Source organism: Dermacentor albipictus, chromosome 6 (assembly GCF_038994185.2).
Source record: "Dermacentor albipictus isolate Rhodes 1998 colony chromosome 6, USDA_Dalb.pri_finalv2, whole genome shotgun sequence".
NCBI classification, from domain to species: Eukaryota; Metazoa; Arthropoda; class Arachnida; order Ixodida; family Ixodidae; genus Dermacentor; species Dermacentor albipictus.
Window position 1 is genome coordinate 20,558,843 of NC_091826.1, and position 144,179 is coordinate 20,703,021.

Sequence of the window (144,179 nt, forward strand, 5' to 3'; positions counted from 1 at the left end):
CCTGGTCGTGTCTTCGAAAGTGCGATCGCTGACGAATACTACGAAACTTCATATCAGCGAACTTCAAGAAGGCCTCGCAAAATTGTTTGCAAAAATGTAAGGTAATTTAAGTGAAATGTAAGTGAACTGGCTAATTAATTAACCGTGCACGATTGATGTAATAGTTCGTCTTTTTTTAATTTTTTTATTCTAACTGCTTCTGAGCAAATGTATGGGTGGAGGGACCTTAGTCAGGCAGAGCTCATCTGCCTTTAGTCCTTTCAACCCAGGCAATGTATGTCTGAATAAACAAACTGAAATTGAGCCGAGCTTGTTCGAGTGACATTCAGAAAGTAGCGTTTAAAGGCAAATACTGCCCATTCTATCTAGACGGACACGTGCGGACATACGCGCGCGCGCGTTTGTGTGTGTGTGTGTGTGTGTGTGTGTGTGTGTGTGTGTGTGTGTGTGTGTTCTTTAAGTTTTTTAGACTAAGTTCTTTAGACCCCTGCTTTGCGTAAACAAACAATCGAACCTGGTAAAATTATCACCTTGCAATGCTTTCTTTATGTTCCCTGGTTTCCCGCCACGGATACTCCGGCCGTCTCGCGGATTGCGCGGTGGAGACATTGCATAAATAAGGCTGTTGCGTTTGTTGGTGTAATCATTAGGCGTCTAGGTGCATTGCTCGCTCGATACTCCGTAGCGCACACTTCCCTTGGCACTGATGACATCGATGCGCTTGCTGTGATTCGAGTTCCATTGCTTTGAAAAGGTTGTCCGTGATGATGATGATAGCCTGACGATGATGATAATGATGACAGTGATGATCGTCACGGTGACTATGTCCATGATGGTGCCCGTCATGATAGTGATGATAATGAGCAGTTGGGAGATTCTTCTTTGAAATGTTCTCACATTTACATGGCCAGTTATCGATATAGATGGGTTACACGGAAAATTTTTTGGAGCAAATTTTAATGAATACGATCAGTATAATCAACGCCGAAATAAGGCAAGAATTTCTGAACGTGATAATGCGGAATAGATAAATTAGATGTATAAAAGATGGGGCAATGAATATTCGAGCGCTTATTCCGAATGTAGCGCGATTTATTTTTTATTTGGTATGTGTGCGATAGAAAATCAAAGCCGCAGGAAGGTTAAGCAGGGCTGGATCCGGTTGGTTACCCTGCAGTGGGGAAAGGAGCGGAAAATATTAAGTGAAGGATCGTAATCAACGACTAAGTGACGACGTTGAGCTTATCGCACACTAGCTTTCACTGTTATGCAATAGATTGTGGCGAGATTTTAACGGCGCCGGTTATCTGATCACTAAAAGGAAATATCATATCGCAATGAGAAATAAATGAGGAACAGGCACAGAACGTCTTGCAATTTTTCTGGCCAGAAAGGACCCAATACGCTTAAGATTCCGTGGAATTCGTGACATCTTATCGAAACCATTGACTCTACCAATCTGAAGAAGACTTCATTCTTAAGAACAGTAATATACATGATTATGAAAGTTCGGCGCTCATTTATAAAAGGACAGTTCCACCTTCATTTTAGTGAATGAGCCACCTTTTCTCTCGGGAAAAATTGCACAGAAAGTTCAGAAAGCTTAATTATACGAGTACGTCTGGAATCATTACGATCCATCTTGACTATGTGTTGATGGTCTGCCCGGAGTCTCTACCAGAGTCTACATCATCCGTCAACTTACGCGAATCCGTTTTCAGTCCTTATTTGAAATCATCCCGAGTCCACCCTGATTTTATGCAGAGTCTGTATACTTGAATCTGTGGCCAGTAATCAATGTGAGTGTGCCTGGGTCTCTACCCGACCCTATTCCGAGTTTAACGGTTTCTGTCATGACTCTCTCTGTACTACGCCTCCAGTTGAGTACATCTTGAGTCTATCCTGTGTTTACCCCTCCTGAGTCTACTCTTCCTGAGTCTCCAGCTGAGTACATCCTAAGTACATCCAGAGTGTGCCTGAATTGGTCGCGTTTGGTGAGACCCTACGTTCTACCCTTAGTCTCCACCAGGGGCGTAGCCAGGGGGGGGGCTTATGGGGCTTCAGCCCCCCCCGAAATTTTTTCGTGCTGTCCATGCACCGCCGACCAAAGCGACCCCCGGCGCTGGAAATCACTCTGGATTTTGTCTAGAATGTCTTTTTGATGCTCGAAAAGACATTTCACCGCGAAGATTGCAAACTCGGGCTGGATTTCGTGGCAACGCCCATACACCGGGAGTCACATAACGCCAAGCAGTCCCATCCGAGTTTCAAGGGCGCTTTGATGGTCAGCGGGCTCGCCGCGGCATCTCACTGAGGCCACGGAATCTATGGAGCGCATGGATATCAAATGCGAAACTTTATGGGTATAAATCTCATAAGCTCTTGATGTGAAAGGTGCATTGACATTTCCAAAGTGGTGCTTTAGATTTTCAATTGCGGAACATTGTGGGTTTAATGTTGTTATAAACATTTGACGCCAAAGGTCTATTGACTTTTCTAAAGTCTTACATCGGAACATACAACGAGACAAGCCAAATCAACACACTAGCAGACGAGTTGACAAAGCAGGCAGCGAGGTCCAATGAGACAAAGCGTTGGGCTGGTTCATTTGTGCCGTCATGTCACATACAAAAATATCAACATTTTTTTTAACCTACGTCAGAACATCCATGTCAAGACACTAAAGCCAGCCAAAGTAACTACGTTCTTATTTATTTTTTCTACTTTGACTTTTATTCGCGAGGACACATTGAGCCTCTTCAATGTTTTTTTTTGTTCTCGCTACCCTACCCGCGGGCTGCCAGAGCCAGCCAGAGCGCATACGTTTTTCTCGTATGGCCCCGACCACCGTGCGGTGCACTTCGGTGCGCGTTCGGTTTGCTCTGGCCGAATGGATTTTTACCGGAGAGAGTTTTGGACGCTTTCTGGCTAGCAGACGAGAAAAAAAAAAGCAATGGTTGCTCGCCGCCATCACTGTGGGGACTCGAAGGATTGCACCGCATTCCTTGAGCGGAACCTTTCCGGAAAGTCTTGTTTCGCCGCTGTAGGATACTGATCAGTATGCGTATGTTTCTCAGTGGACCAAGCGTCTCATGTTTTCTTCGGTATTCCTTCCGTAGCCCCATTAGGTCCCCGAAGTAGGCATTCCTATGCGTTTTTTTTTCATTTCGGTGCCTCCGCCTCACAGAAAAAAAACACATTGTTGCGGCGCAGCGAATTGTCGCATGGTGAAAGTTCGATTTTGATACTTCTTTTGCGGAAAGTAATGGGCGACGGGACGCTTCAGTTGCCGGATACGTTTATTATATTATTGCGAAAGCAATTATATGGACACTCCAGGCGCATTCCTGCCATCGCCCTCATGTTTCGTATAAAGTCCAAGGGTGATAACATCGTGACCACGCGCTGCATGCTGTATGTGCGAGTGAAAGCGTAGGAGGGGAGATGGAATGGGTGAGCCGACGATGGTGGCTCAGTCTTGTGTGCGCAAAGGAGAAAAGCGGGGAGCAAACGCGCCTCCTTCCGTCGCGCGCAATACATCGGGGGGAGTTGATGGAATGGGGGCGGAATCTAGTATTCCGTGAATCTATGATTGTGCAACATGTTTATTTGCCTTGTTTGACACATTATATACAGTTACTTCTTCTTACATACATAGACTCATTGGAGACTTATACGTATACTTAAATATCTTGTTGCGAGGTTTTGTGTATACATGCAGTGAACTTTGTTTCCAGTGACACTTTTTTGTCCTTTATCAAGCCGTATTTTCGCATTTGCATATCCCATTGTATCTTTGCATTTCTAATGTACGAGGGCGAGTCAAATGAAAGTGAGCCTACCCTAACCGCGCAATAATGGTTCGGTTCATTATCTGCGAGGCATGCGCGTAGGAGAACGGCATGTCTCATTTACAAAAGTGACACGCAGGTGTGAAGATAAATGTTCTTTAATGCTCTCATACACTGGGTTGAATATGGTTGCGTCACATAATGGACACTTCAAAAGTTGAACAGCTCGGTGTCGCGAAGTTATTGACAGCTGAAGGTGTTTCCAAAACAGAAATTAATCACCATATGACTGCCGTGTACGTTGAACACTGCATTTCATTGACCACTGTGAAGCGTTGGAGCAAATGGTTCCAAGGACGTTGCAAAGACATTCCAAGACCGGGCCAAAACCATCGTGCAATCACCCCCCACACAGTTTCAAAGGTTCATGAGCTGCTGAAACAAGAACGGAGGATAAGCACCGATGAACTGGCAGACCGTCTGAACATCAGTCACGGTTCGGTTCACGCCCTAATTCATGAGATTCTCGGTTATCGGCTCTTTGGTGCGCAATGGATCCCCAAGATTTTTATCCATCGCGAGAAGACGGAGAAGTTTCGCGCTGCCTTGACTCATCTGATCGGGTATCACAATGAGCATGACGACTTCTTGTTTGCAACTGTGATCGGGGACGAACCTTGGTGCCACTACTACGAGCCTGAAACACGACGGCAAAGTTTACAATGGAAACATTCGAATTTACCACGGCCAAAGAACGTAAAGGCCATAATTTCCGCTGGAAAGGTGTTGTTGACTTTTTTTTTCGATCGACAGGGTCCATTACTGATGGAATTTGCTAAATCTTGAGAGGCTATCAATTGTTTCCGATATTGTGAAACGCCAGAACGGCAGCGTGTCGCAATCAAGAACGAACAACGTGGAAAATTGACGAATGGGGTCATCTTGTTCCACGACAATGCCTGTCCCCACGTCTCTTATGTGGTTAATACAAAACTGAAAAAGTTCAAGTGGGAAACGCTGCAACATCCACCATACAGCTCAGACCTGTCACCTTGCGACTTCAACATTTTGGGGCAACCGAAAAAACAGCTCAAGGGAACCAGATACAGACTTTTTGAAGCAGCAACCCAAGGAGTTTTATAAGACGGGAATCACGCAACTCGTTAGTCAATAGGACAAATGTCTAAATTCTCATGAAGACTACTTTTAAATAAAGTACCCCGTTGTTGGCTCATTCATTTGACTTGCCCTCATATATCTTGCAGAACTCCTGCTTTTTATACGTGCTCTCTGTCGCGACTATAGCTTCGGTGCAATTACTCACGATACACGACAAGGGACAGTTACTCCTGCGTAATACATTGGAACAAACGACAGCGTCATTGAGATTTTTCACTGGCCATTGCATATATACAAGAATGTAAGCACGGTTCTTGAATGACAAAGTTTCATTAACATATTTGTCCACAACTTGTTCAGTTCATTGCCTTTTAATTTTTCATATCAGCGGCATGCACTGCTTTCCTGGTTTCGAACTGATATAGTTCTAAAGTTCGTGTCATATTTTCTTTACTTGATGAATAGACAAAAAACATGGAAGCATTGACGTCAGTTATGTTGGGCACAATTTTTGGCACATACGAGTATAATATTTTATGAAAAAATACATATTTTACTTGTATTTACAGAGCGTAGCTTTCAAGAATTCGTTTGCAGCATCTTTGGCAATGACATTGCAGTTATTATTCATGTATGTGGTCCCTCGATAAATTGTTTAAGAGGAAGCTTTAGCTCGGGCCCAATCCGACGCGGCCTATTCAAATACTTGTAAAACGCAGAAACGCTTTTCTGAGATAATCCTGCTGATCGCTTTTATTGCAATTGGTTGCATTTGAGAGAGAAAGTTAAATCCTAGTGTCTGTTGGAAACAGAACTTCGATTTAGGGCCTGAATTTTGTTTAAAATATTTTGCAAAATTCGAAAGTTTGAAAAAATAGAAGCACGACGTTTACAAACTAATAGCTATGCATGAAGAACAGATATTGTGGTTCTGTAAACGGCATTTATTATAACAGTCAAAGCGGACAAGTTTCCTGTGTCAATTTGTATCTTACGTGAATTGGTTACGTTGTGTACAAGGGTTCTGCAAAAGCCGTATTTCCACAATACTAAATTTTTTTGAGATTCATGTGTAACATATCTATTTGGTCAGCTGTAGATGTACTATTAGATGCAATTCACAGAATTGTGATATAATTTTTCATTGTTGAGTCACGGAGTTTTAAACTTGATAGTTTCGTTGTCTGAAAATTTTCAATTTTGGCCAATTTTTAATAAATAATTGACCACCTAAATGAAAAATTCGAAGGCAGTAGTCACTAGAATTAAACTTTTTCTTTTCAATGCAACAAACCTCCTCAAATTTGGTGAAGTGGTTGCAGGGAAAAACGAATTCCCCTTCTACATGTACTCAAATAGGAGCACCCGAGCTAAAGCTTCCTCTTAAAGAGACACTAAAGTGAAAAATGATTTCTTCTGCATCAGTAAATTACCGTTCTACAACGCCAAAAACACCACTCTTACAACGAAAAGACGTTTGGTAAGCCAGAAAAAGCGCAAGAACGATATACGGGTGGCGACGCCTACTTAAGTTCCCGCACCTGGGGGCTGTGACGTCTTGGATTTTGATGGCATCTTCTAGGGCCTACTAATTATATATAGCGGTACAGATTGACTACATTGTCTTCTAAAGGAACCAAATATTAAACATGGCAAGTTTCGGGAACTTTTATTCAGCCAACGCGGCCCCAATGCGAAAACATACTTTGGAATCCCTGACGTCACGCTGACGTACGGCGCTTGCGTTTCGGCGCGAAATTCAAATACTGATACTTGGACCTTCGTTTTCTCATCTAATAATCAAACTATTATCAACGCTTTGTTAGTCTAAACTGATTTGTTGTTTCGCTTTAGTGTCCCTTTAAGGAGGAGGCTGAGCTGCAACGTGCAGCTACACACATATATATATATATATATATATATATTGTTGCGGGAAGAAAGCAGGCCCACGAGTGTAAAATAACTTATATTTACAAATGATGGATATGGCGTTCAGGCAACCGCCAGACTTCGTCTTTCTCTACTCCAATTCAACGTCTTCCTTCACTTCACCGTAACATCACCCTCCCGGTGGGGGAGCTCCGTCCCGGTGCAAGTTAAACAGCCTCACTTATTGGGGGGACATAGGGCTTGAGCCTGGTGACGTGAACAACATCACTGGTTAAGTTGGGAGGCACGGAAGGCTGACCGAGTGGGGCGATCTCGTAGGTCACGTCGGACAGTTGGCGTAAGATCTGGTACGGACCAGAAAAACGGGACAGTAATTTTTCCGACAAGCCGACACGACGTGAAGGCGTCCAGAGAAGGACAAGGGAACCAGGTGAAAAATGGTGGTCTCGGTGCCGAAGGTCGTAGCGTCGCTTTTGAGAAGCTTGCGAGACTGTGAGGCGATGACGGGCGACATCTCGGGCCTGGGCGGCTAAGTCAATAGCATCGCGAGCGTAAGCAGTGCTGGGTGACTGTACTGCGGAAGGTAGCAACGTGTCAAAAGGCAAGGTGGGGTCGCGGCCGTACAAAAGGAAAAATGGTGAAAATCCGGCAGTGTCGTGACGGGACGAGTTGTATGCGAAAGTGACGTATGGTAAAGCGACGTCCCAGTCGCGGTGATCGTTGGAAACGTACATGGCGAGCATTTCAGTGAGTGTGCGGTTGAGTCGCTCGGTGAGGCCGTTCGTTTGAGGGTGGTACGCGGTAGCAATCCGATGTTCTGTAGAACAGGAGCGGAGCAGATCATCAACGACCTTCGATAGAAAGTAGCGGCCGCGATCCGTCAGCAACTGGCGAGGGGCGCCGTGGTGCAGGATGACGTCTTTTAGTAAGAAGTCGGCGACATCTGTAGCGCAGCTGGTTGGCAGGGCTCGTGCGATGGCATATCTAGTGGCATAATCGGTTGCTACAGCAATCCATTTGTTTCCTTTGATGGAAATTGGAAACGGACCAAGGAGGTCGAGGCCCACACGGAAGAAGGGCTCTGTAGGTATATCAATGGGTTGAAGCAAACCAGCGGGAGGCATAGCAGGCGTCTTCCGGCGCTGACACAGGTCGCAAGAAGCGACATAACGGCGCACAGAGCGAGAAATGCCAGGCCAGAAGAAGCGGCGCCGCAGGTGGTCGTAAGTACGAGTGACGCCCAAATGTCCAGCAGTAGGAGCGCCATGAAGTTGCTGGAGCACGGTGAGTCGAAGGTGCTTGGGGACGACTAGGAGGAGCTCCGGGCCGTCAGGACGAACGCTACGACGGTATAAAGTTCCATCGCGCAAGGTGAACATCCGAAGGGACGGGTCATTGGGCGAGGAGCTTAGGCGTTCCATAAGTGTTCGAAGGACAGGATCCTTGCGCTGCTCGTCGCCAATGTGGAGGAAGCCGGAGAGGGACAGAATACTGATGTCCGAGTCTGCATCGGTATCGTCCGGTTGATCCACGGGATTGCGGGACAGGCAGTCAGCGTCTTTATGCAGGCGTCCTGACTTATATATAATAGAAAATGTATATTCTTGTAGGCGCAATGCCCAACGTGCAAGTCGTCCAGTTGGGTCCTTCAAAGAGGAGAGCCAGCAGAGGGCGTGATGGTCGGTGACAACGCAGAAGCTCCGACCGAAAAGGTACGGGCGAAATTTCGCGACCGCCCATACGAGCGCGAGACATTCTCTCTCAGTAATGGAGTAATTTCGCTCGGGCGTGGAAAGGCGGCGGCTAGCGTAAGCGATGACACGGTCTTGGCCCTGTTGACGCTGAGCGAGGACAGCGCCGATGCCATGACCACTCGCGTCAGTTCGTACTTCAGTGGGCGCAGAAGGGTCAAAGTGGGAGAGAATCGGGGAAGTGGTAAGCCGCTCAATCAGGGTAGAGAAGGCTTTCTCCTGTAGCGGTCCCCAAGAGAAAGAGGCGTCTTTCTTAAGAAGGTCAGTGAGAGGGTGAGCGATGTCCGCAAAATTTTTCACAAATCGCCGAAGATAAGAGCACAAGCCCAGAAAACTACGGACATCGTTCGTTGAACAAGGTACAGGAAAATTTCGCACGGCGTGAACTTTCTGTGGATCAGGTTGGATTCCGGCGGCGTTGACGAGATGACCAAGCATGTTAATTTCACGGCGACCGAAATGGCACTTGGAGGAGTTTAGCTGAAGGCCAGCCCTGCGAAACACGGAGAGTATGGTTGTGAGGCGCCGCAGGTGGCTCTCAAAGTTCGGCGAAAACACAATCACATCGTCGAGGTAACACAGGCATGTAGACCACTTCAAGCCGCGCAAGAGAGAGTCCATCATGCGCTCGAATGTAGCTGGCGCATTGCATAATCCAAAGGGCATGACTTTAAATTGGTACAGACCGTCCGGTGTGACAAAGGCGGTTTTCTCGCGGTCCATCTCATCGACGCTAATCTGCCAATAGCCGGAGCGGAGGTCAATTGATGAAAAGTATTGGGATCCGTGAAGGCAGTCAAGAGCGTCATCAATGCGAGGCAAGGGATAAACATCCTTCTTTGTTATCCGGTTGAGGTGACGGTAGTCAACGCAGAAGCGCCACGAGTTATCTTTTTTCTTTACTAAGACAACCGGTGATGCCCACGGGCTACTGGAGGGCTCAATGATGTCCTTGTCCATCATCCTGTCTACTTCTTTCTGTATGATGGCCCTTTCTGTTGCCGAGACACGATATGGCCGCCTATGAATGGGGCTGGCGTCACCGGTGTTGATGCGATGCGTGACAACAGATGTCTGGCCAAGTGGACGGTCGTCCAAATCAAAGATGTCCCGATAAGATGACAGGAGATGACGAAGAGCTGTTGTTTGCTCGGAAGGAAGGTCGGGGGCGATCATCTTAGAAACATCGTCCGCAGGCGTCGAGTACGAAGGAGTGGATGACAAAGGTCCGTTCGTACTGAGGAAGGATTCAGAGGTCAAAAAAGAAATCTGAAATTCTTCCAAAGGAGTGATATGCGCTATGGCGATACCGTGTGGCAAAACATGTGACGAGAACCCAAAATTGAGGATGGGCACGCGAGCGCAGTTTTCGCGGATCCGAATTAAGGTGCTCGGTAGGGCAATATTACGCGACAAAACCACGTCAGTAAGCGGCGACAGGACGTACTCGCCATCAGGTACGGGAGGACAGGGCGTCAGCAGGACATTTGTAGCAGCCTGTGGAGACAGCCTTGCAAATTCAGCAGCACATAAGCGGTGTGGAGCACAAGTGGTTGCGTCGGCAGGAAGCGGCAGGTCCAACTGTACAACACCTGCGGAGCAGTCAATTTGGGCAGAGTGTTTCGAAAGGAAGTCGAGGCCGAGAATTAGGTCGTGTGGGCAGTGTTCAAGGACGATAAATAGAACAACGGTATAATGGCCCCCAATGGTCACACGTGCTGTGCACATTCCAAGGACAGGTGACGTACTCCCATCGGCGACTCGCACGGTGCACGGTACGGCGGGGGTCAGAACCTTTTTGAGCCGGCGGCGGAGAGCAGCGCTCATAACTGAAAGCTGCGCTCCTGTATCAACGAGAGATCTAACAGGAACGCCATCGACTTCAATGTCCAGCAGGTTTCCACATGTAGGCAGGGTCAATAGAGGATTTGTGGGCCGGGTCGGAGTTGCAGCTTCACCTCCGGGAGCTGCACCGCCTAGTTTCCCGAAGCGAAGCGACCGGTTGCAGAAGGGGACGAAGAGCGGTGAACGAGAGGCGAACGGGACCTACGACCTTGCGGAGACGGGGATCGGCTGGATCTTGGTGGAGCACTGTCGGCGTTGATGTTCCTAGTCGGCGTATAGGGCGAGAAAGTGCGATTGTCGGGTACTTGGCTGTAGTGACTCGGAGACGACCACCGAGGAGGCGACGACCAGTGGTTGCGGCAATGACGGGCGATGTGTCCAATACCGGAACAATTAAAACAGATGGGTTTATCATCCGCTGTGCGCCATTCAGCTGGGTTGCGACGGAGTGGTGGAAAGCTTTGCGTCCGGGAGCGAGCGGTCGGAGAAATTTGGTAGGTGTTGGTATGGCGGACTGAGCAGAGAGATGGAATGCCCAAACTTGCTATTTCCTCCCGAACGACCGCTTGTATAAGGGAGATAGCGGGTACGCTTTCCCGACAGTCTGAACGAACGGGAGCCGGGGCCATGGCCTCAAGCTCACGGCGAACGATGCGCGTTATTTCTTCCGGTCCTGCGGGCTGAACGAACCGCGGCGGGTCTTCGCAAGAAGATGTCGCGGCGGTATTGGGCAACCGGTCGAAAGTTTGAGTGACGCGGCGGCCCTTCGCTTGTTCGAAGCGCCGGCACTCCTTAATAATTGCATCCACAGTGGCACAATCCTTACACATCAAGAGATTGAAGGCATCGTCTGCAATACCTTTCAATATATGGCCAATCTTGTCTGCCTCGGTCATGTTGTCATCAGCCTTGCGACAGAGGGCCAGCACATCCTGTATGTACACGACATAGGATTCTGTGGACGTCTGAGCGCGGCACGCAAGTTCTTTTTTAGCTGCCAGCTGACGACCGACAGGTCTGCCGAACAGGTCTCGCATTTTTTCTTTGCAAACATCCCAGCTCGTTAGGTCAGCTTCATGTGTGTCATACCATTGCTTCGCAGTTCCCTTCAGATAAAATATTACGTTTGCAAGCATCATTGTAGGATCCCACCTGTTGTTGTCGCACACTCGCTCGTACATCGTAAGCCAGTCCTCGACGTCGACGTTGTCCGTGCCACAAAATGTTCCCGGGTCCCGTGGGTGAGTGAGGATGACCGTGGGCACGGGCTGCCGAGGCGTTGTCGCTTGTGTCGGTTGATTTGCCATTGTGGCAGCAGGTAGATGACGTCCGCTGCGAAGTTCCGTGGTGGTACCCCGCACCTTCCACCAAAATGTTGCGGGAAGAAAGCAGGCCCACGAGTGTAAAATAACTTATATTTACAAATGATGGATATGGCGTTCAGGCAACCGCCAGACTTCGTCTTTCTCTAGTCCAATTCAACGTCTTCCTTCACTTCACCGTAACAATATATATATATATATATATATATATATATATATTGGGCCAGTGGCGTAGCCCCCCCCGAACAAAATTTCTGGCTACGCCACTGGTCTCCACCACAGTCCACCCTGAGTTTACCTAAGTCCGTAACTCATTCCACACCTTATTTACCTGAGCCCGTCCTAGATCACTACAGGAGCCTCTACCTGAGTCCATCATTGGTTTACCCGAGTCCATCCTGAGTTTACCTGAGTCCCTATCTGAGCCCACACTTAGACTACTCCGAGTTTAGTCCTAAGTATGCTGATGGGCCTATCCATCGTCCATCTGAAGTTCATTCTGAGTAATGCTGTGTTTACCCGAATGCGTCCTGAGTCCAACCTCAGTTTAGCCGAGTCTGTCCTGTGCTCTCCGCCCGAGTATATCCTTATCAATCCCGAGTCGCAGCGCCAGCCACTATTTACCCAAGTCCATCCTGAGTTTACCTGAGTGTCTAGGCCCACCCTTAGTCTATCCAGAGTTTACCTACATCCATCCTAAGTCGGCAGCTAAGTCGTCTAACCTAAGTTCATTCTAAGTTGTCCCGAGTTTATCCAAATGTATCCTGTGTGCATTCTAAGTTCAGCGATGTCTCTTCCTGTGGTCTCAACATGAGTCTATCCTTAGTCCATCCTGAGTCGCAGCGCCATCCGTGATTTACCCAAGTCCATCCTGGGTCTACCCGAGTCTCACGAGCCCGCCCTCAGCCCTTCCTGGATTTACCCGTGTCCGTGCCAAGTCTGCAGCTGAGTCCATCTTGTGTTTACCCCAAGACTCTCCCGAGTCTTCAGCCGAGTCCAGGCTTAGTCCAGCCCAAGCGGCAGCGTTTCCCTGTAGTGCCACCTTCAGATTCTGCAGTCTATTCCAAAGACGTAGGATTGCACTCCCCGACCGCGAAATGCACACGCAGCCCACTCCGCAGTTACGGCATGGTTGAGAGGGGTGGGGGGACGACTAAAGGAGGAGAAGGAGCAGGAGGGGGGAGGTGCGCCGTCGAAGGGCAGTTCCGTCTGCGTTTACCCACGGCGGCACCCGCGCGAAGGGAAAGCCGGCGAAACGGAGTTTCCGCGAGCGCCGGTAGCAGCGGCGGCGGTGAGGGAGTCCTCTCGCCCCTTTCGCAAATCGCGGAAAGTGAATTTTTACGGGCGCGCGCCCTCCCGTCGCCTTGCTTTCCTCCGGCGGTCCATCGTCGCCGCCGCCGCCACCGCATGTGTGGACGGCAGTCAACAACCGCGGGCGGCAATGCTCGGCGATGAGCAGCAGTGCCCCGCCGGTGGCAGCGAGTCTCTCTCTCTCTCCCTTGCCCTGCCCTGCGTACTGTTTCTGCGCAGCGCGTTTGCGTGTTTACGCTCGAGCCGCTGGACCGTGTTGGCTCGCGTACAGGCAGCGGCCGAGGGTGAGCAAGGCCGAACGTTTATGCGAGGCAGAGGTGCTGTCGAATTCTTTCGCATTTTTGTGCTTCTTTAGTGGTACAATATGAGCTCCGAGATCCGCATTAGTGAATCAGTGGCTACCATATGGCGTTCCTCTGCTGAGCTGGATGGAGGCCGTGGATTTTCAAATACCCGGCCGTGGCGGCCTCATCCTGATGGAGCTGGAATCCAAGAACGTTCGCGAACATATATTTATTTACAATTTACCCAGTCCCAGGTGGTCGATATCAATGTGGATCTCGTCTCTACGGCGTTTCTGAAAGCTCGTGTGTTGCTATGAGACGTAAGGCATAATCGATCAATGACTCAATCAATCAGTCAGTCAGTCAATCAATCAATCTCATTCTGATTTCACGTTCACTTTCTTCGCCGAATCATCAAGCCGCTAATACGAAACTATAACTCCGGCAGTCCTGATCGTACTAACGTCGCAAATATATTTATTTGTCTGGTGTGGTGTTTTGCACCAAACGCGAACCGGTGACCGTTATAGCAGTATTACTGTGCGCGATAAGTCACGCCTTGTTTTATCTTGTGTCAGTCTTTCTAAAGGTCCTTATCTACCTAAATTTAAAGGTCGGTGGCTCGATTCCGGGTTCCGGCACCAGTCGTACGTGGAATCCGTTAGTCCCTAAAGGACGCGCAGACTCCCATAATTAGAAAAACAACAACAATTAGTTCAGATACCTTTATTAGCGACTTACAAGAGCTAGTACACCTAGTCCTCATTGTCGAGACAGCATAAATATATACAGGTGCCGTACGTGCCCGTTTTTCACCGACGCTGATTTAGTACGGTACAAGGAGCATACGTGACGACGTGAAAAGTAGTCGCAAATAACACGTCTCTTGCACTAATTCATTAGCTGCCTCTGTCAAGACCTTCTTTAGCCTGGCCTTCTCCTAGGCATATGCGACCTTCTGCCGGCCACTCGGCGGCGTCATGCAGCACTGAACAAAACAGGAATGTACTAAGCTGGCTGCTTGCGCCATGTGGCATCTGCTGCGGAAGGAAGTCCGTTCGTGGTCGACGGGCGTCATTGGTCGCACGGGTTTTCCGTGGTCTGGTCCTCGATCCTGCACGCTGTCCGTGCCACGGCTTCGCGACACTCAAGGTCCTGGCCGAAGGAAGTCATGAAACCCGGAGGACTTGTCTACGCGGTACTTGTCTTTGAAAGTTGACAGTATGCGAGTAAGCCCCGCCTCCAGCAGTGTTATGCTAGGTGGTCTCGGGACAGTGTGCGAAGAATGTCTCGAAGCATCGAGCATTATACATGCTAGGGCTTGCTCCAAGCGTTTGCAGACTTCTGACGTGCACTTGTGTCTCATCATCGAGCTTCCTAAGCCGTGTGGGTTCGGATGAGGACGAAAGATATTCCGTGTCGATGAACGCTCTTAAATGGTCTTGTATAAGGCTAGACAGGTCATGAAATTCTCTGCACAGAATCTCAATTGCGTCGCTGCAGCTCACCTCACCCATGAATACGTCAGCCAACGGAGATTACAATGCTCCCCCGAGAAATCTGAGCTCCTACGAGTCTGGCGAGGCCGGGGTGACCACGCAGTCCCCATAGACTCAACAAGAAAACTCGGTCACCTCAACGGCGGTCTCATACCAGAGAAGTCATTGATCAGGGTGCTGGGCATGTGGCTGCAGTCCAACCAGCGGGTCACACACACCCTTACACTCCTCAAAACCAATTTCATGGTGATACCACGCGTGATCTCCCGCGTAACGTCCAAGGACAGAGGCATGAAGGAAGGGGACACCCTCCGACCGGTCAGAAGCATGGAGGTGAACAGAATCCCACAAAGCCTTCCCTACTACCATCTCATACAGTCTGAGACGAGGCAGGCCAACAAGCTCGTGAGGATGGCTTTCAAGACCGCTCTCCGCCTGCCGATGAGTTCATCGACTGAAAAATTATTGGCGCCAGGGTTACACAACACCCTCAGCGAACTGACAGAAGCCCTTTACGTCTCGAAACAACAGAGACTTGCGCGGACTCGCACGGGCCGGCAAGTCCCACAAATCTTGGGATTCCAAGCTATAACAACACGAATCCAAGGAGCCTGCTCGATACCTCGTCACGTCCAGGACAGATATCACGTTGCCCCGATACCACGCAACATGGACCCTAACCTACACTCCGGCAATAGGAGAGCAAGGGTCCAGTAAATGGAGAAAGCGTTCAGGTTCCATACCACGGCCCGTTTTACGCACACCGCCATGTATGGGACGAAGAAGGGCACAGTGGCAGTGGTATGCGACCACCGAGGCCGCGTTACCTCCGCTGCATCGACCCGCACCTGCACGATCACGGAAGCCGAAGAGCTTGCATCGCGGTAGCAATCCGCGAAGGCCAACATGCAAACAAACCACTGACGATCCTCATGCATTCCCAGCAGGCCTGCCGCAACTTTCTACAGGGAAGAATCGGAAGACTTGCTGCACAAGTTCTAGTCCAAATACTTATGGAGGACCTTGAGGACATGACGACCCAAACCATCATCTCGATACCGGGCCACACTGGCATCACGGGTAACCTGCAGGCCGACAGAGCAGCTCGAGGATTCGTGCATAATCGAGCACTCATCACGCCGGCTGCAGAAGGCTCGGACCCTGTCGACCTCGAGTATTCAGCCATCGTGAACTACCGCAGACGGAGTCGCTTGCGATATCCACCACCCCATCGAAATTTAAAGACAGAGGATGCCTCTGCTTGGCGTAGGCTCCCGACAGGCACTTACACGAACCAACATAAATTACATCGCATTACACCCACAGCCTACAGCCCACAGTCTACAGAGACGAATGCCCGTGGTACGGGGCCACACCAATCCTATGCCACATTACGTGGGAGTACACGCTACACAACATAGAACACCCCGACACGAACACCACGACCGAGCGTTGGGAGGCACTGCTGTCCAGCTCGGCCCTTGACAAGCAGCTCAAGCTTATCCAGTGAGTTGAGAAGATGGCAAGAGCCAGCGGAGCCCTGGACTAGGGGCCCCGACCATTACCGATTATTCCGATCATTCTTTTAATAAAGTTTATCTATCTATCTATCTATCTATCTATCTATCTATCTATCTATCTATCTATCTATCTATCTATCTATCTATCTATCTATCTATCTATCTATCTATCTATCTATCTATCTATCTATCTATCTATCTATCTATCTATCTATCTATCTATCTATCTATCTATCTATCTATCTATCTATCTATCTATCTATCTATCTATCTATCTATCGTCGGAACACTGCAGACGGCGTCTGCAGTGGGGCTTGTCTGGTAATGGTACAGTTCAGCGTCCATTGCTCGCGGTTCGTGTGGACAGCAGATTCCGATGTGTCCAAAATTTAAGGGAGTCTCCACAACAAAAAGCTGCTCGTTATAGCAGGGTGTTTTTGTGCGCTCCTCTGTCGGCATATTTTTCAAAGAAATAAAGGTTGCATTGAACTGAAATTGAATCTCTGTCAAAGTTCACGATCTTAGGCTTAGGCAGCTCCGTTCGTCAGGAAGACGTCGCACCAGCTGTGGGTGACGCTTCTGAAAAATGAGTTCGCTGCGCCTCGCCGCTTGGCTGCTAGCTCTCTGGATCAGCAAGAGCAGGGCCCGCTTGCACAAACGCCAGCCTCTAAGACTAGACTTAAATCCGAATCTTGTCTTATTGTAACCTAAAATAAGACTGGACTTTCCGGCCATCATGACTTGGACCACCTTGTCGCTTAATACGTCGACGCGTCGGGTTTCTCTTGTTCAGCGACGTTGTCGGATGTGTCTGCGCAGAGCTCGTCGTATAGTTTCTGGATTGGCTGAAAAAGAGTGGAGGAGGAGGGGGGGGGGCTGCTTGATCATCTCCAAGGAAACCGCGCTCAGTCTAACCCCGAGATCAAAATTCCGGCTTCGTCCAGTAGGGGACGTTCAGCTTCGCTCGTAGCTAGAGTTGCTGTGACAGCAAATGAAAAAAGGCTGGATTCTTTCTCAAATGCAAACTGTTTATTATCTGCAGAGCGTCGGCGTGAAGCGTGTTGCTGCCTTCCTCGGCCGCGTCTCTCGTGCGTCTCCCCGTGCAGTCTCTCTGGTTCGGCTGGCCTCCGGCTCTTCTCTCTCCCCTCGCTCAAACCCCCGTGTCTACTCGTGGGTCTCTTCTTACAGTTCCAGAAACCATGGCGGAGCATCGGTGCGATGAGTCTTTCCTCGTGTTTACACAAGGGTCTCTTGCGGGGAGCAAAGTACCATGCGGGGCGCCTCGTGATCTACGGGATTGCGGCGGTGGAGCTCGCTGCCTGACAGGTCGGCGTAAAATGCGTGACGGCTAAGTTATGAGAGTGCGCGCCGCTCACACGGCCTACCCAAAATTTGCGACTGTCCTCAGGCGCACGTGTCCGTCGATGTCAATTCCTCGGTGTCCAAGGCGCGTTCTTAGTACTTCCTCAGCTGTTCGACGTTTACAGTTTTTTCGTTTGATCTTCCGGGGATGATGTTTGGAACGCCGAATCGTGGGATCCACCGGTTCGTAAGAAATTCCAGGTAGTACTTGGAAGATGTGCTTGGCACTGCTGCTGCGTCCATGTACCTTGTAGCGTGGTCGATGCCATACGAGGATATAACCTTCGCCTCCATCCAGGGGACCCATATGATCGAGAGAGATGACAACATTGGGCCCGTTCGGAACTTCTCTGGGGCTGAGGCACTCTTCAGCTCGAGTCGTTCGTGAGTTAATCATCTGGCACGTGTGGCATGACTCGATGTAGCGGCGGATGTCCTTTACTTTAGATGGTCCCCAGTAGTTTCGCTGGACCAAGGCTTTCGTCTTCTCGCTTCCGAGGTGTCCGTTGTTGTCATGAAAGAGTGCCATTACGCTGCTTCGGAGCGCCGCAGGAACCACTACCCTTTTGCAAGCTCGTCCGCCCTCGATCGATCTTCTCACCACGATGTCGTCTTCCACTTCGTAGATGGAGTTAACAGTTCCTGCTTCCGGCCGGAACTTTTGGCATTCGGGATCGCTCTCTTGAAACTGGCGGTCAGCGGGATAGGATCTGTATGTCTTTGAGGCGACGGGAATATCGTCCCTGAGTTCGATGCTGTGCTCATCGTGGGCGCAGAGCCCCAGCTCGTCCTTCCTCGTGGTGAACGCCTTGTGGTGACGATGAAGAACTGAGCGCAGCTCATCTCGTTCGTCGGCGTTTGCGTCGCGGGATATTTTGAATCCTGCCTCTTCGATTCGATTGGTGTAATCTTCGTCAGGACCGGGGTCCTTCGTCTTTAGCTGTACGAAGCCGATATCGCTCGCCGGTAGTTCGTCTAGGACCTTGCGATTGCTAGAGGCTGTTATTAGGGTCTCTCCGACGCGATGCACACTGTGGGCGCTTGGTGCGTGACCCGATGGCTCACTCACCGATGGCTGAACGGGGACGAGGGTGACGTCGTTAGTGGGGTGGAACGTGACGTCAACATTCGCAGCGCGGCGCCAGTCCGAACCAAGAATCAGGTCCATGGCACCTGGCAAGGGCGCGATCACTACCTCCTCGAGTCGCACGGTCGATGTCCCTATGGTCACGTTCAGAGTCGCCACTCTCGCCGGTCTGATGCACCGGTCGAGCACTTCTATCGTTTCGTGAGACGTCCAAGGTCGGGGATGAACCTCAGGACCCACGGAGCTCTCGCCGAGTACGGAGACGTTGGAGCCGCTGTCTATGCAGACTCTGACCTGTCGGCCCTCAACGAAGCCCTTCACGATGGGTAGGCTGCCGCCCGTCGATTTCAGGAAACAATTGGCTTGCCTGGGCGTTGTGCCGGCGTTGCCTGCGTCATATCTGGCTTCTCGACGTCGTTCCGCGTGGATTGTGGCCTCCGTCTTAGGTCTGGTGCACTCCCTCGACAAATGTCCCATATTGCCACAGTTAAAGCATGCTCGTGCTCGTGCAGCTCGAACTGGTTCTCGGTGTTCGCGCCGCATTGACTGAGCGCTCGGCTCGGGGCGTCCGTCGTCAGCTGCCGCTCTGTTCTCGTAGCTGTTCCTCGTTTGGTTTCGTTGGCTCTGTTTTCCAGCTTGAGATTGTCGGAACTGCGCTGTTTGCGTCGTCATTGCTTTACGCCGCCTGGTGTCGAGCAGCGCTGCGCGGTCTATCAAATCAATGACGCTGCTGCAGGGCTGTGCAGCGAGAGGAGTCGCCCAGGTGTCGTCTTCGATCCCGCTGAGTATCAGCGAAATTCTCTCTTCATTCGCAAGCGGGTACGGAGATTTGTCCAGTAGAGCATTTTTAGAGTACATGTACTCTACTAGGGTCTCCGAATTGCGCAGTATTCGTGAAGCTTGCAGGTCCAAAAACTCCTGCATTGTCAGCTTCCGGTCGAAACGAGAGGCAAGTGCTTCCTTCCAAAGGTCCCACGTTTCACAAGCCATACCGTAAGAACTGTGCCAGTCCTTTGCGGCACCTTGCAGCCGGGTTGCTGCCGTCGCGAGCGTCAGTGATGGGGACCAGTGGGCCAGTGTAGCAATGCGTTCCACCTGCGTAATCCACGTTTGGACATTTCGTTGTACATCACCGTCGTACTCGGGGATGGCGGACGCGGTATCATTCGTAGACTGAATCAGCACGGGCGGAGCTGGCGCGGACATTCTCGACAACGCTTCCGTCATCTGCAGCTGCGCGCGTGCGAACATGGCCACGATGTCAGTCATGCTTGGCGTACCTTCTGGAGCTGTGGCGGTGGTGTTCTCCGGCGAAGGCTGTGGAGGTGCGCCACGGTTGACTTCTGCAGGCCGTTGGTTCGCTGCCATAGCGGGGGCTTGGATCCCGTCGAGACGTTGGGAGCCCGTTTCGTCCCCAGCTTGCGCCTGCGTTGGCTTCGGTGCCGCCGTTGTGTCACTCGTAGCGTGTGACCCGCGTTGCTGGGTTAGAAGCCGTCGCAGTTGGTCAACCTCCGCACGCAGACTCTCGATCGTAGCCGGCGCCTTGGAGTCCGCCTTTTCGTGGTCGTCGCCGTCAGCTTCGGTCTGGAGGCGAGTGTTGTCGTCTTGGAGACGGGTCACGAGATCGTCCTTGCGGCCGCTGCACGGAAGTCCACGGATTCTCAGCTCGTCAGTCAGCTGTTGCTTTTTCAGGGCGCTCAGAACTTCGCGGACAGTTGATTTCATCGGTGAATAGATGAATGTCGACTCCGAGCTCACCGATGGCGTTCTGCTGGGCTCCGTGGTGGCCGCTCGTTCTTCGTTCGGGAAAGACGCGACTGCAGATCCTGTCGGCTGCGCCATGACAGCAAATGAAAAAAGGCTGGATTCTTTCTCAAATGCAAACTGTTTATTATCTGCAGAGCGTCGGCGTGAAGCGTGTTGCTGCCTTCCTCGGCCGCGTCTCTCGTGCGTCTCCCCGTGCAGTCTCTCTGGTTCGGCTGGCCTCCGGCTCTTCTCTCTCCCCTCGCTCAAACCCCCGTGTCTACTCGTGGGTCTCTTCTTACAGTTCCAGAAACCATGGCGGAGCATCGGTGCGATGAGTCTTTCCTCGTGTTTACACAAGGGTCTCTTGCGGGGAGCAAAGTACCATGCGGGGCGCCTCGTGATCTACGGGATTGCGGCGGTGGAGCTCGCTGCCTGACAGGTCGGCGTAAAATGCGTGACGGCTAAGTTATGAGAGTGCGCGCCGCTCACAGCTGTATATGCTACCTTTGGTATATATGCCACCTTTAGTATCCTTTGGTAGCATATACAGTAACTCTACTCGTAGCGTGTTCCTGTGCCGTGATTTCCTTTCCAGGGAGGTCGTCTTCTATAGAGAGAGGTTCGCGCCTGCAGTAACCGTCGGAATAGTCGTATTGGTCCCGGCTATCGTCGTAACCCGAGTTTCCCCTCACAAGGTTCGTTATGGAAGTTAATTTGTCTATCTATTGAGGTTTTGCAATCTTCGGTTGACCTTCTAGTTGATATTCAGTTATCCCCTGTATCGATAGTTCGATAGCTTGCGCTATAACGCGGCAAACGCGGTACAAACGTCGGAGCGAGACGAGAACCGAACACTGCTGTATCGAGAGCCCGCGCGCACGCGCGCATATATGCGGAACTGGTTGGGAAACATGATGACCCCGTGATGGGAAAGCGATCGGCGCGGATTCCGGTGGCCCGCTTCGTCTCCGACATGTTTCTCTTTTTCTCCCCCTCCCCCCCCCCCCCCTTCTCGTCCCTCTCCTCGCCCTCCGCGGTGGCCGCTGCAAGCAGCGCGCGGCCGGCGTGCACTTGAAAAACGCTTATTGCTCGTCGTGAGCCCTAAACGATCTTGTCTGCGATGCGAACCGCCGCCGCCGCCGCCGACTGCTCATTTCTTGCTATCTGGCTTATTTTTATTCTTGTTCCGCCTCCGCTTCTTACGAAGACGGAGGCAGAGAGGAGTGCAGCGCGAAGACGAAGAAGAAGACGAAGATACCGCGCGCGCGAGAGCGGTTCTGCGCTGATTCGGCGTGCTTTCCGCAAAAGACCATTGCGGGCTCTGAGGTAGTCCCTCCCCCACCGCGGCCGTACCGACGACGGTCGAGTGCGTGTGTAGCTCCTCTCTCTCTCTTTCTCTCTCTCCCGGCTAATTGACGGTTCTGTCCTACGCATTGCGATCGTGCGTTTTACAGGCTTATACGACGTCCTGTCGTTGCCGCCGTTAGGCTTAGCGCGTACTGGCGCGTAGAAGCGGAAGTGTGCGCGCGGACTGCGGGAGCGGGGAACAAGCGCGAGGCGGCCTTCTCTCGCGCCGAAAATCCGGGACTGTTTGCACGTGGCGTGGTACGCTATAATGTGAAACTGAAGCGCACTTTTTGTTGTTCTTGAATGCCGTTATTCTTGTTGTAGAGGCATGCACTGACACTTGAAAAGAAATAACAGAGTCCCGCGGGTATATAACAACCATATGAAGCCACAATGCGTAGAAGATGGCACAAAAGAAAGTTGGGCCAGCTGGTAGATGTATTCCAGAATTGAGACAGATTTAATTGGCGCTAGAAAGACGTGGGACAAGAGCGAGAAGCTCACAAAGGACACGACGCGCCTATGTCTCGTGTGCTTCTCGACGTACGTCTCTTTAGAGCCAGTGATATATGTCTCAGTTCTGCATGGCGTATAATATGAGACGGGGACTGAGTGAGAACCACAAGGACACTCACAAGGTCCTGCATACTGTTAGTTATCAACACGCTCAAGAAGCAGCATGTGAAACCAACACACTTGAAGCAAATGAAAGCGCAGGGAAAATTACTGTTCTTTTCTTTTTTTTTTCGAAGGAAATGTACAGGAGTTTATAGCGAAAAGCGAAATGAAAGTGTAAGAAAATGCGTCTTGCCGCCCGTTGAAAGGATGTTCTGCTTGCACCTTCATATTCATGGATAACAATGACTAACGCTTCCAGCTAGGCCTAATAGATTTAGTGCACATAAAACGAAAGTGGACGGAGAGCAGCCGCTCCCGTAGCTCAGTTGCTCGAGCATCTTAGCAGAGGCCTATCACATTCGGCGAAGTGGTTCATTAGTGACACATTTGTTCATCTAAAGAAAGAAATGGCTGTGGCTTAGCTAAGGTTAAGCCCAGGATGCGAAGCATACTAGCCTTTATTTTAGTTGTTGAACCACTGTTTAGCCTGGTGAACTGCTGTTGCTTGGCTATATTTGGTTCGGCTAGACGAAGAAACAACTCATGCAGGCGAGCGCACGAGCTGAGACCCGGCTATGTAGCTACGCGGCCGCAAGTGAGCGCACGAGTTGAGCCTCCGCTTTTGCAGCTGTTATGACGTCATATGGTAGCTACGCGGCCGCGCGCGGCGCAGCAAGGAAGAGCGTGGTTGTGCGGCTAGTATGCTTCGCATAAAATGAATTTGATTTGAATAGAATACACTTTGACACATGCTTTGACGATTCACCGTACGCATGTTAGCACGGCAAATTTGCATATAGTTGAGTGTCTTCCTGAATAAAAAAAAAAAACTAGTTGTAAGCGAGTACTCGATCGACTGCCGAGTTCTTCGTTTTCGTCCTGCTTCATACTCGGCTTTTTGTATTCGTGTTTGAGCATCGCACACGTAGTGCGCGGTGGTTGCTGGTTCAACATGCGCCATGTTTCCATGTTTCCAAGAACTGGGCTTACACCTTGGGTGTGCTTCATACGTTTGAGACTTCGCGTGCAGTGGCGTTCTAAACGAACCAAACACTCAACATGGCATGTTGCGAAAGCTTTTCCTACGCGAGCCAAATATCAAGAAGTATACTCGTGACGTCATGGACACTGACGTTGCGGTGCTGAAGTTTCGTGACGAGGCCATATAACGAAGTTTGGCTTTCATTCCTTTCTAGAAATATTCAGCTTTTTCCAGCCAAATTAAGGAGAATATGAACCTACGACAATATTCGCCGACGATTACGACTCCCGAATGCGAAATTTGAGCACAGCTCTATGCGTGTTTTATTACGCCATATATTAATTGAGGCATCACACCGATCACCGCACCGTTTGGCAGAGCCATGACGCATGGCGGTATATATATATATATATATATATATATATATATATATATATATATATATATATATATATATATATATATATATATATATATATATATATCGACCGGCCAGACAGTTGCCGATCCCCGGAAACTGCAGCTTATGCAACCATAATATTTACTAGTAACGCTTACGGCGAACGCTTTGCGCGAAGGCAGGCTTCCTGTTGCTTTGTTTTTTCTTTTCCCCACACGGCCGGTCTCGCGGACGTGAGCGCCATCTGGTAGTGCTTCAAGGTGGCTTCCTCTGCTTTCCTGCTCATACTTCCGCTGCACCGTCCTCCTCCGCTTTCCTCATCGCGCTCTCTTCGCTATCGCTATCTTTCATCCGCCGCTGCGCTCCGCGTTCGCTCTTTCATCCCTCCCTGTGCTCGTTCGCTCGGTTACGCCGAGGCACGCCGACGCTCAACGCAGGGACGGATGGTCAAGAGCTGCGCTATAATAATACCAGTTTAAGTTGATTTAGTGTTGTAAAATTCGTCCCGTTTGCAAGTGCGAAGGGCTGAAGGCAGTTGCGGTACGGCAGTGGCTTAGCTCGGCTATGCCAAGGTATACGTAGCGAAAGCTAAGGCATAGCATGGTTAGCTTTCGTTAATCTTGATTGCAAGTCCAGGTTAGTCTGGTTGTCTAGCTATGTTGTGGCGTTTAGCCAGCCGTTCGGCGCGCCGTTCGTCTGTTTCTGGGTGATTCGTTTCCTCTTCATCTCGTTCCGATGTCGATTCCAAGCCTCCTCCTGCTTATCAGAATTGTCGCCGTCCATACTGCCGCCTCAACTGTGGTTGCGGCGCACGCGAGCTCTCCTTTTCAATCCTCCGACATGCTATCAGGCATGCGACGCAGCTGGCGAAGCGAGCGGAGGCGAGCGCAACGACGAGGAACGCGGTGTGACGTCATGTGCTTCCTCGGAGCACGGCCACGGCGAAATCGCAAGTTCGGGGCCAGTAAAGCTTTTGCTTTAAAATGCTGTTTTGCATGCTGGTTGTATGGAGAAATTATAAGCCAACTGTACACGACAGAATAGAGTTCTGAGGGTCGCGAAGTTGTCGGGTGTACGCAACCGAGGAGACGACCCGGAATGCCATATTGCGGACGCTGTCAATAGAGAGTTTTAGCTTGAGCGTTTTTACGGCCAGCGGAGCGGAGCGGACGAGCGCAGACGCCACTGCGCATGCGCACGTCGCTGGGCCGGCCAGCGTTTTTACGGAGCGCAGCTTACGCCCGCTGGGAAGCCCTCTCCAGCGGAGCGATAGGCAGCGCGCGAGCGTGCGTAAAAGCGCGCGGGCGTGTATGGGTATTCAAGATGGCAGCCGTCAACACAAGCGCCGGCGCTGCTGCGTTGTCGACGGCGACCGCTGCTCAGGCCCGTTTAGAAGTTTAACCAAATAACTAACTAAAAACACATAACCTACCTTTATTAAACAGTTTCAGCGCATTATTAGCAGGTTTAATTGATATTCTTTTCACTCTAACTCGAATTGGGACCAATAGGTGGAGCAGCAGAGCAAGTGACTCTACTCCGCTCGAGAAGACGGGCGATCCGCCGGGCTAAAACTATTTTCTCGCGCGCCTCTCCGCTGGTGTATCCGCTCGCCCGCTCCGCCCCGCTGGCCGTAAAAACGCTCAAGCTAAAACTCTCTAATATCGGCCGCGCTGTCAAATTACGCCACGTTGACGTTTCGAACCAATTAGAGATGGCTTATATAGTCACACCGTGAGCCAGAGCTGACAAAGATTACCGAATATGATAATGTGCATAATAGCACCTTCGGACGGGTATTCGACAATGAAATGTGGCAGTTTCTTTCTTTTTCTTTTTTCGGGACATATATATTCTTTACATTGCGTTCCACATGGGTCAGCTGTTCATGCTTTGGGCCCAGTCAGGTGTCGCGGAGCAGTGGAGACGCTTCTCTGATGTATGCATATCTGTAAATCACTTTTTCTTCCGTTCTGGTTCCATAGTAAAGGTTCTTTTTTTCTTCCTTGTTTGACCACAAGGCATGACACACAGGGTTCCTGCCGAGGGCAGTGCAGCGACCAGGCGCGCAGCTCGAAAGAGGGTGAGGAGGTCAGGCAAGAGCCCTTTTAGCGGCCGCAGATCTAGAAGTATCGACACGTTGTTACCGCCAACTTATTTCATTGTAACACATCCATTCGAATTTTATACGGAACGTCATCTCCATGACAATGGGCGGAGCACACGTGGAGCTGCCATGGCCCTTCTGCAACGTGCTCCGAAGAACCCCTCCCTCTCTTTCTTTCTCTCGATCCCTCGCTAAGCGCGCTTCTCCACGACGAGCTATTTACTCTGCGAGCAGTAGTGCAACATCAGCGTCAAGTCGCGCGGTCGACGGCGTCGGCGTGCGAGTCACGCAACGCGCGCGGCGGCAAATGCTATACACGCTCGTTATACGCTCTGTACAAGCGGACGGGGCAATGCCTGCAACACGCGCAGCAGCAGCAGCAGCAGGAGCAGCCTGAGAACGGCGAGTGCGTTCGGCGCGTCCGCGTATGCAGCTGTACAGCATGCACGCGGGGGGATGTCCCCATCTCGGAACCATTCCGCCGATCGGAGGAGCAACTCGAGGCATCGCGCGCCTGCGGAAGGTGCGCGTATACGGGGAAAGGGCAGGGAGAATAAAGTTTCGGAAGGCCCGGCCTTTCCTTTCTTTCTTTCTTTCTTTCTTTCTTTCTTTCTTTCTTTCTTTCTTTCTTGTTACCTCAGCCTTTGGTGCTTGCCCTTCCTAAGGGCTGCTTACACGTCTCGCCTCCGCACCATTCCCAACGGGTAACGCGAGACGTTCGCCCCGTAAAGAAGGAAGAAGCGGCGGGAGCAGATGAAGTTTGGAAGAAGGGGGGGGGGGGGGGAGTCGATCTCTGTTTCTTTGTTTCGTCCGCTCCTGGCTTCATCGGCCCCGGCGTTTGCTTCACCGTCGGGGTTATAAGGCCTCCGCCATGCAGCAGAAGGCAGCAGAAGGCAGCAACGCCGCGGCAGCACAGCAGCAGAAGCGGCGGCGTTGTGCATCGCGTCATCATCAGGGCCGAGCGAACGGCACGATCCCACCGGAGGATCGAGACTCAATCCGGTTTAGATTCCCATGGCGCCGACGGTGTACGCGAGGCTCTGTAGCTATAGCTGCCTCCGGGAGCGCGCGCACACACACACGCACGCACGCACGCGCGCGCACAAACGCATCAGCGGAGGCCGCGGTGTATAACGCACTCGCGGGGCCAGCACCCGGGCACACCATTACGGTTTCGCCTTCGCCCGTGCAGGCTGGGCCAGATATCTGGCGCCGCCGAAGCAGGACGCCAGCGGCCGGTGTGTGTGTGCGTCCCGAGCGCGTGCTTGCAAGCTCGGACGATGGACGAGGAATCCCGCGGAAATGTGGGAGTCACTGCAGCAGATGAGGCAGGGTCGGCGGAGACGATCAGCGCGCGACTTCTGTGCGCGGAAGGGCACCGGACGCTCTATTTGCAGCTCTGTACTTCGAAACAGTTTGATGCGGTAGCTTGTCGAGGCCTTGTATGGAACGTGCGCGTGTGCAGACGCGCCCACACACTTACGCGACCGCCACACACGCCACACAAGCCTATTCTATCTATCTATCTATCTATCTATCTATCTATCTATCTATCTATCTATCTATCTATCTATCTATCTATCTATCTATCTATCTATCTATCTATCTATCTATCTATCTATCTATCTATCTATCTATCTATCTATCTATCTATCTATCTCACACACACACACACACTCACACAAAATACGCCACTCTGACGCGCGCGCGCGCAGACACACACTCATAGACACAGACGCAAAGACGGAGGAACAGACACTCATAGACACAGACGCAAACACACACACACACACACACACACACACACACACACACACACACACACACACACACACACACACACACACACACACACACACACACACACGTGGGCCCAGCACGATAATGAAAAGTCACCACCCGTGGACTGAGTGGGCCGTTCGTACATATGTGTACTACCAGCGCTGCCCCTAACATGCGCGACCGCGATGAAAGGCAAATTCGCGCGGAGAGGCAAAACTGCGCGCGCCAGTTCGCGCGCGAACGAGTCCGCACCGCGCCTCTCCGGAGCGGCGCACCGACTCCGAGCGGGACGACGCGTGGCGCCGTGCTATGCGTGCGCGCGGGCTCGTCGATGCAGCGCGGCTCACGCAGCCGCCTCGTGGACCGATTTGTGCGCCAACAAATTTCCCCTCGGCACGCACGCCTCGCACGTACGCGTGCGCTGGCGTCCGTGCGTGCACGTGCATGCGCCGTGTGCCCCCTCTAGCGGCACACTCGGGCATCGCGTTAGAGTTCTACGGGAGCGCGCAGCATCGGAGTCTACGAATGATCTGGAGGCAGTTTGCTCTGTCGGCAGGGAAAGAAATGAATAAGTGAACGAAAAATAAAAAAATGAAGTAAGTAAGAGGGCTGAATATAAGGCGCATATTGGAATCTATGCGAAACAAAGCTGTTCGGTACACCCCGCGCGAGTAAATGCAATGCGTGCGACTGCGTTCGTCTTCGTCCTACATATGCAACGATATGCAACCTCTTGCGTTGTTTTATGTTGACGCACTGCGCTGATCACAACTTCCATATACGTAATGTTTATGTTCGCGCACTACTAGCGTTACCCGCCGTGGTTGCTCTGTGGCTATGGTGTTGGGCTGCTGCGCACGAGGTCGCGGGATCGAATCCTGGCCACGGCGGCCGCATTTCGATGGGCGCGAAATGCGAAAACACCCATGTGCTTAGATTTAGGCCCACGGTAAAGAACCTCAGGTGGTCGAAATTTCCGGAGTCCTCCACTACGGCGTGCCTCATAATCGGAAAGTGGTTTTGGCACGTAAAACCCCATAATTTCACTACCAGCGTTCGCAAGCTTTGCCGAAATGCAAACTGCAAAACAGGAAAATGCGCCAGTTTGAGTCGTCGACGCGGCGATGTCGGGAGCACTGTGGCGATGTACGCTGCTTTGGGGAGGGGAGGAGGGGGTTGAAGATGAAAGCATGTTGATTAAATGGGTATATATGCATAGATAAGCATACGACGCATGTATAAAAGGCCGGTAGATCACACGCCCTGTGGGAATCGATGTGATGCGAAGCAGTGTGCGGGGAGCCTACAAAGTTAACGAAACGACCAGGAGAGCACCAAGACGTAGGCGGCTGTTTCATGACCTACATGACACGCACGTGATGACATTCATCTCATGACCTGCCATTTATGTTCGTCATACACTCTTGTCACGCTATGCCAATTTTGGTACATAAGTTAACGAAACTATCACGGGAGCATCAAGGCGTAGGTGGCTAGATAGATACTGTCAAAGTGGCAAATATTCGCCAGGAAATGCTTCGCATTTAATACATGTAGAGGTTCTATACAATTTGGGCCATAGTTAGACATACCCATTCAAAAGGACTGAACAAGAACGGGCACAACCCCAGTAGTGACCCTAAAATGGGGTAGCCCAAATATGAGGAACTTATGAAAATAAATGAAGCCGTTGAGTATCACGCTCTGTTACATTAGGAGGACTTTGTACTTTAAGATACCTGCGAGCCGAGATGTTATATGCATAAGTTTTATGTCGCGATCTAATGCTTTGTTACGTAGAAATACAGATCGCGCTCAGTAGTAATTTGTCGGTCGAAATACCGCGGTCTTACACTTGGATCTCGGTGAACGGTGAAAAAAAGGGGATCCCAGTCTGCTGGAATATTCATCCGCAGTCAAACCACTGTGGCGGCCCTCTGTTCGTGCGCTCCACTTTCGGACGCCAAACTCGACTCACAGCACATCAGACTCGATTTGCGAAACCCAAAATCCGTATACGCGCGTGCTATACGCGCGTGAATGCGGTTTCTTCCGCCATACACACACACACACCTCACAAACACACGCGCACACGTTCACGGCGCACGCGCAACAAATTGTTTTCTAAACGCCGTGTCATTGGATTAGGCGCGGCCGATGTCAAAGGTGCGAAGAACAGAAACACGCGCTTTCGCGCGCACAGACCCACGCGGGGAAGCAAGTCCCGTTATATACACGCCACATGTGCCGCGACGCCCCCCCCCCCCCCCCACATACAGACACCGCACGCTACCGGCGAAGCCACAGACACAGGTGTCACTCATAGCCGAGTCGTGCGTCCCAATTATGGAAATGATGCTCGGCCTGTGTCAACAGCCTGTTTCGCTGGGCCTGCAGCGCCTGTGTGATCCCAGATGTTGCGCGCTACGCAGATACGGCTGCGTTTCCTTTGCCTTCATTCGTTTATTTTATTTATGGGAGCGCGCGCAGTAGCTTGGCGAGCTATATACGCAACAGGCATGGTGCGCGATGGTATCTCGCTCTGGCTGTCGGCCCCCCATCCTGCCCCCCCACTCCCCCAGCCCCTCAACCTTTCGCGTTTACTAGTTGACAAATTCGCTTTCCGCAGCTGTCTCCAGCTTGTATATCTACGCGCTGTCGCGCGCACGCGTTTCGATGTGACCGCGCGCGAACTTGCGTGCAGCGTTGTCGAAGGTGCGAGCGCTCGGATGAGTGCTCTTCTGTTGCCGCGCGTGACACAATCGTATAGGTCAAATATATTGTGTGTGTGTGTGTGTGTGTGTGTGTGTGTGCGTGCTTCGTTCTTATTTTTGTTCCCCATGTGTCTGCTAGTCAGCGCAGTGTAATATACACATATTCTTGAGCACATCGTCACAATAATCTTTGGCGTAAGATACCTATGTCGTATGGCTGTTCGGGCCGTGTCCTCAATCGCAAAAAGAGAAGCAAAGGTCTTACAAGTCAGCGAAGAAACACTTTGCATTGCGGTGGTTGACCCATGCGCTTGTAACAAACAATGAGTAAATATTTCGGGGTAAAGAATGTAGTAACGGGAATACAGTCTGAGTCGAAGGTTGTGCAAAATATAGCATCTAAGGAAATAGTGGCAGTACTTTGTAGCAGTTATTCAATACGATTAGCATTGTTGGGTAACTTCACCCAGTTTACAATATGTGTGTGTACATACATACAATGCGGTACGACCGTATCTAACCTCTTTCTCGTCGCTCTTGACTGTAAGAAAAACAAGAGTCCTTCAATATTTCTCCACTGTTAGACAGAATCGAAACCTCGTCACACGTGTTCCACAAGCACGACAGTTTCGCACTGCGCCACAAGTTCGCGCAGTCAGCGGGGGAACGATTAGCGTTGGCATGCACTGTTGCACCTCGCATCTCGGAGGTCACGCGCGGACTTCGCGCAAGCACCGCTAGATGGTGCAGTGCGTCCACAGAGAAGCGCCAGAGTGGAGCCAGACTGCAGCGCCCATGCCTCATGCAAGCCCGACGAGCGACTCCTGCAGGTGCGAGGAAACAATCGAGCACCTATTGTGTACCTGTCCTCGCTACGACGTGCAACACCTCTCTCTCTCGGGACAACTTCCGAAACTCTACTGTGCCCGGCAGCCTTAAAATATTTCGACCCTGCTTGCACGGGGAAGTGCGCGCACTGTAGGGAAAAGAGCTCATACATTTTCCACAAGGTTTCGGCATGTCAAAAACCCCCAAATCTAAGCCCCTCCCCACCCAACCCTCCCCGGGAGGGCTGCTCTCACCTCACGGCCCAACGGGCCTTGGTCGAGTGGGCCTGGGCGGCGGCCGACGCCAATGGGCTCCTGCAAGGGGGAGCCCACCTAGTATTTGTAAGGAGCATCCCCTTCAGGACAGCTCCCGCACCGTCCCTGTACAATGCTTCTCCACGTAAATGTTTTTCACACATACAGAAGGGACAACTTTAAACCGTCTGGATTCGAGACTATTCTCCGAGTGAGAGATACTCGGACCGTGGCCACATCCTTCACTGGCGCAACAACAACAAAATAAGGCGATTCGTGCACTAGAACACTACTTTAAGTTCACCGGCTTAAGAGACCGTTTATAGTGTACCTGCGCATCCTCCCACACGCACTCAGTACTTACTCTTTTCTTCTTTCTATTTCCCTTTCCCCCACCCCCAGTCTAATGTAGCCAACCGGGTGGTCGTCAGGTTGACCACCCTGCCTTTCCTGTCCTTGCTCTCTCTCTCTCTCTGGCTGTGGCAATACGATGCGTCGCTATATTGCGTTAATGCTACTCGCATTAACGTCGGCATTTTGTCGTGACGTGGGTGCTGCCGGATTTTCTTTTTTCTTATTTCTCGTGTTCTCTGTTCTTCGTCATCAGCCAGCACATAGCCGCGCTCCCGCTATCGCTTGAATGGGTTGCACGGCTGGACGGGTGATACGAAATGAATATATAGTGGTAAAAAAAATTCATAGCGAGATAAGATCCCAAGAGTACTTTTACTGGGCCCCATATAGTCTCAGGAGTACGTATGTCCCTGAATTTCCTCGGTTTAAGAAAACCAGGAGGCAGCCAGACGAGCGTTCGGTTTTCTACCCCCTCTAGTGGAAGAAGGGCTATCGCACATTAAAATAGAGACGAAAGAGTGTGTTTCTGTGTGATGAACAACCAAGGCCACCGTGAGGCAGCTCCAGACAACTGTGGTATCAAGCACGCGCAATTTCATCCTGTTGTGGTGGCGTAGTTTATGTACCCTTGTCCGGTGGTTAAACTTCCGTGGAGAGGGGTGATGGGGCGGGAGACAGGACGGTACACCAACGCACGGTTAAAAGAGCTGACTGCGTCCGCGAAAAAAATGCTGCTTCCACCAATCTCGCCCTGCACTGTTTCAGAACTGCGTAGTGCATTGAACATACACACGTAATTAATAAGGGAAAATGCGACAGCCACCCAATCGTAGCAATTGCTGCGCAGAAAACCCATACGGGATGGGATCCTCGAAGGAAAAGCCTAGCAGTTTAAGAAAAAAAAATATCTTTTTTTTTTCTTCAACTGCGAGGCTTTTCTTTCGAGGAATCCGCATGGGCTTTCTTTGTATCAATTTCTACGACTAGGTTCTTCACCTGCGAGGGTTTTCTTTCGACGAAACCGTGTGGGTTTCCTTTGTAGCAATTGCTACGATTGGGTGCATGTCTGTTTCCCTTTATTAATTAATTCTCTCCACCTTGCAGGTTTCCACAGAACTATTACGTCATACACACGTTCTATTCACCGTCAATAATGTGCATGCATTTCTTTGTCTCACTACTTATTAGGATGCTGGGATAAAGTGACAAATTAATATGAAAGGGTAAATTGAATAAATAAATAAATAATATCACCCGCCGTGATTGCTTAGTGGCTATGGGGTTGGGATGCTGAGCACGAAGTCGCACGATCGCATCCCGGCCACGGCGGCCGCATTTCGATGGAGGCGAAACGCGAAAACGCCCGCAGTACATAGATTTCGGTGCACGTTAAAGATACCCAGGTGGTCTAAATTTCCGTAGTCCCCCAACTATACGATAAAAACAGCGATAAAACTAGCGATAAACTAGCGATAAAAACAACATTTCTTCACGTTGGGATGCGGTCCTACACAGCCCCAACCTCGAAGAACAGTTATGGGCTGTCCAACGGGCCCGCGACGCGGCGGAGAGACTCGGCCTCTCTGTCCCGACGTGGGAGTGGCCCGCTGCGCGCTAGTGCGCGCCCTAAAGGACCCTAATAAAGTTTTTCATCCATCCAACCCCAACTATACGGCGTGCCTCATAATCATAAATTGGTTGTGGCACGTAAAACCCCGTAATTTAATTTTTTTAGACGAATAAATTGTGCTACTGGTTGTTATTCTGTTGGACACAGAAGTCGATGCTGCACTCAACTGCGCGTGCCCCCCCCCCTCCCCCCTCGGTGTTCCTCAACTATACGGCGTGCCTCATAATCATAAAGTTGTTTTGGCACGTACAACCCCGTAATTTAATGTAATTATGTTACTGGTTGTTATTCTGTTGGACACTGAAATCGATGCTGCACTCAACTGCGCGACAACAGCGATAGCTGCGCGTGCACCCTCGCCTCCCCCCCACCTCCCGCTGGCCACGTGGTGTTGCAAAAGCTGCGGCAGCTGCGACCTGTCGACGCTCGCGCGCACACCGAGCGACGCGGCTCTGATTGACGCGCGGAGACGGCACGCATCACGGCCGGTCACGTGTATATTTCGTGCAGCAATGAGCAGGCCGGCAACGATTCATGTCCGATTCCCCCGTAACGGGTTGATGCCGTAGGCACCAAACCAAAGCAAGCCAAACTGTAGCCGGAAGGGGCAGCACGCCTGCCTACTTTCCGGGGAGCAAGAGGAGGAGGAGAGGGAGGTAAACGCAGAAGTGGAAGGTATAAGGGCCGATTTACGCTCGAGCGGCCCATCGCCGCAAGCCGCACCGCAAGCCGCACCGCACGCGTGCGGTCGCGCGAAAGATTGCACGTATCAAACACTTGTGCACAAATTTCGGTTTATAATGTGTAAGGTATACACCGTGCACACAGTGTAATTGGTAATTTGTGCACAAGTGCTGGATACGTGCAATTTTTCGCGCTACCGCAAGCGTGCGGTGCGGCTTGCGGCGATGGGCGGCTCGAGCGTAAATCGGCCATAAGACGAAGGGAATGAAAAACGGAAACGAAGAAAGAACGACACGATATCTAACGAGGACTAAAGTAAAGCAATGGCGAAGAATGGAGTGCGGCAGTTAGGAATAGAAAATATCGCTGCAGGTCGTGCTATTAAAAGAATGCTTAAGAAAATAGAAGCGTAAGAAGGCGCGCAAAGAGTCATGTATATAGAAGTAACACATGTGCATATAAGCGCCGAACACCGGGAGGGGGGGGGGGAGGAGTGATCACTCCCTCCCCCCGTTTCTCGGTTAAGGATGCCGGCACCGAGGGAGGGGCGCAGTCCCCCGGGGCCGGCACCCTTAAATTGCCCCAGTTACCCCTGCATTCCGCTGTACACTGTAAAATAATTAACACCCTAAAATGTGAAAAAGGGTGTAAATGTATCTATAACTCACACCCTTAGGGTGTTCTCTATATAACGGACACGCTAAGGCCGTGAGTTATAGACACATTTACACCCTTTTTCACTTTTTAGGGTGTAGATTATTTCACAGTGTATGCCGCATAGTAGGGTTCACGGCGCTTCCCCGGATATGTCATTACTAAATACCCTACATATAGCCATCAGCAAGTCTTTGTGACGTTTGTAAGAGCCTATTTAAAAAAACGTCGCAGCCCTTTTGCATTGCTTGTTTGCACTGGATCACTGCCAACTGCATTTAATTTAACAATTCGCAAGAGCAGCGAGAGCGATACCCACTTCTCCCTTCAGCCGCTAATTAGTTCTCATCAGTTAACGTCGGTTTCGCCAAGCTTTACTACTTTGCTTAATAACTTCAGCTCTTCCCAAGAAATGGCGCATCAGCGGCGGTGACGTGACTCCGGCAGGCAAAAGCGCGATGGCCAGCGTGTGAAGGCCGTTCTGTCAGCCTTACGATACCAACTTGACGTGGAATTTATGCGTGCGCCCCAGCCCCCTCCCTCCCTCTCAGCGAAAAAAAGGCGTTGCTACGCCTCTGCCACTGGCCCCTGCACTGTAAAATAATTTACACCCTTAAAAGTTATTATTTTTTTAGGGGGTTTTACGTGCCAAAACCACTGTCTGATTATGAGGCACGCCGTAGTGGGGGGGACTCCGGAAATTTCGACCACCTGGGGTTCTTTAACGTGCACCTAAATCTAAGTACACGGGTGTTTTCGCATTTCGCCCCCATCGAAATGCGGCCGCCGTGGCCGGGATTCAATCCCGCGACCTCGTGCTCAGCAGCCTAACACCATAGCCACTGAGCAACCACGGCGGGTCCTTAAAAGTTAAAAAGGGTATAAATGTGTCCATAACTCACACCCATAGGGTGTTATCTATTTAACGGACACCCTAAGGGTGTGAGTTATAGACACATTTACACCCTTTTTCACTTTTTAGGGTGTAAATTATTTTACAGTATGCACAGGTAGTCTCTAACTGTGCGCCTACCAGTGCATGATACTAACAGTTGATTCCTATATGCATAAACACGTGGTTGCATACGGGCGCGTCCAGTGTTCCACGACCGTGTTACCCTGCCGTCAGTTCCTGTACATACTTGATAAACTGTTCGTCGCATAACAGCTATATATAAAGATGGACCGATGGCCACGAAGTGAAGAAGATATACTATACACGTAGTGACGCCGTTTCGGGTATGCGCTAACGAGATGACATGGATCGTTAGCGCCGTTATCACTCTGCAGAACGGAGCTCCAAGAGATAAAGGAAACAAGAGCGTAGGAGGGGGAGGGGCTGGTCGAGGGGGGGCGGGGTGATGTCGGGAGGTTAGTGTCCGTGGGTCGCACGTGCGAGGTGGCGGCCACGCAAGCGGAAACGAAGTCGCACGTGCTAGCTGTGCTGCTGCTAAGCCGGTGTCAGCCACGGCGGCGGTGTTGAACAGTGTCGCGATAGCATCGGTCAACAGCAGCGCAGCGACGACCGCGGACACACAAGTCAAACACTGCTGCTGCGCGATCGCCCGCCGATGAGGCAGGCCAACACCACCTAGAAAGCACAAGGCCTTTTCACTCCGATCCATGACGTCATGCTACCTGGCCCGACTGCCATAGAATCTAATGGGGATGCTCCCAAGCAGGCAACAGCGATTTTGACGTCACCGCTTTCATCACGCCAGCCTTGTCAATAGAAATTTCGGGCCAGGTAGCGTGACGTCATGGATCGGAGTAAACAGGCCTGGTGCTATCTAGGTGGTGTTGGGCAGGCACGCGGGTTTCCGCGCCCATCGGCCAAGTCGACGAATGCGGAAGGCATGCGGCGACTCGTCGCGGAAAAGTACTGTTTCTTTCTTTCAGGACAGTAAATGTGTGTGTTTGTGTGCGTTTGTGCGTGCTCCCGTAGCTGCAAGTAAACGCGTGTAAAACCTAGTACGTTAACTAAAAATATAATATTCGGGGGTTTTGCGGGCTAAATAACCAAATATACCACAGTGTGCTATTCCATGTTATACAAGGTGTTTCAACGAAAACTTTCGGAAATTTTTTTTAATTATCTGTGGTAGATAGCACAAGTCTAGTCCACGAGCTGGTCTACTCGAAGAGGCGGACATCATTTGCGCGCACGCACGCACACGCACACACGCACACGCACACGCACACACCAGACAGGTGTGCCAGACAGGTGTCCTGGCTCTCCGAGAACGATGCCAATCCGAAGTCACAATATACCGGCATTCCCATGCATGCCACAGCGCAGCAGCGCCAGGTTTACAATCTAGGTAATTTAGTGAGAAACTCTATGGGCAGCAATTCGTGCACTAGTGCGGTACCTGAAGTGCACGGGCCTAAGAGACCGCTTATAGTGTCATAGTGTACGGTGTCCCTCCCACATGTACTCAGTGCTGACTCTCTCCCTTTCTTCCTCTTTCTATTCCCCTTTCCCCCACCCCCAGTGTAGGGTAGCAAACCGGATGCTGTTCTGGTTGACCTCCCTGCCTTCCCTACCCTTGCTTTCTCTTCTCTTCTCTCTATGGGCAGCCCCGTGGGATCAATTGGACCTGACAAGATGGCGAACTTTGAACAACGCGCCGGAGTTTGACGATGTCCCGGATAGGTGCACCCTTACCACCCCCACCCGACCCCGCGCTTTCCCCAGGGGAGGGCGGTATATATGTAGCGAATCTTCCCGCTCATTCTATGCGCCACTGTTACCGTCCCCCCATTCGCGGCCGGCGGATCCCGGTCGTCGAAAAACGCGGTTGGAGTGCCCTTCTGACCACCGACGAAGTGCGAAAAAGGAATTGCATCGGAATGGAGTCCGTCACACGCTAGTATCCCGGTCCGGAACACCGCCCTTCGTTCGCTCCCCGCATTTCGCGTTAAGAATTAATGGTATTATCTCACGGTATCGCGCACGAAGAACGAACGACGCAAGCATACACTTTACAAAACCTACAGTGTCAATTACCGCGAATAATTTTTACCAACCCGGCCAGCTTTCGCTTGTTCGCCGTTGAGAAATTTCGCGAACGACTGCGTCCGCGTAGCGGTCACCTCCTCGACACCGGAAGCGCTGCGTCATGCGCCCGCACGGTATTCGCGCTCGATCGTCGACAGAAAGACGACCCGTGTGCGAGGCCGAGAGATGGAGCCGTCGGCGGGCGTTGCCGACTCACGCTCGCAGAAAGAAAGAAAGAAATAAAGTAAGAAAGGAAGAAAGACGAGAAAAGTCAGATGAGTAGAAGGTGTCGGCCCGCTTTGGCCAGCAAGAAGCGAGCGGGCTGCTGCGATGCGGCGCGGCCGCGGGATTGCGCGATATCGCGCACCACGCGCGTCACGACTGCTCTGCGGCGCTGCCGCCTCGCTAAGCCTAACGTGGCTGCTCCGAGAAACCGTCGTCCTCTTCTTCAGTGGCGGCGGAAGAGGAGTTGCCGGACCAGACGGGAAGAAGCACAGTCATGCCCCGCGCCGCTTCACTGTGGCGCAAGTGAACACGAACGTATCGAACACGAGTGAAAGACGCTGTGGTGCGAGCGCAAACGCGCGGAAGGGGTGAATGGCGCAACGATCAAAGTGTCGGAGACGGGAAGCGGCGGTAGCAGACGCGGTAACGTACACGCACACACCGCAGCAGAATGAGGGGGGAAATGCCTCAGTTCTCATTATCGTAAGCGCCACGCGCTCAATGAAAACGAGCGAATTGGAAGAAAGGAAACGAAGAAACCGACACGTACGTGTAAGTGGCACGTGAATAAGAGAGAAAAAAAGAAAGAAACGATCGCATTACGAAAGAAAACGGGCGTACAGAACGGTGACGAGCAACTGCCGCGCGCTGGAGGCTGGGCTGTTTCCCCCCGCGAAATCTCTCTCGCTAACCATCTCCCTCCCTCGTTCCCCTCACCAACCTTCAGCGGCATCCGACCTTCTCCTCCCCCCTCCCCCTTCCCAGCGCCCGTCGTCGTCGTTTTTGAGCAACAGGCCGTAGCGTCGGTAGCGTAGCGTCCCCCCGATCGACACGGCTGGACGCGTCGACAAGCCTTCCTGTCGTCGTCGTGTCCCCCCCCCCCCCCCCTTCAACTGACGACTCCCCGCAGAACGAACACACGCGGTGGGGGCGACCGCGACGGTGTACTCAAGCGTGATTTTGCCTAAGGCCTCCCCCACCCCCCACCCCCTTCCCGCTAACAAACCGCAGAAGCCGGCGGCGGTTGTTGGCGGCGTCGCTTTTTCCGACGCTCCTGCTGCTGTTGCTGCTGCTGCCACGCGCACCGACATGCCCTATGGCTCGTTTATTTTATTTCTTCTTTTTTTTTCCCCCTCTTGCCACCGCGCTTGCATCCGCGCTAACATCGGTGCAGCATAGTCGATGCCAGAGCTGGCGTTTAGCGAGGGTTACGTTGTATATGTGCAATGTCACTCTCGCGCGAACGGATCTCGCTGTTATGGCCAAATTGCATGCACGGGCACCATGGTTAAGCTTAACCTCACTCATTGCCTACAGAAGTCATGGTCGGGCACTGGGAAAAGGCAAGCTCAATTTAGATAAATTTACCTTTGTTAGCAACACGGTCACACTTTCTGGGTGACGCTGTTACCCCAAAAAAGAGATATTGATACCTAGCATAACCGTTGTCAAACGGTTACAGTGTAGCTAGGGTATAAAGCATAACACCGTTAACGCAACACAGTTGTCGCTGTCATATTCCGTTTATTACCCTTAATAAAGCGAGCATAACAGCAACGCCTGTTCAGCTTCATAAGCAAAGAGTATCTCGTATGATGCACCAGGCAGACTTTCTGTGCTTACAAGTATAACCTGCATGCTTCCGTGTCATACCTCAGCAGCACTCGTTGACTTAAACTTGTACAGGGTGTTCCCTTTTAAAGTGTACTGTACGTGTTTGCTTCTACATCGTCTGCTGCCAAGTATTGCACGACCAGACGACGGTACAAGGCGAGCGCGGCATGACGTATATATATATATATATATATATATATATATATATATATATATATATATATATATATATATACACACTACGGTGAGTACATGTCCTCCAAACGCATATACAAATGCGTCGTTAGCAAGGTCGGCTTGGACCTGCCCGCAGTTTCTTGGAACGCGGAATAAAGAAAACGTACCAACGATTCGGTGCCAAACCGCGAACTGCCGAGTTTGTGGCAGTTTTACACTACGTCATCGTTTCATCAATCAAAATCGATCGGTCAATCAGTCAGTCGTACATGCAGTTCATGTCGCGTTGTACCCGTTGACTTGCAGTATGACGCAACGCACCAATCACTCACTTGACACCGGGCCCTATACGTGCGCAGGCGTATGCAAAACTTCCGCCGAAGTTTCGCACTATACGTGTTTCACTTCGCATTAGTGACCACCTCGGCACGCCTCTCGGCTTCGACAACGCTGCACGGCTCCACTGAGACTTGACAGGAAAACGGTCGTGATGGCTTCCGCCCTCCGTGATCGTCGGAGTGCGTGCGTGCGTGCGTGCGTGCTCGTCTGTCACGCGTGCGTTGGAAGCGCACGCGGTGGCGCGCCGTATAAGCGCCAGCCCATCGATATTGACTCGACGTGGTCGTTTCGCGAGCTGGAAAGGAAATACCGCCTTTCTTTTTTTCTTTTCTGTAAACTGTTCCGGTCCTGCCACTTACCGGGAAGACTGATCGAGTCGGTATATGTATGTGCACGCGGTCTTCTTGTTTGTCGATATCTGTTTCTTACGACGGCCCGCTTGGTGGATGGGGCTTTTAGAACCGGCGGGTCAGAACGTGCTCTCATTGTCTCGTTCCGCGCGGTGTGCGCCTGGCCGCTGATGTGCGCGATTAACGAGCGACAGAGCGTATGTATACATCAGCGTTAACGACGGGATGGATGATTACCTGCTTCATCAAAACGTGTTACTCGCGTAGCCTCGTAGTGCGCGGATTTGTTGAAATTCGGTGATTGACTACATACATAGTAACCAACCTTGCTCTCCTCTACAAGATAAACTCAACATGCTAGATAACACGCGCTTTCGGAAGAAAAGTTCCTTGGACTACGGCCTGTGCATTCTTGCATGCAAAAGGCCACAACGCCCTTCTGCAGTTCGGGAAGGATGCTGGATTGTATGAACGCTTGTGACAAAGATAAGATTCTTCTGCGACTTACTGTGAATGATTGCCTATTATTTTTTTCTCACCTTATCTATTCTTCCCCTTTTCCCTCCACAAGTGCAGGGTAGCCAACCGCACCCGTCCTTCGTTAACTCTCTCTCTCTCTCTCTCTCTCTCTCTCTCTCATATTGTGAGGTATCATACGTCGACGAACTCACCCGTGAGTCGACTCATCCAGGCTCAGAACCGTCCGTGAGTACGAGTGTGAGTGAGCCGTGGAGAGCTCGAGTGAGTCGAAGTCCGTCCGAGTGATGCGCAAGTCTAAGTCGAGGCGAGTCCACGTAGGTGTGAGTCGGCAAATTAGATCGAGTGCTTCTGAGCCATGTATACGTCGCTTACGCGATGAAACCGCGCAAGCACGCTACGAAGACAAAGTGAGGTATACGAAGAAGCACACAGCGCTGCAGCTACTATAGAAACGTCTATTTTTATTGGTAGACGTGTTTCTATACAGATCATGCAATAGTATGTTTTTGTACCGACTGGTATATATATGTGAGCTCGTCTACCGGCAAAATAAACCTTTGTCGGAAGTGTATAGCGCTGCGCGTGTCTTCTCTGTATCGCACTTTGTATAGTCCTGCACTTTTACATTGTAAAGCGACGTACTATCTACAAGTCTTGTTTTGTTATAGCCCAAGCTTGACAAGGACAACAAGAAGGCACATCTGACACACACAACGGGATAAGATATGCCGTACCAACAAGCCCCTATAGTTATGCCCAAATCGAAACACGGTTCAATATGACCGTGACCCCACTTTGCAATGAGAGTAAAGCGCGCATTAGGGAAATTAATTCCCCCGGCACCCAGCGTGCCTCGTCTATAGGGACATAGTGGCGTGTCACGTGAGGAACAACACCGTGACGTAATCGCATCGTGATATGTACATGTAGGAGAATGGCACTACGGTGTATAGTTACGGCATCACTACCCCATGACTACGCCACGACGTAGTTTCCGTTCCATCTTGAAATCGGAAGCGCGCCGGAGACTTGGCCATAGACCGCTTATGCTGTATACGTTATGATTTGAGAAATTTATACACACGAAGGGTAATAAGTAACGCTACAGGAAACGTCTGAAGCCATAATTTCCAAGATTAGACAAATGCATGCGTGCTGGAAGACAGCTTTGTGAACGCCGTGGCCGAAGTGAGCCTGCGCCCCAAGAAACTTCCGGTCAAATGTCAGTCTACCACGCACAAAATGAGGGCAAGGGGTAGAGAGGAAGAAAGAATGTTTCTTAGTTGGTAAGTTGGTAAGAGAAATAGGCAACCTTTTATGCCTTTCCAATTTCGAAATACATATCATTTCTCCAGAACATGAAACATGAATAGTGAACATGAACAAAGGAAGCGCGTTGAAGACTTCCTGGCTTCTGTTCTGGCCGACTGCGGCGACTCCCCACGGTATTTGTTGCCAGCGGGCCATTATTGTGTGGGTATACGACTGGAAGATTTCTAGGGTCTCTGTTTTTCGACGGCAAAGCGGGCTATATAGAAGGTATTACTGGCGTCATCGAGATCGCTGTAATGTTTTACAGCCAACATGGTGAGTGAGAAGCTGGGCATCGTCTCGGTCAGCGCATCTGCAGTACAGCGTAAGCTGGCAATATGACAACAATGTGGCGTACACGACGTCATGTGAATACTCCCTCTACCCACCATTCGCATGTGGTGTAAGCTTAACGCATACTGACAGCAGCGCGGGGGTTCCCTCTAGTTAATTCTCGCGCACTGCAAACCATTTTAACACCCACAAGGGGGGTCCATAAGGGTGCAAATCGATCTATAGCTCGCACCCTTACCCTCTTTACGGGTCTGAGGGGGGTGTGACTCGTAAACAGAAGGCATTCTCGGGGATGCAAATTTGTTTTGCGGATGCAGGAAACTCTCCGGTCCCGTCCCGTTCGTGCACTATCGCGCGTACGAGTGCACAGCAAGGCACCGCCGGCTGAGCCGAGGCCGGCGCTGTTCCCCGCACGCTGCTGCATGCACGGTCCGGTCAGCTGAGGGCGGCGCGCTCTTCGGCGCGAGCTGTCACGCGGCTGCAACGCGTGCGCGCCTTCTCCTTAGCGCGATGCAAAGTACGGCGAGGGGGAGCGAGCAGCCCTGCTTATCGGCGAGCCATCGGCGGCAGCGCGGCGCGGCACATCGGGTCAGGCGTGGCGGCGGCTGAAGGAAACGCTCGGAGCCGCTACGCGGGCGCATGATCTTCTCTTTTCTTTTGTTCTGTACGCGCGAGGGAAAGAATGACTGAGATTGAGGGGGGGGGTGGAGGGGAGGGAGAGCCGCGCACGACATTGAGTTTGCTGCAAAAGACCGCTAGAGGGAACTGCGGCGCTGAGCAGGTTCAGCTGCCGTGGTAATTTGTTTTTGTTTGTTTGTTTGTTTGTTTGTTTGTTTGTTTGTTTGTTCGTTCGTTCCAATAACTCTCAAGGCCTGGCGACGTTACATGGAGGAGTGGTCTTAATGAAATACAGCATGTCCAGGAAACGTCAACAAAACGCGCTGTACACGGCAGCGTTGAAGTTGGAATGTGGCATGTGAACGTCGGAGGCGCGGTTCCAGTCAGTTCATGGGCTGTGTGGATACAAGAGTATCCCTTGGATGAAAGTACCCCTAGAAAACGATGGGAAGTACGAGTGCGCGTGGGACAGGCACGTACCCAGGATTTTTTTTCGGGGGGGGCCCACCACCTCAATCATCATCATCATCATCATCATCATCATCATCATCATCATCATCCTGTTTTATGTCCACTGCAGGACGAAGGCCTGTCCCTGCGAACTCCAATTAACCCTGTCCTGCGCCAACCGATTCCAACTAGCGCCCGCGAATTTCCTAATTTCATCGCTCCACCCAGTGTTTTGTCGTCCTCGATTGCGCTTCCCTTCTCTTGGTACCCATTCTGTAACCCTAATGGTCCAACGGTTATCTAACCGGCGCATTACATGACCTGCCCAGCTACATTTTTTCCTCTTGATGTCAATTAGAATATCGTCTATAGCCGTTCGATCCAAACCACTCTATTTCTCTCTTAACGTTATGCCTAGCAATCTTCGTTCGATCGCTCTTTGCGTGGTCCTTAACTTGCTCTCAAGTCTCTGCCCCATATGCACTGGCAAAATGCACTGGGAAATGCACTGGCAAATGCATTGGCACTGGACATATTGCACTGGCAAAATGCACTGATTGCACACCTTACTTTCAATAATAATGGTAAGCTTCCAGTCAGGAGCTTGAAATGTCTGCCGTATGCGATCCAACCTATTTTTATTCTTCTGTCAATTTCCTTCTCATGAACAGGGTTCCCTCTGATTAATTGACCTAGGTAAACGTACTCCATCACAGTCTCTAGTGGCCGACTGGCCATCCTGATCACTTGTTCCTTTGCCCGGCTATTTATCATTATCTTCATCTTCTGCATAATAATATTCAACTCCCCTCTTACACTCTCTCTGTTAAGGTCTCCAATCATTTGTGGTAACTCGTCTGCATTGTTGTTGAATAGAACAATGTCATCGGCAAATCGAAGGTTGCTCAGATATTTGGCGTCGACCTTTACTCCTAAGCCTTCCCAGTTTAATAGCTTGTATTCTTCTAAGCACGCAGAAAATAGCTTTGGAGAAATTGTGTCTCCCTGTCTGACCCCTTTCTCTATAGGAATCTCCCTCCTTTTCTTGTGTAGAGTTAAGGTAGCTGTAGAACCTCGCAGATATTCTAACGCGAAAGACGAGTCAGTAAGACGAGAAACTATTTACAGATTATATGTACAACGGCTGCAGCGCTGACCGGTTAGATTCACAGCGCAAGCCCAGTTCGTTCTTCCTTCTCTTTTCTGTACTGATGGTGCCTACGCGCCTCGTTCAAACAAACAGATACCTAACGCATGTAGCAATATTTTCCAAGCTTTTTACGTAAGCGTTCTGTACTCCTTGATTACGTAGTGCCTCTACGATTGCTGGTATCTCTACTGAATCAAATGCCTTTTCGTAATCTATATAAGCCACATAGAGGCTTATTGTACTCTGCAGATTTCGCGATAACCTGGTTGATGACATGGATGTGATCCATTGTAAAGTATCTCTTCCTGAAGCCAGCCTCTTCCCTTGGTTGACAAAATCCAGTGTTAACCTTATTCTATTGGAGATTATTTTGGTAAATATTTTATATAATACTGGGAGCAAGGTAATGGTCCCATAATTGTTCAATTCTTTAACGTCTCCTTTTTTTGTGGATTAGTATAATGTCTGCATTCTTCCAGTTTTCTGGAACCCTTGCAGTCGATAGACACTTCGTATAAAGAGCCGCCAGTTTTCCAAGCAATATGTCTCCTCCATCTTTGATTAAATCGACTGTTATTCCACCTTATCCTGCCGCTCTTCATCGTTTCATGTCTTGCAGGGCCCTTCTGATCTCATCGCTAGTTATAGGAGAGTTTCTGTATCCTGTTCATTACTGTTTCTAAGTGAACTATCGTGACTCCTCTGGGTACTGTATACAGGTCAGCTTAGAATTTTTGCGCTGCTTTTACTATATCTTCAAGATTGCTGATGATATTATCCTTCTTATCTTTTAGTGCATACATCATGGTTTGTCCTACTCCAGGTTTCCTTTTTACTGATTTCAGGCTGCGTTCATTTTTTACGGCTTCTTCAGTCTTTCTGATGTTATAGTTTCGAATATCAGTTATTTTCGCCCTGTTGATCAGTTTTGACAGTTCCGTGAATTGCGTAACGCTGTGCGGCCGCCGGTCCCATACAACCGCGTATATAGCGCAGGACTCTGCGATTCTAGACGTACTGCGCTCACTGCGAAAGGTTAGAAAAACACCCACATAAGCACATCAGAGAAGTGGCTACGTGAGGCGGTTCGACCGATAACTGTAGAAGCGTCATTCAAAACAAGTAATCGTTCTCCACTTCCGGCGGCCTTTTCTCTACTTCCTTTTTAAATAAAAAGATGTTTATCCATAAATATTCTCATAAACAATGGTTTACTTTTTTATTATTCGCTTTTGCTTGCAGTTTGGTTGTTGCCTTGGCTCTCTCTTAGTAGATCGCTTAATTTCTCAACTCCTTGCGATTTTTGTTTCCAGTTGCTAATTTTGCACGAAAAGTGCTATACAGTTAGGGAAAAACAGACGCGGTAACGGGCGACAGTCATCTTGCTTATGGGTTTAAGGGTTATTGCAGGGTTTCATGATGGACGCTCTTTCACATTATTTTATTTCCCACCTTATCTAACCCATATCACGTGTATATGGTTCCGGGCATCTGCCAGCATCGGGGCGAGCCGTAACTCAAGGAAACAATGAAGCAAAGGGATAAGTTAAACGCAATTGACGTTTTCTCCAGCCGCAACTCGTTCCATGAGAGTACAAACCAGCTGAGTAACAGCCGCATCCCTCTCATGGTGCCAAGATCAGCCTAAACAAAGAAGGTTGAACTAACAAAAGCAACAGCTATGGGCGTGACGGTTGAATAGATGGTGACAACTGAACGCATCTCGAGTTAATCACGCGGGTGTGGAATCTACGAGAAAACTGTCCTTCACATTACAAGAGATGTCGATAACTACCGCCATCTAAAAGGAGTGAAAAAGGCAGCGTAATGCTGACCGATGAACAGCTGCGAAGTCTCAACATTGATCTGGCGGCGCTTTAGGAATGTGTGAGGAGTGGTGGCGTGGGTGGGGAGGGGGGGGGGGGGGTATGCCACTTGATTTCGGGGGGGGCCCGGGCCCCCCCGGGCCCCCCCCTGGGTACGTGCCTGGCGTGGGATATATAAAGTTCGTTCTCCAGACGTGCGCAGAAGTTCTCGGGGTGCCATCCAATATCGTTCAGATCGGTTCATTGTTGCGAATTGTTCTCGCACCGCCAGTATTACTTCAATAAAAAGTTCCCTGGACCTTCCTAACCTTTCTAAAGAAGGAAGCAGGCCCGCCTATGTCTCTTTCATAAAATCTTTACTAATCCGGAACCGAACCGTCGACCATAACTTCAAAGTTCAAGTGCCGTTCTGCCAGATCAACGTGTACTTCCATTCCTACGTGACGAAGTCATCATCGGAATGGAAAAACCTCCCTGCCTCCATCGCCAGCAACCCTGAGCATACAACATTCCAGAATGCCATTTTGAACATGTATAACCACTCATCCGTAACGCCGCATTGGCATTGAGAGTATTTAAATAAATAAATAAAAAAACACGAAGGCTTGAAGTGACCAACAGTGGTCGGAAAAACGCACGTCGCTCAATACGACGTTTCGACGAGAGTTAAGCAGGTACTCTCACTTTCTCTAGCGCGGCAGGGTGTTTGATAAAAATTTATTCACCCGTAATTAAGCCCTCATACAACAATCTCACGTATCGATTCACGCGCATGCGATGACAGCAAGATAACGTGTTATCGAGCTGTAGTTTAGAAAAAATATGTTCATTTCAACAAAAGACGATGCGAACACTTTGCGACACAATGACTACACGGTGGCACCAGGGCGATACCATATACCAAGTACGAAGCATTGCATTCTTGGCACGTCTTCAAAGAAATGTCCGAGTCCGCATGGCCTCACTGACGTATAGCAACGTAGACCCGGAAAAAACGCACAGTTACACATACACTAATTTAAACAATATATACAATGATATTGCGTATATGCAATGTACACGTCAACCTGTTTTGTGTGTTTGTGTGCTCCCTGGTTCTTCGTTGGAGCCAAATTAAACGTCAGCGCTACTTCATTGCCATGTTACACGTCCCGCCTAGGTTTCCTAAGCGTGCGTAATGATTTCGCCTTCAGCTATCGCTAAGATCTTGGGCAACCTTAATGCGCAAAAGCCGTTAATCAAGAACTTCGGAGGCTAGGTATGCCTTTTATTCTAATGTCTTGAAGACAAGCTGCGCACTGCTAGAAAGTGAGGTTCTGCGCTTCCAATTCCGCACCGCGGTGAGGAAAGAAGTGGCAAAATGAAAGATGGCGTCGTTTGACGCACCAGTGCACGGTAACTATATATCTAAAAGTCGCTACGTAGACTCTTTGTCCTCCTAGGCGTCTATATGTAGAAAACTACGAACAGTTAAAGACACTTAGTAAAGCAATGATGGGGGCTAGTTGGTGAACGTTCATGGTTATATTGCGCTCAGTTTTACACAGACGATATTAAGGAAGGACAGGACGTGGACGGGCGTTGCGCTACGTCCGTCCACGTCCTGTCCTTCCTTAATATCGTCTGTATAAAAAAAAACTGTGCGCAACATAACAATGAGAGTTAAAGACACGTTTTCACGTTGATTATGTCGCTGTGACAGAAAACTATACCTAAAATTCTAAACAAGAATTGTTACAGTGGAACCAGTGAATATGATTGTCGAAGTAACAATGACCCAGTGGCAATAATTCCGCCGCACGCCGCTGATGTCGATAACGGTGCCTGACGCTGTCGAGGCAAATTACTGTCAACCTAATTTGGCACACGGCATGACAGCGTGACCGCGACGACAGCGCGCGACGAAGACCGCTCGACAACGGAATCGCGACTGCGCGATGGCCACGGTGCCATGGCAACGGCTGAGCACCTGCGTTTCACGGCCAAGCTGCTTTTTATGCGAAGCATGCTAGCCGCACAACCACGCTCTTCCTTGCTGCGCCGCGCGCGGCCGCGTAGCTACCATATGACGTCATAACAGCTGCAAAAGCGGAGGCTCAACTCGTGCGCTCGCCTGCATGAGTTGTTTCTTCGTCTAGCCGAACCAAATATATGCCAAGCAACAGCAGTTCACCAGGCTAAACAGTGGTTCAACAACTAAAATAAAGGCTAGTATGGTTCGCATCCTGCGCTTAACCTTAGCTAAGCCACAGCCATTTTTTATTTTTTTTAACGTCTTTAATTCTGCGTTTAATAGGCGAAGCCTTGCGGCAGAAAAGGGGTGATCTGTGGGGGAGGGGGACCGGTGCTCTCTTCTTCCTCGAGGTGGAGCGGTCCCGAGGTCGGCTCTGCAGAGAGGCGGCCGCCAGGCCCTTCCTTTTCCCCGAAAGAGTCCAGAAAAGCACGCCAAAGCTGGAGTGAGTCCTTGCGCCCGATGTGCGATATGGCGGGTCGAGCAACTCGTGGGCAGGGTGCCGGGTCGGTTCCCGCCCAGGGAGTGTAGCGTCCGTTCTCGGACCGCGTCAAAGGCAAAGCAGCTCCGCAGATGTTCGGCCGTACCTCTGGCAGGGCATGCCGGGCACTTAGGGCTCGGGTGCGAGTGCGGGTTGATGAGGATGCAGCCTTGCTCGTGACCGAAGCTGGCCGGTCTGAGCTCGGCGAGGAACCGCGTCTATCCTGGGGAGTGTGCTGGGTGGGCGGCGATATAGTTTCTCAGCGTTGGCCAAATGCTGGAGAACGTTGCGGCGGTAGCAGTGTGCGCGGTGCCATGTCTCGGCCCTATCCATAGGGGGCGACGTCGGGTGTGTAAAGGCGGCAGGGGCCCAGGAAGTGGAAACGACAGTGGGTCTAGGCAAAGGTGCGGATAGAGCTGCAGCGCGCGAGGCCCGGTCTTGGCCTTCTCGTTTCCAGGGATTCCTTCATGTGCAGGAATCCATTTGACAATTGTGGTGTAGCCTTACCCTCGCAGGCGACGTTCTTCAGCACGAGTAGTCTTGAGAGCGGCGTAGTCTGCTCCCCCTGGGCGACAGGCGGTGTAGGCTGCTTGCGCGAAGCTGTTACGGCCAGGGTTCCGTGAATTTTTATGCGAAGCATATTACGAGAGCACAACCCAGCTCCTCAGGCGCGGCGGTGTCGCCTTGAAACCACGTGACACCGTGACGTCACGACAGAGGAGAAGTGGCTTTGGCTCAACTCTTGCAAGACGGGCTGGGTGGGAATCGAACCAGGGTCTCCGGAGTGTGGGACGGAGACGCTACCACTGAGCCACGAGTACGATGCTTCAAAGCGGTACAAAAGCGCCTCTAGTGAATGCGGTGTTGCCTTAGAAACGAGCTGTTTCTAAGGCGTGCGTCTCTTGCTCAGGCGCACATTTCGTTGCCGCGCCGAACGCTGCTTTGCTCGACGCTCACCGCGTCCAATGCGGGGCGCGTAGTCGCTGCCCTGTAGCCCATTGTCTTACACCCCTTGGCGGGTCGACGGGAACGCTGTCGCGTTCCACTCTTGAAGGCGAAGCAGTAATGCATGGGTTGTTTCTTTTCCTCTGCGTGTGCAAAAAAAAAAAAAAGAAACGTGCGCCGATTCCGAAGATAGTGCAATACCGGGCTGCGGCCCGCGGCGGACGTGAAGCAGGCTTCAGGAACTCCGCCATCTTGCAAAAGTAAGTGTAATATCTTGGGTCCAAATATAATCTGCATCAAGTATTATGCTGGTAAGAACAAATACTATACTTTCACCCGCGTCGGGCATGCCTACGTTCGCGCCGCCCTCTCTTTGTCGGCGTTCCAAGCGCTTGCGTATCTACTTTCCTTCCGCTCTCCCGTGCTGGCGGTGACGTCGAAAACGTCATGCGTGTCTAGTTTCCACCGGCTCCTCGGGGCGGCGCTCCCATCGTCCACGCGAATGTGGATAAAAATCACGGTAAACGAGTTCGTGCCGTTGTTCAAAATTCTTTGTCACCTCTGGGTCGTGTGCTAAACGGCTTCGCTGGTCATTCACCTTCACAGGGTGTAATGGCTCGTGATTTTTTTTTCTTTTTTCCTTTGCTGTACTCATTTACTGCACTGAGGCCAGATACACGCCTTCGAGCGTTCGCTTCAAAATTCTGTAAGTTCAAAATCTTCAAAATCGCTTCAAAATCTGTAAGTGTCAACATAGTGGACATGCCCATTTCGTCTGCTGCTGAAGCTGCAGCAGACGAAAGAAAGAGGAACGTGTTCCCCAGCCTCTTAAGCAGAAGACAAAATGGACACATCTACTAGGTGGACGCTTGCAAAATAGACCCCCCAGTATGGCGGAGTGGTCTGAGGGGGCTATAAACTGAAAGCCCTGCTTTTCCCTTGATAAACGCTTTACCGAGGCGCAGTTAAAACGCGCCGGCGAGAGCTATCGCGGACAAGGAACGCGCGAAAAAAAAAAGAATGCAAAAGAGACGTCTCACCAACGGGACTATAATGCTTTCGCATTCCCACCCGTCAGGAGTTTTAAGTGTATCTGCCGAATTTTTTTTTCTTTCTTGGGAACTACATAATGCATGACAACACTATTATCTCGCAGCATGTGCACCACGCTGATGCCGCAACGCTATGCGTCATGCGCCTCGAGGAAAAGGGGGGAAAAAATCCCGGACGTACGACGCAGGTTTCCCGTCTAGAAAAGCGGCCTAGCCAGGTTCCTATCTTACCCCCTTCTTCTCACCAGAGAATCATTCTTCCTCATCGAGCACATATGTGATGTCGCTATAACCCATCGGAATTAAGATCTCTGACACCGAGTTAATCGGTTGTGCGGGTAGAGGTAGTTTACAAAAGGGGAGTTGCAATTCATGCGCCCTCCTATATTGTGGGGCGCCCTCTTTGATACGTACAGTGAATGACGGTGAGAAAAGAGACGTTATAGTGACAACCCACTTCGGTGCCAGCGCGTTTTCTTTTTTTTTTTCCGCTTTCTCGTAAAGTCTGCGTATCGTGACTCCATGCACACTTACATAAAAAACCGCCCATCCACTGGCAGTTACTGGCTCCCTCATTATGCCGTGTAAATCAGCCGCTGTGATGTTCACAGTGACTTCTCTGCGTGACGATATCAATGGTTGGCTTAACTTGCCGTTCTCCATAATTCCGCGATAAACTACGTCAGGCCGGAACCACTACGGGGGAAAAAAAAAAAGACATCAGCCGCTTTTACCCGCGTCTGTAAGGCAGGCCCTGCCATGCATCAAGTCCTCGTCGCGGATCTTACGACCAGTTCGTGTCTGTGATCCGGGAAGCTCATCGTCGTGCTCTCAATGAAGGGGGCGGAACGCCGTTGTACCGTGCCCATCGGGTCATTGCGGAATCGGCGATAATGACCTCGCTGGTCGCACGATCTACCCGCGACCGACGGTGCACCCAGACGTGTTGCGATTAATCTGTTCAGAACAGGACGCCGGGAAAGAAACTCGTTCATCACTGGTTGGCAAAATTTCAATTTCCTTTCATTTATTTTTCTTTACGCGAAATGAAGCGCCATTCACTAAAGTATGACTAAATTTAGCCTGACGAGGTAAATGCCCCCCACGACGTGACGGCAACGGACCGTTAACACATATAGCTACGTATGTACAGCAAAAATTAGGTTGGCTAACTGAAAGGGCCGTCGTATGAATGAGATTTCTTTCGATTAAATTGAAGACGTTGGCAACTATTGTGGCGCTGGTTTCTCCATGAAGAATGAGTTTTTTTTTTATTCTCCAAAAAGATGATAATATGAAGTGACATAATGTAGGTGAATGAAGCTTAATGAATTACATTTCGAGAACATGCTGAAACAGTCATTAAAAAGAAAAACAGCAATTAAATGGCACGTTCTGCCGTTTCACGAATTAAATACAAGTCACTACAAGTCAATCGATCAAGCGAATCGATCAGTACAAAATGAAGAAAGGACACACATCCACAGATGGAGACGCGAAACGTTCCTACACGCATGTAGTGACACTTTAATTAAAAGATGTTATTAAAGCTTTTGGAGCAGGTCGCTGTAGCGACCGGTTGCTTCATGGCACAAACAACTTTTCTCCACTGAAAATATTATCGACGAGGCGTTTTTTTAACTGACCTCAAAGAACATCTTTTCTGCGGAGGCTAAGGACAGCTTATGAAAACGTGTTCTAAGTTTTCCATCTATCGAAATCTAAGCCCTTCAGTGAAACAGCAGCTAAATCAGTGTTGGTAAAACTTCCTGTCGTCTTTTTTTTTTTTTTAGGAAGGTCGCCATTTCGCTGTCCAAAACACTCCTTTTATAGCGAAAAGTTGCTGAGTAAAGATGTTGGCGATGACAATTTGCTCGAATATTTGCCTTTTCACGTTTTATCTATTCCTGGGCGCCTTTCGTATTATTTTTAAAGTTGTGCGCTTAAGTTACCTTCTGCATTCGCGAGTCAACAGCGGAATGTGAACAGGCCGTACGAACCCTGTTTTTCTCAGTGCCATATATGTATCGTACTACCGCGGCAAGCACATAACGATTACAGTTAGCGACGTTGCCGCTGTGAAGCTGTGGTATTTGAAAAGATTGACTGGGCACTGCGCAATGTATGTGTCTCTAACTATGTATACGCTACCAAGTGCGCTTCGACTCATCCAAGTGTTCAAGCTACGACAGGGCGATTTCGTGTACAAGGACTCCGACCTTGCCGCCTCTCAAGTAAGGACAAATCAGTAATCTTCAGGGAGCTGAATTCACAGAGCCATTCGTTCGAAGTGCTTTTCTCCCCATTGGCTGGCCGGCCGCTTTCGCCAAGATCGCGATTGGCTGGAAACTTCTGCCAACGTCCAGCATCGCGATTGGCTGGAATTTTCTCTTAAGAATTCTGGAGCAAGAACTTTTTTTTTTCAGAGGGGGGGGGGAGATACGCATCCATGTTTTTTTTTTCCAGAGTCATCGGAAAAAACCACTTAAGCGCGAGATTCACAATGCTTTTGGCTTATAAGTAAAGTCAGTGATTGATGAGTGTCAGCGTGACATTCACGTATATCCTTAGATTGGCAAGTACGCATAGTTCCTTCACTAACTGCTAACTCTTATAATTGCAGAAAAGCATGTTCTTAATAGGCTATAGGGCGGTGATTGTCGAAAACCGCCACACTATTACGATAGCTAACATAATATCAGCGAAGGATACTGGCCAATGACAAATAGTTCTGACGAACGAAACGCTTTTTAAATTCAACCCTTCGCGCTATACTTTATGCGACGAAGTTTCTTTGTAATTAGTAATTGATCGCACGGAAAGGAGCTGGAGTGCGTAACATAAAGCGGCTGCGATCAGTCATATCGGCGCCGATATGACTGATCGGCCGCTTTATGTTACGCGGCCAGCTCCTTTTCGTGCTATCAATTACTAATTAAGTCTTTGCAGTCGGTTTGTTTCGCTTGACACGCGCTGTCGATATACATTTCTGAATGACGAATGGTCCAGTGGACAGGGAAAAAAAATGCGTTTAGATGTCTTGCTTGCCGGAAATGCCGCGTGTGCGAAAAGTTCGCATTATCTTGTGAATGCGAGACATGCAGCCTATAGCGATTCGCGGTTATGCTGAACGTCCACTGTAACGCCACTGAAACTACATCACAGCAGGCGATAGCACGATGAATGAAAACAAGATTACTTAAATGTTAGGGGTTTTACGTGCCAAAATCGGTATATCAGCATGAGGCACGCCGTAGTAGGGGCCTCTGGATGATTTTTGATCGCCTAGTGTTCTTTCACGTACAACCAGTGCATGGGACATGGGCGTTTTTAGCATTTCGCCCTCATCAATATGCATCCGCCGCGGCTGGGATTTGATCCCGTGGATTTGGGCTTAGCACCGCAACGACACAAAGCTACCACGGCGGGTCAAAATAATTGAACTCAAAAGAAGCCAGACGATCAGAATCGTCTCTTCATCGTGTCATTTTTGTAGCTTCATGCCACATTACTGAGCCGGTGACGAAGATTGTGATCATTTCCACTAAAAATCAATCAATCAATCAATCAGCTACTATTTCTCTGTACAAACCCGCTTTCTGTACACAGGCCCTGAGTATATATACGTACCTAGCACTTTCTTCTCAGCAAAATAATATCCGATCCCCAAATAATTTTACACATCGCCAACTCCATTCGCCACCACAGGCACGTATTCCTCTACAGTGGTACGACGTACCCAGACGTGGAAACTTGATCCAGAGGCCGGACACCTAGCTGCATTTCTTGGGAAGCTTTCAATTACTTAAAATATGGGCCTTTACGACCGTATCGAATTTGTCAGTATTTTCGATTCATTGTTCGATTGTTTCGACTATTCGCGCTCACCCAAGAAAGACTATTCGAGTCGTATTCGATGTATCTAATATTCGCGCTGGCCTTCCGCCCCCCCTCCTCCTCCCCCACCACCACCTCAGTAACGTCAACAAGGTCACTTGACTCTAGTCGTACGGTAACTGTCTAGCATTGTCTACTGACACGTGAACTACGACAGTCAGAGAGAGCCTGAAAAGTATGGGAGTAAAGGAAATGAAATGACGATAGATTGGAAGGAGGAGAGTACATCTAAACTTTGCTTTGTTTACATCTGTAGATACAGTTAGCGAGCGGGTGTGTAACAAATTTATTAACCGAAGGGGTGAAGGGAAACGAAAGCCTAAGCTACGTAGGCTGCTAGGCTGTGCTTATAGATGGCGTTTTCAGCTCGTGTCAGGACCCATGTGCCACTTACTGCACACTGCATACACATTGCTAGTATTCCTCTACCTGTATTCAAGTGGCATATGGTGCTAGAGCCATATTCAGGTGATTCAGGTCGTCTTTCGCCTCAGCACCATGACGAATCATGCGCCCATGAACTGCCAAAATGAAACGAAAAAAAAATGGATATGTATTTATCATCATCGTCGTCGTCATCATCATCAGCAGCCTATGTTATATATACTTCAGGACGAAGGCCTCTCCCCGCGATGTCCAATTACCCCTGTCTTGCGCCAACCGATTCCAGCTAGCGCCTGCGAATTTCTTAATTTCGTCATCCCACATAGTCTTCTGCCGTCCTCGACTGCGTTTCCCTTATTTTGGCACCCATTCTGTAAATCTCATGGTCCACCGGTTATCCATCCTACACATTACATGGCATTTTACATTACATGACATCACATAGCAGATCCATTTTTTTTCTCTTAATGTCAATTAGGATATCGGCTATCCCCGTTTGTTCTCTGATCCACAGCGCTCTCTTCTTGTCTCTTAAAGTTACGCCTAACATTCTTCGTTCCATTGCTCTTTGCACGGTCCTTGACAAAATTCGTTGCTCGGCTAGTTGGTTCATGCTAATAAATCAATACTGGTAAGCGCAGTTCCAAGACGGGACAAGAGAAGGACACCGACGGATAGGACAAGCGCTAACTCGCAGCAAAATTTTATTGCGATATTTTGCCTACTTCCTGGTCTTCTGTGTATTTAAGTAGGCGAAATATTCACAATAAAATTCAGTTGCGATTTAGGCCTTGTCCTATGCGTCGGTGTCTTTCTCTTGTCCTGTCTTGAAACTGTGCTTCGTATTCGTTTATTAGCGTGTCCTTAACTTGTCGTCGAGCTTCTTTGTCAGTCTCCAAGTTTCTGTCCCATATGTCCGCACCGGTAGAATGCATTGAATGTACACCTTTCTTTTCAATGATAGTGGTAAGCTTCCAGTCAGGAGCTGGCAATGTCTGCCGTATGCACTCCAGCCCATTATTATTCTTCTGTAAATTTCCTTCTCAAGACAAGGGTCCCCTGTGAGTAATTGGCCTAGGTGAACGTACTCCTTCACAGACTCTAGAGGCTGACTAGTGATGCTGAACTCTTGTTCTCTTGCTATACTATTGGGCATTATCTTTGTATCCTGCATATGTTCAACCCCACTTTTACACTTTCTCCGTTAAGGTCCTCAATCATTTGTTGGAATTCGTCCCCAGTGTTGCTGAACAGGACAATGTATCTGTATACCGAAGGTTGCTGAGATATTCGCCGTTCCTCCTTACTCCTAAATCTTCCCAATTTAATAGCTTGAATACTTCTTCCAAGCTTGCAGTTAGAACTCATTGGAAAGATTGTGCCTACTTGCCTGACCCCTTTCTGTATGGGTATCTTGTACTTGTCTTCTGGAGAACCAAGGTAGCTGTGGAGTCTTTGTAGATATTTCCCAAAATATTCACGAGATATGTATTTATATGAGATCGGTTATGTCAACGTTTACATAGTTCGCTTGCTATGTTACTTCACCGAGAGGGGTGTGACGTCACCCAGGAGAGCGACTATGTGAACGTTCCCTTATTCACTTGCAGTGTCACTTCACCGAAATGGATGACGTCACCTCGCATACTCAACGCATGAACTCCCATGACGTCATGAATTTTGCCAACATCTGCCCTGGCCCTGTTATTCTTAGTCGACGAACAAGTTTCGCATTGCACGGCAAAAAGAAAAAAGAAAGCACCGTAGTTTCCTGTACAAAAGTTACGGAGGGAAAATGTGATGCTAGCGGCCTATACGGAAGGTTCGGGCACGGTGGTGCAGGCAAGTGTGACGACATTGTGGCTTTTCAACTTGATCATTTCTAGCGACATGTTGAGTTGTAGATGGAACATTTCGGAGTAACTATACGTGTGCTCAGACACTTATGGCCTTCATGCGTTTAGAACTGTATGTTTTCTCGGAAGTTTAGATCGAAAGATAAAGGGGGAAGTAAACAAGCCACAAGAATAGAGAGCTTTCTTTTGCTTATGTTTTACACCTGAGCGCGTCTTTGCGTATACCCGAAACCCCTACGCCTTGCAGTCTGCGTTCTCTTGTACTCATTTTGCGTTGTTTATAACGCCCGGTGCATTGTGCGTCCCCTAACTTTGAGCCCCCGGTTTCTAAAACTGCCTAATCTCTGGAGCCTCGTGTATAGGCACGAAGAATAGTAAAGTAAATGTACTAGCCATCGTTCCTCTGGTAGTTGTACGATCGCCGCGCCGGAGTTTCACCCCCCAGTAAGTTCAAGAGGAAACTCCCCGGCATAAAGGAATCAAAGCTAGTCAGTTTAGAGACCTTTCCTGCTCTAGAACGGAAAAATTAATAAAAACAAAGGGTTACCTGGTCTCCCTTCTCTGTGGCCAGTAACTTCCACATTTTCACGTCATAAGAACGATAATGGCGAAATAAATGAATGGTTTATCATATATAAATGATTTATTGTTTATCCCTAAAATGCTACTGGCATGATATTTTACACTGTTCATTTCGTGCGTTAGATGAGATACTGGACCTCTAAACTCCAGAAGAAAAAAAAGAAAAACCAGTCACGAGGCTCAGAGCGCCGTAAATCGCTTAACATGACAGCTTTTCTACAACCAGTTTCGGTTTCGTTTCCCAGGAGCATGCTTTGTCGTGACATCACGGCGCAGTATGTGGTCACATGGGAGCGGAGCAGGACGTTGCGACGTTTTGTGAATCGCTCGCGCTCGCGCGGTCGCCTCGTATACTCCCAATCAATCGATCGAGCCAGAGCGAGTTTCTAACCCTCGCAACGTCCTCCTGCTCCCACGTGACCACATACTGCGTCTTGTCGTGACGTCACGGCACTGTAACCTCCCGTGAAACGAAACCGAAACTGGTTGTACCATATTACGTTTGTTACGACGCCCTGAGGCTTGTCACTGTTCTTTCTACGGTTCAGAGCTTTGGCACACTCGTCTAACGCGAAAAAAAAAAAAAGAATGACCGAACATCATGTCAGCACCCCTTTAACGTCCACTTGAAGCCACGTACTGCCGCTCCACGTGTCCTGTGCTCCTCTCGAGGCGGTGCACAGCGCAACGCCCGGCGCTCGCTGCCATCTTTGCTTGCTTGGCTGTTTGCTTTCGGGCCCCGCACGGGGGGCTGGCGCTCTGCGAGTCGGGCTCCGGCGGCGGAGGGGGCGGCTCTGCTCACGCTCCAATCCATCGCCATGCGAAAAAACACAAGCGCCGATGCACGTCTCTCGAGCTTCTCCTTCTTCTTTTGTTTCAGTCGCACCAACAGCAGCAGCACCGATGCTGCAGCGGCGGCGGCGGCGGCGTCTTCGGCTCAAGGGAATCGCGAAATCTTTTTCGACGGCGTGCAGGGTTGAACCGGCGTGCCCGGCCGAGCCACTTCCTCAATCGGACGGAATGACGAGCGATGGAGCCGCGCACCATCGGCAGCAGCGGGCCGCACCACCTATACCTATCCGAAGGGCTCGCAGCACTTGCCGGGAGGACGCTTTCACGTCGATAGATTCGCGACCCAACCACGACGTAGGGAATTGCCGCGCCACGCGGGATCCCCCCCCCTCCCCCCCACCGCCCTGTACGAGTGGTCATCTCGGTCGACTGCCATATCGAAGAAGAGGTGTCCACGCGATTGCTCACGGATGCTGCTGGCGAAAGCGGGGTGAATGGGGGAAGCAGATGGGACGCTGACCTCGCTTGGGCGCGAGCATTCCACGTGAAAGTCGCCTTCCATCCACCGGATTTCGGCGAGGACGCTGTGCACTGTTTGCTTCTCCGAACGAAAAAAAAAAAAAAAAGAAGAGTTGGCAGACTCCAGCGATTGCTCCAGTTATAAGATCGTTTACTATACGAGAGCAGCACACTGTCCCATCGGACACTGCCGTTTCTTCAAGTGAAGCTTCTCTACGATGCAGATAACGCCGTCCTTGTCCGTTACGGTATTGTCTGCCTACTTCGGAAGATGGATAACGAAGCGTAAACACATCACCTCGTATGGAAGGGGCATCACCTCGTATAGTATGGACATTCCCTCATAGTTTCTAGCATTTATCCTTCCCCCACTAAAAAAGTTGTCAACCGGACAGTTACTCTGGTTAAGCTCTCTGCCTTTCATCTCTTACTCTCTCTCTCTCTCTTTCTCTGGACAAGTACCGACCTCAGAGGGCTTCGAGGACTGGGTCGGCCACGGCCTAACGTGGAAGACAAACGTAACTCCTTAGGGAAGCTTCGCATGACCTATTACGCGTGCTCTGGCCTCGGTTAACGTAACTAGATATAATTGCTTAACAACGCATACCAACTTGTGCGGATCAGCTTCACGCGCTATTAAACAGAAACTACAGTAATTATACCGCTCCAGTTCATGACTCAAAGCAGTCTGCTGTAATCCTCTATAACCAACGTCCCTGAAGATGGCAAGCTCTTTACTGGTTTCCTGCGCATTTCTGTGAATTCCGGCCGGACTGCACCGACGCGAAGGGTCTCTTCGTTGTCGGTTGTGGCTGGGAGTTGCCTTCACGAAAGCTTACTCAGCACTAATTGGAATGGCTGATAGTCCTGGATGTGATGTTTGCGGATGCGAGAACACTGACCACTTATTGTGCCACTGTCCTCAGTTTCAAGCACAAGGGCAATCTTTGTCCAACACATTAAGGAAACTGTTTACATGACCGTCCTCTGAGTGAACAGACAGTGCTAGAGCACTGTCCCCAACGATCATCGGCTCAGAAGGTAGTGAAGGCACTTTTGAGCTTTCTCAGAACGTCTCGTTTCCACGAGCAGCTTTGACTCAGTGACTGTCTGTGCATGCTTCTATACCCCCTCTCTCCCCTCCGTCTCTTCCCCTTCTCCCTTCCTCCAGCCTAGGGTAGCCAATCACACTCTTCACTGGTTAACATCCCTGCCTTCCTTATATTCCCCTCTCGCTCTCTCTCGTTCAGCCTAGATTCTCTCGCCCAGTTCCCACATATACTTGGAAATGGACAGACCATTACTTGCATTCATCATCATCATCATCATCATCATCAACCTGGTTACGCCCACTGCAGGGCAAAGGCCTTTCCCATACTTCTCCAACAACCCCGGTAATGTACTAACTGTGGCCACGTCGTCCCTGCAAACTTCTTAATCTCATCCGCCCACCTAACTTTCTGCCGCCCCCTGCTACGATTCCCTTCCCTTGGAATCCAGTCCGTAACCCTTAATGACCATCGGTTATCGTCCCTCCTCATTACTTGCATTAGATGTCTGAAAACCGTTCAGAGCACGAGTATAGTAGTAGTTATAGTAGGCTGTTTGCTCTATGCGTTATATTTGTTTGCACCGAACTTCCCGAGATAAATCTCGCATTGGCGGGCCGAGACTGGGTGAGCCGAGAATCCCGCGGGTTGCCGTCACGGGCTCAAGTGCACCTGCGTGTCTCGCCGCCATCCGAGACGTCGCAGGCGTTTCTTTCTCTTTTTTCCCTCTTTCTCTCTTTCTGAGTCACAGCAGCGGCAAGCAAGCGCTCGTCCTGCTCGGTGGCATCGCTCACGGGACCGGCGGCGGCGATGGCGTCCCCTTCACCGCCGCCGATGCGGCAGTTCTTTTCCGTCCCGGGCGCAGCAGGAGCAAGACGAAGCTTCGTGTCTAGCGAAACCCGAGCCTGGATTGCGACGCCGCCGGGAAAGGCAGTCGTGGCGCACGGTGGCCGCAAACGGAAGGCGTGCAGCGCGTCGAAGAACCCCGTCCCATATGGTATGCAGTGCCTCCACCACGTTTGTTCACTCCCGTACGACATCCTTTGCCAACTGAAAGAGCGGTATACAGGAAGGGAGCCTCAGCGCGTGTCTAGCCACCCAGAACGCACGTACAGTCGACCAAAAAAGTATACCAAGAGATCCAACAAAAAGCTGAATATCTCCTCAGCCTCAAAACGCAGCCTGGTGTTCCCGTTTCCAGCCTTTGGTGGTACGTGCGAACAACATTTGGATGGATGCCCGGTTTTACTGGCTGCTTTTAAACGCTACTCGTATACTTAGAATTTTTTTTAGATCTCGTGGTCCGTAAACTTTTTTGGTCGACTGTACAAGCACTGCTGCGCCTCTCGCCGTCTCAGCCCGTGAAGAATGAGCCGCGGGCGTGCTCCGAAACGCAGGGTCGTTAAATAAAATTTTGATTGGGAGTTTTCTCACTATTTTCATAGTTACACACAGTTTCTCGCAGTTAGTTGTTCCCGACCACACAGGTCTCTGTCGAATGTTGTACGCTTGCTTACATGCACCAAGTAGTCTGGCAGCGCTTGACAGCGCTTACGGTTTTTCTTGGAACGGATACTGCATCGGCCAAGCTTCCAACTGCGATGGTTTCGCATTTGCCCGGACGCGTAAAGTGAAACAAGAAAAACAAGTCAGTTCTAAGACTCAATGGTGTACTTGGTCTCATTTTGCTCTGGCAAATAACACGTTTATGTTTTCTCTTCCCCAGCTTATAGACTAATGTGAATGAGAATGTGGGACTTTTTTTCATGACTTTTTTTTCACTTTCTGCGTGCTCTGCCTACGCAGGTTTCAGTTCATCGTCACACAAAGTTGTCCGCCAGTATAGCAATACCCAGCGCGCTGAACTGGAGTCTCATTGAGTATGCAGGTGGTTCAATTTACCCAAAGCATAGTTACATTTTTTTTTCTTCCTACTGCTGGACAGAACTGGCAAAAGCAAGTCACGTCTACAAATGCATATGCCGTGATTGAAGAAGCTTATTTGGCCTGGATTGGCTCGCCTGAGTGTGCCAGCTGCTACAGTGCAATGCAGCTGGTTATTGAACTGTATCTTTATTAACATTGTCATACGAAACACATGGTACAGCAACCACCGTTGATCACGTTTCTTCTACCCAACTTCAAGAGATATAGGTTTGGTGTCGCCTTCCTACTGTACGTGGAAAATCACCTGGCTGTGCATGTGTAGCCCTTTTTTTTCGTTTTTGATGTTTAAAGGGCCCCTCACCAGGTCTGACCATGTTGAGCTGACAAGCGCAGAGCATGCATTGCGCGGTAACGATCGTGTCTGCAAGGTATTACATTGCTGCGCGCCGCGGAAAGACCTGAAATTTCAAACCGAACGCCGTTTTCCCTTCTGCTCGCGGCCGCCGCGCTCCAAGCCGGAGGATGACGTACACGTGCTAGTGCGCCTACGTACACGTGTTTGCACTGTGACGCCGCTCGTAGTGACACGTGACCTCGAGAATTATTCAAGGCAACATCTGTTATTTGTGTTGTATGTTACTTGAACACACGCATTAAAGCTTAGAGAAATAATAAAACGCACAATACCGAATGTCTCCAGCAGCAGCAAACGACTTTATTGGGGTCCTGAGGTGCTAAGCGGGGGCCCGCAGGTCGCTACCCAGCCGCTGGCTAGTCCCATGTCGGAACAGAGAGGCCATGCCTCTCCGCTCGTTCACGGGCCCTCTGGACAGCCAGGAGCTGGACGTCCTGTCTCGGGTCTGTGATGGCCTTCGTCCAGTCTTCTTCTGTATTAAAATCCTGTAACACAGGGCACTGCCAGAGCATGTGATTTAATGAGCTGAATTCAGTGCCGCAATCTGGGCAGATGTCCATATTTTTGTTTTACTTCGCACCGCTGCAAGAGAGCTGTACTTGTCTTTCGTCTGCTTGTTCCCACGTCGTGCAGTAGTGAGCGCAAACACCGAAACTATGTCAATTTCCACCGTGTTCCAGCGCGTGATCATGCTCTGCTTGTGTCTGCCTCAGTATTCGTGTAGCACTGGCTTACACCGCTAGTCAGGTGTCCTCGTGCACAACGCGCAAAATCGTGCGCTTCGCGAAACGAGAGAATCGCAACCGCTCGCGCGCGACGCCGTCAGCGGAAGTGCGCAGCGCCGCAAAGGAAGCGAGGAGGAAAAAAAAGTTAACGGGAGGTCAGTTACGTATCCGTCAAGCGATCCTCGAGGTCCAGTATGGGAGAAAGCAGGAAAGAAATTTCGATTGTGGAGGCTAGACGGGGCGAGTGGAGAGAGGTCTCGCTTGGCAGTGGAGCCCGCCTCCTGACACCACGGGTTCGCGGCACTGAAATATTTCAAACTCGGCTATTAATGAGCCGATCCGAAAAATTTTTGTGACCGAACGCTCCCTAATAATTATGGGGTTTTACGCGCCAAAACCACATTGCTGATTATGAGGCACGCCGTAGTGGAGGACTCCGGAAATTTCGACCACCTGTGGTTTTAAACGTGCACTCAAATCTAAGTACACGGGTGTTATCGCATTTCGCCCCCATCGAAATGCGGCCGCCGTGGCCGGGATTCGATCCCGCGACCTCGCGCTCAGCAGCCCAGCACCATAGCCACTGAGCAACCACGGCGGGTAACGCTCCTTAGAGGACACGTAACAACTTTTAGCGTATAACCGAAATTTGCTATAGGGCCTCGTGAGGGGCCCTTTTAATTAGAAAGGATGTACGATAAACCGCGAACTTCGTCAGTGCCTCACACGCGGGTCAATGACTCGGTGCTCTAGTCGGCGTACGGGAATTGTTATACTAATGAGACTTGTCGCTTGGCGATTTCGTATAATATACCGGGCGTTCAAAATTAAGCTTGATGGTTTTCTTAAAATTAGCCACTGGGAGGCACGCGAAGGCCACCTGTGTAAATAAGCTATGTGTCCAGGGGGGCACGGAGCGTGACGATAATTATCGCTGTCAGCAGCCCAATTAACTAAAATTGAATAATTATCTTTTTATTGTCTGCAGTAAGTAGGTATGGTTGTATTGCAAAGTTACAGGCAGTCATGTTTCTACACAGTATCAGTTGTAATAATTCTTATATCGTGTCTGTGCTTCGAGATATCCGACTCCCAACATTAACTGCCGTTCGCATGATTACGCATGCAAGACAGTGAGCATCGGCGCAAAGTTCCTCCCTGGTGTGACGCGGCTGTTGCGTGCGGCGTTTAGTCTGACAACAGGGCTGAAACATAGGCACAGATGATAACCATTCCCCTTCCCCTCTCGGCTATCGAAATCAAGATATGACAGCGCGCGGGGTGTCCTGCAGCTGTTGCTCTCGATTACGATAAAACTTAGAATGCTTGGGAATCAGCAGTCACATTATTTGCGTAGCCCAGGCAAGGACCATGCGCGCTCGCCTAGTCACCATTGCGCACGCGCAGTGCCCTCCGGCTTCTCCGCTCGCGTCATTATCTCGGCGTGGCAGCTGCCGCCATCGTTACAGGCTGCGCGGTCGCGCGTTACGACAGCGGTTCCGGGTTCTTCGATTTTTTATTTCGCCGGCCGAGAGGGGGAAGGGGACGGTTAACATCTTTGCCAATTCCTCCGTCCCGTCGTCAGACTAAACGCCGCACGCAACGGTCGCGTCACATCAGGGGGGAGCTTCGCGCCGATCCTCTCTCGCATCCGTAATCATGCGGACGACAATTAAAATTTGGACTCGGTTATCTCGGAGCAAAGACACGCTCGAAGAATTCTTCCAACTGATACTGTGTGGAAAAACGACTGAAGCATAACTGCGAGTCGGCCTAGTTGGAGCAGTTTCATTTTGAAACATTCTTAGATGAAGAGAATTCACTCCTCTCATCATATCTTTAACGCATTTTCATCTTAAGTGCTTGTTTTATGCGCTTTGCTGTTTTGATGTTGACCGGATAGCGCTGATTCACGGCATTTCATCACAAGTGTTGTTATATGCGCTATTGGCGTGTTCTGTTGACTGGATCGCGCAGATCTGTGGGTGTTTAAGCGGGTGGTTCTTCGAAAATAAAAACAGTTGTGAGGAAGCGCTCGTCCTTATGTTGCTCTTTTTCTTTGTCCCTGTTTGTTTTGCGCCCAAAAAGTTTGTTTAAAAATGAAACATGACTCCCTCTAACTTTTCAATGCGAACATACCCACTTACTGCAGTCAACAAAAAAAGTTAATTATTCAATTTTAGTGAATTGGGCTACTGACAGCGATAATTGTCGTCTCACTTTGTGTCCCCCTGGCCACATAACTTATTTGCCCAGGTGGTCTTCGCGTGCCTCCCAGAGCCTAATTTTAAGAAAACCATAAAGCTTAATTTTGAACACCCCGTATGCTTAATAAATTAAAAGGGCCCAATAACAGAGACTTGGACAAGACTTCGAAAAGCAGTGGTGCCCGGCTACCAACTTACGTATTTCGGGAATTCGGAAGCAGGCACATATAAGTCTACATGCGCAAAGAATAACGCTACCAAAGGTTGAGAAAACGTAAACAACTTGCCACTTAAGTCTTTCATACAATGTACTCTCACTCTTCGTCAAATTAACAGATATGTGACACGCACTCGCGGTCCTGCTTCTTTTTGCTTCAGGAGGCAGAGGGGCGGCGATTGCGTTGGCGTTACACATGTGTTGACTCGAAGAAGCGTGAGAATCGGTTGCTCGAAGGGCTTACGTCACACGTTCTGTGCGTCCAGCGAAGCGCGTGCTCGCAGCAGTAGCCCAGCGTCTCTGGCGTCGCACGCGCGGTCGATGTTGACGGAGGACGCATTTCGACGAAGGTGAAATGCGAGAACGCTTGTGTCCTTAGTTTGAGGCGCACCTTAGACTTTTTACCCCAGGTGGTCAAAGAAGAATTCGGATCCCCCTTCACTACGGCATGCCTCATAACCCGATCGGGCTCATGCCACGTATAAACCCATAATTTTATTTTGACACGAAAACGTCAAATGGCCCGCTGAACGAAAAATGGCTGTGGCTTAGCTAAGGTTAAGCCCAGGATGCGAAGCATACTAGCCTTCATTTTAGTTGTTGAACCACTGTTTAGCATGGTGAACTGCTGTTGCTTGGCTATATTTGGTTCGGCTAGACGAAGAAACAACTCATGCGTTGCTCTGCTTCTCCTTCAAGAGTGGAACGCGACAGCGTTCCCGTCGACCCGCCAAGGGGTGTAAGACAATGGGCTACGGCGCAGCGACTACGCGCCCCGCATTGGACGCGGTGAGCGTCGAGCAACGCAGCGTTCGGCGCGGCAACGAAATGTGCGCCTGAGCAAGAGACGCACGCCTTAGAAACAGCTCGTTTCTAAGGCAACACCGCATTCACTAGAGGCGCTTTTGTACCGCTTTGAAGCATCGTACTCGTGGCTCAGTGGTAGCGTCTCCGTCTCACACTCCGGAGACCCTGGTTCGATTCCCACCCAGCCCATCTTGCAAGAGTTGAACCAAAGCCACCTAGAAAATCAGTCTCTGTAGCACGCCGCAACCTTCGCTTCTCATTCCAACGAGCAGCTCCGTCTCCAGGAGGCATCTCACCTCGTGAGTGTCTAGCAGAGGCAAGCGCCGCTGATACCGCCGCGACGCCGCGAGCGACGGCGCGAGTTGGAGCCCCGTTTCTCCTCTGTCGTGACGTCACGATGTCACGTGATATTGAAAGCGACACCGCCGCGCCTGAGGAGCTGGGTTGAGCTCTCGTAATATGCTTCGCATAAAAAAAATTGTCAGTGGCTTAGCTCGGCTGTGCCAGGATATACGTAGCGAAAGCTAAGGCATAGCATGGTTAGCCATGGTTAATCTTGATTGGAAGTCCAAGTTAGTCTGGTTGTCTATCTATGTCGCGGCGTTTAGCCAGTCGTTCGGCGCACTGTTCGTCTGTTTCCTGGGCGATTCGTTTCCTCTTCACCTCGTTCCGATGTCGGTTCCAGGCCTCCTCCTGCTTATCAGAACTGTCGCCGTCCATACTGCCGGCTCAACTGTGGCTGCGGCGCACGCAAGCTCTCCTTTTCAATCCTCCGACATGTTATCAGGCATGCGACGCAGCTGGCGAAGCGAGCGGAGACGAGCGCAACGACGAGGAACGCCGTGTGACGTCATACCAAACGACGGCGGTGGAAAGGCGCGGCGCTGCGCAGCGGCGGAACACCTGTGGCTCGCTGCTACTAGCGGCGCATGCGCAGTAGTGACGAGTCAGCGAGCGAGAGAGAAATATCCCTAGCGAGGCGCGCGTTGTGACGTCATGTGCCTCCTCGGAGTAGCGCCACGGCGAAATCGCAAGTTCGCGGCCAGTAAAGCTTTCGCTTTAATATCTGCGGCGAGGCGCGCGTTGTGACGTCATGTGCCTAACTGGCCACGGCGAAATCGCAAGTTCGCGGCCAATTAAGCTCTCGCTTTAAGAAAGCCTCTCCAGTAGCGCGACGCCACCTAACTTCCCTCTGGCTGTGACGAAGGCTCACGCTTGCTGGCTCGGGCCTCGACGGGGCAGAGCCGGTGAAAGGGAACCTCGGCTAACCGCACTAGCGCGCCACGTTTAGCTGGAGGGAAAAGGGCATCGCCTCGACGTCACGTCATCCTCGCTCTCGGAGGCCCGTGTTGTCCGCGCGTTCCTCGTGCGCGCAATCTCTCGCGTGCGCCCCAACTGCGCCTTTGGTAAAGGTCACATCAAAACGCGCCAAGCGTCTTGACGCGCTCGCGTGCCCGCGAGCAGGTTCGTAACTCGGAAGGATAGCTCAGAGGCGTTCAACTGGACATCGATGCTTTCGCATTCACAACTCATAAGAAGTGCATCGATGTCCTAGAATGTGTGTGTGTGTGTGTCTGTGTGTGTGTGTGTTTTAAAGAGCGGGACCGAATCCCGCGGCGATGAGGTGGCCGCATTTCGATGGGAGGCGAAATGCATAAACGCCCGTGTATACCGTGCATTGAGAGCACTTTAAAGAACGTACCCCAGGTGGTCCAAAATTAACCCAGAGGTCCCACTACGGTGTCCCTCATAATCGTATATTGATTTTGGCACGTAAAACCCCAGCATTTAATTTTTTTTCCATACGTTGAGCTATGTCCTGTTGTGATGCAGTTTCAGTGGACGTTCAGTACAACTGCTAATCACTTAGGCTGCATGGCTTGCATTCACAAGATAATGCGAGCTTCTTACCTTTTCTTTTTTCTTTCCGCACACGCGACATTTACGGCTAACAGACTGGACCATTCGTCATTCGGAAATTCATCCCGACAGCGAGCGTCAATCGAAACAAGCCGGCTGCAAAGACCAGTACGGGGCCGATATGACTGATCGGCCGCTTTACGTTACGCAGTCCAGCTCCTTTCCGTGCAATCAATCACTAATTACAGAGAACTTAATCAGGAGTCCCCCGCTATATACGGCGTGCCTCGTAATCAGATCGTCGTTTTGGCGCGTTCACCCCCCCCCCCCCCCCAGGAAAAGAAAAAAGCTTGTCGTTTCAACAAGATCCGAACCTTCAAAACAAATGCGCTCGGCAACCCGCTTACTGGAGCGGAAAGCATCGGCAAAAAAACACGTCATCACGATTACGTATACGTTGACGTATACGTTGACATTAGAAATCCCTCTACTAGCCTACTTTAGTGTACAGTACAGTTTAGTGTACCGCCTGCGCTCGTGAGGAATTCGGACTGCGGTGCACTACACGTTATAACTTACGCTGGCCCTGTTGATTTGTTTTCTCAGTTGCCTTTCCGTCGTTGATAGGCCACCACGGCGCGCCGTTCGGTGGGCTTGCACCACAGCCGCTCCAAACAATGGGACGAAGTTCCTCCTTTGCTTTTTTTTTTTTTTTTGTCAACGTCTTGAACATTCGGTTGGAGCTGTATTGGCCTCGAGATCGAACAGAGTCGGCTCCTAGCGGCGAGGTGACGAAGCTCCCAAGTGTGGATGCCGGTGGCCCGTCGCCGTTGCAGCCGCAGTGTGCAGCGATCGTAGTTCGCGAAATCACGATGGATGTTGACGAGGACGGTTTGTTCGATGGTTAGTAACCTCTCAACCTGTTATTCTTTCATTTTTGTAACGGAAATTCGTAAAGTAAATCGCTGTACGTTTTTAGTGTACTGATGCGAAAAGCATTTGCTTAACGCGACCACACCATGTGCGCTCGTCTCCTTTCAACGTGTTGTGAGGTTAACATGCGCTCTTTTTCCGTTTTACAGCACCCTTGCCTCTAAGCACAATTCTCAACCATGTTAGGGACGGTGTCAGGTGTCTCGTCGAAGGCGACCAAGTCGTTGCGGCGGGCCACATCATTGAGTGTAGTGCCGTCGCTTCCACCTGCTGCTCTGACGGTCCTGTGCACGTTATCGCATTCGTGCTGCAGTCGTCCGTGCTTAGTAAAGACCCACACCGAGTCGACCTGAATTAGACCGACGAGACAAAAATAGCAGAATTGAACTGCACATGCCCTGCAGGGTAAAGTATTGCCTCAAGTTGTTCGGATGTAGTTGGTCGCGGCGCGTATCGCTATTTGTTTACATTACATCATACTAAGCTGACTCGCTGATTTGCGATGTGTTTACGTTATGCGATAAATTTAGAGAACTTATGTTGCTTTATCCATTTTTGTTTTTAGCCAGACCTACGAAATCGCGAGTTAGTTTCAGAGTGTTACTACCATTGTAAAATGTTTTCGAGTCGCTTTATAACCAGTTGCAACCGTTACACGAAGCTCAAATAAAGCATGCAACGTATAATTTATGCTGTATCATAATCATTAGATCCGTTTAATTACTTTCGCATGCAGGCACTTGAATTTGCAGTGGTGCTTGAATGCAGTGCATCGGGCTTCAGTTTTTTCCGCCCCCCTATAAAAGAGAGAAAAAAATATATCAATATGAGCAGTAGCAATAAATTCGCTCACGCATGTTCGTTCATCGCTTAATGGACCATCCGCTGATGGCTCGCGAAACGACACTGTTTAATCTGTACGAGATCATGCGTAGACACTTGCTGTGTTTCGGTGCTCGTATTTACACTTCTGAACACAGAGAACAGTTCCCGTGGCTGAGGAAAGACAACGGAAAACGTGACAACTAGTCACGCTCGGTGACGGTCGTTTAAACGGACTCGCAGCTGAGCGCGAACCTTGAATTCACTGCGCAGGCGGCGCATGAAGTTTATAAAATAAATTGCATGCGTGGACACACGGTTAATTTACTTGCGGAAGTATATAAAAGCACAGGCAACTCATTACTGGCATCCCAGGCCACGCCGACACGAACTTTCGCGGACTGCAACGATCTTCACACGCACAGCAACCACACAGCAACTACGCATGCAACAAACATTAATGCCCAGATTGCCGATTAGGATTCCCAAACGTGATATCAGATTGGACTACTCGCCATCCTTTTTCGTCAGCGAACGCTTGAACGTACCATCGTCGAAGTGCTTACTGCACACCATCGCATACTTGGAAGGCGCCTTGCCGTTCCGAAGCCTGACGAGCCATTCTCGGCGACGTGCCGCGTCAACGGGATAGTAGTGAAAGCTTATCCCTGGCTCTGTGCAATATGTGCTGCATTGCGGAACCGAACAAAATCTCACGATGGTAAATTAAGCGTTTTCTGCGGGCACGGAGCACAGAATCGCGAAAAGAAAACAGTAGCTCCCTACACTTCCACACACCGCACGGGCGACGCATCTACACTAACGGGGCGACGGTGCTGCCACCTATAGGTCGATCTCGCGGCCAATAGGACGGCGCGAGACACTCGACCGCCAGTTCGCGGCGGGACGTTACAGCGATCTTACCGCTTTTTTGTTTGTTTGTTTGTTTGTTTTTTGTTTGTTTGTTTGCGCTCGTCTCTCGGTGTCTTTCTTGCGACCGTGCGCATAAAATGACCACTTTCAGCGTCTCTGATTTCTGAAATTCTACGGGCCTTACACCCGTCGTCAACTCTCTATACGCACAAAATGGCGCGCGCACACGGACACACGCGCATGCGCGATAAGATACAGCGCTTCTACACGCTCGTGCGCCTTTCGTAAGCTGTTTTTTTTTTCTTTTTTTCTCCAAGCTGCATTTCATTGGTGACGCGACACTCCAATCGCGGTCTGAAATAAGCGTCTAACGTGTTTACCACGCAGAAGTGGTCTGTACATGCAACCGCGAACGTACGGGGTTATTCGTCGCACCGTTAAGAAGCCGGAGCGTATTCCACACCGCCACTGAGTGCGCCCACTCGCTTCGCCGTGGCGCAGTCGACAGGACGCGAGAGCGATCGACCCTCGACTACTGACTCGACAACTCTCGCTTTGCATTTGCACGTTTCGACACGTTGCTCCACAATCGCGCGCAACGGCCGTCAGCACCATCAACAACAACAGCAAGCATGTTTCTGTCAATAGCAGCACGCAGCTCCACGGCCCGATCATGGTTGGCAGACCCAGCCGACCTCGTGCGCCGTGCATCTCGTGTGTACATATATATATATATATATATATATATATATATATATATATATATATATATATATATATATATATATATATATATATATATATATATATATGCCTGCCCCGCTGTCCCATCGATAGTGGAGCGCCGTGCGGATGCGAGTTAGAGGTGGTTTCGGGTCGGCGCGCTGCCAAATTCGCTGTGACGTCACTTGTCGCCGCTGCCGTTGACAGCGAGCGTCACGGCTGGTGGCGCGGATCGACGAACATGCACACGCCTACTGCGCCGATGAAAGTGTGCGAAGAAAAAAAGAAAACAAAAAAGACACCGTATGGAAACGACGACAAGCCTCCACCGGAGCACTGACTTTCTGGACTTTCTGTGAAATACAGAAAAGGAATCGGCTGGTCTCGATCCCTTTGGCGTACGTTGTTGAAGTGATGCGGTGAACGGCTGTTCACCTGTCCGGAGTCACATAAGTATTCTGGTTGCGGATTGAATGCTCGGGCCTATCGGAGTGGCACTATGATAAATCGCAATGCAAGGGGTTGCGTGTCAGGTGGAATAGAGGCGCTCTTTGCACGTGTATGTCACCCGCCGTGGTTGCTCAGCGGCTGTAGTATCAGGCGGCTGAGCACGAGGTCTCGGGATCGAATCCCTGCCACGGAGGCCTCGTTTCGATGGAGGCGAAATGCGAAAACACCGGTGTACTTAGATTTAGGTGCACGTTAAAGAACCCCGGGTGTTCGAAATTTCCAGAGTCCTCCACGACGGCGTGCCTCATAATCAGAAAGTGGTTTTAGCACGTAAAACCCCACAATTAAAAAAAAAATTAGCACGTGTATGTCGTAGCTCTTCTGCGTGTACGTGTGTTTCTCGACTATACGATCGTTTTGTCTCGCTTTGCTTCTCAGTGCGAACGGCTCTCGCAGGCTGGTTTTCCCATGTCCTTACACGTTTCAGTAGCTGAACGGGTTCTAAGAGTGTTTACAAAAGGCAGCCGGCACGAAGATAATCCTACAACTACTCGGGCTAGGACAAGCGTTATCCCGTATATCCACACCGTCTCACATAATCTGACGAAAATCGGCAAGCGAGCGAACATTCATGTGGCTTTTTCTGCCCCTAACGAGCTTATGAGCGTTTGCAAGCTCACTAATCCGAATAAGGAGGCCCCTCCTAGCTGTGATGAGAATCACAAAAAGAAGTTGGTTAATTGCGCGCATTGTGTTGTTTATTGTTTTCCACTCAAGTGCGGAAAACGTTACGTCGGTCAGACTGGCCGATGTCTGAATGATAGGTTGCGCGAACATTGTTACAATGGTAGGAATTGCATTACAGCTGGGGGGTTTCTTACGCAGCACTGCAAAACATGTGGTTGCGTACCTGTTTTAGAAGAATTCGTCACTCTAGGTCGTAGTCATAATCAGCTCACAAGAGAAATCATTGAAGCAAAAGCTATCATAGGTCTTAGTCATGCATGTGTAAGCTCACCTTCATTATCGTTATCAAGCAATGAATTGGCGTATCTCGGATTGCCGTCACAGGCTGTCTTAATGTTTTTTTCACATAGTTACTTTTGCGTTTGTTGCTTGGTTTTGTGTTGTCTCTTCATGTCACATGGTTCGCTGAGTGTATAAAGTATAGCCTTCTGAATCACGAAATAAACCATCAGTTGGAAGCTATAGCGCTCACCCTGTTCTCAGTTCCTATTCATTACCCCTTCCACCTTTAATTTTTGGTCGTTCTCAGCTGCGCTACAAGCCTAAAAAAGGTCATGACATACCAAGTCGCCCAAACGGTTACGCTTTTGATCGTAGAGCAAACGACTTGGTCGTGCGCTAAGCAATTCCTTTGCTATAAGTACGCGCAACCTGCTTATACATCCGAGCCACTTTGCCTTTTAATGACGTATGTAATTGAACAGTTAATCGAACAAACAAAATGTATAGTATTTCACGGGGACCATATTATGACTTGGAGGTTAACAAAGAAGCACGAGAACAAGTTAAGGACCACGCGAAGAGCGATGGAACGAAAAATGTTAGTGGTTACGTGAAGAGACAAAATGATAGCGGCGGTGCATCAGAGCGAACGGCGATAGCCGATATTCTATATTTGACATTAACAGAAAAAAAAACTGGAGTTTGGCAGGCCATGTAATGCGTGGGGTAGATAACCAGTGGAACATTATAGTTATAGAATGGGTGCCAAGGGAAGGGAAGTGAAGTTGAGGACGGCGGAAAATTAGGTAGGCTGATAAAATTGGCAAATTTGCAGGCGCAAGTTGGAATCAGTTAACTAGCTCAAGCCAGGAGTATTCGGAGATCGTTGGGAGAGACCTTCGTCCTGCAGTGGACGTAAAAATAGGCTGTTGATGATGGTACTATGAGTTGGAAATATCATATATACTCCATTTAGGTATCTAACCAGCACCTACCTTCTTAATCTCCTTCCGTAGAAGTTCCATTAATGGAACACTTTTGCCAATATATTCCGCTTAGTTGGTGGAACCTGACTTATAGTGAACTTAATGTGACATTATTGGAGACGTGTTCCTACGACATAATGGAATTGGACACTTTATCACCACATAAGACTGACAAAATTGTTCAAACAGTACTAAATTCAAACACGGCAAAAAGTACTCATATACAACATGAAAAAAAAACAATAAAACAACAGTTACTGTCCGAGCAGACTGAAGTAATGTACTGCAATGTTTCGTGCTTGGCTTCATAAAAATTCGTTTTTTTTTTCATTAATATCCACGCTTCCTAGTGCACGTTTAACTTTCAGTTTGGTGTAATTTGGAAGACGCAGTGAAGTGTACAATAGTCGAAGTTTAGTTCATAAAAAAGTGTGACTTGCGCATCGTAATCGTGTAACTACGCCTGTGCAACGAAATAAGTCCCACGTCGCCTTTCAAAGTGCTCTAATAAAAAGAAAGGTTTCCCAGACTGGAGCGCTGATATACCGAGCCGGGAAACGAACAAAAAAAAAGGACAGCTAGATGTTTAATCGTTGCGTGCGTTCCTTCCTCATCATCATTCATGCTACCTGTAATTAATCACTGACACGACCTCTTGTCTCATAACGGCCGCGTAGAGCTTGTCGCAAGCGCTCCCCTTGTGTGGACAAAGGGGGTCAAGCAGCGCCTTAAAGTCATGGCCGCAACCATAACTCTACCGTCACACACTACTTGTGAGGTCCTAGATTCCCACGAATTAATAACTCTGAAAAGAAAAAGAAGAAAGACAAAGAAAACAATTATACAAGGGCAGCGAGTTTTACTTGCTTGGACAACGGTTATCTAGCTCATGTTATGGGCCGAAAGGAAAAAAAAATAGGCTGATATACGTGAAAGTTAAATTCCACTTTCGTTCTGGTGTCGCTCTTTGGAATCCCGCTGTGAAAGCACACATTTGTCATGTACAGCATTGTCCACACGCTTTGCGCAAACACCCTTCTGGAGTAGGTTATAGCTTCTCAGGCCGATGGAGGTGTAATCCACCGAAGGCGGACTAGATTTTAATCAAAGGGCTGTTGAAAGACTACCTTTAGACGCACAACAGGAAAATCTACGAGCGAGGTTGTCGAGGGAGGCATTTGCTGGGCATCTTTCGAAGGTGTGGGATGCTCAGAGCAGAATCGCGCTTCCGAAAACGACGGAAGAAATATCAAGGGAAGAAAATGGATGGCTACGGAATCATTCATTCAATCATTCATTCATTTGATTTGTTCTTGACAATTACGCGTTTCCCATGCATTTGCATGGGAAAGCGGCTGACCCGCAATGCGGAATTATAAACGGGCAACTAAGCGTTGTTTATTACGTGAAACGCATCACTGCTGCAGAAAAATGGGCGTTGAAGTCAGATGCACAACCAATACACAGGATTGGTGCAGTAGACAAACAAGCTATATCAAGCACTGTCGAACAGCAAACAACGAAATCTGCGCTGCTTTGTTAGTTTAGTTTGAAAGGGTAACACACTGTTTTTCGAGACTGGACCAGGTTGAATGAGAACTCGGAGTTTACAGGAGAGAATTTGCCGATAACCGTTCGTTCGTGGCGCGTCGAAAGAGCGCAGAAACTTCTGAGCATGTTTAGTTAGCGTGTCCCAGTATCCATCCAGAGGTAAGTGAAGATAGAATTACCCTGCTTGAGACGTTTGGCTTTAAAGATATTAGGGAATGAATGAATGAATGAAAATGATATTCGGGTCTGAAAAATGAATGAATCTGCGGAGAATGGTAAAAGACGCTTGGAGTATCTGTGGCCTAACGGGAGGACACACGCTGAGCGAAATTGTATTTAGGGCAAAAAAATATTTGAAGTTTCGGTGGTTTGTTAGCGCGAACCGGTAGATGTTGTTAGGGGCCGACATTAAGAGCAACAGAAAGAGGCAGAAATAATGAGTGAAGTGGAATATTTATTCTTGCTTTTTAATGTACCCTTAACGTTCTCCTGTACACTGTAAAATAATTACACCCTTAAAAGTAAATAAGGGTGTAAACGTGTCTAGAACTCGCACTTTTACACCTTTTTTGAGTAAGGGTGCGATTTATAGACCTATTTACACCCTTCCTATCTTCTAAGGGTGTAATATATTTCACAGTGTAGCTCCCTTTAAAGGGACACTAAAGCGAAGCAACAAATCAGTTTAGGCTGACAAGGTATTCTTTCAAAACTATACTTTCGTTGCGGAAATACGTCGATTGGTAAAGAAAGCGGAGCCTCCGCATTTGTTTTTCAGATTTCCCGCCACAACCCCAAAACTAGTACGTAAGTGCGACGTCACGGATTTCGAAGTACATGTTTTTTTCTTTTTTTTCGGTCCGCTGTGGCTCTGTGAAAGTTCTTGAAACCTGCCAAGTTCAGTCTGTGGCTCTTTTAGAACACAATCTAGCCAATCTTCACGAATAATACGTAAACTAGGCCGGAGCAGACGCCGTTAAAATCGGTGACGTCACAGCGGGCCGGTGCGGGAAGTTGAAGGTGGCGTCGCCAACACCACCACCACCACCACCAGCTTTTCCTTCCCTCGATCCCTCTATGCAACTGCGGCTGTTACCAGGTCTTCCGCGAAATGAGGAAACAGTGCTGTGCCGCTTACGTTTGGGAGTCGCATTCACAAATGCTTATGCATTTCTGATTGGAATGGCTGATAGCGCCGAGTGCAATGCCTGCGGTGTCGAGGAAACCATAGAACACCCACTGTGCTACTGCCCATCTTATGAAAACGAAAGGCAAGACCTCTGCACAGCTCTCAATCAGCTAGATGGGAAGCCGTTCACCTTGAAGAAGATCTTGGGACCATGGCCTCGCATATCGCAGCTACAAAAGGCTGCTGCGATATTTGAAAGCGACCGGATTGAGTGAGCGCCTGTGATTCGGACTGAGTGACCGCCTGATATCTCCAGTGGACTTTCTCTTCTTTTCTTCTTTCCGTCCCCCTTTCCTTTTCCCCAGTGTAGGGTAGCCAACCGGGCTCAGTCCTGGTTAACCTCCCTGCCTTTCTTTTATCATTTTCTCTCTCTTTTGACGTAAAACGTCATTAAAAACGGTCAAAGGGGGGCCACTCGCTAAAACTGCGCGTAACGAGAACGTGTTATATCGTTCACGCCTATATTTTTACAACGGTACTAGCCGTGCACCTTACTTTGGCATCGTTACGCAGAGTAAAGAAGCCGTTACTCGATCGTGCATGCGTCGCGTGCGCAGGAGGCGCCGTATTCGCGTCACGCATGACGTAATCGGAGCTAAATTTAGCATCGTGCGCGGCGTTCGGAGAGGTGTACCATGGGCAGTACGTCTGTACGCCCAAGCAAGAATGGTCGCGTTTGAGAGAGCTCGCTAAGCCACAGTATAGTAGGTATAACTTATCAAACTCCAACTTATGCTCGTCAGGGGTTATGTAAGGCCTACAAGTGTTGTAATTTGTTGCGGAAATGTAACGGTTGCTCGGCTATGCGCTCGACACGCATACGGCCCGGGAACGACGTGAGTGTATACTCGGGTAGAAAGACAGAACGTAGATCCAACGGGCCTTTGACTACGGCAGGATGCGTCCGTCTCCGTTTATATAGGAAGCGTTGAGGCAAGCGCAGGAGCCCCGACCATATTGCGAGTGAGGCGGAGCTGCGCAGGGCAGTCTCATTAAAGTTTATCACCACCACCACCAGGGCAGTCTCGGGCGCCACCAGTATACACAGGGGGTCACGCCTGTTCCCTGCGTACGGCCGCAGATAAACTGCGAAACAAACGGTCCCACCACGAATGGGGAGCGATCGCGATTCCAAAATTAAGACCGCAATCGGTTGTAACACTAGTTAGCCGTGCAAGCTTTCTGGTGCGTCAATAAACGTAACCTGTTTATATTTGATTGCACCATTTCTCTGCCCTATATGGCCCGTACACCGTCTGAAACACGCGCAAAACGTTTCACGCGTTCCCCCACTGCCCGCCTGCGTCCCTGAACAGCCTATATACCCGATATTTTTTAGCCTCTCTTCGGGCTTTTCGCGTCTCCTCCTGTCGTAAAAGAAATCTTGTTTGTTTGTTTGTTTGTTTGCTTGCTTGCTTGCTTGTTCGCTTGCTTGCTTGCTTGTTTGTTTGTTTGTTTGTTTGTTTGTTTGTTTGCTTTTGCATTGTAGAAGCGTAATCTACCAATACACCGCAACCTACATTTCTGCGTTTAAAAGTCCCTTCAGTGTGCGGCAACATGCATGGCGACGTGCGGTCAACGTTGGACACGTGCTCCGTGCCGTCGCACCCGCGCCAGCGCCGCCCGGCGCCGTGTAGCTCGGCTGGAGTACTACACTAGCTGGCTTCGTCGCTGCGCGAAGGTCGAGCACGCACGTTCGGTGGCGGCGGCGGCGGATCTCTCTCGGATATCGTGGCGACCGATTCCCACGCGGCGCCAGAAATCAGGCTAGATAGCCCTCCTCCTGGCAGCGGCGGCGGGCGTGCGGCTGCGGGAGGCGGCGGATGCAGAGCGTTGCCGCCACGTCTCTGCGCTCGCCGCGCTCCTCGGCGACCGAACAGGCGCCGCGATCGCTGTGGCCGTTGCGTTCGTACGTTGCTCCACCGTGGGTCGTGCTTGTGCATGCTTACACGCGTGCTTACGCAGAGCCTCAAAGGACTACGTAGCTAGTACTGACACGAAGTTTTCAACCTGTTCTTTTTTTTTGTGCGGTAAGTGAAGGTGCTACACCTCTAGACTCCTGTAGAAAAAAGAAATAACAGAAGAAGAAAGAACACTGGGTTGCTCCACCGTGGGTCGTGCTTATGCATGCTTACACGCGTGCTTACACAGAGCCTCAAGGGAGTACGTAGTACTGACATGACGTTTTGAACCTGTGTGTGTGTGTGTGTGTGTGTGTGTGTGTGTGTGTGTGTGTGTGTGTGTGTGTGTGTGTGTGTGTGTGTGTTTGTATGCGGTAAGTGAAGGTGCTGCACCTCTGGACCCCTGAGAAAAAAGCAATAACAGAAGAAGAAAGAACACTGGCAAGCATCCGGGCGCCCTATAAGAAGGTGGTGTCCAAACACCTCAAATGACGACTTCCTCTGAGTAAGAGAAACCAATCTAAAAGGCTATGCTCTAGCGGGTTGCATACGTCGGACGCGACCGAAGGAGCCGAACACGCGATACATTTTCGACAATCAACTACACTCTTAGGCAAAGTTACACCCTTTGGAGTGCCCCTTCTGCGACACAACAATAATCGTCATCTACCTTGATGCGTTTCCTTTCTTCAAAACGCTGCGCCCACTACTTTCCTGTCGGGAATGCTATCATGGTGATAAGGCGCATGCCGTTCGTTACTGGAAAGTACCGGGCTCGCAGCGTTAGAGAATGGAAACGCACCAAGGCAGATGACCATTATCGTTGTGTGGCAGAAGGGACACTGCAGAGAGTGTAACTTTGCCTAAGAGTGTATACAACGTTTCTACGAATCAGGTTCGACATCCTTTCTCTGGAAACCGAAACGTGTCGTAAAGTCAGGACACAGAAGGTGGTCACGTGGTAGCCGGACTTCGCTATATACGGTGTAGCGACGCTTTGGCGTCCTATCCGTCTCCGCGATCCCATTCATCGCGCGGCAGGATGCCACAGTGTGACAGACCACCGAGAGCCTCTGAGTCACTGCGATGGGGCTCTACACCACGCGCATGTCGACCTAGCGTTGGTATCTCGTAGCTTTCTCGTTAGCTCGAATTCTCCCTTCCCCCAGCGTAGGGTAGCCAACCAGACTCTTGACTGGTTAACATCCCTGCCTTCCTATATTGCTCTCTCTCTCTCTCTCTCTCTCTCTCTCTCTCTCTCTCTCTCTCTCTCTAATGGTAGAGCGACAGCTCCGGAAAGGCGTTGGTACCGGGTTAGATTCCCACAAAATGATGAATTTTCCCTTCAACAGCGCCGTTTTCTTTCCGAGAAACACGTATATGGGTTTCCTTTGTACACCTTCGCGGTACAGTCAAGTGGATCACGATATTTAGCTTTCAAACAGCTTCCCACACAGCGCGTATTATCCGCAGGACTAATCTATAAATGGACCTCCTCTATGAATACAACAAGGACTAATCTGGCCACACGCACATATGGAAGAGACCGAATTGTCAAAACAAAGTCTTTCTTTCGACCTCGAAGCCCGATCGGCTGGTATGCGCACAACGGATGGACGAGACAGCTCGCGCAGCTTCGACCGCCCCAAGCCTGCAGTCTTAAACGGAACGCGTTCGCATTCTCTACAAACAGAAGAGGCATTCCGCGCGATTAAGCCCCTTTATCGCGCGAAGCTGACGTGGCGCACCACCAGCCAAAGATGACATCGGCTTCATAGAGACGTGTTCCTTAATAACGTGAGTGCATAGAACAGCTTTCCCGATACCGGTCCGTGGGGGTCGAAGTCAAACTAACCGTAGCCGCCACAACTCCGCGCAGCTTCAGTGAGGCAGCAGCAGCGGCGGCGTCCGGCAGTGTATAACAACGCCGAGGGGGGAGGGAGGGGGGGAGAGCAAAGCGGCTCTTTCGTGGACCGTAAGCAACGGCGCGCGAACTGCTATATAGCCGCTTCTCAGTGCGCTCCGGTTTGGCCGGTGCGGCACCGGACGACGATGGTATCGTGTCCCTATCGTCCCTGCCGCTACGGCGCTGTGAACGCTGGGACGGCGTCGGCGTCCGAGTTGACGGGGTGGGCGCCCCCCCTCCCCGTGAAAAGCGGCCACGGCGGTCACGAACGACGGCGACGTGCGCATGCAAACGCCGAGGAGAGAGCCCGGCACTCGACGCAAACGTGAACGCCCGTGCGAGATTGCCCTTTGTGCTGGGAAGTGTGGGGGGTGGGGGACCCGCCTATGGCGGCTCAGGCCCTCGTCGGAGGGGCCAGCCAGCTTCGCTTACGCAGCCAAAGGTGGCTGACTGCCTGCTGCTGCTGTTGCTGCCGAGCGCTGCTACAGCCTGGCGTGGCCCCCGAATCGCCTTTCACGACAGCGGCATTCCTCGGACCTTTCTCTTCTCTTCTTTCATTATTTCTTTCTCGTAACTGCTAAGCTAGAGGAAAGTCGAGTTCAACGTGGTGCCTTCTGGGCGCTCGAGTAGAATAAAGGCACGAATTGGCAAAACAGTGGCGCCGTGACAGTATGACAGTATTGCTGAAGCACGCTCGCATAGTTATGACTTCTTAAATAAAAAGGAATGAAAGCCGATTGCAATACCTTCGGTAAGCGAAGGAACTGTAGAACACCTCCTCTGCTATGGCCCGTCCTTAGAAGACGAAAGACTTGCCCTCCGCATCGCTCTGAACCAGCTACACGGAAGCCTCATTGAACAAGGTCTTGTGACAGTAGTATCGCACATCTCAGCTGAGAAAGTTGCTTTAAAACGCTGTCCCGAAGTCAACCGGACAGAGGAACCGTTTGTGCCACAGGCTGCGAAATGTTATATGTGGGCGACTCCGGCAAACATCGACTCTCGACTTTCTCTCCTCCTCGAAATCTTTTACGTCTCCCTTTCCTCCTATTAGTGCAAGGTAGCCAAGCTCTACCGCAGCCGTGATTAACCTAAACTCGAAAGCGAGATAGTTGGTATTTCATGACTGTAGTAAACTTGAAGTGCTTCAAGTTTACTGATTTACCTCCCTGCCTTTGAGTTATCCTATTCGCTCTGTTTCCCGGAAGCAGACTCCAGCACATCCAACTTGCTCTAGCCACGGTTACGGATCTCCTCTAACATGAGGAGTGGCATCTCCTGTTGGAGCTCCGAAACGTGCGAGGAAAGATAGCACGGTGCGAGGAAGGGTGGAGTCGCAGGGACGATGTGGCACCCATTCTCACACTGACGCCTGATTCACGATTCTAGCGCAGCATCTTGCATCAAGGTTATGTCAGGCGTACATCGTCTGTTGCGTGGCAGCTAATCGTCATATAGCGGCACCAGCTTTTGACAGCTTTTATATGCTCGTCTCTCTACATGCGACAGAACGTTGAGTCTGTGTATACGTTGCGGTTTCGGTTGAAGCTCAGCTATAGGTCTCAAGGTGAACACGGCGGTCATCGCCATGCACCTCTTTACTGGAGGCCACCGGAGCAAAATTGGTCCACTCTGCATACCTTTTCAGTCCTTGTGGAATTCTCGCGAGGAAGATAGATAGATAGATAGATAGATAGATAGATAGATAGATAGATAGATAGATAGATAGATAGATAGATAGATAGATAGATAGATAGATAGATAGATAGATAGATAGATAGATAGATAGATAGATAGATAGATAGATAGATAGATAGATAGATAGATAGATAGATAGATAGATAGATAGATAGATAGATAGATAGTACTTACGTAAGGAAGGAGAAAAGCAGAAGGCAGAGAGGTTAACCAGAATAACGTCCGGTTGGCTACCCTACAACGGGGGGAATGGGAAAGGGGAAAACAAAGATAACAGGGAGAGAGAGGGGGGGGAGGGAAGGAAAGAAGGAAATTAGCGGTGAGTTCGCTGACGCGTGTCGGCTGATAGTAATTGCACTAATAGTCAAAGACGTTCACGCAAGCCAGTCGTCCTCAAGAAGCACTAAAGTGAAAGCATGAATGCTGTAGTGAGGGTTAGCCCTTGATAATTGGGCAGTAGGGAGGGGGGGGCAAGTGTCGTACTATCGCTTTGTGAGCGACTTGGAAGACAAAAAGAAAAAGCTCTTTAATTGTGAAGATCTACGTGGCAGACACATCACGGTGTCGCTTCTTGACGAACCGTGCTCCGACAAGCAATTTCATTTCGATATAGAGCTTGCTATCCGTGCCGTACCATTTACGGAAACTGCCGCTTAAAACACTGGTATTTCCATTCATATATATATACATAGTTGAGTGCGCTGAGTTGCTACATTCTAGTGAATTAATTAATGTAAGAATCATTCATTCATTCATTCATGCATGAATGTTCTGTATCTCGAATTCATTTCAAAGGCATGTTCCTATCAGCACTCGAAGATGTTGCCAACTTTCTCTGATTCTTTTTGCCCCTTAGGTATATATATATATATATTAAATAATGAATAAAAACAACACATATAGAATAAAAACGGAACTTGCGTGTTACCAACCGGGCAGCGCGCGCATACAGAGCATTTCTTAATCGTCCTCCGGGTTCGTATATACGAAAGCGCCGAGATAATTCTCCCATTTCAGTTTGAAGCGGCGCGCTAAGTGGTTGCTCCTGCGCAGATTCAATGCGAGGCCTCTCGCGCCAGCGCTGATCTTTCCTACTTCCCGTGCCTCCTCCGGTCTCGACAACGAACGCGCTCTGAATGCATGCGCGAGCACACGTTACATAGCACATGCAAGGCGAGCACGCAAGCAAGTGCGGGTAAAAAGTTGTCGGGCCGCGGGATTTGCTTGCCCGAGCGGGGGGCTGCCCTGCCGAGCTGCTACTACTGCTGCTTCGTTGCCGTGGCTTCTTATACGATTCCTTTGCACGCACACCTCTGCCAAATTATCGCGGAAAAGTTTCGTGCAGCGTAGCAAGACGCCGCACAGCCTTACTGAGACTCGCAGTACTGAGTTCAGTGTATGTAGTGCTATCCAGAAGACAAGTGACAGGCTCTTGCGTAATGGATCCAGATTATCGATAAACTGCATATATTTAGACAGATTTGCCTTTCTGTCGACTTGTCTCTCTCTCTCTCTCTGTCTCTCTAAATAGGCAATACATTGTCTATGTACAAAAGTCGTTAAGTTGTATATTTCTTTGTCTATGCCTGGTCTCTTATAGACGAAGATCATGTTTTATATAGCTTATATTTTTAGATGACAATCCTTAGAATAGGTAATAGCATAAGCGTATAACTAGTCTATCACAGTCCATAGACATTCCACAGAGAATTATTGATAAAAAGTGTTACGTTATAAGGGTTTAGCCGATATATAGAGTAGGCTATATATAGGATTTGACTATAAAAGCAGCACATAGACGTTACATGCAAATGAGTATAGATATTATAGACGGACACAAGAAAGTTTTGTAAGGCCCGTGCGCGAAATGCGATAACACTAAAAGGATCAATAACACTAAAGGGACCGAAATACGATAACATTATTAAGTCCTTCACCATTAAATAATTACCCAAGGACAATCAGATTAGCTTCTTCCCCATCCCATGATAATACGTGAACTATTACGGTATTGTGATCTACTGACTGCCTATGATAACCTCCTGCAACCTCTATGCAGTAATTCTCAGTATTTTACTGTATGACGGTTCTTCACATTTTCCCTTCTTTTCGGCCTCCGTCACTTGTTTGCATGCAATGTGGAATTCACTTGGCCGCGGACGGTGAGGGGGACGGAGGAGGAGGGGTGGCTGGGCAGGCTGCTTATACTAACACAAAAATTTCTTGGGGAAAAGGAGTTGCCTTCACGAATGCCTACTCAACACTAATTGGAATGGCTGATCGTCCTGCATGTGATGTTTGCGCATGTGATGAGAATGCATTGACCACTTATTGTGCCACTGTCCTCAGTTTCAAGCACAAGGACAGTCTTCGTCCTACACATTGAGGAAACTAGATGATCGTCCTCTGAGTGAACAGACAGTACTAGAGCACCGTCCCCACCGATCGTCGGCCCAGAAGGCAGCTAGTGAAGGCACATTTGTGCTTTCTCACAACGCCTGGTTTGCACAAGCGGCTTTGACTCAATGGCTGCCTGTGCACGTCTCTGTACTCTCTCTCTCTTCCCCTTCGCCCTTCCCCCAGCGTAGGGTAGCCAACCAAACACTTGACTGGTTAACATCCCTGCCTTCCTTATACCTCCTCTCTCTCTCATGGGGAAGGGGAGCAGGGGTGCACGCACCCGGCGTGCCACCACCTGTCTACGCCACTGGACCAAGGCCCTCATAAGGCACCGTATTGGCGGCGAGGAGTTACGGAGTCGCCATCTAGCGGAAGCGCCTCTCTGGCGTAGTATGAGGGATCATGCGGCGCGCTCCTCATAGGTTTTGCTGTCAGCGTTCACTGAAAACACCACGCGCAAGCTCTCCCGGACATTTCTGTAAGTACTTTCGAAACTAGAGAAGCTTTTTACTGTCTAAATAATAATCTTGGGCAAACTGAAAGCACACAATCGTTTACAGACGCTATCTCTTTACCGAATACGTACAGTGAACGACACTGCGCGCGGTCACCGTGATGGAGTCCCCCGAACCGGCTTCTTGCGTGAAAGGTCGGTAAACCCTGAGAGGAAGCTATGTGAAATATGTTCTTATAGTGTTTGTATAACTAAATGGAGCGTAATAGAACGAAGCCTCAATGCAACGATCGCGCTGATTCCCAGCGACCGGCGCGTCTGCATGCTTGTCCGCGCACTGTTTCGCTTTCTCCGCGCGCGCGTTTTCGCACTGTGCCATGAGCTTTAAACCGCAGAATATGAGCATTTGACAGTATACAAGCAACCATTGTTGCGTGGGTGCTATCAGAGCTGTGCAGAAATAACTTAATTGTAGAGACTTCGACGCCTACGGGGACTATGGTGTGCCGTCGCGACGATTCAATCTTTTTTTCTTCTAAATTCTTTGATCTTTCAATATTATTTCTCGAGTTGCGTCGCACTGTATGTTTATCGGTGTTCTCAACGTGCAATTTCCCGCTGCTCCTTTTTTATAATCCAGTGCATGCATTATTTCATAACACAAACATGACCATATGCCATGCTTTCTTAAAATGTGCTTTTTACCGCTGCCTTTCCACTCCACTCAACTTGCCAGTATCTATAGCATCGACAAGTTCATAGACCAAACCGTCATGACATTAGTCGGGCAGCGGACTCAGGCGAGCGTCTCAGTGCGCGCTTTCAGAGCATCGCAGACCGGGCGCCGTAGCAGAAATCTTCCTCGCGTCTGTGCTTGCTGCATACCCGAGTTGTAGCCGATGTTTGCCGGTTTTATGTTTCGCGAGCCAAACTTCACGCAGCTTGTCCTGCGGCTACGTGTGAATAAGGCCGTCTGCGGGCTCCGTTGCGTACCTCCGGCATTGCGGCACCGAGCAGTAGCCTACCATGTTGCGCGCCTTCAAAGGCAGCCACTACCTAGTGTAGTGCTTTTAAGCGTTGTAAAGGAGACACTCGAAGCGGGAAAGTTTCGCCACGAAATGAGGACCGCAGCGTACGAGGGAATTTAAACTCGTTTTCAGCTCGCTTCGGCGCTCCCGAAGCAGCCGACGCGGCCGCTATGTCCACGTGATCCCTCCTAGCACGTCACGCCGACGGTGGCGCCAGCTTTTCCAGTGGTGGAGCTCGAGGCCAATACACTCACAGCCACTGAGCACAACTAACTAGTGGCATATAGATCCGAGATTGGGCTAGTTACTAAATGGTTCATAATTATGGTCTACGCGCCGAAAGACGGACACCAGCGTTCGCGTCTTAGCTGTCTGAGACTTCGCCTCTTGGCACGCAGGTCATTAATATAATCGTGAAGGATTCTCAAGTAGTCTAGCGTCGGCTCCAGAACCGCCGCTGCTCGCGCCGCTGCACCATGCTTTGGGCTGCATGCGAGGGCGTGGGCCTGGGAACTTTCACCGGAAAATTAATCTTCTGGCCTAGCGAGCTTGATGGTACACTTCACTGAAAAAGAGACAAGCAAGTCATTATTGCTGTTATATATAACACACACAAAAAGAAGCTCTTTGTCGCGAGCCTCAGTACCACGTCCGTGGTTCTCATTAAGCATAGAGAGAAACCTTATTCTGGGGAAGTTGGGGAGGGGGGGCACACTATGTTAAGAAAGCGGGTAACGTTAAGTTAAGCAAGAGCAAATAACTTTGAACTCTCGCCTGTGGAGCGTAGTAAGTCATATCAATGTAACCAGTATATAATCGGTAACTTTACTGGGAACACATACACGTTCCGAACATCTGCAGAGTCAGAAGACATACAGGCTAACTGGTGAACAAACAAACAAACAAATAAGCCAACAACAACTACGACAACAAATAGGTTAACTTCGATCAACAAAGAGGTTCAGGATATATCCTTGTTGATCGAAGTTAACCATCTATAGATGGAGCTATGTCACTTCAATATCAAACTCTGGGCGCGCCAAATATGTGAATGTCACGGAAGCTAAAAGAGTGCATTAACGCAAGCTCTTAGGCTTTTTGGTGTGTGCTGAACTGAAATGGTGGCTCCGTACAAGATCGTACGCGAAGCTCACGCTGTTTTTTTTTTTAATCGTATATCATTCATACCCAAAGATTAAGGTACGATGCTTATCTGTGCCACCGTGGCTTTTGTTCGTGTCTGTAGCGCTTGTCGATATTTACACACAGCCGTGGCGAGAATGGCCTTAAAAATTAAATTATGGGGTTTTACGTGCCAAAACCACTTTCTGATTATGAGGCACACCGTAGTAGAGGACTCCGGAAATTTCGACCACCAGGGGTTCTTTACCGTGCACCTAAATCAAAGTACACGGGCGTTTTCGCCCCCCTCTAAATGCGGCCGCCGTGGCTGGGATTCGATCCCGCGACCTCGTGCGCAGCAGCCTAACGCCATAGCCACTGAGCAAGCGCGGCGAGTGAGAATGGCCTTCACTGTGATCCTTGAGTTACCTTAACGCGTGCTGTTGCGCACGGAACACGACACAATGAAGACGCAGAATGAATGGACAAGACAACCGCTGCACTTCCGACTACGTTTTATTACGGATGAAAACAGTGTTGATAGATGTACATACCGGCACACCACCATACGACAATGAAAGACACTATTTAACGAAAGAAAAGGAACCAAACATTCCAGTTTCCAATCCATCCTATCACATTTTACTTTTTCGTCCCGTTCCCCTCTCCTAGTCTTCCAAAAATGACAATTCGCGCTCGTTTAGTATGACAGCTCTTTCGACGTACAACTGTAATAAAAGCAGGAGTAGTGCAGCGCAGAACGAGCGAGTAAAGAGCACAAAACAGAGCGCTGTGTCCTGAAGATGAACCAACGAACCCCATTGAACACACTGCTAACTATAATAACTTAGTCGCGAGTGCGGCGCTTGTGTCGTCCGTTTATGTTCTGCTTCTCCGTGTCGTGTACCGGTACTGCGCTGCATCACGCGTTAAGGTGACGCTGGTCACGTCCCACCAACTCGCCCCATACTGTCGACGACGTTCCGCGACTTCAAGTAGTAAAGGCAAGGCGCAGAAGACCAGGACTCAAGAAGAAGAACACAAACGACAGGACCGGCCCCTGTTGAAAGAAAGGGCCCAATGTAGAAGAAATATGCTCAAGTAAAACTCTTGCTTGGGCTAGTTGGTTCATGCTTGAAGTAGTAAAGGCAAGGCGCAGAAGACCAGGACTCGAGAAGAAGAACACAAACGGCAGGACCGGCACCGGTCCTGTCGTTTGTGTTCTTCTTCCTAAGTCCTGGTCCTCTGCGCCTTGCCTTTACTGCTTCAAGCATGAACCAACTAGCCCAAGCAAGAGCTTTATTTCCGCGATTTCGTCGCCGCTGCACGGAACTAAGCGACGACGCGCCGCCGGACCCTGCGGCCATACGCGCACTACTACGCGCGAGTGTCGCCCCCTCCCGGGAAAGGCCACTTCATCTGCAGTCCGCTCGGCGCGCGGGACCTTCGCTCGTATGCGGCGCGAGCGAGAGCGCGTGCATATTACTCCGGGCTGGACCGCGTGCACGGCAAACGTCGCGCACTGCACGAGGCGTGGTCGGTGAGCGCGCGCGTGCGAATAGATAGCGTATTTGCATGATGACTAGCCGCGGGGTAATGTATGTGAGCGTAACGCATATGCATATACGCGCAACGCCGTATGGTCGGCCTTTCCATTGAGAAGAAACGCGCCCCGTTGACCACGATCGTTTACGCGCGTCACACTACGGGGCAATGCGGACGTGGTGGTTGTGAAGACGATGGGGCTTGTCCCCGAAATAACGCCACGTTGGACCGAGGCGTTTCCACGGCCTTGTTCTCGCATAGCTTTTCTTATTCTTTTTCTTTTCTCGCATGGTTCTAGGGATATAAGGCCTCTGCCGAGGATAGTATATATAGTCGGGTTGTTGAAATTTCGCTTGCTTCTCGTTGCCGTAGCACAATCGTGTCTGTGACGTTAGTCAAACGTCAGTTCATCGTTCAGGCAGCACGTCTCTGAAGCTTCAAAACTTGGGTTCGTTAGTACCGCGCAGTATACGGCGGAAGCTGCAGCTGGTTTCAGCCAGTCAGAATTAAACGTGCTCACGAATGCAAACACACAGATGCACGCACCAGCTGTACAGGCATGAATGGAAGGGTGGAAGGGTGGACGGAATTTATGAGCATAACATTTGAAGCGAAGTGGTGATTAGTTGCCGCCAAGCTAGATATAGCAAAACGAGATCAAGGTGAAAGCAGGATCCAACGTTTCGACAAGTGGACTTGTCTTCTTCAAGGCGACATATGCTTTCCTCGCCACAGTACATATAGGTGGGGCTCTGCTAAATTTCCGAGATGGCGAAAAACCGTTCACGCATGCGGCATGAATATGCATGAATACCAAGCTGACTTTGCCGTAAAGGCGCAATTCACGGACAGTGACTGGTTCACAGCAATCTTAGAGCCGACGTTAGGTGCGCCGTTCACCCTCCCGGTTCGTGATGGACAGACGCCATCTCTGTGTCCGAAATCACACAACTGACCTTTGCCAACAACTCCAAAAGAAATCTATTGGGCCATGAACCGCTCTATATACGCTTGAGGGGAAATCGGCTCGCCCACATATAAAGCCCTCGTTGTACCTTAAATGTCTGTCTGCTGAGCTTGGGCCAAACTCGTTCAGAAAGAGACCACCACCTGGTGGCTCTTTCGTGCGCGTGAGAAGTTATGCAAACGGAAATAATAAAGGAACGGCAGACGAAAACGACCGTGGCCGGCAAGTGGCAGCTGTACGGCGCCATCTTTTCTCTTTTCTTTTCTTTTTTTTTGCTTCAAGTTGTTACGCCGCCCCCGACACGGGGGCCAAACTTTCGGACAGTTTCGAAACAGCTGACGGGATAGAGAGTGTAACTGCTCTTCCCGCTACCAGACCAGAGAGCTGGGACGACGACAACGACTGTGGTCGGGGGAAGAGAGGGGGGGGGGGGCGGGGGGGGGGGGGCGAGTAAGTTCAAGTCATTATCCAAAGCGTCCTCTCGCGGCCAGTGTGGCGCTGGTAATGACAAAATGCCGGAAAAACTCGGCCGCACGTAATCGCCAAGAAAACCCTCTCGCTTCTTGGCTAATAACCCCCCCCCCCCCCGCACCGTCTGCGCAGCCACCGCTTTCGGAACAAGAACAGATTGCGAGCTTCGCGCAGTTGCTCGGGAATGTTGCGCACTTGCAGGCTGAACCGAGACCCCGTTGCACATGCAGGCGCAGTCCTGTGACCGTGGCGACGTTACCGGTATACAAGTATACAAACCTGTTTGCGCAAACGTGAGAATTTTGGTGGCAGTGAATATGGGGATGAGCGTATAGTGCTTACAAGGTTCAGGAAAATTAACATTTCAACGCGCCCCTCGTAACGTTTGTTGGCGAGCTCTGAGGTCTGTAGGCTACTTTCGCAGTGCCGCTGTTTGGTGCTGCTAACAAGTGCAAGTATGATGCAACGTGTAAAACAAATACGATGGGAGAACGCAGACAGCGCTTGTATACTGTGATCTCCCTGTCGTCTTCGCCCGTAAATAAGCGCGCTGGTTACAATGGATATACGGTGAATCTGTCGCAGTCTCTCTTGTGTGCAAAATTTTGTGTGCAAAAGCACAAAGTGTGTTTCACTGCTATCGACCCGCCCAGTTATTTAGTTTGACAAGTATATAGAACTACCTTTGAAAGCATAGTTGTATGTAGTGTCTCTCTTGGAACGATCTGAGCCAGAACAGCAAAACGCTCGCGCACATGTTGATATACATGTCACCGGATGCTCAAGCTTTCCATGCCGACAGCAGCGCCAGATCGCACAGCCCATCTGAGCGGGGGAATCACATGTTGTAATGTAGCGTTGCGCATTCACGGTGTCTCCTAGCCAGCGGTTATCTCGATGCGACTAAGTTCTACACATATATGTAATACAACTGTACATGTCATGCCATGGCCGGTTTGCGCATGCTCGCGCTCCAGACCAGCCGTGGCCGTATGCGATCGAACGCTGACGGGTACCGGGCAATGCATTGCTTACCAGGTTCGAGCATGCATAGAGTTCAAGCAAGGTATAGTGAACAGGCGCGTGTCGTCTGCTGTCCTGAAGTCTGGTTTACTTCGTAGCCCAAGCAGGATGGCGTCGGCTGAGCTTGTACGGGAAGCTGAAACAGCCGAGCAACACCATCTGGCTATAGCGCTTATATAGTGCCTATACACCTCTCCTGAACGGTTACTGCGTCGTGCCAACTTAGGTAGGTGCCACATTTTTCATTTGACCGCTCCATTTCTTCTATAGGAAGTATGCGAGCGCTCTAGACGTGCCTTCATGCAAGACTTGCATGAAGGCTTCCTATGCACTCCATAGACAGGAACGCGGAGATAGTAGTGCAGAGCTCCGATCAGTCAATAGCTACACGCGACCGCGTGTCCAAAAGTACATCGTACACGCGACGTCTGCTGATAATCGGTGACGCTGTGGCTGATGGTACCAGCGTGGGCTGCGAAAAGCAGACGGCCGTTCTCGTGGGCAACTTCAGACCGCGTCCATATTGTGAAGGACATGAGCCACGAGTTTCGATTTTCGCGAGTGCTTATACTGCAATCCGTGACGTCGACAGCAGCGTTCACGTTGGAATCGTGCTGATATCCGCGTTATCGGTTTGTTCCGCAGCACACGCTCGTATATACATTCGCACCCCTGAGCTCGCGCCACTGGCTATCGGCAGACGGCGCGGGTGATGCTGTCGCCCCCGCGATCTGAGTTATGCGCGTGTTCGTAGTCTGCATGCACAGACTGATACTGCGCACTCCCTTCTCAGGTGTGTTGGTTTGAATTAGTTTTCGTGAGTGTGAGTGGACATGAGCGTGAGCGAACGTTATGTAAGCGGGCGTGAGTGTGAGTGAGTTCACGTGAGCCAGCGCCCACTATAATACTACGAGTGATGAATGCTGGAGCCGTGCACATTTGAGCCATGTGGTGAACTTGGCGAAAACAGTGCGCACACTATACTCGCGGACAACTTTCTGTGGCTTTGAAGCGAAAGCCAAGGGTCAGTGGCTGGCACGCATATGTTACCGCGCCAAGTATGTATGGTCCAGCAGGGTTGACAGTGCTTTTGGTTGCTCGGAACAGGCGCTGAATCGACGCAGTTTCCACGTGCGGTGGTTTCGCGTTTGCCCAGACGCGGAAAGGGAAAAAGCCTCAAAACAAGTAAACCTTCACACTGAGCGGTGCGTTCTGTCTTGTTTAACCGTCGCTAATAAGGTGTTTGTGTTTTCTCTTCCCCATCCTAACCCAGCGTGGATTAAGACGCGGGACTCTTTCTTTCAGAAGCGCTTTAACTTGTGCGCGCTTTGCCTCCGTAGCTTTCTCTTCACAGCTACCGAAAGTTGTCCGCGAGCGTGGTGTTAGCATGCAACTGGTGAAAACGCCTCTGGTTCGCCGCGAGCAAGACGGAAAGCACCCAGCTCACGCAAGCAGACAGCTCAGCGCCCATACGAAGGACTGAGGGTGGTCCGCGCTACATAGAAGCCAGCGTACGCAATTTTTCACAGCCGCGCTAACCATGGAGGAACACGCTAGCAGGAAGAAATGGCACGAACATATCTGGCCACGAGGTGGAGACTCGTCTCAAGTGGCGAGCCAGTCGGCCTCGTCAGGATGGAGCGCGCGTCGCAAGCATGCGAGCCCCTGCAGGAAAGGTGTCGCCGCTGATTACACCCATTTGAGAAAGCGCTAGAAAGCCGTTGTGCGCGCGCGCGGAGAGGAAACGTAACCGAGAACACTTCGTCCCAGTAAATCCGTGCAGCGGTACGAAAGATGCAGCTGACGCAGTGCTGGGCAGTATCGCTAGGCAGTATCGCTGGGCAGTATCGCAGATACTGCCCAGCACTGCGTCAGCTATCGAAGTTTCCATTGCGTGGTGCTTTGTACGACTGGGCAGTATCTCCGATACTGCCCAGTCGCCAGTGTACGCCAGTATCTGTGTGCTGGCGCCAGTATCCGATGGTGTACGACAGTACGCCAGTGTACAGTACGACAGTGGGCAGTACGACAGTACGCCAGTATCTCCGATACTGCCCAGTGTCGCCACTGTCCAGCACTACGTCAGCTGTCGAAGTTTCCATTGCGTGATGCTTTGTGCTGCTGGGCAGTATCGTGGGAGATGCCTCACAGTACTGGGCAGTGTCGAAGATACGGCCCAGCACTGCGCCAGCTATCGAAATTTCCATTGCGTGGTGCTTTGTACTGCTGGGCAGTATCTTCGATACTGCCCAGTGTCGCCACTTCCCAGCACTACGTCAGCTATCGAAGTTTCCATTGCGTGATGCTTTGTATTTCTGGTCAGTATCGTGGAAGATGCTGTGCAGTGCTGGGCATTGTCGAAGATACTGGCCAGCACTGCACCAGCTATCGAAGTTTCCACTGCGTGGTGCTTTGTACTGCTGGGCAGTATCGAAGATACTGCCCAATGTCGATACTGCCCAGATATTGCCCAGCACTGCTCTGTATCATGGTACGTTTGGCAAGACGTGTATTAATCGCTACGTTTCCGGTGCGTGAAATAATGTATTGTGTATCTTACGACACAAGATACTGCTAGCGCAGCATCGCCGTGCCAAGCTGTAATTGTTGGCTGAACTGCGCTTCTCAAGCTGATGCTGCTGCCGCTAAGCCACCTGAATAAAACTAAAGGCAGCGACATTCATTGTCTTTCCGCCAAAGCCCTCCACCGAGGGCAGGCGATGAGGTCTGCGCGTTTCTATTGGTGGAGTGGAGTGACGTGGTCGCGCTCGCGTCGTCTCGACAAAAAAATAAGAGCACGAACGTCTGCGTACCGCCGGCCTTCTTTCTCCCCTTTTCTTCGTACTTCTTTCTTTTTTTGTGTGTCTTTAGTTGCCTACGGAATCGCGGACCGAGAGGTATTACCCGGACACCGCCAAATCACGCCGCGTTGTCGAATTCCGTCACTTCGGCGTTTCGATTTCCAACCAGTCGGAGAAGGTGCACAGCCCTGCTACGAGCCGATAAAAGGTAACAAGATTGCGCAATCGAGAGCATGGTGGGTTTCGACCGTGTCCATGTTTACTTAAAGCGTCAAGAAATCGCACTGGACGCAAAGGAAAGATGACGACGCCACATGAGCGCTGATACGTGATTGAAGGTTTATTGCTGTTATGTCGTACACAAATAGACTCCTCCAATTTGATTTGATGCATTACTTTCTTTTATGTCCAGAATGGACCCCACGAATTGCAAAGCTGAATTCTTGCTCAGCAACGGTGGGTAATGCCTGGTTCCCGTCATTTTTAATATAGCTCACGAAACCGCAACCGAGGCGCCATCCAATGAAAAGCTTTTTTTCGTGCGAGAAACCGTTGCGCTGGGGATTTAGCTGCAGCTTTGGCGTTCAGCTATACCAGAGCTCAAGGTCGCGGATAGGGTTATCCGTCGAGCTAGCTGCATCACGTTGGGAACAAGCCTGATTGTTTCCTACACCAGACGCCGAATTCAATTCACGAAGATGCACGTAAGTGGCGCGGTTCGTAGTGATCAGCTGTGGTCAATCGAGAAATGTATCCGGAGCCAACGTTTCTACTAGGGAGACTTCGTCAGACGTTGCCCTGACGAAGGCGAGTCCCTATATGCCTTCAAGAACGTCTCCAGAGAGATTTCTTGTTTGACCCTGTTGATCAGTTCTCCAACGTCCCGTGAACGTCTCTTTATTTTGTAATGTATGGTTTGTCATTAAAGGGAGGTGTTACCGGGCGTTCTTAGCTATTGGATGGGTGAATACAGCAGGTCATTCCTTTTTTTCATTTCCGCTGCGCTTGAGCAGTTTGTAGACTGCCCGTGAGTATCTTATAGATCCCTGTACCTTCGCATGGACTTGTCTCTGGTTGCCTGTTGTCTGGTGCATGGCTGACCCTGGTTGGCGGCACGAATAAGGAATTCGTGCCGGTTGTAAGGTGTATCGTGCGCTGGCTGGCCCATTTCTCACTTTTTTGCGCTCTCTTCTTATGAGTAATGGGCAGATATCACAGGTTGAACAATCTATAAATTTTGCCGTCTGTATTAATTCCATGTAGTCACTCTACAGACGTAATAGACAGATGTTTATCCAGCTGAGACATCTCGTACACTCTGTTCGACATCTGTTAAATCATTTTTAACCTCACCTCATTCGCATCTATGTGTTTAGGTAAACGAAAATGATTTTGTCAGAGCAAACAACAACCATCACTTTCTCCAAGTGCACGCAAATCTGGCTTCGCTCATCTAACCATGCAGCTTGAGCAAACAATGTTTTCTTTTATTTCTCTCTTTTCTTTTTTCCAACCTTTAGAAAACTAGTCGGTAAGAAATAAAAATGAACCGAACAGCATACGACAATGCCGAACTCTATTCGGGCTTTGAGAAACTTTGACCAGCTAACGCAATTGGTTGAGCGAATGTTCGTACGAACGATCGTGCAGGACGCCGACCAATCACGAATGTTACCTTGCGAACACGTTTTTTTTGGGGGGGGGCTCAACTCCGAATTATCTGCACACGCCCGCGTGCTATAGCTTCCACAGTTCTGCACCGAATTAGAGACGCGGGCCTCAGAACGAGAAAGCCGGCGATAACTTTCCTGTGTCAACGTGCTAGTTTTCATCGTGCTCGTATTCATAGCACCCTGCCCCTGCCCTCCTCTCCCACCTGGCTACTAAGAGACCGGGAACACCCAAGTGCTGCTTCATGGGAGCCTGTCCCGTTTGCGTTTATCATTAAATTCTGCACGGTTTTTTTTTTTTTTTCGAGAAGTTATGTGCTTGCTCTTCGAGATGCATACCTAAAAAAAAAAATTATGGGGTTTTACGTGCCAAAACCACTTTCTGATTATGAGGCACGCCGGTGCATACCTACTCAGAGAGTAGTATTCGGCAGTAAACGCACAACGTTCAGGCCTCAGCGCCATGGCTGTGGTTGACAAAAGGTTGGAATTAACATAACGTCGTGATGTAGCACTGCAGGTGTTTTGCATGCAGCTCTGCAGTAAAATAAAAAATAAACAGGCTGTTGCTTGAAAAGAATGCGAGGAAAGTGTATCTCGTGCGCTTCTGTAAGCAAGAGCGATGGAATTTCTCGGCCACTTATACTGTGGCCACTTTCCAGGCCCCGCTGCCTACGTGCACCCTTATCTTCACGATTCGGCTTGCGTTTCACGCGTGTTGACTGTGAACCAAGGTGAGCGTTAGGTCGGAGTCTCCATGCGACACATAGCTAGGGCAGCGGAGGCGCATGACGCAGTACATAGGAACTCACGTCCTGCCTATGCCAAAGTTTTGCGGTCGACCTTAATGTACCTGCATGCTTTAGTAGTGGTCCCTTCTTCTGCAAATGAGTTTGCGCAGAAAGTAGCAACATGACATTTCACTGATAAAAAGATTAATTAAGTAAGTGAGGGAGTGAGTAAGTAAGTAAGCAAGCATGCAAGTAAGCAAGTAGGTAGGCAGGCAGGTAGGTGGGTGGGTGGGTAGGTGGGTGGGTGGGTGGGTGGGTGGGTGGGTGGGTGGGTGGGTAGGTAGGTAGGTAGGTAGGTAGGTAGGTAGGTAGGTAGGTAGGTAGGTAGGTGGGTGGGTAGGTAGGTAGGTAAGTTAGTAAATCGGTGGGTAGGTCGGTAAGTTAGTAAATCGGTGGGTAGGTAGGTAAGTTAGTAAATCGGTGGGTAGGTAGGTAAGTAAGTAAATCGGTGGGTAGGTAGGTAAGTAAGTAAATAATTAAGTAAATAAAACAAGCATATCCAGCGCAATGCTGCAATCTAAACTGGTGCGAAGCTTGTTTCAGTTAGCGAGGTGTGCAGCAGGAGCAGCAGCGGATGACCCGGGCATGCCCGGGTTTTCAGACTCGTCGCCTAATAGTAGCTGTCAGTTGTCGATGCCACGAGGACGAAACCGATGTGCGACTGTTGTCGAGGGAACAGCGTTGTCGAAAGTTGCGTGCGCAGAGAAGTAGTGCATACTACACCTGTGTCTACTTTCACGCTCCATGCGTCGCAGTCGAGCATCCGTTCTGGAGCATTATACGACGCTGGTGAATGGGCAGCTTCAGCAATCCACTGATATGCTTAGCTCATTGATTGATACTGGTCCAGTTAAATCGATCTGATTGATTGATTGATTGATTGATTGATTGATTGATTGATTGATTGATTGATTGATTGATTGATTGATTGATTGATTGTCATTCGTTAGTGGTTTGTCGCTGTGGCAATAGGGCGGTCGGTGAATTGATGGAATGGCTGACTGACGAGCGGGTTGCTTTTGTTGGTTTGTCTCCAGCAAGACGCGCGCACTTGCAGGAATTGAAGCCGTCCTGTGACCGGCAAAACAGTGAAGAAACAAAATTTAAAATAATGCGCGACGTACAGCAGAGTGCATATAGCAGTCGTGCCCGTTCTGGTTGCGCCCGTTGCTCCATTCACGCAGCCGCGCGTACGCACAGGCGACGTTTAGCGCCATATAAGTCATCATTAGCGAATATATCAACGGGAGCGGGCAGTAGTTCGTTGCGCGTGCCGCTGCAGGCTATTGTGTTAGGCGGGGGCCCGCGAACGGAGGCCTTTTGTCTACGCTCGCAGTAATCCGTGCAGCGTTGCTGAAACTGCGAGTGTGTCTGAATGCACAGGATAACGTATATAGTGCACCTTTGAAGCGATGGCTTGTGTAGGTTGCGTTAATAGACCAAATCATCTGTGGCTTTGAAAGGTGCGGACTGATTATTTTTCTGGTGATGCCGGTAAAGCATATATTAGTTGCGGGGGTCAGAAGCCGAATCCACAACGATATCGTTCGGAAAAAGCTGTTTGCCATTGTACGGCCGCCTTAGATAACAGTATTGACTGGTGGCATTTGTTCTTACGAACAGATCTTGTTTGAGAACTTCGGTCCCAGATTAGTAAATTTGCGCGCATAGGAGTTGGCTGTGATAACACATCTACAGCTGGAGAGCGTTGGGCAGATGCCTTCGTGCTCCAGTGCACATAAAAGATGATGACGATGACGACGACGACAAAGTAGATGAAGATGAGGACGACAATGATTATTACAACAAAAATGTCGAACACGCGCACGCGCGTTTGAGGGTATGTGAACCATGCTATGCCGGCGAGGAACTTCTCGTCATTTCACTTCAGTGCTTTATTATATTCGCACATGTGTTCTCGTTGAAACACACACACACACGCCGACACTTTTACATCAACGTGGCCTTTTTTCCCCCCATCAGCAGCTATGTAGAATGTGCCAGTCACAATTTTAGCTCTTTGTGCTCTAGCTGAATTCATCTCCTCTATTGTGTGTGCTATGGATGGATGGAAGGATGGATGGACGTGTGTGTGTGGTGTGTGTGAGAGAGAGAGAGAGAGAGAGAGAGAGAGAGAGGGGAAGAGAGGGAGAATCCCCTTTGAAACGGGTGTTGGCTGATGCCACCAAATCTCATTATGTTTACCTCTCTTCCGCATTTATATTATCGCCCCTTAAGATTCGTTGTTCGAGCTAACAAAGCATCAAACCTGAAACAAAATTCCTGAACTGCGTAATGTCTCTTTCCTTCTCGTGCGTTCCCTGCCACCGACATTTCGGTATTCCCTAAAACGGCAACCAGTTTCCCCCACGGACAGGCTGTATAGAATTCTCAGTTATTAGGCTCCATCGACCTCCCGATTCAGCAGCGACGCCGCTTGCACACCCACGCAGCTTCCGCAGCGGTGCGCCGTATTAGTGGGGGCAGCGGCTTAAGCGTTGCTTAGTCGCAAAAGCGCGCTCGGTCTGTCATGACCGTGCGGAGTCGGGTAGCACGCACACAAGCGGCGACCACACGTAGTAGCTTCCGGGCACGACTGCGCACGCTCGAGCAGACACACAACTCGGCGCGAAGATGAATCTCTTATAGACGAGATCACTCAATGGGGTCGACGACGACGACGAGGCTTGCGCCTGGCGCGCGCGGCCATTGTTCCTTTTGTTGAGCTCGCCGAGTTGCCACTGCAGACGCTCGCGAGTCTCGTGGAGTGGCCTTTTATCGAATCGCGCCATTATAGGCGCGAACGGCTGCTGCAGTGCACGGAGGCGAGCTCCTTCCTCTCTTTCCACTCGAACGGGAAAAAGATACACTGCGACTCGGCCTTGGCACTTGAAGCCCCGTTCAATAAATCTCGTCGTTGATGTTTGCGTGCCGTGAGTATCGCTGCAGTCTGCCCTGTTCGTCGCCGCCAAAAAGAAAGGAAACAAGTTTAACCCAGTGGCGTAGCTAGGTCGTCTGGCACCCGGGGCCCATAATTCTTCTGTCACCCCCCCCCCTTCGGGTGTAGTCTGAGGAAAGCGAGTATATCGACAATTGCCGGGTGTCTTCAGACGTATATGACACCCCCCCCCCCACTGGCCCCTTGCACACGGGGCCCACGGCCCCCGGCCCCCCCTGTTGCTACGCCACTGGTTTAACCTAAAGAAATTCTGTGTATACGGTGTATATTAATCTGCCGCCCCCTATACCGCTCTGTAGTGTACGCGCTTTGTTCGTGCTTGTCTCCCTTTCTTTCTATCTCCCCCTTCCGCTCTGTTTCTCTTTTTATCCCTCCTAAACCCTCCCCCCTGCGCAGGGTAGCCAACCGGAACTACCTCTGGTTAACCTCACTGCCTTTCTCCGCATTATTCTCTCTCTCTCTCTCTCTCTCTCTCTCTACATAAGCATGGTCACTAACAGTTCTGGCCGGTGGTACCCTTTTTTTTGTTCTTTTGAGACGCCAGAGCCACCTTATCTCCATGTCTACGACCCGATATCTCAATCCACCAGACCTTGAATTATTCAGCTGATCTTTGTGCGTGAATACACTGTAAACGAAAATAAACCCACCTGGGAGTTTTTAACAGGTGATGTACCCTAAAACCTCCCCTCCTCAAGTATTTACTCCGATGTATGGGAGCAAAACAGCGCCATTCCCTCGTTTCACTCCGCTGGCTGGCTGCGGGAGTATTAGGGCGACATGACGCGATTTTACTCCGCTTAAAAATCTTGTTCTCCCGTGAAACTCCGACAGGGAGTTTTAAAAACTCCCCTCCGCCGAAAGAGTTTGGTCACGTGGCGCTTCCCATGAGGCTGTGCGCCTCGCCAGCGACCGGGCGCATTCGGCGGAGTCGGCAGTGCTCATGGCTGACGGTTTGTTTACATTTGTGAAGTGTCGTTCCGTGACAGCGTTTCGTCAATTTGTTTCCCGTATTTCCTTCCAGAAAGTGTTATAGGCATGCCTGAAGCTCGCTGTTTCTCAGCTTCAAGTACGTTTGCTCTGATAACTTTGCTGACAACGATGAATGCAAGAGCAACGTTTTCAAGTGCGGAAAAAGGCTTAGGTATACCTCGAAGCTGCTCACTGGCTCGTGATGTCGGCTCAGGTTCTGACTGTGTTTTCGTGCTGCGTGAACCTGGCTTGTGTTGTTCAGTACGTGAAATGCGACTTTTATGTCCTTTTGGTTACATGCTGACAACGTCTGGTGTAATGTTTGAAAGGGCCGCGTAGCAATGGCAACAGCAGCCACTGTTCGAGCGACGACGTCCGTGCTAGTCGCACATGTATGGCGTACCCCAAGTTCGTTGCGGTGCTGTGTTGCCAGTGAGAAAGATCGGAGTGCAAGCAACTATTTTTATGTATCTGCGAACGGATATTTTCACCCGAAGAAAAACGGTAGGACACAAGTATGCGTACTGTAAATAAAGCTTCTTATTGAGCGATGTGCATCGAATTGTTATCGCGCATATAGGTTTTGGTCACGTCATTGCTTCCGATATTGCATTAACATTACGCTCTATCCGAGACACTGATTTAGACGCATGCCTGCTCGCTCCGAGTTTAAGCATTCACTCGACAGATCAGCTATGTAGCTTCTTTTCACAACCGAGAGATATTGCTTGGACGCGGAGCAAGTAGTGCGGTGTATAATATGTATGACTGCGCATTTTTCGGTGTTACGTCGGCTGCTGCGGGTCATGCTCACACGTAATAATTTGTTGCTACGCTACCACTATATCGCAAAAATTTAATTTTGCTATGAAGCAGACGCACTTACATTTTTCTTGCTTACTGTAACTAACGCACTACTTTTTGGCCGCGAACGCCGGCAGTGTGCGAAGTCGCTCCAGCACTCAGAATGGCATGCTAATTGTGAAAATTTACGCCATTAACTATTTTCTCTCACTATTCTGAATTAACAGTTTTGTGTTGATTAAGGTATTCTGTTAATATCAGAGAGGCACATCTCGTATGAACGAGCATGGGAGTCGTAATTCTGAAAGAAGCACAGCTGCTCCCTAGGCGGTTTAGAGGCACACAGTATCGTGGCTATATATACTGACACCGTTGCTTCTTGGGTATCGCGTGTACGTGGGATGTCTTTCAAGTTTCTGCATTGGGCGTTTCTGAAATGTTTATGTATGTCATGATATATGTGCTTTCATTGACTTGTTTCGTCGAATTTGACGCGGTCTCGTGTGCATATTTCGAAATTTGACCAGCAGCCTCTGTATGTAAAGATGTTCGCGCAAACTGACGCGATGCCTCTTTTTATACTCCCGTTGCACCTAAAAAAAACTCCGTCCATTGCAAAGCAAAAAAGAAAGAAAAGATAGAAAAAATACCTCCCATAATTCCACGCGAAAATTCCGCTCGCATGGAGTAAAAATTCTACTCCGATCATACGGAGCATAATAAACTCCGAACCGGGGGGTCGCTAGAGGACAAGCGTTACACTCCCACGTCGGAGTTATTTCCGTTTACAGTGTACCTGCAGGGCACCTCGGGAGTAAACGAACGGGCAGAGTTCGTGTGCCGGATTGACGACTCACTCGTAAGTACAATGTTATTATTGTTGTTATTATTATTAATGTTCTTACTATTGTTATTATTATTATTTATTTCAATTGCTCCAATTATTCGGACGCTTGAGTTGCGTTCGCCCCGTGGCCGTGCTTTCGCGGTATCGATAACGCGCCGAACGTCGGACGTCACGTGACCCGCAGGAATTGCGAGGACGATTGTGAGCCCCGCCAGCAGGCTGTAGGCTGTTTCACATGGCGCGATTTTCAGCCCGCGACACAGCGAATTCCGTCGCCCAGCGACCGCCGCGACGTCGTGGGCTCTCCGCGACTGGATTCCAACAAGTTGGTCGCGCCGTCGCGATGTGGGAAGAGCAAGGAGCGTTTCACCGCGCGTTGGTATATAGCTCTGTGGAGCAATGTCGTGCGTCAGTTCTAGCTATGTTTAGGGCGTACCCACCAGCGTTTGCGGCTTAGGAGCTTCATACATTTTTTTCTTGCGCTTACACAATTCGTTTGAAAGGAGAAGCTGCACGCTATCCAGATCGGGAGAAGCACGCCACTTCAACATAAGGCACGTACCCACTTGATTGCCGCCGTCGTCAAGCTCTTAATCCCTACAAATCGCGCCAGCTGCTTATATACATGCACACTCAACAGTAGTTTGTTATTCGCGAAAGCAAATGATCAGCCAGCGAAAAAAGTTGCGGCTTCCATAGTAACAACGAAACTAGATTGTACTAAACGGAACCACCCCACCGACGCCGCGCAAGCCGCACCAGGCCGCTCATACTCGCGGTGTTTGTGCAGCGCCTCACTCACCGTATCTGCAAGCTGCCGTAAAGTCTCAACCCTTTTAAACGTTACAAATGGTGTACCTATTCTATTATCGAATAAAAATAGGAAAATTCGAATATTTGACTATAGTTTCCATGTTTTCATTTAACGATGCAGGCATGGATACTTTGTGAGCAAGAGCAACCTTGCACATCGCTGCGACGGATATCGCGCTGCCGCAAACGCATGTGAGAGCTGTGAGCGAAAATCGTTCTGCGACGTGCGCGGCAGAACGATTTTTTTCGCCCCAATCGCGCCATGTGAAACAGCCTTGTGGCGGCGCGCAGTGCAACGCGCGTATAATAAACCCGGAGGCTGTGGATTCGACACTCCACAGCCGGCGGCGAGTTGCTTATTTTCGTCCACTTTCGTTTCCCTTTCCCTTGTCATTGCAACGCTTTAGTTTCAAACAAATATTGCAAATAATTTCCTCCCCAGCGTCCACTTTCGTTTCCCTTTGCCTTATAACTTCAACGTTTTCATTTAAAAAGTTGCAAATAAGTTCCCCTGTGCTTTCCTTGGCTTCCTTATCTGTCGGTTTCGTATGATTGTGAATAACAAAAAAAAAAAAAATCGGGTCCCTCGGTTCCACCTTTTTGGCGTCCGCAGTTGTATTTCGGAGGCTGCAGAGGGCAGCGCAGTAGCGGATTACCACGACAATGCGTGCATCGCAGTTGCTATACTGCGACTGCTCATTTACTGCGCAGTCGCAGTAAATGAGCTCGGAGCCGGATGGATTCATTGCCGAAGTCTTCTGATTGCTTATTGTTTTGCAAAATACTCGCTCTATACTTCAAGAAAAGGGAGATAACGAAGCTATAAGAACGGTCAGCTACCCTTCTTCTTACAGGCCATTACCTTCGACACAAGGAGTTTAAAGAAAAAAACTGCTGCAGTGGAAACTTTGTGCGGAAGGTGAAGCCGCACAGGAGGGGCACGATAAAACTGTAGATAAACGATAAAAATGGCGAAGAAGCGCTTTTCGCACACTTCCCACGAGTTAATCGACGTCCTTGGTTAATCGTGGCTTATCTTACCAGACAGATACTTATCTACGTGTATCTGTGCATTAAATAGTGGTCTTAGTGTGAAATCTGAATATCCTGGCATACTGTATTGGGGAGAACGTCATCAATATTAAGGTGAAGTTGCTATTTTCGTTGGGAACAACCAGCACTTATCATCTAATTCGCCTAGCATTACAACGGCAGAGCCAAATCACTTAATCTGTAAGCGGAGATCACCCGACAAGGCTCTATTTCAGGTGACGGAGGGGCAAGCATTGGCTTCACCTTTCCCGGTAAGAAGCTACGGGAGCTTCCACTCCAGCGGTTTTTCTTTAACCTCCTTGCTTCCACAACATTAATTATTCACGAATATTCGGTTCGAGAGCTTTACCCTGGGATTAAGTAAAAGAAATTGCATAGCTGAATGTCTGGAACTAATCTTGGACCGCCTGAAGTTCTTTAACATTGGTCCACGCTTTAATCTGGTTGGGGTGTTTGCAGTCTATGCAACGCAGCCGAAATGGAGTCGCCATGCGTCCCAGCAACCACACGCCTGGTCCCGTGCTTGGAAGCGTAATCCGCTGAGTCACCCTCGTGGGTATGTAACTTTCAGTTTCGATAACACGCCTATCTAGCTTAAATGCCTGCGTAAAGCGCGCAGCCGTAGTAAATGCGCGAGAACTGAAGTGAAAACTAATTGATCTATCGGTGGTTTACGTTCAGTCGAGAACAAAAGTCTCGAAAACACGGCTTCAGAAAAAAAAAAGAAAAGCTTTTAGCACAGCCCTGCAACGCGAAAGTGCCTTAATGCATGACGCTGGTCAAACGGGCCCACGAAGGCAGTATAGCTCTTCATTTTCAGCCTTTATGCCTATGAGCTGCGAAGAAAATAGATTTTTAGCGGCACCTCTGGTCCCCAAACTTTCCCTCCCGACTGTACACCTGGCTAATTTGCGTTGCTAACTCCCTCATCCCGCAAACCCACACCTACAGAGGCAGGCCGCACGTCCGAATCTGGCGTCCGTATTTCTCGCGATATTATTGCGATCGTGCGGGGCAGCGAAAAGAAAGGAAAGAAAACACCACCGAACTCGATGCTTTATCCTCCGACCTGCTGCTGCTGCTGCATGATTCTGCAGTTCCCGGCCAGGTCTGCCGCGTTATTCGAACGAGCGATCGACAGCCCCCGGCACGATGAACTGCGTCTTTGTTTTCCGCCACCAGCGGGAACCGAGAAACGAAGCTTCGCGTGAGAGTCGCTATATTTACGTTCCCGAACTGCATAGTGTACTAGACGTTCGCAAGTGGCGCATCTCCTCCGCCCCGCCCGAACATTACGAAAAGAAAGAAAGCAGAGGAAGTAAACAAAACGAAGAAGAGTGAAACTGACCGCAGCTGGGCTGTGGCTAGGCGCGAGTAAATATATCAAGCGCGGGCGTGCATGTGGTATATAGTATGCCGGCATGCATGCGAGGCGGCAGGCGCCGGGGTTGCGCTATCTAGGCGTGCAGGTGAAACCCGTTCCGTGCGCGATGCGAAGGGGGAGGAGGAGAACCACGCAGGGGAGGAGGGGAGGCCTTGGACGAGCGGTGCAGTAGAGGGAGGGAGGGAAGGGGGAGGGGGGTCTTTATATTCATCGCTGAAATTCGGTCGTCCCGTCATGGCAGAAAAGCATCGCTCGTCCAGCGCGCATGGGTGGCCCGGCAGGAAACTGATCGAGCTGCTAAGAGTTGCCGATTTCAAAGGTTAGGCGCTAAAAAAATAAATAAATAAATAAAAGGACGCAATAGACACAGATGTCAACAAAATGCTTGAAATCCCAGGTCTTTAGCTAATATTTCATGAAGAGTACTACATGATTTGCCCGTATAATTTCGAACTATATATAGAGAAGAAAGTCAATAAAAATTGCAAGTTTGTTACCCCCGTATTCATGAATGCGTCTTCAAGCGCGCGCTTGACTTGACATAAAACTAACGCCTGGCATAAACGTGCCAAAGGCGCTCATTACGTTTGCTTTGGCGCGCTCGCGACAGGCGTCATTTAGATCAATCAAGTGAAGCGTGGGCTTGAACTTAAGATGCATTTCCGAATGCGGGGGTAACTCTATAAGATCGTCTATAGTATCTGTCTATGGACATTCTATTGGAAATTTGATGATAAGTGCACGGCAATAAGCCTATAAAGAATTCGCAGACAAACGTATGCATATATGAGCTCAACAGAACGGGAAGCAGAACGGGCGCTAAACTTAAACTATTTATTCGGAACGCAGAGTTCAAAGCATAAAGCATATAGGCGTGCGTGCAACCGCCGCGACAAAAAAATTACGCCATAAGTTTTGCGGAATATGCAGACGGATAATAGACATTTGTCTATGGACATTCTATAGACAACATTCAACAACTATAAGGTAAGACCAAAAGTCCTTAAACTGTTCATACACAAGTATACAGGATTTGTCTGTAGGAGCAGGAGAAAAGAAACATAGGCACTGTTGTTAAGCAGAAAAAGCGTCTGGTTGGCTTCTATGAACCCTGTGGGGGGAGTTGAACAGGGGAGCGTAAAGATGAGATAGAGAAAGCAAAGACGCAATGAATGACTGTACGTACGCACGCTGACAGCACCAAGGTAAGCAAACCAGTAGTTCTCATGAAGTACAAATTATACCTTCACTGCCTTGCGGCGCGAGGATCGGTAGGGACAGTGCTCGAGTATCACCTGCACGGAGAGGCCCGTGGTGGAGTCGTCGCGGAACGTTGTCTACAGAAAGCCCATAGACTTTACAGACGAATGTCTGCAGACTTGTCAAACTGCATTGTGGGGCTAGTGGTGGTTCATTATAGCAGCAAATGGGTGCCAGAGAACACGAGAGAGAAGGAAAGGAGGCGGGACGGTCAAAGGGTGCTACAAACTTATTGTGGGCTTACAATAACTTACTTCTATAGATTTACAATAGACTGTGTGTGTGTGTGTGTGTGTGTGTGTGTGTGTGTGTGTGTGTGTGTGTGTGTGTGTGTGTGTGTGTGTGTGTGTGTTCACTGTGGTCAACACAAACGCCATTTGCGTTGTCCTTTGCGTACGCTGTCTCTACGTGTGGCCTTTCAGACTGAGACGGAACGTGATAGACGAAAAGCGCGAGAGAAAAAAAGTAATACAAATAAGAACCTGGCGTTACCCCAATTTCCAAAACAGCAGGGGCCATAATAAATTCATACCAGAAAGAGAGATCGAGTGAAGCGCCATGAAAATTGAGTCACTTAAGTATCCTTACGTGATTTTAGTGCGAATGCATTATGACTTCTCTTATTAGTTGGTTTCGTCCGTTATGCGTGTCGTCATTGATTGCCACGTGTCCTCCACAACTCTACCTTAATCCACCTCGATCCACCTTAATTCATCTTGCTCTAAATTGTACCAATCTTAATCTACTTTAATTCGCCTTCGTCGACATTTAGTCACATTAATTACTAATAGCTGCTACTAATTAACGTTGTTACACAATTTACTGTGTTCTGTGTTATTACTGACGTCAAACAAGACGCTGATGTCGTCACTGGCGATGATTTTTGGTGCTATCGCTTGATCACTCCGGATTTTCTGCTTCATGGGACATAGAATCCTTTCGCATTAATAAATGTCGCTTCCGAAATATCAGAAAGGTCACCCTTATAGCGACGGCGTGATAGTGGGAAGAAGCGAAACATACGCAAGAACGAAAGACGGCTGCTGGAGCGCAATCGTCGAAATTCCGCGCGAGCTTCCCGGGAGATGTCCTGCGAGTAAACATAAAGCACCCTTGACTTCACGCGATTGGTCCCTGCAATGTCTGTTGTACATAAAGATCGAAAAACGCCACCGTACAGCACATCGCATTCCGCTAGCAAACAAGACCCTTTTCACGTGTATAAACGGTATTCCTGAAATACATTCGAGTAAGCCGTCTGGGCAAACAATTTACAGTAGCCTATGAATACACAGAACCCTACTGCTGACACAAGTTTTGCATGCAGAGTTAGAATGTTTGAAAAGCGAATCTTTTTGCCAAGTGCACACAAGAATCTGCATGCATGAGGTCGACGCCCGGGGCACGCTTCTTTTGTCTGAAAGCACGCCATGGGACAAAATACTTTTTTTTTCTCGGCTAACTTGACTGTCAAATATGTGTGACCGGAAGTTTTCTCGGGTCATGAACACGCTGCTTCCACAGCTAGCGCGGATCCACCTAACAAGCACGAGGACTAAACGGCGCGCTCCGCAGTTGCAAGGTGAATATGCGCCACGCATAATTCTATACGTTGCCAAATATCACCCTCGCTATATACTTACACCGTTCGAAATCACCAACCGTCAGCGCGCCATTCGCTTTCCTCTAGCTCATATATCATATATGCCATAATCGAGGGGAACCGCTGCACGTGCAAGGTGTTATTTAGGCGGCGAGAAATTAAGCCGCGTACCGGGTCACGTGGCGCAACAGCTGATCTGTTTAACCTCACATTTCCAGCTCTCCGCGAAGGGCCTGCAGCGGGTCGCCGTCGGAATGTTGCAAATAGACAAAAGCGTTTGTCATCTGCATAAACCGATTCCGCGGTACGACGTCCCCCTTGCCTACACCGTTCACCTACAGACTACATGCAGTATTGGCTGTCGTATATACCGTTTATGGCACAATTTAGGAAAGCATTTCGCACCTTCCGTGATTATTCGAAACAAAGCAGACGACCTTGCTTATACGGTCGTTCATTATCATTGTTGTTGTTGTTTATGAGAGAGCTCCCATGCATACGCGGCCGCTCGTTGTGGTCAGCTGCGTTGTCGCGTCCTTCGCGCTAAGCGAGTGGAAATGAGGATCTAATGGCATGCGCGGGCCCCGAGTCAAGGATGGGTGCACGTCTTGGATTCCGTGTATCGAACGATTCGAACCCGATCATGATCGCGGCGCGCGGGAACCCGCTTTTCTCGGTCGGGCCCTTTGCATTCTAGGGACGGAACCGGCTCTCAGGGATTGAATATCGATGCGGCCGAGCCATATATGCATGCGGTGTGCGTCGCAACATCGATAGCGATTGGCCTGACTCGACCGCTGGGCAGACGGGACTATACTGCCTGCGAGTGAGCGTTGAGCCCTGTTTTCTTTTTTCAGTTCTTTTTTTTTTTTCGCCCCGTCCATACACCTACAGTTATCTTAGTGTGACTGAACGTCACTGATAAGCGGCTGTGTTGAGCCAATATGTTCCCTGCGAACGCTGTACTTGCAAAGTCCGTCGCTTGTTTCTGCGCGTGAAGCAGATTTGTCGAGCGGTCGTTGCAATGAACGTCGATGTTCGAACGTTTCAGGCAAACCTGAGTCGCAGATTGGAGTTCTTGCTTTTATTGAGATTCAGGACACATTATAGCTACCTCTAATTCTATATTGACTGGTACAGTGCTCCTGCTTTACCTATAATGTCTCCCTTTAGTATAGTTCCATGCTGAACACATCCGGAAATGTTGAATACGACGCAGCGATGCAAAGCTATGCTGACCAGGAATTTAGCCGGAGTATGACTGTTGGAATCACGCAGAATTCAAAACGAACCATATCAGGCGGCGACAGATTATACCGAAAAATTGCAGCGTAGCTAGGTGTTACCCTGTTGTTGACGAGACGTCCGGAAACGCTGGAATGTCTGTGTACATTGTGTGAAAGGAGACCTTTTTCAGTATTGAAGAGAATTAGTGCTTACCCTGCACTCTTAATCATCAGTATGGCCTCGTCTATGTCCACTGCAAGTGATTTGAAAGTTTCATTCACACATGATGCTGTTCGGTGGGGTTTAACGACCGAAAGCAACACAGGGGCTAAACATGTCGTGATTGGAGTGCTCCAGGTTGTTGATCACCTGGAGGCCTTGAACGTCTACGTTGGCTTGTGTTATTAATTTGCATCGTTTCTTGTCTAAAAAAGAAGGAATAAAGCAGTAAGGGCCGGTATAACGTAAAATTACTCCAATATGTTTTCATACCAATTCGGCCATTAGCCCTCCCTGATAGGTCAACATGACTCAGTCTCCGCCCATATAGGCGGGGTGCCCTCCCATACGGGCAAAGCCTGAGCCATTTTGGCCTATCACAGACGACTAATGGCCGATTTGAAATGAAAACAGATTGTAATAGTTTCTTTATGCCGGCCAAGGTTACATCAAAGTCATTTTTCAGGTCTGAGAAGTCACATATGCCTCCTGCATACATCCGGTCTGGACGTTGCCATTAATCGCCTTGTGTCGTCTGCTGCGCTACCAAGCCGTCGTCTGCTCGGAGTGCCCCTGCGCTTGAAGGTTGTACAGTGCGATACAGAGAACACGCTGATGCGCGTCTGCCCTCCGCTGGCGTTCCGGCTGCAAATGCAGGCTGGATCTACACGCATGTGAATGAACCGCGCAAGCGTTCAAAAATGTGCCAACCACTCCAACCACAAGTCATCTGCTGCAAAGCCGCGTGATAGTACGCACACTTGCCAGAGGGGAAATAATGTTCACCGTGCGCTATCCTCGTGCGTTCCCCTTAACATTGTACCGCCCTGTATTACACAGCTTGAAGTCCGTCGTAACGGACGAATAAGATATCGCGTAGAATACAGCACCCCCTCCCCTGCCGCGTCCCTTCAATTATTTTCCCGGCCCGCTCGAATCAGCGTCGCGTACTGGCGACTCTCGTCGCCACCTTGAACCCCACTCCGCAGTGCTCCGGGGTCGAGCTCGTAGCAGAAGGAGGCCAGGAGCGCCCCCTGCAGGCGGCCGTAGCGGCACAAGGGGGCACTGGGAGAGTTCGTCCGCGCATCCGTGATGGGGTGTCCGCGCGGCGAGCACCCGAACGCTAGCAGTTCAGCCGGGGCGCCTGTAATGAGGCCTGCGATTATGTATACACGCGCCGGCGTATCATCGCTGCGAAGAAGTAAAGCGATGTGCGCCACGGACAACGGGACCGTCTCGCGCGCGCGCCCGCTCAATCGAGGGGGCCGATCAACACTCGATGCCTGCAATCAGGCGCACCGGCGCTCGAGAGTCTCGACGCCTTTCTTGTTTGTTTGTTGTTTTCTCTTCTTCGTGCGCCGCGAAGATGGCAGTGTCGCTGTCGTTTCCTGTTCTTTTTTTTTCTACTGTTTCTCTACGACCGGCCCGTTGTCTGTGATTAATACCCAGAGACGTTCCCGACTCGCGCGCGTGCCCGAGCGAACGGTTCGCATCTGTTTCGCTCTATGTAACGAGCCTGCATCTACAACGAGGTTTTGCTGAAGTGGGAGAGGGGAGGGTAAGGACGAAAGAGGGCTCCTGGCCGCTGCAGGAAAGGTAGCGTCACTTTTTTTTTTCTTTTTTGGCTTGTCAAGTGGACACGAAAAGGCTTCGGTGGACAGTCTTTGTCACGCACACATGGTTCGTTCGTCGTGCGACTAAAGCTCACCCTAAGTGCCCTTTCTTTTATTGCGAGAGCATTATGTGCCACATTGAGCTAAAATCGGTCGTAGTCGACGTGACCGAAAGATGGTACCAAAAATGGCCGACAGCCCAAACAGTAAAAACACGCCAAAAACGCTCGCATTGACGTCATATTTCGCTGGAAGTTCCCTGTAAATAAAGTAAATTAATGTCGTCGAAAAGAAAATTCTCTGCGTTTCGGTTTGGGTGGGAATCGAGCCCGCACCTCCGGGGTGTGCGACGAGCGCGCTTCCCCGATGCCACGTTGGCTCCATGGTTCTGGCTGACTAAAGGTGTTGTTATAGGGAGTGCGTCACTGCATACGTCACTTCACACGTCACGTCGCAGCCAATGGGGAGGAAGTGGCGCCACGTCATGAGTGTATAAAATGAGTGCGTCCACGAAGTTCCGAGGTCTCTACAAACGGTATAATGCTTTCGCATCCCCACACGTAAGTCCTAAGTGTCTCTGCCGAGTTAATTTATTTGTTGCACCTAAGCGTAACCGACCCGGTGATCGATGTTGAGCACGTGGTGCATTACTGCCGCCGCTGTACTACCGTGCAGTTGGTACGACGACAAGTCCAAACCTGCGATTCCCTAGGGCCTAGGGAAAAACGTGGGTCCGCGGTACGTACGGGCCACGAAGGGCCCTGCTGTTGTACTTAGGGAAGTAGGTATCTTTTAATACTATTGTTTTATTTGCCTTTTGTTTTCTTTATACTGTCGACCCCAACAGAGGGTCATTATACGAGCGGAAATACAGATCACAACAACTGGCAATTATTTCGCGCGCATCACTTCGTATACATAACGAAGGGCTGCACTGGCCACTGTTGTGCCATTGCCACCAGCCCGGATTCCGAATCTACAAGACGCCGAATCGATCCTGCGAACGCCCTTTGGATAAACCCGGGGCTGCGCCGAAAGGCACAGCGCTCTAATTCTCCCTTGCCAAGTCAAGATGCTGAGCCGTCAGGCAGCGGAGTCCTGCGGAGAAGCATCGGCGAGCAACATGTCCAAACGTGCAACCAAGTGCCAGACAGCCCGGCGCCGTACCTCCCTTTGCCTGGAGGTCACCGCGCGCGCCCACTTTGAACCGGGTGGCCAGCGTGGTCGCTGGTTGGACCTCTCGGACGACCGTCGAGTGCTGGCTTTGTATTGGGCCGTTTGAGTGACGCCGGACGCCGCCGCCTGGAGAGTGGACCGGAACATTCTGAACATTCTCGAGTTCCTCCATATTGCCGAATTTGCAATCTGGTCAGCGCTCATTGTCCTTGAGGGCTGCTACGTCCTCTTTGATTGGGTCGAAATGGCGACATTACCAAATTTGGCAGTCTGGCGGCATTTGAGAACGTCCAGAACAGCAACTCCGGAGAGCGGATGACGAGTGCCCATCGAGAGGAGGGCGTCGCCGTAGGAGCTACCACGAGCCAAACGTTGTCTTGAAAATTTCCGGCAACCATGTACGACCTATTTCCCAGTAGTCAACGCGCAGGAAAGACTCACAAAAAGAAAGGGGGGGGGGTCTAATCATCGGGGGAGGTTGGCTTGCTGGGGCTAGCTGCGTGACGTCATGCTTGCTGCTCTAGCTTTTTCCCTTTCTTTTTTTTAAACGCTCCACGCGTCGGATAACGAATGCTCAATGTGGGCATAAGCGGGCTCCAGTGGCATTGACGAAGCTATGGATTATCGTGACTATATGCACTCCTTGATTTTAGTAGCAGTCAGAACAATCAAAAAGGGCCAGTCGAATGCGCCGTAACTAATGAAGTGCCCAGCAAGAAGCCACACATCAAGGTTGTCATGGCGCCCGCTAAGTCGGCAATCTTCTCAGTACATGACACAAAACGTGAGATGCGCCGAACCGGAACCGACTTTCACGGACGAGAGCTGTGCTTCCGAAAGGTCGTCGAGTGTAGGATGGGTGGACGGATGGATGGCAAAACCTCATAGCCATGCAACATTACATATCGGCTCTGTAAGCTTTGTAGATGCAGGCATGCCGGAGCATCCCCACGGTGAGGCCTGGCTACAGCTCATGCCGTCAGACCAGTGGTCACCTCACTTCTGACGTTAGGATGGATAGTTGGGCGTGTTGGTTAAGCATGATCTGAAGCGAAGGCGCTAAAACGACGGGGGACAAGGAAGAAACACACACACACAGGGCGCAGGTCACTACTGACAGACTGTACGACAAAGAGCATTATAATGCTGAAAGGCAGGCTCGTTGGTTGAACGTGTAACCGATATCCAGTGGGGAAAAAGAGCAAAAAGAAAGGCCGGAGAAGAAACAAGATAGTAAAAATAAAAACGTTGCGCAGGAAATTTTGATTTCCCTCAGGAAATCGCGGGCATAACACGTAGTAAGGTGGACGGCTGATTGGGTTGAAATTGACCTTTGAATCGGGGCTTTCCGCGCTGATTCGATGAGTACAGCACGTGCACACAGGACGGGGGTGCTGGCATAAACAGCTCGCCCTAGAAGTGAGACGTCTTCACACGTATACTACACGCGCTTCGAAAAGGTGAGAAGTACACACGGTTTCCGGGTGTTCCGAAGCCGCGAAATGTGCGTCACTCCTTTCGGGCGAAGGCGACGGAGGCATTAAGCGGCAACAATAAGAAAAAAAAATAAAGGCAATGAAACGGGCAACGGGCTCGGGAAATGGAGAAACGGGCGTCGACCACGAGGCTACACAGCCTCGCCGAGTGGTCGAGGAGGGGGTGACGGCGAGAAAGGGAGAGGAAGTGCACGGCAGTGTGTTTGTGTATAGATATCGCGATAACCCCGGGCGCCTGACCCGAACGCAATCTCCGCGCCCTGTTCTTCGGCGATGAAGCCAGGGGCCAAGGTATATGCCTCGCGTCGACGTCAGTCGAGGTGGCCGCTCTAGCTGGACGAGGCTAGCGGGCGAGGAAAGGAGGAGGAGGAGGAGGAGGAGGTGGAGGAGGACGGTATATCGGCGCTGACCTGCGCCTCGGCGCGCTAGCTGGGCGGCGATCGACGCGTATGCGTGCGCGCGCTCGCGCTAAATACGCGATAAGTAACGGACGTGCTTGGCGAAAAAAGCGATGCGCGAACGCGATGTGGCCGTGGATCAACGGCTGGCTGCTCGACGAGCGGCGGAGTGGCGGCGATGGTTTTGCGTTGGGCGTGCGAACAAACGCAGGAGGGACGAGAAGAAACCTAAAGATAAATAAACAAACAAGCAAACTGCCATACAGGGACGATTTAGCGGTAAATGTGAGCGCAATGCATTGGCAGTGCGTCGCACCTCTCTTGAGATCCCGGATCCATGATTTAAACTGCGTTTAGCACATTGAAAAGTGTTGTTCAGGAGCTCACCTGGCTCAAGTCCTGCCTGTTCGAGGAGCGAAGCTGAACTAATATGCCAAACGAATCCTTGAGCTTCTGTTTACAAATGTCCCAGCTCGTAAGTTCCTCCTCGTGGGTCTGAAACCAGACGCGTGCCGTGACCACGAGGTAAAATATCACGTTAGCGAGCATGATGGTCTGGTCCCAGTGGTTGCTGGCACTCAACCGCTCATATAGTTGAAGCCAGTCTTCAACATCAGTGTCTTCGGTGCCAGAAAAATTTCCTGGGTCGCGGGATTGTGCTATAGAATGACGGTGGGCGTGGTTGCCGACGGGCCCGAAGGATCCTCGCCTCGAGCTGGCATTGTACACTGTAAACGAGAATAAACCCACCTGAGAGTTTTTAAGAGGTGATGTACCCTAAAACCTCCCCTCCTCAAATATTTACTCCGATGTATGGGAGCAAAACAGCGCCATTCCCTCGTTTCACTCCGCTGGCTAGCTGCCGGAGTATTAAGGCGACATGACGCGATTTTACTCCGCTTAAAAATTTTGTTCTCCCGTGAAACTCCGACAGGGAGTTTTGAAAAACTCCCCTCCGCCGATACAGGTTAGTCACGTGGCGCTTCCCATGAGGCTGTGCGCCTCGCCAGCGACCGGGCGCGTTCGGCGGAGCGGGCAGTGCTCATGGCTGACGGTTTGTTTACGTCTGTGAAGTGTCGTTCCGTGACAGCGTTTCGTCAATTTGTTTCCCGTATCTCCTTCCAGAAAGTGTTATAGGCATGCCTGAAGCTCACTGTATCTCAGCTTCAAGTACATTAGCTGTGATCACTTTGCTGACAACGATGATTGCAAGAACCACGTTTTCAAGTGCGGAAAAAGGCTTAGGTATACCTCGAAGCTGCTCACTGGCTCGTGATGTCGGCTCACGTTCTGGCTGTGTTTCCGTGCTGCGTCACCCTGTGTTGTGTTCTTCAGTACGTGAAATGCCACTTCTATGTCCTTTTGAGTACATGCTGACAACGTCCGGTGTAATGTTTGTAAGGACCGCGTAGCAATGGCAACAGCAGCCACTGTTCGAGCGACGACATCCGTGCTAGTCGCGCATGAATGGCGTAACCCAAGTTCGTTGCGGTGCTGTGTTGCCAGTGAGAAAGACCCGAGTGCAAGCAACTGTTTTTATTTATCTGTGAACGGATATCCTCGCCCGAAGAAAAACGGTAGGACATAAGTATATATGTGTGCTTAAAATAAAGCTTCTTATTGAGCGATGTGAATCGAATTGTTATCGCGCATATAGGTTTTGGTCACGTCGTTGCTTCCGATATTGCATTAACATTACGCTCTATCCGAGACACTGATTTAGACGTATGCCTGCTGGCTACGAGTTTAGGGGTTCACTCGACAGATCAGCGATGTAGCTCCTTTTCGCAACCGAGACAGATTGCTTGTACTCAGAGCAAGTAGTGCGGTGTATAAAATGTATGTCTGCGCATTTTTCGGTGTTACGTCGGCTGCTGCGGGTCATGCTCACACGTAATAATTTCTTGCTACGCTACCACTATATCGAAAAAATGTAATTTTGCTATGCAGCACATGCACTTACATTTTTCTAGCTTACTGTAACTAACGCACTACTTTTTGGCCGCGAACTCCGGCAGTGTGCGAAGTCGCTTCAGCACTCACAGAATGGCATAGTTTTGAAAAATAACGCCATTAACTTTTTTTCTCTCACTATTTTGAATTAAGTTTTGTGTTGATTAAGGTATTCTGTTAGTTTCAAAGAGGCAGATCTCGTATGAACGAGCATGTGAGTCGTAATTCTGAAAACAGCACAGCTGCTCCCTTGGCGGTTTCGAGGCACACAGTATCGTGGCTATATATACTGGCACCGTTGCATCTTGAGTATCGCGTGTACGTGGGATGTCTTTCAAATTTCTGCATTGGGCGTTTCTGGAATGTTTATGTATGTCATGATATATGTGCTTTCATTGACTTGTTTCATCGAATTTGACGCGGTCTCGTGTGCATATTTCGAAATTTGACCAGCAGCCTCTGCATGTAAACATGTTCGCGCAAACTGACGCGATGCCTCTTTTTATACTCCCGTTGCACCTCGAAAAAACTCCGTCAATTGCAAAGCAAAAAATAAAAAAAAGACAGAAAAAAACCTCCCATAATTCCACGCAAAAATTCCGCTCGTACGGAGTAAAAATTCTACTCCGATCATACGGAGCATAATAAACTCCGAACCGGGGGGTCGCTAGAGGACAAGCAGTATACTCCCACCTCGGAGTTATTTCCGTTTACAGTGTAGATGCAGCCAAGGAGCGCCCGCTGCGTAAATCCGTCTTGATAATGATCCCGCAACCTCCACCAAAAATGTTACAGGGTCAAAAACAGTCAGACGTATATTTACAGGATATTTACAATAATTATAGCAGCTGACGATGATGATTATGATGTCCTTGATGAGTTTGGCGCTTACCCACTCGCGGGGATTGGCCCGCGACAAGATGGTGGACAGCGCGCGAAACCCAGAGTGTCGTCTTCTTCCGACCAAGCTGAAAACATCTTCTTCGTCAGCGTGTCACAACATATATATATATATATATATATATATATATATATATATATATATATATATATATATATATATATATATATATATATATATATATATATATATATGAGTCGGCCTAGTTGTAACAGAATCATTATTTAAAATCCTTTTGTGCGCGAACCAACAGGGACGACGAGCGCTTTCTAACAACTGGTTTTATTTTCGAAGAACCTGATTATACTTATGCACGCATTTGTATTGTGTCACTTTACTTCTGTGGCGGCCATGCACAAGTGGAAACCATCGGAGAAGGAGAAGCTTGACACGCAGATTACGAAGATCACGAAGAAAGTGTTGGGAGCGCCAATGTGCAGCAGCACCGACCGACTTCTCCAGCTGGGAATTCATAATAACTTGGATGAGATAGCTGAGGCTCAGGAGAGGACGCAGATGGTGCGTCTCTCTACGACTAGCACGGGTCGGCAGATTCTGAGAGAGTTAGGGGTTCCTCAGGAGAAGATTTCGCAGCTTCATGTCGGTATTCCCTTGAAGGTCCGTTATCGGTATCACGTCAAGCCTGTTCCCAGGAACTTGCATCCGGAGCGAAATGTTGGTAGAAGAAAGGCCAGGGGGATTTGCCTGCTGAGACTAATTCTTGATGAGAATCAGAAGGTTGTCTTCGTCGATGCTTCTTTTAACGAGGAGAGAAAGGTGTTTACCATAGTTGTCGTGGACAATGCTACCGTTCGGACTGATTGGCCGGAGGTTGCGGAGCAAGCAGCTATTGCGCTCGCCCTGGTTGACAGGCGCAGGCCTTTTGTATGTAGCGATCCAAAGTCGGCCGTTAGGGCCTTTGAGAAGGGCTTGGTGGCTAAGGTTGCTTTTAAAATTATGCAGACATGCGAGATCTCTCAACGCTACTTATGTTGGTTCCTTGCTCACCTTGGGATGTCCAGCAGGCTCACGACGTGGCCGTGAGGCTTGGCCTTCTGGTCCCGACGTGGGAGCGGCCCGCTTAGTGGTTAATTATGACTACTTGCAGGACCAAATAAAGTTTTCCTTCCTTCCTTCCTTCCTTCCTTCCTTCCTTCCTTCCTTCCTTCCTTCCTTCCTTCCTTCCTTCCTTCCTTCCTTCCTTCCTTCCTGTCGCGCCTTCAGATCTGTACGATCTAATGAAACAGCACGCCTATAGCGCATATAACACTCGAGATAAAATGCCGTGGGCCAAGGCACCCGGTCAACATAAAAAACATCAAGGCGCATGTAACAAGCACTCACGATGAAAATACGTTAAAGATGTGATGACAACAGCGAATTTTCTTTATCCAACTATGAAAGTGAAGGATGGCTGATGCATTTTTCCTTTTGTTGAAGCGCTCGTCCTTGTGTTGCTATATATATATATATATATATATATATATATATATATATATATATATATATGTGTGTGTGTGTGTGTGTGTGTGTGTGTGTGTGTGTGTGTATTCACCGTATGTGAAACTTACTGAATGCGTCAACTGAAACGCTTTCTCGTCGGCGTCTTCTCAACAAAACCTTCCTAAATTATGGTGGCTTACGCACCAAAACCAGGAGATAAGGCGCGCCGTAGTGGAAGACTCCGGATTTATTTCGACCACCTGTGGTTCTTTAGCGTGCACCTAAATCCTGTATAAGTAAACGGGCGTTTTTGGACTTCGATCCCATCGAAATAGGGCCGCCGCGGCAGGGATCGCGAACTCCCTAGTTCAGCAGCGCAACGTCATGTATTCTATTGGGCACGGCGGGGGAGCTCGAAGAGTGCACTAGTAGAAATACTGGCATGCTTCAGGGAGCCCTAACTAATTTGACATAACGACCTTTCTACGAAGCAGTGTCGGTTTCGTTTGCCAGGAAGTGAATGCGTCGTGACGTCGTGACGCCGAATGGGGTCACGTGGGAGCGTTGGGAAGAATTGGGGATAAGAGTTAATGGAGGCATTACGGAATCAGGGTGTAGACGAGCCGTATGCAAAAATACTGAAAGATATCTATAGCGGCTCCACAGCCACTATAGTCCTCCATAAAGAAAGCAACAAAATCCCAATAAAGAAAAGGCGTCAGGCAGGAAGATACGATCTCTCCAATGCTATTCACAGCGTGTTTACGGGAGGTATTCAGAGACCTGGATTGGGAAGAATTGGGGATGAAAGTTAACGGAGATTACCTTAGCAACTTGCGATTCGCTGATGATATTGCCTTGCTTAGTAACTCAGGGGACCAATTGCAATGCATGCTCACTGACCTGAAGAGGCAAAGTGGAAGGGTGGGTCTAAAAATTAATCTGCAGAAAACTAAAGTAATGTTTAACAGTCTCGGAAGAGAACAGCAATTTACGATAGGTATAGCGAGGCACCGGAAGAGGTAAGGGGATACATCTACTTAGGGCTGGTACTGACCGCGGATCCGGATCAGGAGGCTCAAATAATCGGAAGAATAAGAATGGGCTGGGCTGCGTTTGGCAGGCATTCTCAGATCATGAACAGCAGGTTGCCATCATCCCTCAAGAGAAAAGTGTATAATAGCTGTGTCTTACCAGTACTCACGTACGGGGCAAAAACCTGGAGGCTTACGAAAAGGGTTCTGCTTAAATTGAGGACGACGCAACGAACTACGGAAAGAAGAATGATAGGTGTAACGTTAAGGGATAAAAAAGAGCAGGTTGGGTGAGGGAACAAACGCGAGTTAGTGACATCTTAGTTGAAATTAGGAAAAAGAAATGGGCATGGGCAGGGCGTGTAATGAGGAGCGAATATAACCGATGGTCATTAAGGGTTACTGACTGGATTCCAAGGGAAGGGAAGCGTAGTAAGGGGTGGCAGAAAGTTAGGTGGGCGGATGAGATTAAGAAGTTTGCAGGGACAACATGGCCATTACTAGCAAATGACTGGGTGGTCACGTGGTGACGTCGACGACGTTGTGGTTGACGAAGTGGCGTGACGACGGCGGAGGAGGAGAAGGCGCGACGACGAAGACAGCGCAACGGAAAGACTCGACGCACGCAAAACAAGATTAAACCCAGCTATTACGTGATGTCCGGCGCACGCCGGAGTGAGGGGTAACGAGAGGGCGGACCGCCTCGCTCGAGAATACAGCATCCGAGCGACGGAACGCACTCTCGTAGAATCTCCGATCACAGCAAAATATATCTTGGATGCACAGAGACGAGGAAGGCAACGGTATAGCTTTCCAGACACATCCTTGGACTCGGCGCAAATGCGGGTCTGGCGCCGACTACAAACCCGTACATACCCACACCTACTCCTACTACACCACATACACCCCACCCGGTATCCCACCACTTGCCCTTGGTGCGGAGGGCGGCCATCTCTTGACCATATCACATGGTCGTGCCAGAGTCGGCCACAAGAAATCCAATCACCCCTTATGGGGCAAAACTCCAACAGTAGGCAGTGGGAGGTGTGGCTAGCCAGCACGGTGCGTGAGGACCAATTGGCCCTTCTCGACCAAGCCCGGCGTGCCGCGATCGCCAGTGGGGCCCTGGACTGAGGGACCCACCCACTGGACCTGAACGTGATTTTTTTTCTTTTTAATAAAAGTCTTATACTACTACTACAGTTTCGAGCTTTCAACACGCTGTCGCATATGTGACGCAGAGAAAGAAGCCAGGAGGGCGCGTCGCTCTCCAGGTTGCGACGGCCCTCTTCACGGGAGACTACGTACGTCCGTGCGACGTGCCATCGAAGGCCGGCCGTTATCGATATCTCCTCCTCCCCCCCACCCCGCCACCGTTTTCCCCACCATCTCCGCTTAGCTATTATCAGTGAAAAACGCTCCTTCACGTGCGCTGCCCTGCCAAAGCAACGGAGCCAACGCGCTCGCACTGAGCTCACACACACACACACCTTCGCGCTGGAGCGCGAGTCGGAGATTTCAGCGAACAAGCGCAAGGTCGCCGAGGCCCTGTGTGAGCCTCTCTCTCTCTCTCTCTCTCTCTCTCTCTCTCTCTCTCTCTCTCTCTCTCTCTCTCTCTCTCTCTCTCTCTCAATGCGGTCACCGAAAAGAAAAAAAAAATAAGACCCAGGAGTTAGCAGCCTCCACTTGAGATAAGGCCCTCTGAAATGCGGGAACGTCCTCTACCTGTGTGTTCCGGCTGCTATACGGACACACCGTGTTTTTGTCGTCGCTCCATCTATATACCGTGCGGTACATACAGGCGCTGGAGGCCAGGGGATCTGCAGCGGGCTCACCTGCCTTGTGCTAGCTTCTGCGAAAGACAAGTCCACTTGTGTAAACGTTGGCTCCCGCTTTTACCTTGTTCTCGTCTTGCTCAGCTGCTACGTTTAAAGGTCCACTGGAGAGAAATTAATCAGGTTATCGAGAAATCCACAGAGTACGATAATTGTCTCTATATGGCTTTCATAGATTAGGAAAAGGCATTTGATTCAGTAGAGATACCAGCAGTCATAGAGGCATTACGTAATCAAGGAGTACAGAACGCTTACGTAGATACCTTAGAAACTATCTACAGAGGTTCTACAGCTACCTTAATTCTACACAAGAAAAGCAGGAAGATACCTATAAAGAAAGGGGTCAGACAGGGAGACACAATCTGCCCAGCGCTATTCACTGCGTTCTTGGAAGAAGTATTCAAGCTACTAAACTGGGAAAGCTTAGGAGTAAGGATCAACGGCGAATATATCAGCAACCTTCGGTTTGCCGATGACATTGTTCTATTCAGCAACAATGCAGACGAGTTACAACAAATGATTGAGGATCTTAACAGAGACAGTGTAAGAGTGGGGTTGAAGATTAATATGCAGAAGACAAAGACAATGATAAATAGCCGGGCAAGGGAACAAGAGTTCAAGATCGCCAGTCAGCCTCTAGAATCTGTGAAGGAGTACGTTTACTTAGGTCAATTAATCACAGGGAACTTGATCATGAGAAGGAAACTTATAGAAGAATAAAAATCGGTTAGATCGCATACGGCAGACCTTGTCAGCTCCTGACTGGGAGCTTACCGTTATCATTCAAAAGGAAGGTGTATAATCAGTGAATTTTACCAGTGCTGATATATGGGGCAGAGACTTGGAGACTGACAAACAAGCTTGAGAGCAAGCTAAGGACCGCGCAAAGAGCGATGGGACGAAGAATGCTAGGCATAACGTTAAGAGACAGAAAGAGAGCGGTTTGGATCAGAGAGCAAACGGGTATAGACGATAGTCTAATTGACACTAAGAGAAAAAAATGCAGCTGGGCAAGTCATGTAATGCGTCAGGTAGATAACTGTTGAACCATTAGAGTTATAGAATGGCTACCAAAAGAAGGGAAACGCAGTCGAGGACGGCAGAGGACAAGGTGGAGCGATGAAATTGGGAAATTCGCAGGTGCTAGTTGGAATCGTTTGGCGCAGGGCAGGGGTAATGGGAGATCGCAGGGAGAGGCCTTCGTCCTGCAGTGCACATCAAACAGGCTGATGATGATGATGATGATGATGATGATGAAAGAGAAAGAAGAATTATTGAACTGTATTAGTAAACTGCCCCTTTACAATAACCATGGGGCCATTCTTACCGGGAGAAGAGTGTCGATAAGCCAGAAATGAAAAGACGGCTACAGCGACGGCGTCTTGAAGTAACCCGCACCGGCTCGCCCTGAAGTCACGAATTTTGACGTCGTTTGTTCGTGCGATGTCGGTAGCGGTGAACGACACTGCATTTTAAGAAAGCCATAGTCCGAATTTAGCAAGTTTCGAGACCGTTTCTTCCATTTCTTTCTTTCTTTCTTTCTTTCTTTTGATTTGTTTCGTTTTGCCACAACGGCCCGAACGTGGAAAAAATTACAATGAAATCCATGACGACGCACTGAAGTGCCGGCGCTGGAGTTTCGGCGCGACATTGAATAAAAAGAATTGAAGTTCGGCTTTAACCTTCCTTTTTAATAATCCGCCTATTACCGCGAAATTAACGAAAATGAAGTTTGGAAAGAATGCTTTACCAGTCTAAATTAGTATTTCTCTTTACTGTCGCTTTAAGATCACTATGTAATCACCACGTGATCACCACGTGATTCAGCAGTCACCGTATGACTGACCGCTGGTGTGTGTGTGTGTGTGTGTGTGTGTGTGTGTGTGTGTGTGTGTGTGTGTGTGTGTGTGTGTGTGTGTGTGCGCGTGTGCGTGCGTGTGCGCGTGTGCGTGTGCGTGCTGTATAAGCTCTCCTTCTCTGCTTTTGACCTCCCGTTGCCATTTCTCCGTACTAGGTAGGCAACAGGGCTTAGCCTGCTTTCCTGTCTTTGCCTTATCGCCTATCTCTCTCACTCTCACTCGAACTGCTTCACGTGGCACTCTCCTCTTGTGCATATCCGCAAGGCTAGAATGAATTTACGAAACCCACAATATATCACTCTTACACTTTTCTGTTTATATCACTCTTAATACACGGTCATTACCGACGTCCGCTTTCTTTCATAATTTAGGAGAGGGCGAGGGTGTAGCATGTCGTCGCGATGAGCAACAGCGTGGGAAGTACGTCTTTCAGACGTCCACCTTCAGCAACGCTGCATGTATATCCACGATAAACGCGATGAAATTGCTTAGCCGCACTCAAGTGAACTACAAGGGAGATTTATTTTGAGTTTCCCGGCGCTTATAGAAAGGGAACGACAGCGCATTGTAAGGATAAAAAAAGCGCCGCGCTTTGATTCGCGATGCCTCGGTCGGTGCCTTTCCCCTCTTAAGCTTGACAAAGGGACGCAGGAATAAAAGGCCTCGCAACGCACAAAAAAGGCGCGAGAACGCCACTTCGTGAAGGCTATTCCGGAGAGGCACAACGTGCTTCCGATGCTTTGTGTTTCTTCGGTGGGAGCCCTTACGACGTGTCTGCGACAAAGAAAGAAAGAAGAAAAGCGAGGCGGGCCTAGCACTCCAAGGTTTGCTGTGCAATGCGAAAAGAGATAAGGACGTATAAGATCGAAGTGCATTTATACAGACGCACGCGTGCTCTCCAGTGGCGTCGCCGTGGATGGAACGCCGCGTACGGCGATATGCACTCCTTCAAGAATCCACTTGTTTCGAGAGGATTGCTCTTGCTTGCTGGATTCGAGTGAAACGAGAGTTTCTCCGGAGAGAGACAGTTTTTTTTTTTTTTGCAGCGAGGAATGTGCCTGGCTATAGGTTCGCTTGGGGCGTCGCCACTTGCTTGCGCAGAGTCCGCGAGAAAAAAAAAAAAGAATCGTACACGCCCCTCCCTCACACGCCATCGCACTATATACCCCGACATCTACCCGAGCCAGACGTGCAAGGTGTGTAAAACTGAATCAGCAACACTCCCCCACATGCTATGGGAGTGCAAACGTGAATACCCAGACGTTAATCCCGTGACCCTCTCGTCGAGATGGCACGCCGCCCTGCGCAGCTCCCATCTCGACGACCAACTCTGGACGACCCAGCCGGCCTACGAAGCGGCGAAGGGGCAAGACCTCGACGTCCCATCGCGGGAGGCCTAGGCCTAGCCGACTGAACTGCTGGTGCTCATTAAAGTTCACTCTCTCTCTGTCTCTGCAGCGTTTAGCGACTTCTTTCTAGCTTTGAAACTTACTTATACTGCCATGAGCACCAGGGCTCTCATCAGCAAACCTCGCCGTGGAGAAACTTTTCTATAACTTTAAAAAAAAGCGCAGAACGCGTCTCGTTCGTCCGAAACATTATGGTCTACAGTGTCGCCTCCGAAATTCGTGCACAGGCGTCGCCACTCTCGGAGTCTGTGTGTCACACACACACAAAAAAATATGCATCTGTGTCACACGGAAACTTGGGCAAATTTCTAAACACGATGAAATAACAGCCCGCCGTGATTGCTCAGTGGCTATGGTGTTGGGCTGCTGAGCACGGAGGTCGCGGGATCGAATCCCGGCCACGGCGACCTCATTTAGATGGAGGCGAAATGCGAAAATACCCGTGTACTTAGATTTAGGTGCACCTTAAAGAACCCCAGGTGGTCGAAATTTCCGGAGTCCTCCACTACGGCGTGCCTCATAATCAGTAAGTGGTTTTGGCACGGAAAACCCCATTATAAAAAAAAAAGTTAAACGAAACAACTGTGCAGCGCCGAAGAATACGGGGACAGACGAAAAAAGAGGGCGAGCGCTGGCTTCAGACTGAAATTTATTATGAAACAGCGAAAAAAAAAAGCAAAACCATCGTCAGTATATAGCGCACATGCGCAGACGCTTGAAGTTCATCGGGGTATGATAGCATAATTTTGCCAGCTGGTTATACTGACTATCTAGCAGACACAGCGACGGTTGGCTGGCACACGTTTCTTTTTTTTTCTTTATTGCTAAGGCTGTCATAATCTCGTCTGTCCTCGTGCTTCGGCGCTACGCAGTTATATCATCGCAAATCTTCAACTGCAAATGTAGCGCGATGCGTTATAGCGTCCGGCTCCCAACCGCACATTCAAGCAAGGTCAGCAAGGAAGCCAGAGCATCAGTAGAAAAGTCAGACGAGAATGATAACTTCTCGTAAACATTTCATTTAATTGCATCTTTAAAAATACACTGCAACGACTAAGCGACGGTTTACGGCATATATATAGCAGCCGAAATGTGAACTCTTTATCACTATTACTTTTACGAACTGCTCTTTATTCCAGCTATGTTCGCGGAGTCAGATGGATATATAGTCCTCGCAAACATGTATGAAGCCACAATAACACGAAAATCGATCAGCAAATCCACGCATATACTAACCACCACTCCTACGTTAGCTTAGCGATCACAGTATGGGTTCTCTCTAGGAATTTTAGTAGGAAATTCTGCAGCTACAACGCCCGCCCAGTCGCTACGAAAAATACATTGCAGTCAAGTAAACGAGAAGAAAGGGGGTCAACCGAGGGGCCCGATTTTTAGAAGCCAACAAACACTAGACACCAAGACAACTTAGGGGAAATTGCTTGTGCTTAATAAATGAAATCAAGAAACGACGAATTGATGGAAATGAAAGTGGATGAAAAAACAACTTGCCGCAGGTGGGAAACGATCCCACAACCTTCGCATTTCGTGTGCGATGCTCTACCAATTGAGCTACCGTGGCGCCGTTTCCCCATTCACTTTCTTGGGTATTTATGTTTCCTAGTGGAACCCTGGGAGTGTTAGCCAGCGCCTCCACTCACAGACTTTGGCGGCGGATGTGGAACATCCTTTCTGCCGCAGGCGTCACGATAACGTGATCTTGGGCGAGTTTGTGAAAGTTGTGGGATCATTCCCCACCTGCGGCAAGTTGTTTTTTCATCCACTTTCCATTAATTTATCGTTTCTTTATTTCATTTATTAAGCACAAGTAATTTCCCTGACGTCCTTGGCGTCTAGTGTTTGTTGGCTTCTTATGATATGGCAGTCAATAGTCACACTGCGGCGGCGCCACCTTCCCTAGCAACGTCTCGTTGCTATAGAGCGTGGGCAACATTTGTCGTGCGATGACTGGTAACACCGCTCCGTGGCAGCTGCTTATGCTATCGCGTGACGTTCTACGAAGGAAGGAGGAGGAAAAGGAAGGAAGTAAAGGTAGCGAGGTCAACCGGACGCACGTACGATTTGCTACCCTACACAGTGGAAGGGGCTTTAGGGAAGAAAAGAAAGGAGAGGGAGGGTAGAAGTTACTATCGGTGTGAATACGTGCGGATGTCCATAACTTCACGCTTATAAGCGGTCACTGAGAGCAGTTTATGTAGCCCTAACTATGTCGCATAAACTGACCATAATACTGAGAAGGTGTGGCGTCGTCGTAGTAATCCCCGTGATTTTTTTTCTTTTTTTTTTGCCGTCGCTGAGAAAGGCATGGGAAAGGTACAGGAGGCTATGGATGAGCGGGCGCCACTGCGCATATATTCTCGGCCCAGGAAATTCCTTGCATGTGCAGGAAACAAATCTCAATACTCGAACCGGCCACTTACGGTACTGAGGCGCTTGTAACGAAACAGTGCGGGCCATAGGCATAGCGTACTCACTCGTCCTCATTTCAAAAGGCGTGGGTGGGAGTGAGTTAGGAAGGGGGGCGGCAGACGTGAGTATGGGAACGTGAGTCAGTGCCTGTGTACGTGTGCGAGAAGACGTGAATACGTACGTGAGTACTAAACGCGCAAATCCTGCGACGCGTTTCCACAGCGCGACGCGGCAAAGTGCGACAACGTTGCGAAAGGCGTCACCCCAGAATTAACCCATGGAAGCAGCTAAAAACAGTGGCATAAAATTGCAGCAAGTGCAGCGTAAAAGCCTCTCATGGTCTCTCACCGTCTCTGAGAGGCTTCTTATAAGTAAAGCACGCCAGAAATCGTGGCAGCTTTATTATTCTTTTTTTCTAATGTTGTAATTTTCCTACTAGCCACAGGAGTAGCGATGAAGCTAATCGATAATTCTTTTGCATTGTTTATGGGCTCTATTGACTTACCTTTCGTTGATTTGTGAGTCTACGATCAACAACCTTGTATATACAGTTATTATTACTCTTTCTTTATTCCTTGCTGTGCTAGGATTTCCTTTATATTTATTTATCGGACCTTCAACTAGCCTTATGCTATAGGTTCTACAACTGTTTGTTACTTGTGTATAATACCATGGAAATAAACATTTCATTCATTTCAAAAAAAAAAAATGGCTGTGGCTTAGGTAAGGTTAAGCCCAGGATGCGAAGCATACTAGCCTTTATTTTAGTTGTTGAACCACTATTTAGCCTGGTGAACTGCTGTTGCTTGGCTATATTTGGTTCGGCTAGACGAAGAAACAACTCATGCGTTACTCTGCTTCGCCTTGGACGCCCCGCATTGGACGCGGTGAGCGTCGAGCAACGCAGCGTTCGGCGCGGCAACGAAATGTGCGCCTGAGCAAGCGACGCACGCCTGAGCCTTAGCAACAGCTCGTATCTAAGGCAACACCGCATTCACTAGAGGCGCTTTTGTACCGCTTTGAAGCATCGTACTCGTGGCTCAGTGGTAGCGTCTCCGTCTCACACTCCGGAGACCCTGGTTCGATTCCCACCCAGCCCATCTTGCAAGAGTTGAGCCAAAGCCACTTCTCCTCTGTCGTGATGTCACGGTGTCACGTGGTATTCAAGACGACACCGCCGCGCCTGAGGAGCTGGGTTGAGCTCTCGTAATATGCTCCGCATAAAAAAAAAGCCGCTGTCGCACCCTTTCAGATCTGGACTCAAGGCCAACATCGGCGCAACGTTGCGGAATATTGGCCCTACATAGGACAACGTTAGCCCAACAATTAGCGTCGCTTATACACAGTGCTGCTTTGGTGCCCAGTGAGGAGCGGGCCTATAAGACCAGGAATGAGCAAAGACTGTTGTTGAGTGTTCCGGTCACATCGGGGAAGCGGAAATAAGCGCCACCAAAGTACACGTTGGTGTGGCGAGATAAGCCGCACGTCATGCTTACGCCTATTTCCGGGTACCAGACCTAGCCACACATTAGACTTGTCAGTGCGTGAGAAGACAGATAACCATTAAGCACAGTCTGACGAAATCTCGTCTGGTATTAGGGAATAATCATATGAAGCAAACAGACTCCCGACCAAGGACAAAAAAGAATGAGTCAATATTAAAAACGACGTTTCGGCCCCTCACATGGGAGCTTTGTTCGCAATCAAATGAAGGCTCCCGTGTGGTGGCCTGCAGTTGTAGAATCGACAACGACTAGCTCAACAAGAGTTCGGTTGGATCCCCTTCACCAGAGTAAATTTATAAAGTGTGCAGAGAACGCATAGAGGAAGTAGGGTATAAAGAACTGTCCGACCACACGTATTAAGCGCCTAACAACGTTCACACGTCTGCCGCGCTGCCCGTATGCTTTGAAAAAACAAAAACAAAAAACGTTGTGCTGATACCATTGACGATCACAGTCAATGTAAGTGAATGACCGAAGGCTGCTATTTCATTGATTAAAGGAACAATGCGCTTGACGGCGTATGTGTGTGAGAATATGTAAAGAGCGTTTGTTGTTTCATTGCGCAGTTACGCAGACAACAGAAGCACACCTTTGGCAGTAGTATAAGGGAACCTCACGTGTGTCTCGAAGAGCAACAATTCGTGTTTGAGAACGAACGCTACGAACCCGCCCCCAATTTGTAGGGAGCCCACAGGGCAGAATTACACCCTTGAAAGTGAATAAGGGTGTAAATCGGCATATAACTCTTACAATTACACCTGTTTTCGAGTTGGAGTTATGGACCGACTTACACCCTTACTTACATCTAAGGGCGTAAATTATTTTACAGTGTACATGCACATGCAAGAGCACTTGGGTGCAGGCTCCCTGTATAGCACTTTGTAGTTGTGGGCAGCCCAGGTGTCATCAGGGTGTTGCCAACTCCAGTTATTTGTCTCTAGACCTATAGTGTTTGCACCAAGTTAGCGTTCTGGAACATTTCTGGCAACTTCTAGGGACTTTCTAGACATGCAGAGATCTATACGCAACGACTGATTCATACGTCTTGTATCGCATACTGTATTTATGCGTTTCAGCTGCTGCTTATTGTGTCCTTCGTCCGTGGCTGATACGCCGTTGTCATCTATGGGATCAAACACTTACCATGTCGGATGTGATAAGAAGTCGAACCAGGGTCATTACAAAATGCCGCCTCCGCGATTGGGCAGATGTTAATGCAAGTATATAAAGAATATAGCTGGTGACTCCGTGGCTCCAGTTCTGCTTTATTTCTTGTCGAGTATTGCTCTTCGCGGCAATGTACATACGTATCTTTTGTCCTGTCAGAAGACGGGATCAAAAATAATTATAAGGACGCAACTCCCTTACATAATGCTGTCCATAGTACATGCATTAGCCTACAGTTCGTGCTTCTCGCTTGGAATGGCCTTTTGACTTTGCAAAGAATTCTGAAGAAAATATTGTGTTATAAATGCAATGATTTGCAATAATTACGCACCTATTACTTGCGATCGTTTAGATAATCTTAATTGCTCGAAAATTTGTTTTTGAAAAGCACAGCGTATGGTAAGCAATTAATGTCGCAAGAATGTCAGAAGCCAGCAGCACGATTGGACGAATCCGCGTACTATACCCGTCGTTGCCATGGCACCCGAACGATCGCAGCGCCCAAGTCCTCCCCTGGTGATTTTAATAGGAAACTATGGTGTGCGTCGCAAACATCGAGGAAGGAACTTAATTAGTAAGGAGCGTTGCGTCACGCACCTGCAGCCTTGGCAAGCCAACTCTGCGTGAAGCCATTGGCTTGGCTTTCTGCCTAGCAGTATCGGCCTAACACCTGACTTCTCCCAGTGGCTTATCGGCAGAGAATGTCTGGTTCCCGGTAGTTTTCAATCGATGCGTACTCTGCCCGCAGAGCGGGAGCGCTAGAAGCTACCGCGCGCTCTCACGTGACGGTTACGTGCTCGGTCGATTCGTTCGCCTTGTGTTGCGCAACCGATCCAACAGTTCTATTTCTCCATGGTCGCTAAGACGGTGTTCGTAATTAAAAGGGTGATGTCGCTTGTGCGTCGAGCCTGTGGCTGTCGCAGATCCGAGCAGGCGGTACGAATCCGCGATGAACTTCGCCGAGTTTTTTTTTTTTTTTCGTTCGAATGTACACTATAATGAAATTTACACCCTTAAGGGTGTTTTAAGGGTGTTTTTTTTCGCGTGGTAGCACCCTTACCGTGAGAGCCCTAAAAAATTTATAGAGGACAACAGCGGAGTTCTGACGAGACGTGCGATGACAAAAGGCGTAGTTGAAAACTACGTAATCATTCTGACACCCTTGGGCGCACAGAAATATCCGACCAGAGAATTTCACAGGGAGAGATAGGAAACTCTCCTGTCGGATATTTATATGCGCCCAAGGCTGTCAGAATGATTACATAGTTTTCAGCTACGTCTTTTGTTATCGCACGTCTCGTTAGAGCACCGCCGTCGTCCTCCATAAATGTTTGTAAGACCCTAACGATAAGGGTGTTACAGTGCGACAAGAAAACACCGTTAAGGGTGTAAATACGTTTAGAGTGAACGACTGTGAATGTTCCGTCGCAGCAGCTCACTTCCCTCGGTCGGCCACAAGTCTCGCCGGGACTCAACGCTGACGCAAACCGGGCAACTTAGTCACGTGTTTTCAGCAGCGCCTGTCCCGTCCCGCCTCCGAGCCACGCCAACGATATCAGCGGCGGTATCAGTGGGGCGCATATCTTACGCCGAACCACAGGTATATACGACACGGCGCCTTCCCGGTCGCTTCCCGAGATTGCGGGGTGAAGCGGGAGGGCGAACATCGAAGTCCAGCGGCGAAGCAGCAAAAACAAAAGAGCTCCGCGATAAACGCCAACGTGGCTTCCTGACTGCACCGTCCCGCGCGTGTGCTTATCTTATCGCGCGCGCGTTTCCCAGCGCGGCTCCCGTGCACGTAGGCTTCGCTAATCAGCCCGACATGCCTGTCCGCAACCTCTGCCGGCGAACGCGACGGCGATTGCGAATCGAATCCCACCGTCTCCGCTGCGTGGGAAGGATCGAAGTGGCGAAACGCTCGTTATACTCAACTTGTCATCATCATCGGCCCGGCTACGCCCACTGCAGGGCAAAGGCCTCTCCCATACTTCTCCCAACTACCCCGGCCATGCGCTAATTGTGGCCATGTTGTTCCTGCAAACTTCGTAATCTCATCCACCCACCTAACTTTCTGCCGCGCCCTGCTATACGCTTCCCTTCTCTTGCAATCCAGTCCGTAACCCTTAATGATTATCGGTTATCAACTTGTAACCGTCTTGTAACTTGTAACTCAACTTGTAACCGTCTTAAAAGCCACCCTCTGCAAGGCGTCTCGCCGACACCGGGTCGTTTCTCTGTTTCACAGCGGTAGCTGATTGCGCGGCTCCCAACTTGTCCCCTCAAAAGTCGCGCCGACGAACTAACTAAAGCTTATATGCAACGTCCGTGTAGTTGCTTCGGGTACCTTCGTGAAGGTTATCCGAACGTTTCTGCAACACTTGCAACAACTGTAAACCGCAAATGAGAGAGTGAAAAATTAATTCCGTGGTCTAAGGGACGCAATTTCTTTAGGCTGCACGACGCGTGCATGGAACGGGAGAATAGCGGTTCCTCGCCGCTCTTTCACTCGCAGACCCGCCGTGGTTGCTTAGTGGCTGTGGTGTTGGGCTTCTAACCACACCGTCGCGAGATCGAATCTCGGCCACCGCGGCCGCATTTCGATGGGCGGCGAAATGCGAAAACAACCGTGTACTTAGATTTACGTGCGCGTTAAAGAACCACAGGCGGTCCAAATTTCCCGAGCCCCCACTACATACGGCGTGCCTCATAATCAGAAAGTGGTTTTGGCACGAAAAACCCCACAATTCTTTTTTCACTCGCAAAAGCTTTGGTTTTGAGAAGCAGCATGAATTTGTGAAAGCGCGTCACAGCGTCTACCGTACTTTCCCCGAAGGAGCTAGACGTTTCCAGTCGCTGTATGTGACATCTTAGCTGAAATCAAGAAAAAGAAATGGGCACGGGCAGCACATGTAATGAGGAGGGAAGATAACCGATGGTCATTAAGGGTTACGGACTGGATTCCAAGGGAAGTGAAGCGTAGCAGGGGGCGGCAGAAAGTTAGGTGGCCGGATGAGATTAAGAAGTTTGCAGGGACAACATGGCCACAATTAGTACATGACCGGGGTATTTGGAGAAGTATGGGAGATGCATTTGCCCTGCAGTGGGCGTAACCAGGCTGCTGCTGCTGCTGCTGCTGCTACTGATGATGATGATGATGATGATGATATATGACCTAGCAACAACGTCGAGGTCGGCCCAGTTCATACCCCATAGAGTGCATAACTTTCGGGATCGGCCCGCGTCAGCGGCGCAATAGAGGCGCATGGCGTAGCGCGCTGTGTATTACTACTATACGCGGCAAATGTGTTTCATACAGCCGCACGTCTCGCTGACGTGCGCGAACAAGGCTGTGAGATTCAGCCGCACGACAGCCGGTTAAAACTATGACGCTTAAAGAAGGAAAACAAGGAAGAAAACACGACTACATTAGCAAGCTCAGCATGATACAAAACAGTATAAGTATCGCTTATAACATTGAACTTACATTTTCAGTCAACTTAGATTATTTCTGCCTATTTTTTTACTCCTAATAGCGAGGACACTGTTTCGTATAATAAGCGTTTCTTTCTCTCTCTCTCTCTCTCTCTCTCTCTCTCTCTCTCTCTAATGGCTAAAGCTGTCGATCGAACGCTTACAGTCTGGAGCTTATAAGTTCCTCAAGGGCCAGAACAAATAATTACGACTCGTGTGGCACCGATTCAAAACGCGTACCAAGCACAGCGCGGCTTCACACGTGAAGTGGAAGGCTGGTTACGTCGCGGAAAGCAGTGGTGGGGGGTCACGTGGCACTAAGCACAACCGACACGTTCCCTCACATTGTGACCGCTCTACCAAAAGCGTTGAGTCGAACGTCTATTGGGTCCATGCAATCGGTCAGCACAAAGGGTAGCAAATGGCTCGCCGAAGCATCGCGATGTTCTGCTCCCACGCGACCGCCTTCTGCGTCATGACTTCGAGTCTCATACACCTCCTGGTAAACGAAACCAAAGGTAGTTCGCGGAAAAGCTATTCTAGTAAATTATTTAGGGCGCTCTGAGGCCTCCTGGCATTTTATCTAGGGTTTCGAGGAAAGAAAAGAGTGAAAAAGAAATGAAGTAAAAACTGGAGGACGCTTAAGCTTCGCCTTGAAGAGTGGAACGCGACAGCGTTCCCGTCGACCCGCCAAGGGATGTGAGACAATGGGCTTCGGCGCAGCGACTACGCGCCCCGCATCGGACGCGGTGAGCGTCGAGCAACGCAGCGTTCGGCGCGGCAACGAAATGTGCGCGTGAGCAAGCCACGCACGCCTAAGCCTTAGAAACAGCTCGTTTCTAAGGCAACACCGCATTCACTAGAGGCGCGTTTGTACCGCTTTGAAGCATGGAACTCGTGGCTCATAATAAAGAAAAAAAAAACTCGTGGCTCAGTGGTAGCGCCTCCGTCTCACACTCCGGAGACCCTGGTTCGATTCCCACCCAGCCCATCTTGCAAGTTGTCAACGCCGACACCGACGCCGACGACACCGGCTTTTCTGCGACACGAGCTCCTTAACGCTATCGCGTTAAAATGTCATGACATAATACTCTTAAAGATATGAAAGAATTCGCCTGCGCTTGACGCTGCCTCTGGGTGATGACGGTACAGCGTTTCTCTTCACCCGAAGTCACATATAGGGCACGTTGTCGACGCAGCTGCATGCGCCTGACTGACGTTTCTCCAGCGTCATTTGTCTCCCGCCTCGATCCACTTCTCGCGTCTTTTCCGCGAACGTTCCCTCTCAGTTTACTCATTTCTTCTGACGTCAGTGATTCGACCGCAAGAACGCGACAGCTGTGTGCAACCGCGTCAACCAACGGAGTGATGACGTCACTCTGAATTGGTGGATTGTTCGCCCAAAAGATCATTCACATGAAAGGTGCGATGAGCACACCATATGGTTTCAGCGGCAACTGGGCAACCTTTTGCAAGTTGAAATAAAACGCTATGGTGGGTGTGCGCGCCGCCTGCGGTTTGTTGCGATCGAACGCCAACAATGGGTTGTGCGTGGATTTGTTTAAACCTCGCGCTTCTGCCATCGTACGCCTTCTTGTGACTTTTGATCGAGATCACTTACCGTCGTGATGTTGTTGTTTGGCGACGACTAGCACAACTTATCATCGAAATATGACCGCTCGACACCTGTGGGAGCATAACAGGGGGCAAAGTGATTGCCTGAATTGAATTCTGGCGTTTTATGTGCGAAAACCGCGACTTCTCTATGAGACACGCCGTATAGTGACTCCAGGTTAATTTTGACCACCAGAGGACCTTTGACACGCCGCCAATGGGCTTGGTGGAGCAACCCACCGCCCCGTTCCAAAGGGGACGCTCATACTATCCATCCATATACGGGGCACGGGCGTCATTGCATTGCGCCGCCATCGAAATGCGGCCGCCGCGGTCTGGATTTGATCCCGCGACCTCCGTGCTTAGTAGCGCAAGACCATAGCCGCTGAGCCACCGCGGTGGGTAAAAATAAATTGCCTCGGTATATCAAACATACCTTTAAGATATCTAAATATCCCTGAAGATATTTTGATATTTGGAAGTTGTATTTAGATAGTGAAATCGATATTGACTCGTGTACTTGTTCATCTTTTTCGGTTGAGCGCTTCTCACCGCCTCACAAATGTTATCGCTCAGCGCGGGACGCGCACGCATGTATCGTAAGGTTCTCGAACGTTGACGATGGTTCTATTGTCGCCGAAGCTTGTGTAATCTGATCGCATGTGCGACGCGAATTGTGTAGAACTTTCTGGAAGGCACGCGGGAACCAGGGATTACTCTGGAACATTCGATGACTCGCAAACATAAAAGGCGATGAGCTTGACCGGCAGATCAGATTTTCGACGACCGCCCGACTGTGTTCGCCGCTAACGCCGTTCTTCGAACGTTTGTATAGCCTGCTTTTCGAGCGCACGGGTTCGCTCACTAAAACGCTGGTTTCGTGATTCCCAGTTCTTCTGCTTCCTTCACCGCCACAGGGGCGCATTGAATTGTATCAATTCATTTATCCGCTGAAAATTGCGACGCCAATCGTTTGTGAGTGTTGATCCACTGGTGAAGCCAACCGTCCTCGAAGCAATTAAATATGTATATGTATGCGGATCCTACGCACATACTGGAATCCGTGTGAAGCGAAGTCTTCGTGAAATGGTCAATAAAGTGCTATAAATTTACCCTATCGATCCTGTGTCTTTAGCGTAAAGGAAGCTGGCAAGTGTGCACCTGCTCTCGCGCGCACGTGCTATGCGCAATGTGTTATACACACGGCCATCATCTGAAGCAGCCGTAGTTGACGTTGGCATGATGGAAGTCCCCATGTCACATTGTGGCCTATAATGGTTAGGTTATCGGGCGTGCTGTTCTGGTACACCGATGATTGGACGAGTAATTAAGAGGCTTGTTCTTTCTCGTTTTCTTTTTTGAAGAGTGACCTACGGGTTGCAAGTCTGGCCAGCATCGGAGACGGTCTAGCTACGTGGACAGCTAAGGAAACAAACCAGACGGCCTCGAGCCCAAGTAATGGAATGCGTCTGGGACCGTCTGCAAGACGCACGCAGGACGCCTCTGCGACAGGACGCCACTTCGCGGCGACAGGCAAAAGCTAAGAGAAGCACACGTTATCTCTGTAGTTGCGTATTGCTATGAACAACACAGCGCAACTTACATTAAGCGCGCTGGAAAGCGTGACTGCGTCTTTTCTCTTGTGCGCAGACGATCTTTCCCGTCGAGCTTTCAAGCTTCCGGCTCAGCCGCCATCTTGTTTGGACAGCAAGGTCGCCAGCATCGTCTCTGACTTGGACGCTGTCTTCGCGAAGCTGTCGTGTTTCGGACGGCTTTGCCAGAATTGGAGCGAGGCTTAATATGGCCGCTGTCCGCTTAGTTTTCTACTTTGCCGTCTGCGGCGAGTATTGGAACACAGACTATGGTCGGCGAGGCGGCAGCGGCAATTATAGGGGTACTCAGTAGCCACGGTAAGAAGTGTATCCTGGAGACTTCTAGTAATCGCCGTAATACCGCGAAGTTAACGAAAATAGATATTTGAAAGAATGTGTTATCAGTTTCAGCTAGTTAGCGTTTTTCTTAAATGTCCCTTTGGTGATTACGCACCGCACGCGTAAGTCGAGAGATGTGGGTTCGACTCCAATACTCGGCAACAGCGTTGTCCGGTGCATTCCCTAAATTTAGGCGCACGACGACCGAAATTCTCGCTGACACTTCATGAATTTTTGCATTCACCTGTGGCAACCATGCACCAACAGGTTTTATTTTCATTTATCGTTTTTCGCAGAAGCCCTATAGATGTACTTTCAAGTTTTGGTAAGCGGCGCAAGAATTCTTGAAAAGGTGAAGCTTATCTGACACGTGCCCATATATCTTGGATTAAATAATATTAAGCTGCGCGTGCGCATTACTCCAGATCATCGTCTTTAGGCGCTAGGCCTCACTGTTGACTTGAACTTGCTTTTTAAACGAATAGAGAAACAAAAGAAAAGCTACGAGCAATATGCAACGTGACGGAGGTCACGTGAGCTACAACAAAGCTGCGACGTCGACCGCTCAACCGACGGCTCAACCCACTGATGCTGACCGTTACCGGCCCTGTAATTATGCAATTATCACCTGTTTAGATGGTTTGCTTTGACGTCATCGTGGCCGCCATCTTGGGGCACTTGCACGTCCAGAAGCTGCGCTAAACAGGAAGCCTTGGGAGGGGGCCTTCAATCTAAGTACGTGGGAAAGAAGTCATTTTTATCGGCAACCACTGCACCAAATCTGAAGTTTAATTAGGTTTTGTTGCATTTAAAAGGAGAAAGTTAAAATCTAGTGACGTAACGGATTCGTAAACATCGTACTTTTTTTTTCATAAATCAGTTTATAAAGAGCGCATAAAAGCTTATAAAAATAATGATCTCTTATAAATAAAAGCTCAAATTCAACTTGAAATGGGTTAAAATCGCGTTTTAAGAGCACAAGGTGGCTCTCAAGAGCCACGAAGTGCGCTATTTTCTCGCGTCCCGCGGTCGGCACAATGTGGCCGCCTGCCATGGTAGGTCGCACGAGGAGTTTAGCCAAGCTGCAATTTCGAAGTAGCAATGGTTGCCCGAGCGTCCAAGGAGCAAGAAATAATAAAGGGAAAACATGTCTTTGGTCGCATTTCCCGAGCGCTACGTCTTGGTTTTAAACTGTAAAATCCGTTTTTTTTTTCTCGCGATGCAGTTTTTTGTCAACAATTTCAGTTTGCCTGTCTTGCTTTCGGTACTTCCGATACTCTGATCTGGATGAAATTTTGCTCATACTTTCATTAAGATGTGAGGAGTATACCGCCGTTTTCTTTAAACTTCTCAGTATCACATATATATATTTTGGACGAGTTTCATTAACACTTACAGGGGTATGAACACTTTAGACTTCCCAGGTTCTAATTTTTCGCCTTGGCTAAGATATTCTATATGTACTTCCTAGTTATATTTCGTCACCTTACCATTGATGGGAAGTAAATTCAGAAGCTGCGAAAAAGTGGGCCGATCCTGGAGACTGTGCAAAAGTAAAGTTTGTCTAACCGAGAGGCTGTGCAAGATTAAGAGGCTGTGAAAAAGTGGGCCACTCCTGGAGGTCGTATAAAAATAAAATAGGCTAAATCCCAGAGGTTGTACAAAAGTTGGCCGATTCCAGAGAATGGGTGCAGTTCCAAGTAGGCTGGTCCCGCAGAGTGTGGAAAGTAAAGTGTGCCTAACCGAGAGGCTGTTCAAAAGTACTGTGGACCGTGCAGAGGTAAAGTAGGTTTATCCCAGACGATGTACAAAAGTTGGCCGATCCCAGAGTCTGTCAAAAAGTAAAGTGGGTCCATCCCAGCGAACGTGGAAAAAAAAAAGTAAAGTGAGTCGGTTCCGGAGCTGGTGTAACCAGAACGGGAGCGATCCAGGAGGCTGTAATGCGCGGTCACGTGGGCGCGTGGGAAAGGCCCGGCGTATAAAAACCTGTGGTGCTGCCGTTATCAATGATTCGGCCATCGGGCGAAGCTGCGATAATTTTTATAACCATCACAACAATGATAGATAGGTCGTACATAATGATAGTTACTTTTCCTCCCATAATTAATGCAACAAGACACCCAAAAGGAAATACGCCTGCCGATTTAATCGGGCGTGAAAAGAGCCGCTGTTTTCTCTGAAAGCTTGTGGCGCGTAATTATGATGGATGGCCATGCGATGAGGTGATACGCCGGTAAACCTTTCAACCAGTGCGTAATAAATTAGACAGTCGGGGTAGCTAATGTGGCGACAGGCAGGGAAGGGGGGGAATAATCATTCTTACGTCGCAATATAACGTTTCAGAAATTAAGAAACAGCAACTGAACAACGGAAAAATGAAAATTTATACGTGTCAGAACCACGGCATGAATATGAGGCACGCCTTATAGTGGTGGACTCTGAATTAACCTTGCTGGTCACCTTCGGTTCTTTGATGCGCACCAAAACCTATAGGTACACGAGGCGTTCTTTTTTTTTCTGTTTAACCATCATCTAAATGCAGCTGTGGTCACCGCAGTGGGGGTAGAACCTGCCACCTCGAGCTAAGCAACGCTACGTCACAGCCAACAATATACCCCGGCATGTCACGTATGTAAAAGCGAGCAAACAAAAGGAAAAAAACAGTAACCGGGGTAACGTAGTGCGTAGTGCAAGCAGAACGCCAAAATAATGAATAAAAAGCACTACGTTTGATCTGGAAGATAATTTCGGTATAGCAGAATGAAAGAAAGGAAAGAATGAAGGGAAAGAAACACGACCTGCGGCAGTAACGAGCGAAAGGAAGAGTTTGCTTTAGAATTTTCGGCAAGAAGGGTTAGTTATAGCCTTCGCGGGAATGATTTGCGTAAGACGTACTCGTCGTGGCAGATCAAACGCCTTCCGTACTTGACACGCCGTTGGAGAGGTGAGATTATCGCATCAGCGTATATGTAAGGCTTAGCGGGACAGCGCACCGATGTGGTGGTGGCGGTGTAACGGCCCGCTTATTGCAGCTATTAGGGCGCCGCTGGTCGCAATTACGCGATCAGATTCGAGCGCCATGGCTTCTGTGGGCGAAAAAAAAAGAAAACGCCTCCCGAAATTACACGGTAGCGCGCCATCGTATCAATTGTGCCGGCGATTACTCACCTCACTGCGGTGTGTCTGTCCCCTTCTACAGGCGCTATCCCGAAAGAAAGAAAACAAAAAACAAAGTGTCGTTAGATACGCCTAATCGTTTCCATAAGACGCCCGCCCATCCGCTATCACAGAGTAAGGCCGTGTATTAAGCCTGCATCTTGCCGTAGCCGCGAGCTTGCCAGCGACTATAGAAGTATACGACTCGAGCCTGTAGAAATGGTGGGTTTCTAGAGCTTCTTATACAAAAACTACTGCAGAGAAATACAAAAGTCACTGGATGGAGCTGCGGTGCCGGTGTTCACGGGAGCGTGGACACAAGTACGGCGGTTCATCCAGCAAGGGAATGTAAGGTGGTACACTGACTCGCCTAAGCTTCGTCCTTCTGGCTTAAAACGGCTTCGCGACTTCGCAAATGTTTCATTTCAAGCGATGTATAGTGCGTTAGAAATTCAGTAAATGCTGCCGACGTGTATCTGGCTCCGCAATCACTTCCAGCGCATGGGACCAGCCAGACCATTACCTTCGAGATTCGTTCCTGTAACTAAGATGCAACCAACGCTGGGGCAAGCTACCAACGCTGATCCAACGCTAGATCAAGCTAAAGCTTCCTCAAGAGGAAGCTTTTGCTCGGGCCCAACTCCGACGCGGCCCATTCGAATACACGTAAAACGCAAAAACGTTTTTCTGAGATGATCCCTGGACCGAGTTTAATGAAATTCGTTGCATTTGAAAGAGAAAGCTAAATTGTAGTGACTGTTGGAAACGGAATTACTATTTAGGGCCTGAATAATTTTTAAAAAGATTTTCGAAAATTCGGAAGTTTGAAAAAAATGTAAGCACGAAGTTTACAAGTTAATTGCTCGGCATCAAGAACCGATATAGCGGTTCTGTAGATGGCATCCATTAGATAATTCAAAGCGGACAAATTCGATTTGTCAATTTATAAGTTACGTGAATTCATTACGTTGTGTACAAGGGGTCCGCAAAAGCTGTATTTTCATATTGCTGAATTTTTTAATATTCATGCGTAACATATCAATTTTGTCCGCTTTAGATGTACTATTAAATTCTATTCACAGAATTGTACTATGATTTTTGTTGCTGAATTACAGAGTTGTAGTCTTGATAGTTTCGTTTTCTGAAAATTTTCAATTTTGCTCATTTTTATTAAAAAATTTGCGACCTAAACAACAAATTCAAAACAAACAGTCAGTAGATTCTAAGTTTTTCTTTTAAATGCAACAAACCTCGTCAGATTTGGTGCAGTAGCTGCCGAGAAAAGCGAATTCTGCTTTTACTTGTGAATGGTTAAGGAAGTTCCGAACCGAAAAAAAGATAATGGAAGAAATACAGCACCGGAGAAAAAAAAAAGCCTGATTGTAATACAATCGCGAAAAAGAATGCAATAACTAAAATAGTGCGCGAAAAGTGAGCGGTGCGTTGAAGCACCGGTAGCTACGTCACTTGTAGACCAGAAGGTTCGACGAATTTCTCAAGTACAGCGTAAATTTCCTTGTGGCTGCGGCCTATGGCATAAGCACCAAACCAATAATAAATGAGAACTGCCATCAAAATGTCGTTGCTTGAATTCACTTCCTCTCATGCGTATTTCTTTTTTCCCCCCAGATTGATCAGCCTGAACTCACAGTTCATCAGCCCAGAAAGCCATTCGAGCGCTTCTTCTGCACCTGACGGCAACAGGCTTGAGTGCCCGACTGCGGACATGCTGCACGTAGCATAGTGCATGTGAAAGTGCGCTATAGACTCATGTCCTCTCTCTCGCTCTCTGACTCCCCTATCCCCCTCCCCACGTGTAGGATAGCAAACTGGACCCAGTCTGGTTAACCTCCCTGCTATTCATTTCTCTCTCTCTCTCTCTCTCTCAATTTACCTTCCCACGGACCACCGTGAAAGCACTCAGCGTCCTTCAACGGACACTAAAGAGAAAAAAAAATATATTTGAGCTGTGGTAGTAAACTGCCCTTCCACAATACAAGAAAGCCTCACGCACCGTTGGCTCGGTGCATACATCACACCCTACGCTAATTTACGTGTTGACGCCGATATACACGATGAATAAACGGATACGCGCAGACTGCCCTTCTCAGAAATAAAGGCAAGCTCATGGCCCAATAAAATGCCGGCGCATCCAGGTCGAATCGCCCGTCTGAGAAACGGTGGTTCGGCGCGTAAATCGCTCCCCGTGCAAACTCAGTTGCTGACGCCTATTTCCGCGGTGAATAAACGGATGAGCCCAGTTTGGCTTTCCATTGAAAATGTCGGCGAATCCAGGTCCAGTCACTTCTCCGAAAAGCACTGCTGCGGTGCATTGTGCACTCCCCATGCTCATGCACGTGCTGACGGTGATTTAGGCTGCAAATAAACATATGCGCAGATTGGATTACCAGGAAACAAAGGTAAGCCTATAGGTCGCAGATTGGATTACTAGGAAAGAAAGGTAAGCCTATAGCTCGCAGACTGGATTACCAGGAAAAAAAGGTAAGCCTATAGCTCGTTAAAATGTGCACTCATCTAGGTCGGATCGCTTCACTCAAAAGCAGTTGTTTTACGCATTATTAAGACGAAGCTTTAGCTCGGGCCCAAATCCGACGCGGCCCGTTTTAATACATGTACACCACTAAAACGTTTTCCTAAGCAAATCCCTGGACCGATTTTAATGAAATTTGTTGCATTTGAGAGAGAAAGTCCTAGTGACTTTGGAAGCGGAATTTCGATTTCGGGCCTGAGGATTGTTCAAAAGATCTTCGAAAATTCAAAAGCATGAGAAAACAATAGACGCACGAAGTTTCCAAATTGATAGCTCTGCATCAAGAACAGATATTGCGGTGCTGTAAACGGCCCCGAAGAGATCACTGAAAGCGGATAAATTTGATATGTCATTTTATATGTTACGCCAATTCGTTATGTTGTCTACAAGGGTTATGCAAAAGATATGATTTCGTATTACTAATTTTTTTGGATTCATGTCTAAAATATGAATGTCCGCTTTAGATGTACTATAAGATACATTTCACCGAATCGTGATAACGTTTTTCATTGCTGAGTTACAGAGCCGTAAACTTCATAGTATCGTTTTCCAAAAAAATTGGATTTCTGCCACTTTTTCATAAAAAATTGACGACCTAAATCAACAATTCGAAATAATCATTCACTAGATTTTAAGTGTCTTTTAAATGCGGCAAATCTTGTCAAATTTGGTGCAGTGGTTGTCGAGAAAAACGAATTCTCCCTTTGCGCGTATTTAGATAGGAGCGCCCGAGAGTTAGTTCAGGTATTCGAACCCGCAACGTTCCGTGAACCCTCGAGCTTATACGGGAGTGGAACCCACGACCTTTGCTGGGAGAAAATAAGTAACAACGCACTCGGATGTGAATGTCAAGCAATTTAATGAGTGTCTCTTCAGCTCGCATCCTTTCGCCATGACAGTCTTTCATGCATGCTTAAGTGACTCGGTTCTTCACTCCTCATATTAATACATGTGCGGGCGCCAATTTACGTTATATACGAATGGATACGCGCCGATCGGGTTTTAAGAAAAACAAGGTAAGTCCATTAAATTGTCGGGGCATGCAGGTCTAATCCCATCTCTGAAAAGCACTGATCGCGTTAATCTGCGTTTGAGGCAATAAATAAACTACTAGCTAACCATACTGAATTGAAAAATATAATTGAAAAAATAATATAATTGAATATAGAATGTATATAGATGTAATAGAATTCAAAAAATGGTAAGCCTATAGCGCATGACAATATCATTTTTCCGGCGAAAAATAAAGTGTCCCGGAAGCGCTCGTTCTCCGCATATATCAGTCCCAGGGCATGCGCAGAGGCCGTTTAACGCGATAAATAAACAACTGGGCGCCGAATAATTTTCCTCGAAAAATTGAAAAAATGGTAACCCTATAGCCCACGAAAATATCATTTTTCCGGCGAAAAATAAAGTGTCCCGGA

At 49.4% G+C, this 144,179-nt stretch overlaps 1 long non-coding RNA gene and 1 pseudogene across 1 annotated transcript; one reads left to right on the top strand and one right to left on the bottom strand.

The window, feature by feature from the left end:
* Positions 1–50,320: 50,320 nt before the first annotated feature.
* LOC135921059 (U2 spliceosomal RNA) lies at positions 50,321–50,502 on the bottom strand (annotated as a pseudogene).
* A 10,593-nt stretch (positions 50,503–61,095) lies between these two features.
* Positions 61,096–110,456, top strand: LOC135921032 (uncharacterized). The gene is made up of 4 exons (XR_010570418.1): positions 61,096–61,281; positions 102,202–102,269; positions 104,583–104,679; positions 110,283–110,456. It is a non-coding gene; the product is annotated as an uncharacterized lncRNA (long non-coding RNA).
* The last annotated feature ends 33,723 nt before the right edge of the window (positions 110,457–144,179 follow it).